This window comes from Podarcis cretensis, assembly GCF_951804945.1.
Source record: "Podarcis cretensis genome assembly, chromosome: 3".
NCBI lineage: Eukaryota > Metazoa > Chordata > Lepidosauria > Squamata > Lacertidae > Podarcis > Podarcis cretensis.
In genome coordinates, this window is record NC_137172.1 from 96,884,145 (window position 1) to 97,028,323 (window position 144,179).

At 42.9% G+C, this 144,179-nt stretch overlaps 1 long non-coding RNA gene across 6 annotated transcripts; it reads left to right on the top strand.

Annotated features, from left to right (window-relative positions):
- Positions 1-7,339: 7,339 nt before the first annotated feature.
- LOC307212697 lies at positions 7,340-58,247 on the top strand. 6 transcript variants are annotated; one of them, XR_013837110.1, is made up of 7 exons: positions 7,340-8,053; positions 16,542-16,671; positions 17,315-17,371; positions 30,074-30,178; positions 42,682-42,859; positions 47,794-47,906; positions 58,054-58,247. It is a non-coding gene; the product is annotated as an uncharacterized lncRNA (long non-coding RNA). The 6 variants fall into 6 exon arrangements; XR_013837111.1 differs by lacking the exon at positions 7,340-8,053 and having other exon boundaries at positions 16,011-16,671; positions 58,054-58,244; XR_013837114.1 differs by lacking the exons at positions 7,340-8,053; positions 58,054-58,247 and adding an exon at positions 51,397-52,286 and having other exon boundaries at positions 16,011-16,671.
- The last annotated feature ends 85,932 nt before the right edge of the window (positions 58,248-144,179 follow it).

The following is a 144,179-nucleotide window of genomic DNA, read 5'->3' on the forward strand; positions in this document are numbered from 1 at the left end:
TTGACTGCATGAGCAGGGGAGGAGTGTAAACACGTATGGCTCTCAGCAGCCCACTTATGAAGTATTGCAAGCATGCAGTTAAATTTGTTATTCTCTATTTTTATTACTTTGCCAGGCTCAACCTTCATTTGAAACGAACAAGGGATCCGATCCTGTATACATGTAGACAAAGAAGCCTTGTAAGAAAAGGAAAAGAACAAGACGACTAATTCAGTCCTGACCCCCATGCATTTGAATCTCCTAGATTTGAAAATGATTGTTCTTAAAATGTTCAGTCAAGTTGTCTAGGGTATGATTCTGATTTAGAATTCCAAGCTTGTCCTCCAAAATGCTTGCAATTCCACACAAGTTTTTCTAGGTTATTAGTAGAATAATATTCTGTAGCCATCCAGCAAAATCATGATTAACTGCGACAGCACTTTGCAGAGTTCCACTTGATATCCCTGTCCAACCTAATAATCACTCTTTTGAGTAGGGTTCATCCACTAATTTGTTGCCTATATTTTAGTGCTTTGATATTGATATCTTGGCATGTTTCAATTTTCATATAAATATCGAGAGAGAGAGAGAAAAAGTCATAGGACTGGTTCACATACACATATACTTTGCTTGATCCCATCAGCTGATTTATCGCTACTTGATGTGTGAAATATTCACACTGGAAAATTTAAACTGTTGTCGTTTGCAATACACAAAAAGAAGGTCCCTCTGAATTCAATGGGAAGCACACACTTGTTATGGTGCTTAGGATCTGCACATGCAAACCATCACTGGATGTGTGTTTCAACTGGCAATGAACATTCTTGTGAGAACCAGCTGGGGAGTGGAATATCTGCTACAACCGCAGGCATTTGAAAGCTTAGTCCTGAACACAAAAAAGCCATTTCAAGTAAGCAAACCAAAGTCCTTCCTGAGCTTAAAGTTTAGGAAGGCCCTGGGATTCCATGGCTAGAACATTGTGGGAAGTTAAAGAACTTGATACTCATCTAAAGTCTGAATTCGCCCAGAGTGGCTGGGGAAACCCAGCCAGATGTGCAGGGTATAAATAAAATCATCATCCTCATCCATCATCATCACCATCATCTTCACTTGACCTGTTCCATCCCCACTCACCCGTTAATCTTTTACCTGGTCTCCTCTGGTGAATAATATTTGGCCACCAGGTGACTAGGCAGGCAAGCTTCACAACTCCCTCTCCCTACTCCCTGTTTTTTTAAGCACACAAATGACTCATCATATTTGTTCTTCCATGCCTTTGCTCTTAATAGACAAAACATAACGTATATTGTCGGGGAGACTTTGGCAAGAAAACATCACTTTCCTTGGCCCTGAATGTCAAGCTCAAACCGAGCATTAAATCTTATAAACAGTGATATGACAAAGACATTCCTCCCTCTTGCTGTTTTTATTACAGTATTGTCAGGCTACAATTTATTGTCTGCATTGTTATACAAAGCAAGTATCTCAAAGAAGTTTAATAACATAAATTAATTTAGGCCTGTAATTCTGTGAGTTAAATTTCAGTGTTAGTTGTTGAGGCATCCACTCCCCCTCCACTTGCCCTGGAATTTGATTACAAGGAATAAGTTGTATTGTATTGTTTTGCATTGTATTGTATTGTGGGGGGTCCCTGAAGTTTATTCCATGCTTAATTATCAGTTGTTTCTTAGAAGCATTTGGAACTGGGGTTCACATTTTGTGAGAGCCAAATTCATGGACAGTATATAGGACCAGCACATGAGAGCCAGTGTGGTGTAGTGGTTAAGAGTGGTAGACTTGTAATCTGGTGAACTGGGTTCGCGTCTCCGCTCCTCCACATGCAGCTGCTGGGTGACCTTGGGCTAGTCACACTTCTCTGAAGTCTCTCAGCCTCACTCACTTCACAAAGAGTTTGTTGTGGGGGAGGAAGGGAAAGGAGAATGTTAGCAGTTTTGAGACTCCTTCGGGTAGTGATAAAGCGGGATATCAAATCCAAACTCTTCTTCTTATAACTTGAAATACATTGGGCCTCAATATATTTGTGGCCTCTGACATGCATCCCTCATTTGTTGCTATGTTGATGGATCTCCTCCCCACCCACCCCCAGTATTTATGTAGAACTTCCCACTACAGAACATCATGTTTCATCTCTCATCAACCAGCAATGAAGGATGGCAATAACGATGACCAAGGAGACAATAGAAAAGCTGCTCCTCTGCAGGCAAGTAGAAGTTGAACAACTGCTGAAGTTTTTCTCCATTGCCGCAGTTCTCTCCATGCCAGGAAAAGTCATGTTGCTTGCTCATGCAAATTAGAAGTGAAAGCGTGAAAGGCATGGAGATCAACATTAGATGGCGCTGGAGCCAATGACAAGGGAAGTTAACTACCGTATTTTTCGCCCTATAGGATGCACTTTTCCCCCTCCAAAAATGAAGGGGAAGTGTGTGTGCGTCCTATGGGGTGAATGCAGGCTTCAAGAAGCTATCCGCAAGCCTTGGGAGCCCGGCGCGACTTCCCACCGGGCTCCCAAGGCTTGTGGACAGCAGCCTGCAGCCCAAAACCTGGGGAGCACAGCGGAGCGTGCCCTGGGCTTCAGGCAGCTCTCCGCAAGCCTTGGGAGCCCGCTGCAACTTCCCACCGGACTCCCAAGGTTTGCGGACAGCAGCCTGCAGCCCGAAATCCGGGGAGTGCAGCGGAGCACGCCCCGGGCTTCGGGCAGATATCTGCAAGCCTTGGGAGCCCGGTGCGACTTCCTGCCAGGCTCCCAAGGCTTGTGGATAGCAGCCTGTTCTGGGGGCTGGGGTCGGGGGAAGCTTGGGGTTCCCCTGCCCCAGCCCCGCGCCTTGGGTTGAAATAATTTTTTTTCTTTCCCCCCCCTCAAAAAAAACTAGGTGTTCCCTATGGGCCGATGCGCCCTATAGGGCGAAAAATACGGTAATTCTAGTTTTGTTTTGCTCTTCCTCTCTGTTGAGTTCTATACAGGCAACAGTGAGAATAAGGAGGATGAAGCTCGTAGGCAGTGACAGGCCCCTAGGTAGTTTGTAAATAAGAAGGAAGGCAGGTTAGGTAGCTAGCTGAGGACAAATCGAGGTGATAGGACACCAACCCATCTGCCTTAATTGACCAACCTCAACTAGTTCCTTGAAATTCTTTCAGGTAATGATTTAAGCATGCAGGAGCCATGTCAGGAAAAGGTAAGAAGCTGAGCATTATGAGCAGTAGCGTTCATCATTGCAACATGTGCCAGATGAAAATTTGCAGTCTCAGCAGTGTGCTCTCCCAATAACAAAGAACAAATTGCGGGGGATCATGGCCACATGGACAGAGTTCCTCCTGGATTTTTGGGGGACTAATTTCTAACTGGACAGAAACTTAAAATAGCAAACTGTCCAGAGTAACAGTGGACACCTGGCCAATGTATTTCTAGATCTACCTGGAGATGCCAAACATTGGGCCTGCAACTTCCTGTATGCAAAGCATGTGCTCTACTGCTGAGCGATAGAACTGCCTCGAAGTTCTTACCAAGTGTGAAGAAATGGAGTTGGTTGGATAGGCCCAGCCCTGCAGAAATCCACGCATCTACAACAGGGGCATTGGGTCAACCTGGTATGGTAACTGGCCCATCTATCTGCTATTACCTTCCTAAACTGTGTTATGGAGTCTCCACTCTTGGAAACTGGCTCCAGGAGTCTAGCAGTGCCCCACTGCTGTGTTTCTGCCCTGCATGCAGAGCAACAGTTTGCCAGCAATTTGCAAAATTAAAGTTAGAACAAACAGTTTGTTCAGGTGGAGCCATTAAATCTGCTGCTGTTGCAGGTCTCGAAACTACTGGAAGTAGTGAAAGCTGGAAGGAGATTTGGAATAGATCTCCCAATAAACTGGTGTATTTATTTACATTGGCATGGTTTTCTGCTGTAGGGAACCTTGTTCCAAGAGGTGTTAGTCTGGGCATGGTCAGCACTGGCATAGAGTTTACATAAAATGAAGATTTGGGAGATTACTGGGCACAAGAACAGGCTTCAGGAACATTATAAATGTTAAAGCACTTAAGAATGTTAAGCCAGCAAGATTGCCGTTTGCTCTGAGCATTCTAAACACCTCTTTGGAAAAGAGAGTTTTGGCATTTGTTCTGGAACCGCCAAGACAGTGTCTCATTGTCCTCAGGGACTGGGCTGTGAGATGGCCGGCAGCCACTGATGATATGTTTGGCAGGGACCTCTATAGTTTTCAGAGACCAATTGTTTGCTAGGACCCAACATTGCCACTGTTCAAGCTGTGAACCAAACTACGTGAAGACAGAAATCCCACGTTAACCCCAGAAGCTCAGCCATCGTTGTTGAGCTAAACTGTTCCACTTGCCCCCTTTGTCTGTCTTCTGCTGGCATTGAATGCGGTGCACACTTAGCAGAGCCTCTTTCCAACATGATTCATTGGAGGGGGGGGGGGTCTCTCGCTCACCTCAGTTCCTTGCACAACTGCTTCACATACTGCTGGAGTTATTATACTGGTTCAATATGTTCGAGAGTACACAATGGCATATCTCCTCTCAGAGACTGTTCTTTAATTATTATTTTTATGTTCCCCATGCCCTGTGCTTGCATGTAAACTGACTACGAAGGTTTGAGAGCTGAAGCTGGTTTGTGCCTAGTGTATTTTGCAAGATCAGGTCCAATACTAATAAGAATCAGTCATTCAGAGACTTACAAAAACAACCTATCTGCTGATAAATGATGATACCCAACCTGCAAATATATTCCAGGAACCTAGCTATTAATGATAAGATGGGTAGTATGGAGGAGAAATGATTTTGAGGAGACATGGAAGGTTTGCAGAATTTATACCGTTAAAATGGAAAGGGGTCAAACCATCGCAAGAGATGTTGACATTTTGGGAAGTTGAATAGTTACAATGGAGTTGTCTTGGGGATGGGGGTGCATGTTTTTATTTATTATTATTATTACTTTGTTTAAAATTTAACAAATAAAATATTTTGGGAAATCTTAGCAAGAGGTCACTGAGTCCACATTGCCACGGTGAAGGAGAACAAACGTAGAAAAAGGTAACTGCTACATAAAGGTTCCCAGTTTTGAACATTTCTCTCCCCTTTGTCAACTGAGCAAAAAAAAAGTTTAAAAAGTGGGGGTACTTAAGGTACAGTACGGTAATTAAAAACCAATACATATAATAAAATTATTCATCATCATGGAACAATTAGTTCAAAAGCCGGAGAACAGAGATAAAAACTAGAACTAGGTTAGGATTAACACGCCAATTTCCCTAAGAGGGAAATTTCCAAAGTGCTGGACTTTTTAGTTTAGGGGGCAAGCGGGGAAAAGGCAACAGAGGGAGATAAGACGGTGATTATGTATGGCATGGAGAAAGGGGAAAGAGACATGTTTTCCTCCCCCTCATAACACCAGAACTCAGGGTCATCCAATGAAATTAGAGGAGATTCAGACAAAAGGAGATTCTGGACAGTTTTCTTGAGACAAACAGCACACAGCTAATTTATGGAATTCTCTTCCCAAGATGAGGTGATGGCCAGCAGTTTAGAAGGCTTTAAAATGAGCTTAGGCATATTTGTGGAGCGGGGGTGGGTGGGGGATCTGCCAAAGGCTACTACTAATGCTTATTTGTCATATCATATGCTTTCTTCAGGGTTAAAGGCAGTGTGAGAGGGCTGCTCCTTCCACGTCCTACTTGTGGACATGTGGGAAGCAGAATGCTGGGTTAGATGAATCTCTGGTCTGATCCAACAAATAAAACCGGAGATTTAAAAGCCTAGCGAGGGGTGCGGAACCTGTGACCCTCCAGACATTGTTGAACTCCAACTCCCATCTGCCCTGACCACTGGCCTTGCTGGCTGGGGTTGATGGGAATGCAAACGAGCATCACCTTGAGGACCAGTTTCTCCAACTCTGGCTAAAAGGTGCCAAGAAGGACATCAGTGACACTGCCAGGTTAGCTTCACTGGATAGTGCATCCCAGAGATGAGATGCCACCACTGAAAAGGCCCCGCCTTGGGTCACTACTTGTGTCATCTTTGATGCCAGAGATATCTGAGGAAGATTTCCTAACATCTGGGCAGGGGGGCAAATTAGAAGTCAGCAGTCCTTAAGGTATGTACCAGAAGAACATGTGTGCGCCTAAACATTGCATTGCAAGATAAGATCCCAATGCACCCTGATAACCTAGGGTTTTTATCTCTGCCTTGTACATGTTGCAATTTTACCTCGGGCTACCTAGCCCAGCTAATAAATACTATGTGTGTTGTAATATAGGTGAGGAGCCTTTGTCATAAACAATCTAGCCCATCTAGTCACAGAGACTGACCAGGTGCCTATGGGAATCCTGCAAGTCAGATATTAGCAGAACAGCACTCTGCGCATCTGCAGTTCCCAGCAGCTGGCATTCAGAGGCACGATGCCTCCAATCCTGCAGGTGGATCATGCCCACCATGGCTAGTAGCCCTTGATAGCCTTGTCCTCAAAGAATTTGTCTACTCCTCTTTTAAAGCCATCCAATTTGCTGGCCAGCACTGCATCCTATGCAAGTTCCATAGCTTAACTATGGGCTCTGATGTTGCCAGCCCATGCCTTGTCCTTGTTAGTAGATCAGTGGTCAGGTAAGTCTTCTAATAAGAAAAATAATTTCTGCTCGGGAAAAAACGCACAGAGAGAAATCAGAATGCTAGTGGATCAACATGTTTACAAACTCAGGCTGGACCGAAAATCTCTTTCCACTCCCAGTTTCTTGAATATAGTTTCCCCTCTGAAAATGGAGGCTGCTTTTATGCTGGGGAAGAAGTATTTCAGGTGTGTGTGTGGGGGGGGGTTTGCTGGTTCTTTTTGGGATATTCTCAGGGTATGTAGCCAGCGGTAGAAAGAGTTGCTGGCTACCAGCAGTAGAAAGAGCGACCCACCATTACAAGCAGTGTGCAGCTTTTTTTAGCATCAGAAAATGTGAGGGGCAAAGGGAATGGAAAACCTATGGCCACTTCATTAGGTTAAGCATGATAAGTAATACAGTGGTGCCTTGGGTTAAGTACTTAATTCGTTCCGGAGGTCCGTTCTTAACCTGAAACTGTTCTTAACCTGAAGCACCACTTTAGCTAATGGGGCCTCCTGCTGCTGCCGCACTCCCAGAGCACGATTTCTGTTCTCATCCTGTATCAAAGTTCTTAACCTGAGGTAATATTTCTGGGTTAGCGGAGTCTGTAACGTGAAGCGTATGTAACCTGAAGCGTATGCAACCCGAGGTACCACTGTAACCCTCTTCCTTGATTTTTTTTGCAGGGTTTCACTTAAACCGTACCCACGCACCCGCCCATTAAATGGTTGGTTGTTTGTTTTTAAAGGGATTTCCCAAAATTGCAGTGACACCAGACTAAACACTTATCATTGTGGCTGAAGGCATTTGCCTGAGACTGGGAAGGAGAAAATGACTGTCAACTGACCAGGAAAAATAAAGATGACCTGGTCTGCTCCTGTGCCTTTACAAGTATCTTGGCATGTTGTAGCGGATGTGTTTTCCATGGCATGGTATAAGTTTTTATCGCCTGCTAATTCCTTTAAATGAAGCTGCTGTTGAAAGAACAGCAGGGTCTGGCAAAAGAGTTGGCAACCCTAAAGAAAACCCTTTGTTTTTGCTCCGCATATGGAGCAGGTCACTAATATCAAAAGAACTTTTAACTTGAAAGGCGCTTAGTTTGGCTGCCCTTGTTTTTGAGAATAGGCAAGCCTGAGAGTGACTTGAAGGTTTCCCACAGTAAATACATTATAGGCGGGTTTCATAGGCTACTGAGACCTTTATACTTCCACCTGCACATTATGGCTCTAATAAACACATTATCAGGTCATGAAAATGATGGCAAACATGTGACTGGAGGATCTGATAAGTTAGAAGCAAAGATTAGCAGGTCCTCATCTCTCTCCCCTGCCCCTCCCTTCTCACGGAAAAAAAAGCTGCAAGAGATTCCCTTATTTAAAACAATTGCAGCATGTGGATTTACTGCACTTAAATCATTACTGGCAATTAGCACGTGTCAGAAGGTTGCAGCTGGCTCCAATTACAGGTAAGATTTTAGAGATTTGAACTTAATTGTATGCATGATAGTGGGAGGCTGGGGGGCACATGCCAGAATAAATGGGATCACACCTCTTTGAAATAGGAATGTTACCACCTTTATCATTTTCACTTGACTTTTGTCCTTCAGGAACTGGAGGAAGTGGAGAACTAAAATCCCAGCACCATTTCTGTGTCCCCCCTCCCTCCCCAGTTAACGGAGTGTACTTATCCAGGCACTATAAAGGATAAGAGTTTCTTATCAATAATAATTTGGAGCCTACCTACTTCCTGTTACCCCTTTTGCCTGAGGGCTTTTGATAAGCGCAAATGACATGATGGCAAAACTTTGGCCAACTTCACAACTGGCACTAAAGCGTTGTTTAGGAATTAGAACTAAGTCCTCTCCCTGCCCCACTCTACTGGTTTCAAGTTTCACCATTTTTGGTTGCCAAGTCGAGTGCAATTTTTTAAAAAAATGGGCATGATCCAAAATGGAAGCCAATTATTGCTTAATGTTCTATGGATTGGGGTGTGTGTGTTCTTGTTTGATAAAAAAGAATCTCACTTTCTCTCTCCCTTGCTTGAGTTTGGTTATCCTGAGAACACGAGGAGCCCTATGAGAGCAGTCCAACAAGTCCATCAAGATCAGCCTCCTCTGTCCCATGGCAGCCAGTCAGCTGCTTCTCCAGGAAACCTACAGGAAGGATATAAAGACAATAGCCCTCTGTGGCAACTGGTATTCAGAGAAGCATGTTGCTCTTATGGTGAGTTCACCCAATTGCCTTTTAAAGCTGCCTAAATTGGGGGCCATCAATGCACCTTGTGGCAGTGGATTCTGAAGTTTAAATATACAGGGAGGAATTCAACATCGCATGCTTGTTCCATAAGGGCAAGCATTTTGGCTTGACAGATAGACCGATCCCCACCCTCTCCTTCCCTATTCACTGTCCTGAGGGTTCTCCTGAACCCCTCCCTGAACCAACTGGGGTGGCATGGAGAGAGAGGAGAAGGGCGAAAGCCCACCGCACAATCAGAATCCCACCTTTTGCCTGCCCTTAATCCGCCAATGTGCACCTCCACGGAATGGTCCCCAATCCAGCAGGATGCTAGGGTTGATAGTATTGAAAATCCATGAGAGGTCCAGAAAATCAACAGCTACACTCTTACTTGAGCAATATCTGTCCAACAGGGCAACCAAAGTTGCTTCAGTCCCTAATCTGCATCCGATTCAAGATTGGTAGTGGCCTGGGTCAGTAATGAGGTACCTGTGGCCTGGGGATCATTGGTCTTGCTGGCAGGGGCAGTTGAATATTGGAGTCTAACAACATCTGGAGGGACACATGTTCCCTGTCACTAGTCTAGGCAATCTGTTTCATCCTGGAATTGAGCAGACAGGAATCTTCTGCTCAAGTACCATGCTCCTCAAAAGGATATTTGTCACCGACTGTTCAGGTCCAGAAAGAATTTCTTCTTCATCATGAACACTTCCCTCAATGTGACTGGGACCATGTTCTTCTTCAAGAAGGCATTAATTACCTTCTACTCTCCCATGAAGACATAATAGGGCGGAATGGGCAGAAGTGGAGCAAATAATGTTAGCCCAAACACCATTGCACACATGAACAAGATGGTTGGCTGGTTGGCTTGGGGATATTTTGATTCTTTTAGTAGTTAGAATTTAGCTACTATTATTTTACAGTTCAGTCAGGTATTCAACAAAGTGGCTGTCAAAGACAGTGTTGATATCCTCCATAGACATCAAAGATTTAGCAAATTCTGCGAGCCAGTGAGGGCTTGCAACCAATTCACACATTTATTTTTGAGGTAGTTATGTTCTCACATGCGGGGACTTTTTACTGCCTCATTTTTTACATGTTGAGCGGCTTGTGTGTGGGAGCCCTATCCTAATTTGGGGGCAAGGAAGAGAGGAAAAGTACAAAGTCAGGGAAAATGCTTGAAAATGAGTCCTTTGTTTTTTCAGCCACCTCATGCTAACGGTTCTTCATGTGAAAATTTGGTGTCTTGCAGCACGATAACTTTTCCCCCTCAGATATTAGCGTGCAATTTGGCAATATAGCAGAGAATTATAATGGGGGTGGAAACTACTGGTGTTAAAAAACTGTTGTAAGTATTATTGTAATAAGTGCAAAATGCTTAGAGCTTCTCAGTCGAAACAGAATTAAGTGCAAAGCTTGATGATTCCTCCTTATTTAAAAGTGTTATGAATGCTTCTTACAGTCTTCCTTTCTCATCCCAAGTAAGGCACAATATAATGAACATATTTGCTCACTGAGTATACAAAATGGCCCTCCTCATTAGAGATGGGGAGGCTTTTTATTTGGTTTGCATTTTAATTTGCTCTTCAACACAACAACACACAAAGCGAATCTTTCAAAATTCACACTTTTCCAAGTTTCGTGATACAGTTTGCCGACCGAAATGTGTGTACAAAAATGCATCTGTTAGGACAAAATGTGCACAAAAATTAGGAAAATAACATTACAAAAATATTGGGGAAAATTTATTGCAAAATGTGTATTTTAAGGGAAATGCGTACTGATATGCTGATGAATTTTTGTGAGGTGTTTTTTTATTTAATCACAAGCTCATATGAAAACTGGATTTAAGATGGAACCCCCCCCCCCGAAGCTAACAGATTCATTCATCCCTATAGTTAACTGATTAAGGATCTGTTAAAAATGTAAAGACAGGCACTCCCCTCTCAAGTGCCTCTGAGATTATAGGGCCACAGTATTTGGTCTGAAACAATTTTGTGCTACCTTTCTGCCTTTGTGAGTGTGGTCTCCATGTACAATATGATTTGTATGATTGCAGGTTTGGGACTGAAGCAACCTGTTGGGCAATTTGCCTACATCACAAACGAACAGGGTACATTGGATGGATGGGAAAAAAGGTGGGGCCACAATGTAAATTCTGCACAGGGCCCATGTGCACATAACACTCTGTGTTTAGGCTCTGAACGGAGGTCTGGCTCAATGCCCAGAGGTTAGGGGGTGTGAGAACTACAGCTGTGATCCTGTTCCTCCCTCCACGAATTCAACACTGCCTGTTAATTGTCTGAACAGGATTTCTGTGGCTCCATGTGGCGGTGTGAGTTCTCAGAAAAGACAGCTCCACAGGATTGTGGAGCCAAAAAGTGGTTGGTCACTGTTACCACCTGAACTGGGCCTAATTAAACATTTCCGACATTTCTAAGTAAAGTCCCTTTCCCCTTTAACTGTGAGTCCTTGTAAACACGAAGGTTCTCAGATTTGTGACAGGCATCATTTTGATTTCATAGGAGTCCTCCTTTATTTACCTAGCCTGCTCTCAGCTTTTCCTCTCCCTCCGCTTGGGAAAGCTTTAACAGAGCTCTTTGCTCCCACACTGCCACAGAGATTTGTTTCAGAAACCTTTGAAAGAGATTTTTAAAGACCCTTGCCATGGGAACAGCTGTCAGCCCACACAGCTCACTTTTAATATTTGAAGCTTTTTTAAATGTTTAATTTGCTTCTACAGGTTTTGAGCCGATTTTATTGTTGTTGAGTTAAAAATTTTTTTTGTTGTTTTAATTAACCCCTGCCACCCAAGCAACTGAAAAGCACACCAGGACCTTGTGATTTTTCTCAAGCCTGAGCTTCAGAAATACGTATATTTGTATGGCCTGAGCCCAGGGTAGTTGTTCAAAACATAAACTGAGTCACGCAAGCATTTATTTATGCATTTGATCCCATTTATGGATCGCGCCTCACAAAATACCTCGCAGCGATTTCACAGTGAAAATATCAACAAAAAGAACAATTAAAAAACAATCCCATATGTAAAAACAATTTCAACAATTCAACGTGGGTGGAAAATTATAAGTCATTTCGTATGCAAAACCTATTCCAAATCCAATAGAGACACAGGTGGGGATAAAGATTTCTACTTAAAAGGCTTGTTGAAAAAGGAGAAATCTTTCCATGGGTGCTGAACAGGTGATAGAGATGGAGCCTTTCTGACATGGGATGGTGACATGGGATGGGCTGGGGAGGAGTTCCGAAGAGCAGATGCTATTTCAAGTGGTGTTTGTTATCTTTTTTATATATATATATAAATTTTTATTAGTTTTCAACATAGCATTTTCAACAATAATTAAACATATTTTCATATCTTATACCATTTTTTTTTACTTCCATCAATCACATCTGAAAATTTTCCAGTCTATTCACTTAATATACATTTCTTACATTCACTATTACATTCAGTTCTCATAACTAATATCCTATTCTTTCTCTATTGTGCAATATTTCATATATTTCTCCTTACAAAACTTCTATTAGTGTAATTTGTTGATTACAATTGCTCTTCAAATAGTTCGTATATTTCCTCCAATCTTCTGTGAATCTCTGGTCCCGCAAGTTTCGAATCCTTCCTGTCATTTTATCTAATTCTGCGTAGTCCATTAATTTTATCTGCCATTCTTCTTTTGTCAGGATTTCTTCTTGCTTCCAATTCTGGGCTAACAATACTCTTGCTGCTGTTGTTGCATATAAAAACAATTTAACATCTTGCCTATTAATATCCTCGCTTATAACAAGTGGTGTTTGTTATCAAGCAGGAGTAATATAAGATGAAGAACTTTATTTAAACAAACTTGCATTCATGCATTTCCCTGCTGTTCTGTTGTTGCACTGTTGTTGCACTGTTGCGGAGTCATTTCTGGGTGGCGCTGTGGGTTAAACCACAGAGCCTAGGACTTGCCAATCAGAAGGTTGGCGGTTCGAATCCCCGCGATGAGGTGAGCTCCCATTGCTCAGTCCCTGCTCCTGCCAACCTAGCAGTTTGAAAGCACGTCAAAGTGCAAGTAGATAAATAGGTACCGCTCCGGCGGGAAGGTAAACGGCATCTCCATGTGCTGCTCTGGTTCGCCAGAAGTGGCTTAGTCATGCTGGCCACATGACCCGGAAGCTGAACGCCGGCTCCCTCGGCCAATAAAGCGAGATGAGTGCCGCAACCCCAGAGTCGGTTACGACTGGACCTAATGGTCAGGGATCCCTTTACCTTTACCTTTTTATTCCCTTGGTGGTGACTAAATTTCTGTCTCTGACTGTTGTCCTCATCCTTCTACATAGTTCCACATAAATACAGGAGCCAGGTTCAGTTCCTAACATCTCCCATTAAGAAGGAATGGGAACCATATCTCTGTGTTATCCCAGCAAGTGGCCACCATCCAAAGAAAACAATGCTCAACTCCATGAAAAGCATTTTAATAGGTCAATAATGTTGGGTGAGTGAATCATTTAATGACTTCCAAAGGTCTGATAGTTAATGGTGTTGGGGTGGAAGTGGGGTGGGGAGGACAATCCGCTAGTTCTGCTCCAATCTTGTTCCCGAGTAGGGAGGCTTCAGGAATTTGATCTTTGTGAATTTCAGCCTGAACTTAAAAATAATAATGGGTGCGGATTAATGCAGAAATGCGATGGGCTTAGGACGGAGCACATGTGAAAATAGTGTGGACTAGAAATAGATTGATTTGCTCCTATCACAGGCACCAAACTGCTGATGAGAACTACTTTCACTTCCGTAGGTCCACATAAGCATAGAGAACAAAAAAGCAACAACAGCTGTCACTTGAAATATGACGTTCCCTGAAATAATGCAAAGTAGAATAAAGCCCCATTCACATGTGGAACATTTTGGGCTGTCATTACTCTGCAACCAGAACTGTTGCAATTTCATTACTTTGGCTTCGCCGGCCTAGGCAGAATGACAAGGAGCTGGATTCATTGAGCATGGGCCGTTGGTCTTTCCCTTAGTGTTTCTCTCCTTACAGTGTGCCAGGACTATCTATCTACTGGATTTTGAAGACCTGGGTGCAGATCAATATCCATTGGCTTTCCCCACTTTTGCCCATCCTTGTGAGCCCGTGGGGCAGATTAGGCTGAGAGATAATGCTTGACCCAGGTCATCCAGTGACTGTCATGGCTGGACAGGATCTTGATTTCAAGCCTTCTACTAGGTTACGCTCTGCCCAGTAACCCCACACTAGGACCCCATCTGCACTATACATTTAAAGCATTATCGCACCACTTTAAACTGCCATTACTTCACCCAAAGAGTCCTGCGAACCACTGCTGTTAAGCTGGGCTTTTTCAGCTGGAACTCATTGGAACTCAGTTCCGGCACCTCTCAAGTGGGCACCATTGCCATTTTATAAGAGAACAAGGTGAATTCTGGCACCTCTTTTTCTAGAAAAATGGCACCACTGTTAAGTCTCCTGGGAGTTGTTAGGAGACCCCCCTATTCTCATCACAGAGCTACAAGTCTAGGATGGTTTAATGATCACCCCTCTTTTCAGGAAGCTCTTGACCATTGTACCTCTCTGAGGACAATAGGAGTTTTTTTTTAACAACTCTCAGCACCGTTAACAAGCCACAGTTCCCAGAATTGTTTTTTTGGGGGAAGTAATGGCTGTATAAAGCAGCATGATACTGCATTATAGTGCTGATGGGGCCTAGGTATTGTTGTCTTGTAACACACACACACAAGATACCGTGCAAAGACATCTTTCTTTACAAAGGAATGAAAGGGAACTCCTTATGCGAGGAACAGCATGTTTCAATAAACTCGAGCATGCCAGTAAAAATGGAATCTTTCTCTTCTTTTTCATAATATCTAGTTATTAATGTCTCCTTCATCGTGATGAGGCCTTTCTCTGATCCTGGCAGCAGCATGCAGGACAGAGGTGGGAGAAGAGAAACATTGCTGTGTTTGGACATGGGTACATTTTACTACACCCTAAGAAGTGGTGAGGGAACCTGTCAAACAGCTGCCAATATTCGCTTGTGGTGCTGTGTATATTGCAAAGTGTGTGTGTATTTCAGCAGAGCAATTTGGAATGCCAGAGCCCCAAACTGAGCGGGGTTCTAAATTTTCCTAGATGGTTCTATATCTGACTGCTGCACATCTGTTAACTCTGCACAGAGCATCTTGTGCCAGATCTTGCAGAAGGCATCCCGGCAATCAGAGGAATTATTTAACTCAATTATTTTTATTAATTTATTGTATGAAATCCTTCAGAGCGAATCCTCTTTGATGTGCGATACCCTAATCACACCCGCAGGGCATTGCGAAGCGCAAAGCGTGCGTGAGTGTCTTTAATTCCTCAGTGGTATGATAATATCTTTTTTACTAGTGTAAATAAATCAATTATTTAAGTCAAATACTTTGATCACTGGGAACTGCCAGTGAATGTCTGTGCTGTGGAGTTTACGGTGGGCAATCCTTGTCTGTAACAACTGCCGTCGCACTGCTTGTAGCACTTCATTTCAATCTACTCCTAAAAATGAGATTAGAAGCCATTCACAAGTATACATACTTATCTTGGGCCTGGTGAGGCACAGAGTACCTTAGCCAAGTGGAATAACAGGGTGCTTTCATCTGTCACAGGGTTAAAGATGTCCCACTCTTCTTTCTCATTAACTAATTGCTATTGTACAGAGAACATATACAATGATTTCTCCCAGGGCACTGTGAACCTGGTTCAAACACTCTGCATCACGATAACAATTATTTGCCCATATGGGTAAAAGGGTATTTTGGGTCTATTGGGATGCAAGGTAAATTAGCATTTTATATCATATTAATGAAGTGTTAATTGTTTCTCACAACGTCCGTGTGTATGCGTGTGAGAAAATTGAATGCGTTCCTATTGACATTGTGGCGGAACAGCCATATTATTACCTTGCAGCACTTTCTGATGAGTTCATCGAGAAAGTGAAATATTACTAATTGTGAAATGTAATTAGCCGTTCATCTAGCAGAGACCTTATTTTAAAGTGAAGCTGCAATTTTTAGTCAGAAAAATATGCTTCAAAAAGCCTTTTTCTGAAAAGTGTAGTCCAGTAATACACAGTCAGAATGTGAATACTAGCACACAAAGGGTTTTGAAGATGATTTGGTAACTTCAATCATTTAGAACTCACATAACCCCCCCCCCCATTTTAAAACAGCTACACTTGTTGCCAGTTTATTCCTGGGGCTGATTCAAGGAGCTCATATTGGTGTTTTAAGCCATAAATATCTTAAGGCCCCAAATATATGAAAGATCTTCATCCCCACCAACCTTCCGGAGGATACATTGCTGGATTAAAACATACAATATTTTATCCTCACACTGTCAAAAGTTCAAAATAAAATATTTGGCAAAAGTCTCCTCTATTAGTCACAGATAGGATTGCATGACCTGTGCATGGTACAGTGAGTTCTGGAGAGGAGTTGAAGAGAAAGAGGAAGCCTTCTGATAAAAACAAAAGGGGAAGATTTCTCCTTTCCTCACAAGCCATGCACTTCCTCTGTTACGGGATCCTCTCTACATTCCAGTCACCGCTTGTGGGCATTTATGTAAGACGTGGTGGTGAATAAATGTAAGAAAGCAAATTTCATTTTCGCAGTTGAAAGTAGACCAGCCGAGACCATAAGCTGTTCTAACATCCAGATGTTCTTCTTTGTAGGTTCTGTTCAATTCCATATATGGGAATGTGGCTGTGCAGACCACAGGTAAAATCTTCTACAAATTTCTGGAAGATTAGGAACAATGACCTCTCCTATCTCTCCTGTACACAACAGCATCCCACACGTAAGGTGAGGAGACATAGCCAGCTGGAAGGGACCTCTCCCAATAAATGTCCTGTGAGAGCCACTTATTCCTTCATAAAATCATTGTCCTTTGGACTCTTCCCCCCGCTCCATTCTGTGTCAACTTTCCAACAAGCGCAACAGCAAGTGCTGTTTGTTTTTAAATCTCCTGTTGTAGGAATGAAGTTCACAAATTTCATCTGTTAGTCCTTTTAGAAATAAATGAGGATGGGGACCTTCAGCCATTGCGCCTCTCATGCTTGGGAAAAGGCCGAGTTGTCAAATGACACAGGCCTACTGGAATTGGAAGCTGTGCTCCTGCTTCCTCTAACAATTAATGCTACACAGATTAAGGGAAATCTAGCCAGTGCTCCACTCCTTTTTACAACAAAGCCTGCAAACATGACATTATGGGCCAGAAGGCTTATTACTGGACAGCAGTTTCTATAAAAGTAGCAAACTACCATAACCCAATGCCTTTTTTTTTTTTTTTAAAAGAATCCTTATACTCTTCTGAAAATATATTGGAAAAAACACTTGGACCAGGTTTCTGTATGAAGCGTGGTGAAACAAAACCTTACGGTACATTCAGCTATGTGCTATTCTTCCTTAAAGCATGATCTCCACTTTTGGTACTTCTGTTTCACAGCATTGTGGTGGACCATAGAGGATATGCCCTTTGACAGAAAGGAACTCTTTAATGAAGGTATGATCATCTTGAGAAGTTGAGGGAGGACAAATCCAAATTTTGCTCCTTCGGTCTCTCTGGTTGTTCTTACTGTTATTGACGGCACTCCTTTGATTTTCCTTCTGAAGTGCTGTTGAGCCAACCATACCCAAGCTGTCTCTTTGTCTCATCAAAAGCATCACCTCTCAGCCTTCAAGATGCTTTTTTTCCAACAAAACAATAACAGAGAAGCATTGTTGCTGCATTCATTTTCCATTCTCAATACAGGTTGCTTCCCTCCTTCTTTCTTGAAATATCCTCCAGCACATTTTTGCCATGTAAAAAGTTACTTGCATTGGAAGCCCCCTAGACCAGAGGTCAGCAACCTTTTTCAGCCGTGGGCTGATCAACCGTCCCTCAGACCATGTGGTGGGTTGGACTATATTTTTTGGGGGAATATGAACGAATTCCTATGCCCAACAAATAACCCAGAGATGCATTTTAAATAAAAGCACACATTCTACTCATGTGAAAACACCAGGCAGGCCCCACAAATAACCCAGAGATGCATTTTAAATAAAAGGACAAATTCTGTTCATGTAAAAACACACTGATTCCCAGACGGTCCGCGGGTCGGATTTAGAAGGCAATTGGGCTGCATCCAACCCACAGGCCTTAGGTTGCCTACCCCTGCCCTAGACAATCAAGAAAAGAGAAGGGGGATTCTTTTTTATTGGAATATTTCTGTCCTACCTTATGTCCACGAGGGGCAATGAAGGTGACTCATGATAAACAGAAAACTAGGAAAATAGAATACAAATATTCTTAAAATGACCACTTGCCAATAACAGCAATAAACAATAAACAAAACAGCAGAGGCAGTAAAACAAATAAAAAAGAGCAAGAATTTTCACCCACTGCTCAGGTCAGGTGGTTGCTTAAATACTAGCATCCTGGACTGGCACCTAAACCAAAGCAAGTATGGAACTAAGTTTTACTCTAAAGATCACAAACTCCACACCCTGGGTGTCCTGTCAAAGAGTTTTATATACACAGCACAATCTGTTTCAGACAATGTTGGATCAAGATATCATATGTGTTAGGTTAATATGAGAGGAGCTGGCCCTTCTGATATTCTCCCGGCCTCACATGTGTTTAGAGCTTCAAAGGTAAGAACGAGAACTTCCATTTGCCCGGGAAAACAGGAGCAAATAAAGTGGTACATATTGGTGTTTTGTGACCTGAAAAAAGGGGCTTCTGTTACAACTCTTGCTTCCACATTCTGAACCAATTGGATTTTCTAAATGCTTTTCAAAGGCTACTCTGTATTGAGTGCATTGTAGTAATCTAATCTGGGTGTAATCAAGTCATGTATGACATTGGCCAGACTGGTTTTCTCCAAGAAAAGGGGAAGGCCGGTGTAGAAGCTGAAGCTGAGCAAAAGTGCTGCTGACCACAACTGCAACCTTGAACTCAAGATTCCTAATTTGCAGACCAGATCCTTCAGGGGGGGGGGGGTTCAGTTTTTAGGGGGATCTCCTAACCAGTGATCTCTCCCCCCTCCAGTTGTTCAGGCTGTGCATGTCATGGATGGGAACAATGTGATTCGGAAGATGGTACTGGGGAGTACAGGATATGCCTACATCTTCTTGATTGGGGGGGGGGGCAACTTAGGTTTTACTTTACTCCTCTCTAATTGGTGTATTTGTGTATTGTGTAGCATATACCTTAGCATATTTCATCTCCAGATAACCGATGTGTCTGATACATAGCCTTTCTGCTGAAGCCAAGATGGTTAGTGCCTAGACGCAAGAAAGCAAAAGAAGCTCAATACTACAGGAGAGGTTAAAACAGAACAGACAAATCAACCAGTTATTTAAGAATCTAAGAGGAAAGGGAGTGGATGATAGACATAACTGGGAACCATTTAAAGGAATATGTAGTCCTTATATGATTGCAGCATGTGCTTTTCGCTACTTTGATGTCATGTCATTGGTTTATACGTCTCAGTAAAAAGTTGATGAAGAAAATGCAAGTGTGTTCCAAGTAAGGTGTTTCCATAGAAAGGTTGACACCCATGTATACTCAAAGGGGTTTATGAAAGGAGAAGAAGTACATGAGAGAAAACTCATAGGCTGCTGGCCTTGTCAATGGCTTTTATTAGCCGGGAGAGAGAATGGTTGTTGTGTTAGAATTCAGGAGAACACCCAAGATAGCGCACCTGAGCAAACACTGTTATCCCTGAGTGAAGTCCATACCAACAGAGAAGGCCAGCGCAAGGTCCAGACACGGCTTACATCCCACTTAATCCTGAATACAAGGGGTGGGGTAAACAGGTGTGCAAATCTCATTTTGGCTCTCTCCACCAACATGAAGGTGACTTTATGACTGTTATGGCACATTTTATGAGTTTATTATAGGGCGTACCTTAACAAGCTTGCTGGATAATTTCTTGTATTCCCCCCTCCCACCCCGGGTTTAGTTATGTGGCAGAGCTGAGGAGCTTGTGGTAGCTAATGCTCATGACGGACCTTGAAGAAACTGGTTACATTAGGAGAAGATGGTGGGGTTTTTTTCCTCCCACATCCTCTTGAAGGCTTGCAAAACTCTGAGCAGTTTCGGACACAGCTTTACAAAACACCATAGTTTCAGCTGGCTTTGGGAGGTTGACACTCTCATCCCGGGAGCTGCCCCCGCCCTCCACCCAAGGCAGCAACAAAAACCACCAGTAAAGAGTCCTGTGGTACCTTAAAGAGAGTTTAATTATAGTATAAACATCCACGGACTGCAGCCCCGCTTTGTCATGTTCATGAAGTTCTCTGTTCAGCTGGGGATCTGCAGCTGGGGATCTAGAGAGCAATGGCTGGGGTTGATGGGAGTTGTAGTCCAAAGCAGGTAAAGGGCACCAGGTCAAAGAAGGCGGACAGGAAAAAAACTGTCAATAGTGGGGCCAAAAGGCCACGGAATGTAATAAGTACAGGAGGTCAGTGCCATTTCTGTGCAAAGTCCAGATGTATGTAGGATAAGACCTGAGCCAGCAGCTCACCAGAGGGGCTTAGCACTGGCACAAAGAGACAGTATGCCCTTTAGTCCAGTTGCAGGTTCTGCCCCCAGTCCTTGCATAGCAGTGGACATTGGGAGAGGCAGTGGGAAAGGACAGGTATGAAGGCAAAGTCATTGTCCGCAATGCTGAGCCACACATGTAGTGTGATTATCTAAATACAGGGTGTGTATGGAATACAGTGTGGGAAGGCACTGGGTGGTTCTGTCTTCTCCTGCCCCTTGACTTGCACGTAAAACGTAACACAATCTTGGTATACGTCCACCCACAATGTCATTGGGCAAGTGTGGATTCACCCTGCACACAATGGCCTGGACCACATACATATGTTTTGAAACGGTCAAGCTGCAGGGTAATAACAGAATCCATCTGCAATGAGCTTTTATTTCTAAACAAAACCAGACTCCCAAGAAGAACTTTTCAGGGGCAAAACAGGAGGTTTAGATTGTGTGTGGACTATGTACTTAGTCCACATTAGCCCATGTCTTCATTGATTTTACTATTGCTGCTGCTACAATTTATTACATGCCCTTCACCCTAAATTCCCAGGGCAGGCTATAACAATTAAAACACAACATTAATATTAAAATACAGTACAATAGTACACAATATTAAAAATAGTTTAAAGCAAGTTAAAGCTACATAAATAGGGTGGGTCCTAAAAGTATACATCTCAAGTGTCAAAAGCCAGAGTGAAGAGGTAGATCTTTAGCATTCACCGAAAGCTATATAATGAAGGTGCTGTGTGTGCACAGCATTATAGAAGTCCAACTGTGTTCAGTGGGGCATATTTCTAGGTAAATGTTTGTAGAATTGCAGCCAAAGTAATAGAGAACTTTCCTCCAATTCACTTATATAACACAGAGACATTTCTTCGCACCTAAATCACATTGTATGAATTGTTGTATGTGAGCTGTAGTTTCTGAGCTCAAATTAGCCATCACTGGTTCCTGGGAGTAACCTATTCTGTCCTTTGCCTTGGAATGAGTGAATAATACAGAAACTGATGTATGCTGGCAACAAAATAATTGAAAATACTTCATGTCTTGTTTGTTTCGACTGATTGCTGCTTATGGTCATATAAAGGTATATATGGGGAGAGCCTTCCGATCAATAAAAGAAATAGGAATAGACAACATGTGACTCTAGAGAGGAGGAAGGTAATGCGTGTTCTTAAGCTACAGAAACAGATTTCAACATATGGCTCAAGTATTTCTGCTGCAAGGAATTGCACATTCCTAAACCTGTTTTTAACTGATGACACCCACCTTTGACTCCGAGTATTGCATTTACAGCCAGTTTGCACACCTCTTGCTAAATACCTTCCTGTTTTGGGGGAACGATGGTGAAAGGGTTTCTCAAGAGCTAATGCTATTTGCTTGACAGGTCTTCTCTTATTAAATTGTCTGGCTTGACTGATAAGACATGCCTCAGTATAACATATAGCTAACTATAATGCCTGGATAACCACCAGAGAGGAAAGACGGGAAATTTGGTAGAATATCAGTATACACATGAAGTCTTTGTGTGTGTGCACATGAGCACAAATGAATTTGCTTTATGCTGTTTGGGGTCACACCATATTTAACCACATCTTATCCTTTGGCTCCACACACTCTTTAAGGTGTATTGGGACATTTAAAGTAACGTTCTCCAACGGCTTTTAAGAACTGACTTTATGTCAGTTGCTGTGTGTGTGTGTGTGTGTGTGTGTGTGTGTGTGTAAATCAATATATATGAAGGGATTCCTGTAAGTAGAAATGATGGCTCCATTTCTCAGTATGACAGCAGAAGGTGGTTGTGTATTTTTGTCTGTGTGAGAGAAGTGTTTCTGAAAGTAGCCACTGGAACACAGATGGAGTACCTGGGGTTCTCAAGAGGTTGTTGGACTATGACTTCCATCGTTTCTTATTACAGTGGTACCTTGAGTTACAGACGCTTCAGGTTACAGACGCTTCAGGTTACAGACTCCACTAACCCGGAAATAGTACCTTGGGTTAAGAACTTTACTTCAGGATGAGAACAGAAATTGTGTGGCAGCGGCACAGCGGCAGCGGGAGGCCCCATTAGCTAAAGTGGTACCTCAGGTTAAGAACAGTTTCAGGTTAAGAACGGACCTCCAGAACGAATTAAGTTCTTAACCCGAGGTACCACTGTACTGAAAATGCTGGTCTGAGGCTGATGATAGAATCCAACAACATATGGAGGGCAACAGATCCCCTCATCCCTGCTCTAGGAGAAGGCTTCTCTGTCAAAGGCAGGGCTCATCTGGTATAAAGACTTGTTGGTCCAATAAAAGGCCAGACCCTCCAAATGTCCCTATTTTCCAGAGACAGTCCTGGATTTACAGAAGCCATCCTGGTTTCTGATTTTATCTTGGAATGTCCCGCTTTACTTCTCCTTCATTGGAGAAATGTTGGAGGGTAAGGAGTTATGCGACTCCCGAGCCAAGGAAATAAGTACAGTCATACCTCATATTACGTTTGCTTCAGGTTGAGCATTTTCAGATTGTGTTCCGCGGCGACCCGGAAGTAACAGAATGGGTTACTTCTGGGTTTTGCTGCTTGCACATGCACAGACGTGCAAAATGACGTCACGTGCATGCGCAGAAGCGATGAACCCACAGACGTGGGTTGCATTCTGTTCAGGTTGGGAATGGGCCTCCGGAACGGATCCCGTTTGCAACCAGAGATACCACTGTAACTATGCAACCTTTAGATGACATCCAAAAGCAGCCAGATAGGGTGTTTTTTTTTTTTAAAAAAAAAAGTTTAATGCTTAATTATGTTTTTATAGATGTTGGAAGTCACCCAGAGTGGCTGGGGCAACCCAGTCAGTTGGGTGGGGTATAAATAATAAAATTATTATTATTATAGTTGTTGTTGTTGTTGACTAAGGTAAAGGTAAAGGTACCCCTGCCCGTACGGGCCAGTCTTGACAGACTCTGGGGTTGTGCGCCCATCTCACTTAAGAGGCCAGGGGCCAGCGCTGTCCGGAGACACTTCCGGGTCACGTGGCCAGCGTGACATCGCTGCTCTGGCCAGAGCCAGAGCCGCACACGGAAACGCCGTTTACCTTCCCGCTGGTAAGCGGTCCCTATTTATCTACTTGCACCCGGAGGTGCTTTCGAACTGCTAGGTTGGCAGGCGCTGGGACCGAGCAGCGGGAGCGCACGCCTCTGCAGGGATTCGAACCGCCGACCTTTCGATCGGCAAGCCCTAGGCGCTGAGGCTTTAACCCACAGCGCCACCTGCGTCCCATTGTTGTTGACTAGGACATCCCTATTTACATCGAAGAAATGTTGGAGGGCATGAAAGGCATCTCATTTTGTGATCATAACCGAGGTTCAGGGTCAGGCCTTCATGAAATATTCTTTTATTGTGGCACAGTTTCTAAAGTGTTTGCCTGGCTCTGAGGAATACAGATTCTAGTCCTCTTTCAGTTGTCAATCTCACACAGAGGTGGCCTTGGCAAAGCACTGCCTTCCAGGGGCTAACTGCATAATACACACAGATGCATGAAACAAAGCCATGCTGCTGTTTATGAAAAAGGAAAGCATCATTGGGAAATGGGGAGGCCAGATATTGAGGGAGAGATCCCTCAGCTTTAACCCTTCCCTGCCCTCTACAGCGACCATTGGTAAATGGTATCATTGACAGTCCTACTTCCTGACATTCTATAGAGCTTCCAGAGTAATTGAGGGTACCAAAGGAGCACTTCTGATTAAATGCTCCCAGAAGCAACTTGGAACACGAGATGTTACCATTGGTCATATTATCACAACAGCATACCCCTGATAATTTACTGAGTTGAAATGGTGTGTGTGCGCACGTGCCCGTAGGAGGCAAGGTTGGCATATGCATGCAAATTCTACATCAACTTTACTTCTACAAATTCATTTTAAAAAACATTTTCCTAATTAAAAAATGTTCAACATTCTGAATGACAAAGGAGGAGGCTGTGTTTGTTTTAATACGTCGATCTATTGAATGCGGAAGCTGATTCTTAACCATATCAACTTTAAAATTCACCACCCAGCTCTACCTCTCTTTTAAATCAGAACCAGTGAAGGCGGTGAAGGTCCTGTGTGAGTGCCTGGAGGCGGTTGGAGGATGGATGGCGGCTAACAGATTGAGGTTGAATCCTGACAAGACAGAAGTACTGTTTTTGGGGGACAGGGGGCGGGCGGGTGTGGGGGACTCCCTGGTCCTGAATGGGGTAACTGTGCCCCTGAAGGACCAGGTGCGCAGCCTGGGAGTCATTTTGGACTCACAGCTGTCCATGGAGGTGCAGGTTAATTCTGTGTCCAGGGTGGCTGTCTACCAACTCCACCTGGTACACAGGCTGAGACCCTACCTGCCTGTGGACTGTCTTGCCAGAGTGGTGCATGCTCTAGTTATCTCCCGCTTGGACTACTGCAGTGCACTCTACGTGGGGCTACCTTTGAAGGTGACTCGGAAACTGCAGTTAATCCAGAATTCGGCAGCTAGACTGGGAGTGGCCGCCGGGACCACATAACACTGGTCCTGAGAGATCTGCACTGGATCCCAGTACATTTCCGAGCACAATTCAAAGTGTTGGTGCTGACCTTTAAAGCCCTAAACGGCCTCGGCCCAGTATACCTGAAGGAGCGTCTCCACCCCCATTGTTCAGCCTGGACACTGAGATCCAGCACCAAGGGCCTTCTGGCGGTTCCCTCATTGCGAGAAGTGAGGTTACAGGGAACCAGACAGAGGGCCTTCTCGGTAGTGGCGCCCGCCCTGTAGAATGCCCTCCCTTCAGATGTGAAGGAAATAAGTAGCTATCTTCTCTTTAAAAGACATCTTAAGGCAGCCCTGTTTAGGGAAGTTTTTAATATTTAATGCTGTATTGTTTTTAACACTCGTCTGGAAGCCGCCCAGAGTGGCTGGGGAAACTCAGCCAGATGGGCGGGGTATAAATAAATTATTATTATTATTATTATTATTATTATTATTATTATTACTACTACTACTACTACTACTACTACTACTACTACTACTAGGCTTCAAGAATTGATATTTTAAGCACCCCTTAACGTTGAATTCTGAAATCCAAAGTAAAAACTTTTGAAATTCAGGATTCACCATTCTGAATTTGGCCAATTTAAGAAAATGGTGTGAAAGTTTGATTGGGTTCTTACTACTTACTATTCAACTTAGCTTTTCTAGTTGCAGCTTTTTAGTTCCATTATAATGATCTCTCCCGCTCCCTTTCCTTCAGGAATGCTTTGTTGACACAGATTTTGCTCAGTAATACCAGGGGGAGTTGTATTATGTTAACTTGTCTTGCTCTTTTTCCCCCTTCCTCAGTGTGTAATCTTATTTCCCCAGCTGTATGACTGCAAATGATGAACTTTTTACATTTATGTTCCATATCTATTTTGAGCTGAAGTATAATAATTAACATTGTTAAATGGCAGCCCTCAAGGAAGGCAACTTGAAAAGGTGTTTTGATAGGTCTTCATAAATCTACTTCAGCAAAATGCAAAGTGTCTGCATATCTAACAATCTGGATAGGAATATATCCCCCGCTCCCCAAAAGTAATTCTTTAACTTCATAGGGTTTGAGTACCAAGTAACATATATCATCAGTGATAGTGTCCACAGCCTTGACCAAAGTAGTATAATTTCTGTTACATTTTATTAACTCATAATATTATTCTCCTTTTGCAAAATTAGATTCTTCTCACAAAGGCACCATCTAATTATTATTAGATCAGTTAATTTCCTCATAATTTAAAACAGTTAAATTTGCCAGATCATTTTTTTTTAGATTAGGTGATTGTGGGGTCAGCTGACTGAGGGTCCCAGATGCTCATTTTCATCCCCACTGGATGACTACTTTAGTGGCAGGCAGGCAGCGACGCTGCCTCATACTTTGGTAAACTGGAGTGCTGCAATTTGGGCAAATTAAGGTGGAAGGCAGCCATCCAGGATGCAAACTAAGTTGGCTCCCATTCAGAAGTGACACTCTTGCCCACCTACTACTCAAATAACCACCTGGGTCCCCAGGGAGGTGCAAAAAAATATTATGAAGCTGCATTGGGGTGGTGGTGGTGTGTGTATGTTGGATTGTGTGGGGGCCTATTGCCCGCACTATGCTGAGGGTCCCTTAAATCTGGTGCTGATCATGGCCTTAAAGCTGAGGTTGCCCAACCCTGCTATCAGGTACTGTTGCAGTTGCTCGAGAGTAACCAGACAGGACTCCGACCTGTCTTTTACAGGCTTTATTTTGGTGCAAACTATTTACAGTGAAGAGCATCATAAGTTCATGTCTGGCTCAATCGCTAGCAGAATCCGGGAGTGGTCTGTTTTTGTACCTCCCCCAACATAAAAGTTTCATCACCCCCAGCCTTTTCCGCCCCTCCCTGTGCCTCAAACTACTGCACATGATTGGGGATGGCAGGGGTGTGCTTCCCTCCTCTCCGGCTTGCTCAGGCGTGGTGTTAAGGCTCTTTCTAGCATCCTCTGGTCCTTGCACCTCTCCCTCACTGGAGGTGGGGCTTTCCTCCTCGCCGGAAGAGGAACTGCTTTGCAAGATTTTCAGAGGCTCCCTGTAACACAACTGCCCCTCTATCTCTCGCCTCTGAGCCAATGGCAGTTCCCTGACTCCTGCTTTAACTGGAAGTGCTACGGATTGACCATAGAGAGCTTTCTCCACACAAAACATGTGTTTCCTTATAGGGCTATGGCTCACACTCAGTTATCGCCCACCCCCTCCTAAAGGCTTTTGTGTATGAAGTAACTTCTAGCAGAAAAGAATGGACATTTAATCAGCTGTTTAAAATTTCTGCTCTACAGTGGTTACATATGCTTCAGGTTACAGACTCTGCTAACCCAGAAATATTACCTCAGATTAAGAACTTTGCTTCAGGATGAGAACAGAAATCGTGCAGCGGCGGCGCAGCGGCAGCAGGAGGCCCCATTAGCTAAAGTGGTGCTTCAGGTTAAGAACAGTTTCAGGTTAAGAACAGACCTCCAGAACTAATTAAGTACTTAACCCGAGGTACCACTGTATTTCCCTATTGAAAATATAGGACACTAAGAGTTACTGTAGGATGGGCACGGGCGTGGTCAGTGGCAATACATAGATGAAGTCTCAACTTGCCAGTGGAAGAGGACTGTAGGTCACGCTCTAGGTTTCAGTGTGCAATGCTGCACTTTTTCTGAAGGCAGATGGGCCTAACCTCGGCAAGCTTGGAAGAAAGGTGGGATATAAACAATAATGAATAGATCAACCCACAGTCTGGCTTGAAGAAGATAACTTTAGCGGTGTGAACGAATCGCAGAAATCAGTCTATGTGTGATGAGAGAAAGAGAGAGAAGGGGTTGAGGAGGAGATCTGTAATATTTAAGTTCAGTGTAAACACCAGAAGCAAGATAACTATTGTGGAATTTGCAATGGAAATGCAGTTATTTCTACTGGACCAAGTGCAAGAATGTTTTATCTCATGGAATTTCCAGTCAAGAATGGAATTATTTTTCACCCTGCTGAGGCTGCCTCAGCACCAAATATGGATTCAGCAAGGAAGGAGGACCAAAAATACCATTCGGCATTCAAAACACAGCTGTTGTGGCCACATTTTTCTTCTTCCTCTCGAAACGGAGGGCAGTATAAAAAAATAATAATGTACTCCTCTACTGTTATGGTACTACTGGTGGCATTGCAGATATATTCTTTGCTGCCTCCTTTTTCTCTCTTCTTTTATAAACCATCAAGCTGATTTTCCAGCAGTTCTCTATCTACATGGTGTGCTCTTCCCGGCTTTTAACTATGACAATAGGGTGGGAAGAGCACCAATTCTTTGATCTTTGGTACTAATGGAGAGCTCTGGTATTATGTGGCTTTCCAACAAAACAGGCTATTTTCATGGCTGAGGCCAAACCAAGAACTGAGCTGGGGAGAAAAGCCAAGAATCAGAGAGCAGACGGTTAGTTTCACATGCTTAAAATTAGCCCTACTCGTCCACCGGAGCGGCTCTCGTACTTTATAATTTATTTACCCGTTTTGTCAGTTGTGTCAGTCAAAACGGCCAGCCATTCCAGCAGCTGGGAATCCAGCCCCTTTGCAAGAACAATTGCCTGCATCTTGCTGTTTCTGGCATGTATTCATTATAGAGCTAGTGGAGATCCATTGCAGGAATGATGCCATTCCAGCATCATCCAGGACGAGTTCCTTAGGGTGGGAAGCAGCTGCACAGTAAGGAACAAGAGCAAGTGGTAAAGCTGGTGGCTGTTACACTTTCTTGCATATATATATATATATATATATAATCTAAAAAGGAGCTTTACATCAATAGTTCAATTCAGACTTTATTCATATGAAATGAAAGAACGTAGAAAGGGGCTGTGAATCCATCCCTCTGCTACTGTTGACATGCAGTTCCTCCTGCCCTGTTCCCATTTCGGGGGAAATTGGAGGCAGTGTCACTTAAAGGTAAAGGTAAAAGGACCCCTGACCATTAGGTCCAGTCGTGACCAACTCTGGGGTTGCGGTGCTCATCTTGCTTTATTGGCCGAGGGAGCCGGCGTACAGCTTCCGGGTCATGTGGCCAGCACGACTAAGCCGCTTCTGGCGAACCAGAGTAGTGCACGGAAACGCCGTTTACCTTCCCGCCAGAGCGGTATCTATTTACTAGCACATTGACATGCTTTCGAACTGCTAGGTTGGCAGGAGCAGAGACTGAGCAACAGGAGCTCACCCCATCGCAGGGATTTGAACCGCCGACCTTCTGATCGGCAAGTCCTAGGCTCTGTGATTTAACCCACAGAGCCACCCGTGTCACTTAGTTCCATATAAATATGGTTAGGATTGAGATACAGAGCTGAAGGCTAATTTAATAAGGCAAATAGAACTATCATATTTTCCCGTGTATAACACAGTGGCGTAGCGTGGGGGGTGCAGGGGGGGCCGGCCGCACCGGGCACAACATCTGGGGGTTAGGGTTAGGGATAGGGTTAGGGGGTGCAAATTACTTGCCTTGCCCCGGGTGCTGACAACCCACGCTACGCCACTGGTATAACACATGTATAAGACACCCCCTATTTGGGGGGACTCACATTTAGGAAAATGGGGGAGATTGTGCAGAATTGTTAAGCTTTTTTTGTCTGCCCCCATGATGCCAGCAACCACATATCGCCCACAAAATTACCGTTGCGACAGCCAATCAACACCAGGCCCCGGAAAGCAGCCACCAATCACCTGCCAAAACAACGCTGAAAAAGTTCAGCATGCGACAGCAACCAATCCACTGTCACCCCTATGCACTATCCCTGTATAAGACAATCTCCCCCTTTTTATGATTATTTTTTCATAAAAAATCATCGTCTTATACACAGAAAACTATGGTAGTTCAAATCCAACAGAGGGGCCCTGTGCAGACATCTGCCTTAACTATATTTACTGCTACTTTACTAAATGGAAACTGGGTGGAAAATTATTGGGACCCTCCTATGGATAAACTGGCATAAGGCTGCTTAAAAATCACATTTTAAGTCAGGGTTACTGATTTAGGGCCCCCCATCCTGTCTCCCCCCTCCCCCCTTACCTATGTACAATGAAGGTTTACTATGCCCCATTGTTTTCGTAATGTCTTTTTGTGTAAGTGTATACAATGTTTTTTAAAAAATAAATAAATAAAACATGGTTTGCTGTTTCAGCCCTGCTTGAGACCCTAAACCATGATTTTTGCTTGAGGACTTAACCCCACCTGCTCCTACTGTGAAGTTTTGTATAAGAAGACACCTGCTTGTCACCTTGTGGAGGTGAGGAACCTGTCTTGCTTATGGTATAAAGGCATAGCTTCCTGTCATAGCTTCCTAGTCTGGCTTATAGCCAATGCTTAACTAGGTATTCCAATGTAATGCTTAATCGTCGTGAAGGGAAACAAACGGTTAAGCCTTTTATTTGCCCAAGTCTGCAGTGTACACCATAAAACTGGCACCAAATCAGTTCAAGGCAGGGATTGTTTGAACCACTGTGCATTGTTCCTTGGGAAAAAGGTGGGAAAGTAAAGATGATTACTGTAAAAATGAGTAATAAATCATAGCTAATCATGCACTTTTGTCATATTTGTTGACGAGCAGCTGCTTTCATATATTATTCAGTCATCCTGCAGTGCCCTTATCTTGGGCTGGCTTTCTGATGATGTTACACAGCTTATGGGAGAATGTGCTAAATGTCGGATATTCCCCACAGTGATAGAAGCCAAGTTCTCGCAAACAGGAGAGCCACCTTCACTCAGTGCTAGCCCTGCCCCCAACCTCACATGGGGAGGAATTCAGTGTTGCATTAAAGTGATCAGTCCATCAGGGCAAACATTGCAGATTGCCATATGGAACCATCACCCTCTCCTCTTCCCACACATTGTTCTGGGGCTTCTCCCCACCCCACCCCACACACCCCTGGCCAATTTCAGGGGCATATGGAAGGAGGAAAGGGAGAATCTCTGTTGCGTAAGCAGAAGTCCTTGCATAGGACTTCTGCTGATGGGACTCTTTAGAGGGATTTCCACCCCATGGTTTCCTTGGCACCAACACCCTAAGTGGGAAGCCTATGATCTGGATTGGGGAAGCCAATGCCCTCCAGTTATTGTTGGATGCGCAAAAGGTCAGGGATGATGGGAGCCAGCAAAATCTGGAGGAACCACGTTGTCCGTGGCCCTTCACTAGATTTCTGTGGGAGGTGAATCAGAGCAGGGCCCTGGGCCAAAAGATGTGAAACAAGCCAGAAGTCTGGGCCAAAAGAGCCAATCAAAGAAAAACTAGGAGACAGGGTCAGAGAGTGAGCCAGGGCCACAGAATAACCAAGGATACAGGAATGCAACAGAGCCCAGGAAGAGACCATGTTGCTCAAGCTAGGAGCAGGAAACCCTTCAACCAATGACTAGCCAGGGTTGGTGGAGTCACTTCAGGTGTATAGATGGCAGCCCCACCATACTACAGCTACTGCTACTATGGCTGGATCTAGACACATCAAAGAACAGTTTCCGTTAACTGTATTGTAAACTTTGTATGAGAAATCGGGTTTGGCAAAAATGGAACTCCACAGCACCATCTGGTGTCACAGTGTTATAATGCATATACAACGCATATCAAGTGCTTTTCCTTTGCCAGTGTAGCTGAGTCCTAAGTTGGTTGTATGGAGGAGCATTCCATTATGTGAGCGCCAGCCTCTGAAATGGTAAAACTGGGACATAGATTTACCACCATATCAGATGAGAATAGTCGGTGGCAGGAAAACAAGTAGAAGGCTCAAGACCGAAACGTCCCGCTTTAATGAGGTCGCCAGTGCATTTGGAGGATGCCCTCTGCTTTCTACAAATATATATGAGGGTTGCTTGTTTCTCATGGCGGGTTTAAAAGTTGCAGGTGGACTCTTGGGAGCTGCACTTGTAGCTAAGGATCCGGGAAGACTATTGTATGATACACCCCTCTCTTTTGGAAAGAAGATGAGCTGTTATCTGCAAAGATGTTTTTGGAATTTTGCTATGCATCTGCTTTCTCTCACTGTATGTTTTGAACTTCCTATAAAATAAATGCTCTAATGCTTATGTGTCCCATCTCCCTACATGGGAGGGACATTACATGGACCGAGATGGAAATGACTCATATCAGCTGGATGTTTATAAGGTCTAGTTAACTTTACCTGCTGGCGTCATATTTCTAAGGCCCCAAATCCCTTTCTCTAGCCCTTGTTTGCTTGCATGTGTGGGTTTCATTTCCTTTGTGGATCAATGCCTGTCAATCAAGTGCAGAAGCCTAGAAATCCCCTCAGCCTTTATCCTGTTGGATCAGTGATGGCTAATTCACTCTTGAATGCTATGTAAGCAAGGAATGTAGGGAAATTTCTACTTCATATTAGGGCTGCCCCCCCCAATACTAGTTTAATAGCACATTAAATTAGGGCAAGAAAATGGGGTGTGTGTGAAGGGTTAAATGCAGGGCTTTCTTTCAGCAGGATCTCACCGGAACTCAGTTCCGGAACTTCTTTTTCTAGTAAAATAGTACTGATGTCCTCTCTAGTAGGGTACTGAGAGAGTTGCCTATAATGTTCTGCTGTGGATGCTGTGCAAACAGACGAATATTGCCTGGTGTATCTTTTATAATATAAAATTTATAGCATTACTATCACTAGCTCCAACTAGTGAGATTTACTGTGAGTACACTTTAGGTCTCACACAACATATGGGGCTGATAGGCACAATATTCTCTTAAACACACATATATAGGGAAGAACCATGTCATTGGTTCTGCCTGTACTGTTCCTGCATCTAGAAATATCCTTGTGCAAAAAGGAGGAAGGCGTGGCAGGTGTGCACAAATTGGCATCTAGTGTTAAGTGCTGTGTTTAAGGTGGTTGCCGGATACAAGCAGACCCAGGAGTTAATCCCTTTGAATTTAAAGGAACCTAATAAGAACAACTTCTGAGTAGATATGCACAGGATTGCACTGTGAATAACTCATACTTTATTGTTGGGAGCCATCATGTTGACTTCAGTGATACTACTGTGCAGTAGATCAGTTTAGGCTGCTGATAATGGCACGTTCATGCTCTATAACATTCTCCTATCACTTCAGAGTCGCACGTGAAATTTCTGCTACAAGTTCCACAGAGGTTGTTTGCTGCAAGAAACAGTTGCTGGTAGTTTCACAGCTCATACGCTAATAACACAATTATTCTCTTTTTTTTTTATTTGGAATGGAGTTTTTCTTCTTCTTTCTAATAAAGAACACCAAATGAAGGAATGCACACAGCCCCATCAAACAATCGTTATTACATTCCAAAACGGAGAAGACACTCTCGTTAACATTCACGTCCATTTGGCAGCCAGCCTCTCCCAAAGGAATTGCTGTGTTGCTTTTCATTATTCGCAAAGTCCTATTGCTGTAAGGTTCTGGAATCTGATATCGTCAGCAGCACCTAGGCGGGTCCCAAACCCCATGCCGTATTTGCTTCCTTTAACTCTGACACATGGCACTCTGCCAGGTACCTTGAGATCCACTTGTCTCTGTTTGGGAAGCCTTGTTCGCACATCTTGATTCCATCTGTAAGTCTCAAAGAGGTGGAAAGTGTATGTCAAACACATGTGCGTTCCCCACAGCTCTCCTTTATGGGTCATGCACTGAAACACCACCAATTCGATTTCAAGGATTGGCAATTACAAAATGTCTTTTGTGTTTCTAGACCTTAAGAGAAGGGCCACTGCTTGGAAAGCGCACCCGGTGGAGTAGCAACGGACCCCCTCATTCAAGCAGATTTGAGGAACCAATCATGTCTTTATCTTGGAGTTTTGAAGCTTGACAGTGGGGAGGGGAGATCCTAAGCTGAGGGGGGAAATGAACAAATTATGCAGAAAGTTAATGACCCTCACCATCAGAGTGACATTCCTGAAGCTGTAGAACATCTTCTGCACAGTCTAAACATTATTCTTATTTGCCTATACTGAATTCTGAAGTTGCAGCTTCTAAGATCTATGACAGCTTGAAATGAGCTTTGAAGTAACTTACAGCATAGCTAGCATGGTCTGTCCTCGCATTATTGTTGGATAGGCCCGTCCTCCCGTTATTTTAAAAATTGTTTAGCAACAACTGGGGACTTGTGATAGTTTGCATAATCATGGCATTGGTAGTTTTGGGAACAGATTGAGCACGTTCCTTCCTTCTCTTTCAGTGATGTGGTGGACATGATGCAAGGTTTGTGGATGTTTCTGAGGTGCCTGCCTTGGGCAATGAGGAGACAGTTTGGCAAGGTTGTGACACTTGGTTTTGTTTTTAATTGCACTAGTACCTGTTCTGCCCATTCCACAGACTGTTGAGTTTTTGAAGTGACCAGAGCTTTTGTTCAGGGAGAAATATGACCCGAGGAATGGGTCACTCTGGAAATCCATAATTCTTTGGATCCAGCAGAGCCAAAGCCATTAACACTCTGTTCCAAAACACCCTGTTCAATGGCTTTTCTTGCTATGCTGGGCACAGAAGGTGTCTTCATGGCAGTGGAGCTCTCCACACCATTTAAGTGGAATCTACACATGTATTAAAAAACGCTGTGAAAATGCTTTTTTAAAAAAAGTTTTGAAAAATACATTGAATTTGCCATAGCTCACTTTCACCATCTAGTGTCACATTTGTATATTGCACTTTACAACACACTTGAAACGTTTTATTTGCACCTGTATAGCTGAGTCTGGTGATGGCTCATGTCTGCCGCATATGAACCTTCTCCAGCAGAACAGATCAGGGGTTAGGATGAGAGTAATGTATGAGAGTAATGTATTGATTTGTTTTTATGGTTTAAACCAGTGAACAGATACCAAGAAATAAAAAGGGCACCCACACATGGGGGCCAAGTGAGACTATGGGTGATATATTCAATGTCAGTCATACTCAAGAGTAGACTCAGTAAAACTAATGGGCAAGTTATTGATTTCAGTGGCGCTACTCTGAATATGGCGTACAGTGACTTTTACATCTAGATTTAGCTTTTTTATTTAAATGGTCCTGCTGTCTACAGGCAGATAGTTATTAAACGTAGTTATAATCACAGAATAAATGCATTCATTGGAGACTTCACACCTACAATATCATCTCACTTTGCCCTCATGCTGTATTCTGTTCATTTCCTCACATCTTGCCTTGTGAGGACAGCTGTCCTGAAAAGCAGTGTTTAAATGTTTTATTTAAAAAAGGAATATCCCCCTGAAGACTCAATGCTCCTATTCCACCATTGCCAGCTCATCACCAAACCGTTACATGATTTACCCGTGTTAAGATTTAGGCAGGAGATTTAGGGTTTGTGCCATTTCCTCAACCATATAATTCCATAGACAGATGATTCTAATTAGCAAGTCAGGGTTAATTGCTTAACTGCAAAGAAATAAAATAAAAATAATGCAAAGAAACCAGTAATTAACACCTTTCCCAGCATGGATCGGAAGCTAATTAATAAGGGGCAATTCGGGCTGCAATTCTAAACATGTTTTCTGGGGAGTCTCATAGACATGAGTAGGGCTTACTTCTAAGTAAACATGTATAGCAAGGGTCATCCACCTTTTTGGACCAGTGGATACATTTTGAATTTCGGAAAAGTGTTGCAGGTGCTGGTCACAAAATGGCTGCCATGGAGTTGTAGAATAACACAACATGGCTGCCATTGGGCGGCATAACACAAAATTAGAGAGAGTATAGTCAGTGCTGCTTCTCTCCATGATTCCCAGGCATGCCAAAGAAGGCTTTCACAGGTGTCATGGCACCTGTGGGCACCAGGTTGGTAATCCCTAATGTATAGGATTGCACCCTTTGGGTAATTTGTCACTTATCACACAACCACACAGAACAGGAAGCAATAAAATGGGCAAAATCAACAAACCGGAAGCTTTTAATTATAATTGGAAAAGGACTTTTAGCATGTGGGAATCACCTGTGGGTAAACATTGTAGAAGGATCTTGGGCATGGGGGAAGGAAATAATAGGGCATTATATTAAATACTACTTGGCACCCCTATTCTTCTTTCACTTCCAGCTTATTGAGAAAAATCTAAGCTTTCCCATGTGGAAACAACTTTAGTCTAATCATAGAATCATAGAATCATAGAATCATAGAGTTGGAAGAGACCACAAGGGCCATCGAGTCCAACTCCCTGCCAAGCAGGAAACACCATCAGAGCACTCCTGACATATGGTTGTCAAGCCTCTGCTTAAAGACCTCCAAAGAAGGAGACTCCACCACAGTCCTTGGCAGCAAATTCCACTGTCGAACAGCTCTTACTGTCAGGAAGTTCTTCCTAATGTTTAGGTGGAATCTTCTTTCTTGTAGTTTGGAACCATTGCTCTGTGTCTGCTTCTCTGGAGCAGCAGAAAACAACCTTTCTCCCTCCTCTATGTGACATCCTTTTATATATTTGAACATGGCTACCATATCACCCCTTAACCTCCTCTTCTCCAGGCTAAACATGCCCAGCTCCCTTAGCCGTTCCTCATAAGGCATTGTTTCCAGGCCTTTGACCATTTTGGTTGCCCTCCTCTGGACACGTTCCAGTTTGTCAGTGTCCTTCTTGAACTGTGGTGCCCAGAACTGGACACAGTACTCCAGGTGAGGTCTGACCAGAGCAGAATACAGTGGCACTATTACTTCCCTTGATCTAGATGCTATACTCCTATTGATGCAGCCCAGAATTGATGCAGCCCAGAATTGATGCAGCCCAGAATAATCAAATGATGACTATCGGCTCAGTTGATTGTTGGGCTTAGATCTATATCCTCATGCATTTGTTCTTTTGGTTTTTTTTTTTACTAAATCAAAAATCATATTTCCACATTTCCCAGTGCCCAAGGCGATCTCCAATGTGCTGCATGCAACGATAATAAAAGCCCGTGTGGTGTTCTGTTTGGAGTGTTACAACTTGGGGTTGCTTCCAGATGAGCTGCTTATTGAACAGTCATCTTGATTTGTTTGCGCAAAGCCAGTTACCTCAGCCTAATCTACCCCATAGGCTGCTGTGAGGAGTAACAGGCTGCACACAGTTCCCAGAGCTCCTCTTGAGGAAAAGGTTATAGATAATGTTATGTACTGAGTTGAATAGGATCCAAAATGCAGCAATCTGATTGGTCCTAGAACAATAGGATTCAGAATGCAGCAGCCTGATTGGTCCTAGAACAATAGGCTCCAGAATGCAGCAGTCTGATTAGTCCACAGGAGCCACCCAATCCAGCTCCAGGTGGAAGTGAATCCGCGACCTGATTGGCTTACAGGAGAATCGCGGAATTAGCCAATCACGTGGGGCCCATTGTGTAAATAATGTATATAAAGCAGACATTCTGGGGGAACTTCCATTCCTCCTCACCACTATGAGCTGAATAAAGAGCATGAAATCCACTCTCGACTCAGAGTATATTTCAGATAAAAATGCGATAATAAACCTATAACATAAATTGAAGCAACCGCAGCCTTAAATTCAGAATAAAAAACCGCAATCGAAGCCGCGGACACACCATGCCTTTAAATCACTTATCATTCCCTGAGAATCCTGATTTACACTTCACAGAGCTACAGCTCCCGGCACCCTTAACAAGCAACAGTTCCCAGGATTCTTTAACTGCATGGTGTAAAAACAGCTTGCAGACTCTTTAATTTCATCCTTGTCCTCTCTCTGTTATATTCCTTCCCAGTCCCCCCTGCAATTCTCCTCACCCTTTTCTAGTTCAGTTTCACAAGGAAAGGTTACTAACCCTTAATGCCTTTGTTCTAGCTGAAATCTGCAGACTTCTGCTATCAAGCAGTAGGTAATGGTCTTTGCTGTCTTGGCATGCTGCTGGAATTCTATTATCAGGCTAAGTAACATTTTTTATTTTTTTTTTTAGAATTCAGGAGTGCTCTCTCTAAGTCAGTGCTGCTCCGTGCCAGAACAAAGGTCATTTCAATTTCATGTTATGTCGCACAGTTTTGAAGTGACATGTGTTTAATGATTTCCCCCCCTCCCTAAATGAACTGTAACAAGTATTGCACTAATGGGCTCTAATGAGATGCCAACAAAGAGCAGGGAGGGGAGAGGAGGGTGAGAAGGAGATGAATCTCTCAAATAATATTAAACTAATATTTTAGCAAAGGAGCTGGCAGAAGAGAGATGAAGGTCTCCATTCTCAAGTTTCAGTCCCTGCAAAAAACAGCAACACACAGCAGTTTTCTTTCCTTCGTACTTCCTAGTGATCCATGATTTCATGGCTGCCTTTCAGCATTTATAAACTCTGAAATTTTTAAGGCATTGGAATCCATTTACAACCTGGCAGTTATTTCTCTACCCCTGTTTGCCCTGCCTTTCCCAAGACTTGAACTTTGGACTCAGTTGCAAATAAAACATTTTAAGTGTGTTTTAAGTGCAACATACAATGTGACACTAGATGGCGATGGTGAGCCTCATGGAAAATTCAATGTATTTTTAAAAACACTTAAAAAAAAACCCATTTTCAGAACGGTTTTTATAGGTCCGTATATTTAAAGCTATGGTTTTCCCAGTAGTGATGTATGGAAGTGAGAGCTGGACCATAAAGAAGGCTGACCGCCAAAGAATTGATGCTTTTGAATTATGGTGCTGGAGGAGACTCTTGAGAGTCCCATGGACTGCAAGAAGAGCAAATCTATCCATTCTGAAGGAAATCAGCCCTGAGTGCTCACTGGAAGGACAGACCCTGAAGCTGAGGCTCCAATACCTTGGCCACCTCATGAGAAGAGAAGACTCCCTGGAAAACACCCTGATGTTGGGAAAGATGGAGGGCACAAGGAGAAGGAGACGACAGAGGACGAGATGGTTGGACAGTGTTCTTGAAGCTACCAGCATGAGTCTGACCAAAAGGTAGTGGGAGACAGGAGTGCCTGGCATGCTCTGGTCCATGGGGTCATGAAGAGTCGGACACGACTAAACGACTAAACAACAACAAAAGATTCCACCTGTGTCACTAAGGGTGTCCCTACGCTACCCAAATTTAAATTGATTCGAACATTTCTCTCTCTCTCTCTCTCTCTCTCTCTCTCTCTCTCTCTCTCGGAACTCTGGGAGCAGTAGTTCTGTGAGGGACATTATGGATCTTTATCAGGTAATTCTCTGCACCCTCACAAAACTACCAGGATTCTTTGTGGATAGCTGTGACAGTTAAGTAGGCAACAACAACAACTCTCATTCTAGAAATGTGTAAAAGTTCTATACATTTGTACAGGCCCGTAAAAGCAATCTAGGGGTGTGACTTCTGCGGGAGGAGAATTAATCACTTTATTCTGCTGCAAAGATCCTGAATTCTCCCCCCCCATCTCACTTTTTTCTTTTTAGAAAAAAACAGTTCTGATTGAAATCTGCTTACTTCTTTGACAGAAAACTAATTATAGCTTAAGGCAATAATAGGCCTGTTCCTTCTATTGTTATTCAAGCGCCACTTCCATTATAATACAGTAGACAGTCAGCAGCTCTCCTTTTGAAGAGATGGGTAAAAACTCCACACATATCTGATCTCTTATCTGTCATACTGGAAATTCATGACTTCAAAAGATAAAAAGATTGGAACTGAACTTGGGGCTAAAAATAAGTAGGGAAACGCAAGTGGGCCATCTTTTGTTCATGCCGTGCAGGTTTGCTGAACAGCGAGTATCGCAAAGCGTTGTGATGGAGGCAGAATATTGCCATTTCTGTGACTCTAGTGGACGTTAAGCACTCATTTTTCTGTTAACTGCTTCCAGGGGAAAAAAATTGCTTGCATCTCCGTTAACCTGGGAAATCGCAGGATGAAGATGGGGGTGATATCCCAGCATGCAGTTCTTTCCTGCCATTTCCACATGTGATGTGTTGGGGCAGAAGCACACGTGTGCATAAAGGGTGGTGATGGTGACATGCCGTGTATCACACCACATCTGCTGGTGTGAGTGAAATTAAGTGTGACATGGGAGCATATTGATCAAAAAGCTACAGTTGCGTAATGCCACAAGTAACGCAGTGTAAAAGGACGTCGGAAACAAAGACAGAAGCAGTAGTACTATAACCAAGAAAACTAACACAATTACGGAAGACAAGCATTCATTCCTACTGCAAATCCCTCTTGAAGCTTGTTGTTTTAAAAGATTTTATTAGCACTGCATTATGGAAGCAGGTCAAATATTTATGTTTTTTTCCATAATATAAGTACGTGGCATAAACATGTGCAAATTCTTATATATTTGTAATATTCAGTTTATAAAAAAGAATCCCAGCAAATCTCTCTCCACCTCATTTATAGCCCTGTCAGAATCGATGCAGAGAAGGAAATGCATTTGTACAAAAATATTTTTTATGGTGCCTGACTTGTAGATGATCACTATCAGTATATATGATTTGTCTTGCAATAGACCAGTGGTTTCCAACCTTTTTTTGGCCATGCCCCACCTAAGGATCTCTAAAATCCTGATGCCCCCCTGTGACATATAATTCTTAGTTTTCAAAAAGTGAGCTCATATTCACGTGGAGGAAGCCTGAGGCCATTAGCTTGGTCTAACTCATTCTCGAATTGCCCCCCTTAAAAATCAAACTGCCCCCCTGTGGGGTGTGTGCCCCATGTTGGGAACCACGGCAATAGACATATTTCATTCACAGATTCAGTTGAGTAGTGCTGTGCTATAAAACAGGGGTAACCAACATGGGGACCTCAAAATGTTGTTGTACCCAACTCACTTCAGCCCCAGCCAAAATGGTCAGTGGTCAACTAGGATGGGAATCGTAGTTCAAGGAGAGCCACGTTGGCAATTATTGCCATAAAGACAATAAAACAGTATGCAAGAATTAACAATGTGTTGATGAGAGGACAATGGAAAAGAAGTTATTCTACATAGTTGGCAGAATAATGCAGTTCTGTATTTCCTTAGGATCTGTTGGTTTATTAGTCATTACATTTATAATGCAGGGATGCAGGTGGCGCTGCAGTCTAAACCACTGAGCCTCTTGGGTTTGCCGATCAGAAGGTTGGCAGTTTGAATCCCCACGACAGGGTGAGCTCCTGTTGCTCTGTCCCAGCTCCTGCCAGCCTAGCAGTTTGAAAGCATACCAGTGCAAGTAGATAAATAGGTACCACTCCGGCAGGAAGGTAAATGGCGTTTCTGCGCACTCTGGTTTCCGTCACGGTGTTCTGTTGCACCAGAAGCGGTTTAGCTATGCTGGCCACATGACCCAGAAAGCTGTCTGTGGAAAATGCTGGCTCCCTTGGCCTGAAAGCGAGATGTGTGCCACACCCCATAGTCACCTTTGACTGGACTTAACCATCCAGGGGTCCTTTACCTTTTACCTTTTTTTTTTTTACAGTTATAATCTAATATAGTGACTGGCCCATGACTCAGTGTGGACTTGAAGCCAGTTTGTGTCTTACCACATTCATTTTTATCACTTCTTACTCAACTCAAAGGATAAGTAGAATCACAGAATCATAGAACTGTAGAGTTGAAAGTGACCTCAGGGATCATCTGGTCCAAACCCTGCCCTCAGTCATCGCTGGATGGCCTCGAACCACCAACCTTCTCGTTAACAGCCAGACACATTGACCTCTTGCTGCCACAGTAGATATGCTTAGCTCTATTTAAAATGTGTAGACTGGTTCCACAGAAAAGATAATAGTAAAGACAAGATCTGCAACTAAATATTCCAGTGTGCAGTGATCTTGTTCAGGGTTGCAGCAAACTAGCCAATGCCCTCTTCCAGGATATTCAATTCTATCTCCCACTTCCATTGTTCCCGTCGCTCCCAAAATCGAGCCCTGTGTACACTATAATTTTTAAGCAGCATAATACCACTTTAAACAGTCATGGTTCCCCCAGTGAATCCTGGGAGCTGTAGTTTTTAAGGGTGCTGAGAGTTGTTAAAGGTAAAGGGACCCCTGACCATTAGGTCCAGTCGTGGCCAACTCTGGGGTTGTAGTGCTCATCTCGCTTTACTGGCTGAGGGAGCCCGGCGTACAGCTTCTGGGTCATGTGGCCAGCATGACTAAGCCGCTTCTGGCAAACCAGAGCAGCGCACAGAAATGCTGTTTACCTTCCCGCTAGAGCGGTACCTATTTATCTACTTGCACTTTGACATGCTTTCGAACTGCTAGGTTGGCAGGAGCAGGGACCGAGCAATGGGAGCTCACCCCTTTGCGGTGATTCGAACCACTAACCTTCTGATCGGCAAGTCCTAGGCTCTGTGGTTTAACCTACAGCGCCAACCGCCCTTATTCCCCCCAAAGAGCTACAAATTCCAGAATTCCTGGAAGAGGGATAGACTTCTACTCTCATGCTGCATATGCATTAACTTGTCGGCAACTCAAAAAATGTAGTCTTTGCACAATCTGGAATTATTCACGTTCATCCTCAACGTGCTGCTTTCAGTCTGGATCCTGCCATCTACTAGGGTAATTGTGGTTGTTTAATACACATTCGAACTTCCATTTGAACTTCATAAACAATTTCCTGTGCCTGTAAAACATGTTTTTGCAGTTCGTAGATGCATTCCTTCCTCCTATCAAGCAGGTTCATTTAATGTAAAATAACATTTTATATGCTTGAACTTTATTTTCTCTCTCTCTCTCTCTCTCTCTCTCTCTCTCACACACACACACACGCCTCCTCCCCCCAGTATTACATCAGCTTGCTGAAGACCTAATTTACTTCATAATTTCTGACTTGATAACCAAAGCATAGATGAGATGGCTTTGCATCCCTAATAAGAGTTATCATAATGTATTGAGGATGAATCATTGCTCTCCTATTGTTGTTCATTTCTAATTAGATGCTGTATATCGCCCTTGGTTTAAATGCGCAGTTCCCTGCGGAATCTCATGCCCCAGATTGAGAGCGTATTTGGTCTAATCCAGCTCCCTTTGAAATCTATGAGTGGAAAACCACACGATCAGCTTGCAGAGCCGGCATGCCATAGAAAGAGAGGCAGATGCTACAGGAATAAAAGGGTGAGTGTGTTATTTGTTCTGTTTGCTTTATGGAGGAAGAGTTTCTGCTTAGTATTCCAAGAGGTTTGAACAGGTTAGAAGTCATGCTCTGGGTGGGTGCCTGTCACCACTGAAAATAGCTGTGGCATCTCTAGGGAGTCTACACTGCTATGCCACTTCTGTGCTAAAAGGAAACAAACACAACTTGTTCTGAAGAAGTTCACAGTGCCACTTCAGTCTGAATTTCTGCTTTATTAATCCTTAAAGGTGCAACAGCTTGTTCAATCCTAAACCAAGCCTTGAAATTAATGGTGGTGATGATAGGACAATATCTACCAAACTCACTCTCCAGGGATATAACACAAGTCCAAATTTGCCAAACGGATCACTTGTTGAAATAAAACACAAGGCCCACAGAGCAGTTGTATAAATATCAAATGTCTTTTAAAAAGTGATTTTGGCTGCATATAAAATCTCCACAGGTAAGTGTTTTGAAATATACTCAGAGTTGCAAAGTGATTTCATGCTCTTTATTCAGCTCATAGTGGTGAGGAGGAATGAATGTCCCCTCAGTATCTGCTTTATATACATTATTTACACAATGGGCTGCACATGATTGGCTAATTCCGGAATTCTACTGTAAGCCAATCAGGTTGTGGATTCACTTCAATCTGGAGCATGATTGGGTGGTTCCTGCCAACCAATCATACTGCTGCATTGTTCTAGGACCAATCAAATTGCTGCATTCTGAATCCTATTGTTCTAGGACCAATCCGACTGCTGCCTTTTGGATCCTATTGTTCTAGGACCAATCAGACTGCTGCAGTTTGGATCCTATTGTTCTAGGACCAATCAGACTGCTGCAGTTTGGATCCTATTCGACTCAGTACATAACATGTTTGCTCGTGACCAGTGCACCACTCACATCAGGCACTTTCTGATTTTGCACTTCTCTGAATTTTGCACTGCAGTTCTCCGGACAAGCAATGTTTGAAAGAATGCACACACTAGGGGAGAGATGCACAGAAAAGCATCTGTTAGTGAAAATGATATGCACAATGCACTATATAAGGGAAAACTGATTTGCAAAAATATGCATGTCATGGTAAATTTGCACTAAAACGCTGATGAATTGTCATGAAATGAAAAAAAAAAGAAAACAGTGACTGATGTGAAAATGTGGACAACTGAATTTAAGACTGGAAAAATGAGAAACCGAGAGAAACAAAAATTTACAGATTCACCCATTCCTAGTGGAGACTGATTCTAGGAAGGATATCATTTCCTGAGGCCTAGCAGAATGGTAGAACACCTGCTTTGAATGCAGAATGTCCCAGTTTCATTCCCCAGCATCTCCAGGTAGGAGGAGAGATCCCTGCCTGAAACTCTGTAGAGCCTCTGTCAGTCAGTATTCAGGATTTCGTTCATGCCAATCAAACCCCAGCCTTTTCGTAGTCTTCCCACTCAAAGTCACTCAGCATCCAGCCATCACTGCACATACTATATGGTCCTTCTCAGGGATATCTCTACATCTACATCTGTACCTTGCTATGCAGATGTGACGGAATCTACATTATGGCAAATTATTCACCCTTTTTGGTTTCACTTTAAGTGATAAAGTGTGCCAGGCATTTTTATAATCCCATGTAACTTGGAATATACAGTGGTGCCTCGCAAGACGAAATTAATCCGTTCCGCGAGTCTGTTCGTCTAGCGGTTTTTTCGTCTTGCGAAGCAAGCCCATTGACGGCTTAGCAGATTAGTGCTATTAGCGCTATTAGCGGCTATTAGCGGCTTTTAGCGGCTTATCGGCTTAGCGGATAAGCGGCTTAGCGGCTTAGAAAAAGGGGGGGGAGGGAAAAAACCCCGCAGGAACTCGCAAGACATTTTCGTCTTGCGAAGCAAGCCCATAGGAAATTCGTTTTGCGAAGCACCTCCAAAACAGAAAACCCTTTCGTCTACCGGGTTTTCCGTCTTGTGAGGCATTCGTCTTGCGGGGCACCACTGTATATTGGGGTGGTAGTGGCAGAGGAGCTGTAAGCAACGCCTACATGGTGCATGTGATCAGTGCCAGATTTACATATAAGCTAAACAGGCTATAGCTTAGGGCCCCACTCTCTTGGGGCCCCCAAAAAAATTAAAGGAAAAAAACCACCTGGGTGTACATTTCCAAAATATAAAATAAAAAACCAATAAAATAAAACCTACGTATAGCAACAGTGTTTTGTGTTGTGTAGGCTGCTCTGATGTTAATAATGGGCCCCGCCTCCTAGCCTGCTCCCTAAAATATCACTGGTTTGCTCATTTCTATATATAGGATGCATACATTCTGCATGTGCAAATGGCTTTAGATACCTATTAGGTCCATAAATTACCATATAGCATATATTCAAGACAAAAAAAAGGGCCAATTTGTTGTTGACAAAGGACAGCTAGACATATAAAGGGCTCTATTACCTTCAGTAGCTTAGGGCCTCATCAATCAGCCCTGCGTGTGATATATACATCAGCGGTGTTACAATGCCCAAACGCAGAATCTGGAATGAGTCATTTCTGACATAGAAGTCTAGATAAGCAAAACAAACAAAACCCCAGTGTATTCCCATCACCATAGCTGAGAGAACAAATTTCCCGAATAAAGATTTTGTAAGTGAAATGGAATGCCGAGTATGGAATCCTGCTTTGCTATTGGATAGCCCTTCTGGAGCATGTATGGTAGGCCCTGAGATCAGGATAAGGGTCAGATCCAGGCCATTGCTCAATTAAAGCCTTTCAGCCTGTTTGTCAGGGCGCCTGAATTTTCTTCTCAAACAATTTCAGACTGTAAGGATTACCATTTTTAGAGATTAGCTGGACTATCTTTTTCATGTGTCAATTAAATGCGGGAAGGAGTAAGGGAAATCCTTCGTTCAGTTCTCTGCCCCTGGCCCCACTCATTCATGTTGAAGAATGCAGAAGAATACCGCTATTTTAATGTGTGAATGGTGGGGGGGGGGAGGGCTAAAGACCTCTATTGAGTAAAGAATTTGCTTCTTGATATATATGGGTACTGTACCCAGCTCCTTAGCTTTTCAGTTCTAGTCTTTTGAAACCGACATGAGAGGAGATTCCATCATGGTACAAGCCATGTACATAGGTTTCCTGAGGTGCTTCTAGTCTGTTGCTATTTGAGAGCTGGGTTGCACAATTAAAGTTGATTTGATGCTCTGGAGCAACAAAGCCACTCCCCCCCAACTCCCTTTTTGTGATTAGGAAGGCAAAGGGCCTTCTCGGTGTTGGCGCCCATCCTGCTGAACACCGTCCCATCAGATGTCAGGGAAATAAACAACTATCTGACTTTTAGAAGACATCTGAAGGCAGCCCTGTTTAGGGAAGTTTTTAATGTTTGATGTTTTCATGTTTTTAATATTCTGTTGGGAGCCACCCAGAGTGGCTGGGGGAACCCAGCCAGATGGGTGGAGTAGTAGTAGTAGTAGTAATAATAATAATAATAATAATTGCACTTGGAAGTGCAGGGTAATGCTTGATGCAACATTGTATAATTCCCCCAGTGCAATCAAATAAAAAGGAATGCTCACTAAATAGCTAACACTGTCTAACCTCTGTGCAAACTTTGTGCAAACAAATCAGGACGAATGCTCAACAAACTTGATTGTATGCTGTTGAAGGCGTACACACAATGCACACACCTAATGCCACTTTGCAAGGCCTAAGCATTCCTACGCTGCTGGAAGAGCAGGGAAATGGGGACTTTTCCACTTGGGGTGCAGACTTCAGTTTGCACAACAACAACAAAATCCCTCTTCTCTCCTCTCCTGCTGTTCCCAACACTTCTTCCAAATGTATTCCAGAGGGTTGGGGGACCCTCCAGAGCAGATTTTGTGGGAGCTCAAGGAGAAGAAGGGGTACCGCCATTGTGTGAGTGGAACTCTGCTCATGGAGCATGGGATATAACTGTTGTGACGTGGGGTTTGTGATTTCAGCTCTCTTGACATAATATGCTGGAGACAGTTCTCTAAAAGCAACAAGACTCGGACCTGGGGAGGGGAGAGCTACATTTATAGGGACAGGGAACTAGCTTGAAAGGATACATTTTGGAGGGAACAATATCAGGCAATCACAGTCCTGCCTTTTGGAGGAAACCAATAAGACAGAGGATCCAAATACAGCAGCTTAAATGAACCAATAGTAGTTGTACCCTCTGGAACCAAAAGGCAGTTACTTTACCCTAATGCAATACAGACAATAATAATACAGATATAAAATCCTTTGACTCAATACACAACAATAACCCTTAGCATTTAGGTCTTAGCCCGTAAGAAGGTGAATATAGGTTAGCCTGGCCAAGTCCATCATGAAGCTTGCCCTAGGCTCCTGTACTGCTCTGGGCTCTTGTGGAATGATGAGTGGCCTGTGAATTTAATACCAGTAGCAATAATAAATACACATTCTTGCCCATTGATTTGTGTGTGAGGAATGCTCCTAAACTATCAGCAGTTGGGTGGGCAAATGCTTGGTTCCAAAGCAGGTAGGAATTTCTCAGGAGCCTAGCAACTATCTATTGCGTTACACAATACAGAAAAGGGTTGGATAGGGTCAGTAGATTGGTATCTCTCCCCCCCCCACTTCTCTTACACACCTTGCAGGTAAAACCTGTTTAATAGGACCAAGGAAATGGAAAGATACAGGGTCAAATACCAGCATATATAGGCGCCAAGGCCAAAGCAGGTATCTCAGCTAGTTGCAGATCACAAACTCTCTGCATGTGATATTTTGAAATATGGCCACTTTTGTTCAAAATAGTTACCTTATCAGTAAAATCATATGTTTGTTTTTCCCTCTCTTTTGTTAGGTAACTCAAAGGCCCAACCTCACATGTCTGAGAGTAGGCAGAGCTACAAAATACAAGTTTACATATTTAATTTAACATTCCTTTTCCTGTTTTTCTTTTTAAGAAAAGAAACCTGACATGGATGCAAAATCGAGGTCTGAATTCCCCAGTGGGAATAATGAGAGGGAATGCTGGGAGAGAAGAATGCAATTGTATTAGGCTCCGTCACAATGGGAGGTAAGCCCCGACCATTTATAAAAGGTAAATGCTGGCAGAACACAGGGGTTCTGGAGCACCACACTGCAGGTGTGATTTATGAGTCTAGGGACCGGCTATAAATCAACCCCTTTTGTTTTAAATGGTACTGTTTTGACGCAGTAGATCAATTTACATGCAGGGGGAAAGATGGAAAGGGGGGGGAAAGAGCACAGTACATCCAACCCAGAGAACATTAGCGAATCATATTTACAATCAGCGGCAAATTTTCACAGCATGTATTCTGTTGAAGCACGGTGTAATGAGTGCTTCGACAATTTCGGGATTGACCTCTACCAGTCCAATCCCATGCATGCTTACTCAAAAGTAAACCCTATTGAGTTCCATGTGGCTTACTCCAAAGGAAATGCATATCGAACTGCAGCTGTAATGAAATTTGGTACATTTCAAAATGGCCTCCCTTCTGGAATCTGCAGGGAAGTTTACGTACTCGGTAGAATCACAAGATAAATATTTTCCCTGCGCCATTTTGGATTGTAGGTCAGGGATTGCATGTTTGAACTAAAACAAAAGACTACAGTAGTACCTCGGGTTAAGTAATTAATTCGTTCTGGAGGTCCGTTCTTAACCTGAAACTGTTCTTAACCTGAAGCACCACTTTAGCTAATGGGGCCTCCCGCCGCTGCCGCACCGCCAGAGCACGATTTCTGTTCTCATCCTGAAGCAAAGTTCTTAACCTGAGGTACTATTTCTGGGTTAGCGGAGTCTGTAACCTGAAGCGTATGTAACCCGAGGTACCACTATATTTGTAGAGCTAAAACTATCATATGTGAGAGAAGGCTTTAGACCAGTCTTATCCCCAAAATGATTGTTTAAATGTACACGTCAGGGTTATTTTCCCCATTAGGGAGCATTCAAAGCCAGATTCAGAGATGCAAAGTCTCACGCTCACCATCGAATTGTACCAAATATAGTAATTTGTGATGAAAAGGTCTAGAGATCCCATGATGTGAAGGCAGAGCTGTGGTTGTTGTGTGGCCTCCTCTGTGCCCACTATGCTAGCCTGCTGTCCTGCTACCAGTGTCGAAGTAAGATTCAACTGCTAGTCTTGTTGCTCCATAGCATGTCGGGAGAATTCATAAATTTCAGTATCTCTCAGTTTCTAGTTTTTCTAATTGTACGCTCAGTTCTCCACATGTCCACATGTGAGTTTTTAAAAATAAAAATGTCCTCATGTACACTCACCAGTATTTTAGAGCAAATTTATTTCAATATATACATTTTCTATGCAATTTGGACTAATATACACTTTTTTGCAAAGCATTTTCCCCTGATACAATGCATTTCTGTATGTCATTTTCACTAATAAGTGCATTTTATGCACAATTTCCCCTCTAGTATATGCATTTTTGTACACATAGCTACGTTGGAGAACCACATTGCAAAACTTGGAAAAGTGCAAATTCTGAAGGATGGCTCTTTCGGTTCTCGTATTGTTTCAGAAAATGTGAATTAGGCAGGTCTGTATTTAAATGCAAATGGAACCCCATTTCTCACTGATCCCTTTTTTCCCACCTCAAATCAATGATGCACTTGGTCTCTTTTTTGCTCAGAGCACAGAACAAAAGGTTTTGTCTCTGTTATCTTGATTTGCCCCCTAGCTGAGCCAGTAGGCTTTGCAATTTATTTGCATCAATTTTTTTTTTTTTGGGGGGGGGCTCACAAAGTTTTGCTGCGATGTGCATCACAGGGCCACTGCATGTTTCACTAGGACAACAGGAGAGCTCTAGATAATCCCCGTGCCATATTGTCATTTTCTATAAAAGATGCGTTGAATTCTCAGCAGTGGTGGCCTTCCTGTGTGGTTGGTTGGCTCAGTTAAAGGGTGTGCTGGTAGGAGCCTGCTTAGCCAAAAGTTGCAAGCTGTGAATTTCCTAAAAAAAAACACAACCACCAACCAAACTCAAACCCCCACATACTGCTGGTTGATGTTGTGATTTCTTTTAGGGTGTCTCTGCACAATTATTAGTATTCTTTCTTATTTGAGTCCTGAAAATGCCATAGATGAGGATGCACAAAACAGACTATCAAAGCTCCATCAGGTTTGGAGGAAAATACAGAGGCAGATAGAACAAGGTCACAGCAGAGTTCCATCGCCACTTAAAGGATCTTAGCTGACAGGCTAAGAAGGTCTTTCCGGCTCAGACCTTGAAGAGCCACTGTTGGCTAGAGCACACCAGCCTTCCCCTGCCTTGTACATTGCTAGTGGTTGGGGACGAAGAGAGTTGGTGATAGGCAGAGATGCCAGCTTTTCCAGACGACCGACTGGGCCCGACATACTGGTGTTATGTGTGCAACGTCATACAATACCCTGAGGTCGCACAATGTCCTGACATTGCACACACGAGGTTGTGAGGACGCCCTCTGAACATTAAGGGGGTTTGCCCCCCTAAAAACACACTGGGGGGCCCAAAGTGCCTTGGCTCCCAGGAGCCAGTGCCTATGGATCAAGGGTCAGCAAGCTTTTTCAGCAGGGGGGCAGTTCACTGTCCCTCACACCTTGTGGGAGGCTGGACTATATTTTGAAAATAATTATAATAATTGAACAAATTCCTATGCCCCACAAATAACCCAGAGATGAATTTTAAATAAAAGCACACATTCTATTCCTGTAAAAAACACCAGGCAGGCCCCCAAATACCCCAGAGATGCATTTTAAATAAAAGGACACATTCTACTCATGTAAAAACACCCTGATTCCCGGACCGTTCGTGGGCCAAATTTAGAAGGCAATTGGGCCGGCTCCAGCTCCCAGGCCTTAGTTTGCTTACCCATGGTCTATGGTGACAGGCCATTTGGAGTGGTGTTGGGGGAAAGCAAGGGTGGCTGCCCCAAACTTCACACACATACAAGGCTATCTTCCAGGGCAGTGGGTGATCAGTGCAGATATAGCTCCAGGAGCTGGATTTAATTTCAGTGCTCTGAGTTAATCCCAGACTCCATTGATTGGACTGCTGTCTTGAGCAGTCAGATCTTATTGACCTGTTGCTTGATCTACAGATTGGTTGAGTAACAAAATGTACAAAGTTAAGACCTACCAACCCTACCCTGTAAATTTTGCTCAACGTATTTCTGTACAGTATATACCGTACCAATCAAAAACAGCTTCTGAACCAAATGAGGAAATACAAATGTTTTAGCATAACAAGAACCTCCTGCCTTCAAGCCATTCATAATTTTATAAGTTTCTATCATGTCACCTCTTATTTGCCTCTTCTCTTAACTCAAAAGTCCAAAGTGCTGCAACAATTCTTCATCGGGGAGTCGTGCCATCCCTTTTGGTTGCCCTTTTCTGAAGCTTTTCCTGCTCTACAATATCTGTTTTGAGGTAAGGTGTCCAAAACAGTACACAGTATTCCGTAGATTTGTATAACGGCATTATGATATTGGCAGTTTTGTTTTTCAATTCCCAACCTAATAATGTCTAGCATGCGATTTGTCTTTTTCACAGCTGCCGCCCACTGGGTCGACGTCTCCATTAAGCTGTTTGCTATGACCCCAAGGTCTTGTTCATGATCAGTCAACGCCAGTTGAGTGTACATGTGAAATTAAGATTTTTGTTGTTGTTGCCCCAACACTTGTTTACATTGAATTGCATTTGCCACTGTTCTGCTTGTTCTCTCAGTTTGGCGGGGTCCTTTAAGAGCTCTTCACAATCCCTTTTTGTTCTAACCACCTTGAACAAGCAAACCTGGCAACCTCGCTGTCTACCCCAACTCCAGATCATTTATGAACAAGCTCAAAAGCACAGACCCCAATACCGATCCTTAGGGGTCTTTTTAATGACAGAAGAGAGTGCCACTTAACATCATAATGCAAGTAACACTTTCAGTTGCCAAATACATTTTGACCATACGGTCTTCCTCAGTGGCACATATTGATAGGTAAATTACATCCGTATGGTCGAAATGTATTTGGCAATCGAAAGTGTTGTTTATATGCATTAGGCTGTTAAGATACACAATTATATGTAGCTGAGAGTAAAACTTGCCGTTTCTGAAGATCCTGGCTTTTTATTTATTTTATTGTATTTTGTTGATTTATGAAATTTGTGTACCGCCCTTCACCCATAAATCTCAGGGTGGTTCACAACATAAAAATACGACCTTAGAAACACAAAATGCATAATAAAAAATAAGAACAAAGCAAACCAATTGAAATATACTCTGAGTCGAGAGTGGATTTCATGCTCTTTATTCAGCTCATAGTGGTGAGGAGGAATGGAAGTTCCCCCAGAATGTCTGCTTTATATACATTATTTACACAATGGGCCCCACGTGATTGGCTAATTCCGGGATTCTCCTGTAGGCCAATCAGGTTGCGGATTCATTTCCATGTGGAGCTGGATTGGGTGGCTCTTGTGGACCAATCAGACTGCTGCATTCTGAATCCTATTGTTCTAGGACCAATCAGACTGTTGCATTCTGAATCCTATTGTTCTAGGACCAATCAGATTCTGCATTTTGGATCCTATTCAACTCAGTACATAACACCAATAATCCCACAACACTTTTAAAAGGGTATTGGATGTTAATCAGCCAAAGTCCTGGTTGAAGAGGAATGATTTCGCCTGCCACCTAAAGGTGTATAATGAAGGCACCAGATGAACTTCCCTGGGGAGAGAATTCCATAAACAGGGAACCACCACAGAAAAGGCCCCTTCTTGTGTTGCCACCTTCTGGACCCCTCGTGGATGAGGCACACGGAGAAGGCCTCAGATGATGATCTCACAGGTCCCCCACCTCTGCTGAGGGGAAAAGGTGCTGAAAGCCTAAAGCTTAGCAGAAAGCAATCTGACCATGACAAGGGGCTGATCCCCCACTTTCAGATCACGCTGTTCCCTCCCAGCTGAGAAAACAAAGTCCAGAGTATGACCTGCCACATATTGTTTTGGAAAATGCAAATTATGCATGTCTGCCTTTAAATGCAAATTGAATAGATGGTAACCCACATTCCTACTTCCCAGTGCATTTTCCTGGCCCAGTGTGGTGTAGTGGTTAAGAGCGGTAGTCTCGTAATCTGTGGGTTTGCGTCTCGTAATCTGTGGGTTTGCGTCTCCGCTCCTCCACATGCAGTTGCTGGGTGACCTTGGGCCAGGCACACTTCTTTGAAGTCTCTCAGCCCCACTCACCTCACAGAGTGTTTGTTGTGGGGGAGGAAGGGAAAGGAGAATGTGAGCCGCTTTGAGACTCCTTAAAGGGAGTGAAAGGCGGGATATCAAATCCAAACTCTTCTTTTTCTTTCCTGATCTTTTGATCCAATAAGCAGGATTTTTCCTTTTGCACAGGACTGTGAAATCCACTATAATTGTACAACCTGAATTTGTCGCCATGTGATTGAATCCCAAGCAAAAATAGTAGTGGCCTAGAAGCATCCTTAGTTTTTGACCATCTTAAAAGGTCCCACTGGGTTCAGTGATGCTTAGTTCTAGCTAAGATGGTATTCCAAAAAAAGTCTCTCTCTCTCTCTCTCTCTGTGTGTGTGTGTTTGTTTGTGTGTTTGTTCATGCTTAAAGAAATCCAGACTTTTCTTAGCAACTTAGTAATGTCATTGCACATACAGTGGTGCCTCGCAAGACGAAATTAATCCATTCCGCGAGTCTCTTCGTCTTGCGGTTTTTTCGTCTTGCGAAGCACGGCTATTAGCGGCTATTAGCGGCTTAGCGGCTATTAGCAGCTTAGCGGCTATTAACGGCTTAGCGGCTATTAACGGCTTAGCGGCTTAGCGGCTATTAACGGCCTAGCGGCTTTAAGAAAAAGGAAACAAACTTGCAAGAACTCGCAAGACGTTTCATCTTGCGAAGCAAGCCCATAGGGAAATTTGTCTTGCGGAACAACTCAAAAAACGGAAAACTCTTTCGTCTTGCGCGTTTTTCGTCTTGCGAGGCATTCGTCTTGCGAGGTACCACTGTATACTTTAGTTCACCAACAAGAAGAGGGAAATGTCCTCTGACATGTTGTAGGCACTTTTAAGATACTGGACTTGGAACATACTAAACACTCCAATTCAAAACGTTGATTGCCAACAATTGAGAAGCATCAAAAACGCTGCAGTCGAAGCATACATTGGAACACAGTCCAATATACTGAAATAGTTGATCTCTCCACGATGCTACTTGCTCACAAATAGTCCAGTTGGTGGTAAGATGTGTACTTGCTTCATACAGCCAAAAGTAAGGGGAAATCCATCTGCTTGTATTTGAAATCAGCTCTCTAACCTGCTGTTGGTCAAACCCCACCCAGATGGTGCTACTCAGACGTATGCGCTCAAAAGATAATCTACGTTAAAGTTGTGGGTGTCTATTTTTATTTTTCATCTTGGTTAAATACCATGCAGCCAACGTACCCAACCTGCTCTACTCAGAAATCGTGACCAAAAAAAGAAAGGAAGAAAGAGAGATTAACTGGGAGTGGTAGAAACTATGCCTTTCTGCAGCTAAACATATACAGCGGTACCTCGGGTTAAGTACTTAATTTGTTCTGGAGGTCCATACTTAACCTGAAACTGTTCTTAGCTGAAGCACCGCTTTAGCTAATGGGGCCTCCTGCTGCTGCCGCACTGCCAGAGCACGATTTCTGTTCTCATCCTGAAGCAAAGTTCTTAACCCGAGGTACTATTTCTGGGTTAGCGGAGTCTGTAACCTGAAGCATCTGTAACCTGAAGCATATGTAACCTGAGGTACCACTGTACTATATGGTGAGAGCAGGGGGGTGGGATCTGTAGCCCTCCAGACTCCCATCGGTTTTGCAGATGGGTTGTAGCTCAGTGGTAGCACATTTGCCTTGTATTCAGAAGGTCGCAGGTTCAATTCCTGGCGTTTCCATGTAGGGCCGGGAGAGATTCCTGCCTGGAACCCAGGAGAGTGTAGACAATACTGGATTAAATGGACCAGCAGCCTCACTTGGTATAAGGCAACTTCCTGGCCCCAGCCAGCCATGCCAATGGTAAGGGACAGAGGAGCCAACTCCTAGGGGCCAAGGTCCCTTTGGTTCCCCGAATAAAATATTTGAGGGGACTGGGCCCCCCAAATTGATGGGCATTGCCATTCAAATGGTGTGCATGCACCGTGTCATGTGATCAGTTATGCAGGGCAGGGCTTACCTAGGCCCTCCCCAATAGTTGATTCAAGTTGGCACCCCTGGGAAGGGTTAATGAAAGTTGTAGTCTAGGTAGGGCTGCCATATTCCCCAAAGTGAAAATCCAGACAAAGTTGTTGAGCTGGCAGCCACAGGTCTCCTCATCCCTGAAGTAGAGGATTCGAGCATCTCCCTGCCCTGAAAACAATGAGGAAAAATGCTCATGACGAAAAATGATAAAACTATTTATCAACATTTGATCAATAAAATGCTAAGTAAAAGCAATAGATTAAAGCAATTATAATTATTTTTTTTTAAAAAAAATTCATTCTGTGCTCACTTATCGGGGAATAACAGTACAACCTTTTAAAGGTAAGTGCTAGTTTATATATGTTTACTCAGAAGTAAGTCCTGTTTTAGTCAATCTAGCTCACTCCCAGGTAAGTGTGCATTGCAACCTGTCACGTTGGCAGGACTTCCCTCCAAGTAAAAGATTCATCGCACTGGCCTGCAGATGGACAAATATCACACCCAGAGCGAAGTAAATAAACTTCATTGCACATAGCCAAAGGCCTTTGCAAAAAAAAGAAGAAGTATGTTCATACATACATAGTGGGGGAGGTGATTTTTTTCATGTAATCCAGGGCAGGCTGATGCAGATAATGTGCCATCTAAATTATGAATTAAGCACGGGCCTTGATACTACACATAAATTATTGGCATGATTACACTGAAAGCCTTTGCAAGAACACACTGATATTTAAAAATCAAAAGTCAAATCTCCCCCCCCCTCCCCTAGTTTATGGTGCCAAAATGCTGCCACTAACTTGTACCGTTTACCTTTAAGAGAAGAGGGTTCTGCAGCGGGCATTTAGCTAGATCTGTACACCTACACGCTGCAGATGGTTTAGTTTTATAAGAGATGAAACTGCATTTGGTGGAACTGATTAAATATAAAAACACCACCATCTGCCATTTATTCTAATATAAAATGGTTTGGGCAGATGCTGACATCTTTCTAGATGATTGATTCATCTCTGACAAGTGAAGATTCTCAGAGGACTCCAGCTGCCCACTGCTCACACAATACCCGTTTTACAAGACGGAACGCCAATCAGAGCTGTTTGATTTGGATGGAGCAGGTGAATGAAGGGCACTTTAATAAACCAGCAGTGTCTGGGCTGCTCTCTCTCTCTCTGTGTTTTTTCCCCTCCTTCACTCCTGGCCCACATTTCACTGGGATGCTGTTTTACACAAATAGTACTAAAGCACAGCTATCCTAGCACAGCGATTAGGGCAAAAAGAGCCAGGTTTTGGCACAGGCTGCTCCACTTTCCTCCTCTGCGTGGAAAATTGTCAGAGTCCTTCTACATAGGCAGCTCGCTTTTAACGTTACATTTTTTTTTTTTTTTGGTGAGTGTTAAGTTTACATCAGGTTTCTGTTTAAAAAGCCTGCCTCGTTATTTATTAAGTATGACACTGGTGGCTTTGTAATAACTTGAGTAACAGATGTAGGCATTCTTTGTTTTAATAAGATCTGGATGTTCTTGACTGCTGCTTGATGCCTGGGCCTCAGTACTGCACACTTGTATTCTCCACCCCTGTCATTCAGCCTGGACACTGAGATCCAGCTCTGAGGGCCTTCTGGCGGTTCCCTCACTGTGAGAAGTGAAGCTACAGGGAACCAGGCAGAGGGCCTTCTTGGTAGTGGCACCCACCCTGTGGAATGCCCTCCCATCAGGTGTCAAGGAGATGAGCAACTCTATAACCTTCAGAAGATGTCTGAAGGCAGTCCTGTATAGGGAAACCTTTTAAGGTTTCATGTTTTACAGTGGTACCTCGGGTTACAGACGCTTCAGTTTACAGATGCTTCAGGTTACAGACTCTGCTAACCCAGAAATATTACCTCAGGTTAAGAACTTTGCTTTAGGATGAAAACAGTAATTGTGTGGCGGCGGCAGCGGGAGGCCCCATTAGCTAAAGTGGTACCTCAGGTTAAGAACAGTTTGAGGTTAAGAACGGACCTCCAGAACGAATTAAATTCTTAACCCGAGGTACCACTGTATTATGTTTTTATATATGCTGGAAACTACCCAGAGTGGCGGGGGCAGCCTAGTCAGATGGACAGGATACAAATTTATCATCATCATCATCATCATCATCATCATCATCATCATCATTGTGTTTCTTGAGTTATTAACAGAGCCGTAGAAAAACTCACCCCAATTCTCGCACTATTTATTAATTTTATTCAGCTATATCCAGCCTTTGCCTTGAGGATCTCAAGGTACATGCCCCCTTTTTATTCTCACCACAACCTTGTCAAGGTGGGTAAAGGAAAGAGATAGTGACTGGGCCCATATCACCAGAGAGCTGGGATGGGGAAGAAATTGGATTCAGTTTGCCTTCCAAGGCAAACTTGCCTTATTTCCTCTTTTTGGAAACAAGACATAAACCAAAATAGACATCCTTCAGAATTTGCACTTCTCCAAATTCTGCAATGCAGATCTGCAGATCTCCAGACAAGTAATATGTAAAAATTAAAAAAAAATGCATATACGCTCGCATGAAATGTGTGTAAAAAATGTAAATATTTGGAGAAAAATGGCAAAAACATGGGTATTAGGCAAAATTGCATTTGTGCATATTAGGAGAAAGTCACGCTAACATGCTGATGGATTCTTATGCAGACTGTCTAAAAAAAAAAAAAAGCTGCAAATTGATGTGGAAGTGTAGAAAACCGAACTTAAGATTTGAAAGAAAAACCAAAGTGACAAGATTTGCACTTCCCTTCCAGAGAGCTTTATGGCTAAGTGGGAACTGGAAGCTAGCTCTTGCCAGTCCTAACCCAACACTCTGACATCTAATGTGGTGTGATGGGTTATTCTCATTTAATCCAGAAGTTTGTGTTGATGGTGACTATACAAACATTTAAAGGATGATATTGCTGTCAGTACCTTGCATTGAAGGTAAGCTGATGCAATCATGGGGTGATCATGAAATTAATTTTTACATACGCTTTATTTTCACAGAATCATAGAGTCGTAGAATTGTAGAGCTGGAAGGATTTGTTCCTGCAGATGTAGTGGAGCAAAAAACAACAACAACCTCTCAAAACACACTTGACACTTTTTAAAGGAGCCCTTTCACACTTCACAACATGGGAATGTGGCTAATGGGAATGTGGTGCAAATTATTTTTTATTTTCTTTATTAAATGTCTATACCGCCCTTCATCCTATAAAATGAATCAGCTGAACCAATCTGGTTCCTGCCTGTGTGTTTGCACTGCCTCATGCCTTGTCCTCGTGGTAAGCAGCAACTATTCACCCGCCGGGAGGTCAGGCAAGTGCCTCCGTCCCACCATCCTGTCTGCTGCTAGCTGTGGTGTTATCCCAGAAATTCTGTTGCTTGTTACTCTGTAGTATTTTTTGACACGGCTGGTGGTACCTAAAATGTTTTGCTGTAGATGAGTTCCCCAAATCAACCATGAATGCAAAAAGGACCGCAGTGCCGTAAACCAAACGACAAGAGCCATACTAAGAAATTGCATTTTCCTGCAGCAGTGCCACTGTAAATTCTTTTATCAGTTCCCCTGTTAATTAGAAATGCTGTGTGTTGTCTAACAATAGAAGATTTCATTATGCCTTCTTCAGTAATTATATATTTTAACTATAAAGTATAGCCTATAAATATCAGACAAAAACAAGCACCACCACCTTCTTTGGGTACAGTTAAGGTTGTAAATAGACATCCCTTTAGAACAACACTACACGGTGTGAAAAACGGAAGCCAGCTACCAGCTTTGGCTATTGAGGTGAAGTTTAAAAGTTATCCTTACTACTTTGTGATGTGCTGGTATAGGAAATGAGCTGTAATGTTGGTTGGCACATGTTTTGTTTGCCCTAGGTGAGTCTTCTGTAATGTATTTTCCTTCCTTGTTGTTAGTGACTTTCTTTAGAAAACCCCTTGGGATAGATATCACATCAACAATAGTTCCATAAAATGGAAGTTAAGACTTCTGTTTTTATAGAGCAGAGGTATGGTCCAGATATTGTTGGACTCCAACTCCCCATCAGCCTCAGTCTGCATGGCCATTGGTCATGGACAGAGACAATGGTAATTGTTGTCCAACGACATCCAGAGGGTTCCATATTGGTTACCCTGGCCGTAGTGTCTGCCCTTTACAAATATGGCCACTCTGTTCTGGCAGAGTCCCTCTGTGCCAGTACCTTGACTGAAACCACAGAGAAGAAGAAATTCTGTTGCTGGGTAGTTCGGCCCATTTGTGATAAAAGAACTTTGGCTTTCTTGAAGGGGTGCTTCCCTCTAAAAGGGCAAGCAGGGGTACCTGGACAAGCTGTGGGCTACCTCAACTCTGCTATTTCACTGGAAACATTTATGCCTGGCCTAGCACGTGATCCTAGGGCTTTGCCCTAGAATACGATGGCCTGGAAGTGTTTCCGGCCTGAATAGTGTCCCCATGTGGTCCATGAAGCATTGGTTTCACCGGTTCCTTACATTGTTTAGTTTTTGCAGACTATGACATGGCTTTTGCAGATGCCTCAAGAGCTTGCCTCTCCTGCAGAGGATGACTTGCGGACGCCCCAGGTGCCTTCTTCCAGAAGGAAGCATTTTTGAAGGCTGCAATCCAGGAGGAGGGCAAAGAGGAGCAGGGATGATGATTCAGACATCACCTTGGACCGCTACAGGGGTCAGGGTGAGGCTGTCCTGGGTCTTTAGGGATCATCCTGGATAGCTCAGCTGGTGAGCGAATAGTGCCGGTAATGCCTAGGTTGCAGGATTGGTCCCTATATGGGACAGCTGCATGCTCCCCCATTGCTCTACCTGGACACTTAGGTCCAGTGTCGAGGGCCTTTTGGTGGTTCCCTCACTGCGAGGGATGTAACAGGCGCCACGTTTGCAATAGGCAAGCGGGAGAAAGCACCTTTGCGTGCCCGCATTGCAGTTTGCTCTGTGCGTTGCAGGGCACAGCGCTGCACGGGCTGCATTTGCATTGCATTGCATTGCGTGAGAGATTTGCATTTGCATTGCATGGAGGTTGTGTGTATTGCACAGAGGGTGTGTGTGCATTGCACGGAGTGTGTTTTTGCATTGCACATAGTGTGTGTCTGAAAAGGAAGCTGGCTCGGCGGCAGCTTTGTCGGGACTTCTTTAGGGGTTCTGGCCAGCGTCGGCCCTGTAAATTTACTTATTATGATGGTAGCACAAGATGCCCCCTGCCCAAGCGGGGGCTGGAAGCCGGCAAGCAATACCTCAATACCTTTTGCCCATATTCCCATTTTATTTAGGGATCCAGATGGATATCGTTGCTAAAACATACCACTTGCCTAGGGAGAAGCTGTCTGCCTTGAAGGAAGTTATTTTGTAATACTTCCTCTGTAGCAAGTGATGCTTCATCAGATCCGATCTTACTGGGTCACTTAATTAATCTTGCATGCAGAGTGGTTGCCCCAGGCCGCCCCTTCCCTTCCCACTAGGCCAGGCTGCCTGCGGCCTGAGGTCCCCTTACATTTCTCATGCAATGGTTGCAATTCCTAAATGTATGCAATAGTAGTTGGGCATGGCAGGATACCTGGAACCTGCACAGGGATTTTCAGGTTCATGCTGATGCTGCTGGATCTTTGCCCTTTGGTTTTTTATTTCAGGGGCTGCTGGTGTGCAAAGCCATGGCCTCAAGCCCGGTATGGTGAGGCAATCATGTGACCTAACTTTTCTTGAGTTTTCCCCATTGTAGTAGCAGTTCACATGTGGCCCGAGGAGTTCAATGAACATCAGATCTGCTTTTGGTCTGATAACCAGGTAGTGGTGAGCGTCTTGGCAAAACGGTCCTCACGCTCCAGCAGAGTCTCCGCCCCTCCGCTCACGCTTTTGAGCTGCGGCGCTTAAGGTTTAATATTGTGCCTTCTGCTCTCCTGATTATGGGATCCTCTAATGATGTCACTGACACTCTATCCCATTTTCAGATGGAGCGCTTCAGATCCTGGGCTCCAGACACTCAGCGACTGCCATACTTTTCCAGACCACCTGTGGCATTTTGACAACAATTAGTAATTACAGAGAGCAGCAGCTTCCATTTCCCCTTCTGCTTTTAGCTCTTATGGGAAGGCCTGGATGGATTTCTTAGCCTTAAGCTGGCAGTCCTTGGCCATTCAGATGAACTGGCCCCCATCCTCTGAGCAGATCCTGCAGTATTTGGTCCACCTGCTGCAGATTGGGCGTGCTGTTATAAGTATAAGAATTCAGTCCGCTGCAATGTCTGATATACTGAAGCTTTATTTTTCAGAGACCCTTGTATAAAGTTTGTGGTGCGCAGGGCCTTGGAAGGTTGGAATAGGCTCCAACCTCATAGGACAGTGGGCAGGAAGTCGGTCAATTTTACCTAAGCAGTATCTGCAACAAGTTAAAACTTATCTGCTGGTAAAAGATCAAGGCGAGACTCCTTTCAGTATTCCATTGCATTTTGGTGCACTGAGGGTTGGGGAAATGGTTGTTGGAGCCAGCACGGGGCTGAGAGTCTGGAGGCTTATTGCTTCAGGACTTTTCCTTATCTGCTTTGGAGCTTGTCATTAGAGTTGGGAACTCTAAAACAGACTTAGTGGGCAGGAGTGCCACAACCAGGCTTCTCGTTATAGGTGAGGAGGGCCCTTGCCCGGTTATGGATACCAGAAATATTTGGCTTTTCATTCCCCTGGGGGCTGGCCCGCTCCTAGTGCATGAAAATGGGTTCCTGTTAGCCAGGCATCAATGTGCTTACGCCGTGCACCAGTTATTACGGCCTGCGGCTTGCCTACCGCTGAACACGCCTCATTCCTTCCGAATAGGGCTGCTGCAAAGGCTGCACACTGGGGGCCTGTCAGTAGACAGGATTGTGAATACGGGTCATTGGAAGTCTGACGCTGACAAGGGTTATATCAGGAAGTGTCACAATGATGTCTGTGCAGATGCTTGTCTGTTATTTCCTTTTTTCATAGGAGCAGCTGTGCACATTTGGGCCACAGCATTGTACACTGGGCTGGCAAGCGCGCTGACGAGTCTGGACTGGGGCGCCATCTCAGTCTTCCTGCCCATGTGAACATATACTGGATGTCCAGATGGGGAATGCTTTGGGAGGAGATCCTTACTTTGGTGTGGTCGAGTGTGACCTGTGCAGGTCCTCCCGCAGTGCTGGTGGTACAGCTAGGCCAGAATGATTTGCCGTCTTCCTCCAGCATAATTTTGCATTCCTGCATGCAAGAGGGCTTGGTTCGAGTTGATGGCAGCTCTCCCTGGACTCAAAATAAGGCATTGGTTCAAGGTGATCTGGAGGGGGGGTTGGAGCACCTGTCCCCTCCAATGTGCAAAGATATTCCATTAAAGGAATCCAAGGATTTGCCATGCTTTTGTCAACCCCTTTTGAGGGGTAGGGCCCCGCAAGAGTCCCTGGGAGCATTTGGGGTGAGCTTGAGTCTGATCCTGGTTCATTGCTCCCCCACACTGTTTACTTGTACTGACGATATGGTGGGGCCCAGTCGTCAGTGCTGCCCTGCTGAGGTGAGGTGCAGCTAGTCAGGAACCAATGCCTAGACAAACTACCACCGAGCAGGCCAGAAAGCATGTTAATATGGCCGTGGAAAATAAAATAAAATAAATAAAGTAAATAAAATAAAATAAAATAACAAATAAAATAAAATAAAATAGGTCCTTGCTTTAGGTGGTTCTGTAATATTGCACCCTGCTATTTTTCTTCAAGGCTGTTGCCCTCTTTAGGGCAGATGGGGCGCATCTTTCCCCTATGGGGAACGACACCTGGTGGGATGCAATTACCTTGGGATTCATTGCTCCCCCACAATGTTTGCTGGTACTGACGATATGGTGGGGCCCAGTCGTCAGTGCTGCCCTGCTGAGGTCAGGTGCAGCTAGTTGGGAACCAATGCCTAGACAAACTACCACCGAAGAGGCCGGAAAGCATGTTAATAAGGCAGTGGAAAATAAAGTAAAATAAAATAAAAAATAATAAAGTAAAATAAAGTAAAATAAAATAGGTCCTTGCTTCAGGTGGTTCCGTGATTTTGCACCCTGTGATTACCTTCAAGGCTGCTGCCCCTTTTAGGGTGCATCTTTCCCCTATAGGGAACGACACCTGGTTGGCTACGGTTGCTTTGGGATTGAAGGAAGGGTTGCATTTGTGAGTGGTTTGGCAGTGAGCTAAGGCTCTGTGGCGGTTAGGCATTGGTTTAAATTGGTTGGTGGAGGGGTATGGATTGGCTGTGCCTGCCCCTCCAATGCTGCTGCTGCACGGGAATTCCGTTAAAGGAATTCAGGGGCTTACCATTCTTTCGTCCAAACCCCTGGAATCAGGTGCGGGCCGCGTAAGCCCCTGGGAGCATGCGGGGAGAAGCTGAGGGTCTGTGCCGCAGCTCCAGTTATTCCTGATCTTGTTCCTCCACACTGGCTTTTGCTGGAATCCGGGAGTCAGTGCTGTCCCCCAAGCCGGGGGGGGGGGGGGACAGATAGTCATAACCAATGCCTAAGCAACCACTCACAATTTGTATGTTTAATAAAGTTGTGGCCAAAATTATGCCAAAAACCTTAAACAAAAATTTATGAGTGATGTGTGAGTTATTGGGGTAGGGGTGTTTTGAGGGGACCTCAGCACGCAACTGGGAATTTCCAACGGAAAGGACTCTGGTTTCAACAGCTTTGCACTTTCTCATTGCTGTGAGCTAATGAAGGTAAACCATCTTTGAACTGATATTTGATGATCCTCCTAACTAACCAGGATAATTCTTGTTCTGTTTCACAGTCATTTTAATCTATTTTGACTAGATGGAGAGCCTTCATGAGATGGTCCATAGTATGTCTGAATATTAGATTTCCACTTTCAGGAACTTCCTCTTCTCCCCCTATAGAATGGTATATTAATGGTACATTTTGTGCATGCATCTCAGAAAGTATCTGTTAAGCTGTTTGAGATACAAAAGAGATTACATGTTTGAAATACAAAATACAAATACACACAGTGTTTGGTTGAGTTATAGACTTATTTCAATACTTTCTTTTAAAAGAAATGATTAGCTATAGCTTACCTTTTGTATCCCAAGGTATTACTACTTGGATTAATTAAAGATATTGCAAAACAGCAGGACTGGTAAGAAATTCATTAATCATACTGAAGGTAATATTGACTAAAACTGGCAAAATAAAAAGGCACCTGATCTTTGTAATGGGTTCAGCAAAGCATATAATGGATACACTGTCAAGTTTCGTTTGATTATATTAAGGGAAACAAAAGGCCAGGACTTTTCGAGATAACAGGAAACCCCTTATTGAATACTGGAATAAGATACATAAGAAACCTAATGTGCAAAAGCATATTCTGTCAGTTATTTAATTAAACATTTGATTTGATCAGATATATACAGGATGAATTCATTATATTAAATATTTGGTTGTTGTTGTTTTTTAAAACCAACCCTTTCTTGAAACCAGTGAGCCTGGTCCCAGATTTTCAAAGAAGACTCTTTTCAGATTATTATTTTTTTAACCTCTTGTACCACATGAGCTTTTATATGCCTGTTGTCTTTGTCCATGGAGTTTTCTTGCCAGGGATACTGGAGTCACTTGCCGGTTCCTGCTCCAGGTGGATCACGTTTGGTCAAAACTCTCCACTATTACCTGTCCATCTTGGGTGGCCCTGCACGGCATAGCTCATAGCTTCTCTGAGTTATTCAAGCCCCTTCACCACGGCAAGGCAGTGATCCATGAAGGGAAAGATTGAGGGCACAAGGAGAAGGGGACGACAGAGGATGAGATGGTTGGACAACGTTCTCGAAGCTACCAACATGAGTTTGAACAAACTGCGGGAGGCAGTGGAAGACAGGAGTGCCTGGTGTGCTCTGGTCCATGGGGTCATGAAAAGTTGGACATGACTAAACGACTAAACAACAACAAACCACATTAGCTAAGAGGAAGTAAGCCCCTCTGAGTTTTATGACACCAAAAAGTGTCTATAGGCTTATAGGACTGCAGGCATTAAAGCTTCAGCCCTCTTCAAATTTATCTGGGAGGAATTTCGATTGAACTCAGTGAATTTTACTTCTGAGTAGACATGCATAGGACTTCACTGCCAATAGTTCTTATGACTTCTTAAATTTTTTGTATTGCAGAGGAGTGGTGGGAGGCACTGGGGAACCCCAAGGGAAGAAGGCTCAGATCCGGGGGATTGGCGGTGGGATGAGAACGAGTGGTCAGAGGGAGAAGAGGGAACAGACTGGGAGGAGTCGGTGTTGGAAGCTGAAGAGGTAACAGGGTTTAGTGAGAAGGAAGAGTCTGTGGCAGAGAGCAGTCCAGAATCAGAGGCAGAAGTGGAGGCTGGAGAGGAGGGGGGCCAAGAGGGAGAGATGAGGCGGGTTGATGGAAATTGGACTCTAACAATATCTGGAGATTCATGGTTTCCCCATCCATGTTCTAAATATTTTTTGTACACCCTGACTTCAAGTAGTCTAGTATTTCAGTAGTGTACTTAAATGTGAATTTGAATCTGAGTGTCCAAGTATTTATGGGCTCCAGCCCATAAAGAGTTATGGCCAGTTCAATGCAAAGCCACACTGCACATACAATTATATTAAGCATATAAGATACATAGTCCAGGGACAGAGCATGACAGGTTTGATCCATGGCAGCATCTCCAGGTATGGTTGGGAGAGACCCTTACCTGAAACCCTGGAGAGCTGCTGCCAGTCAGGGTTGACAATACTGATTGAGATGGACTCTTCGTTTGGCTTGCTATAAGCCAGCTTCCTAGCTATCTGCCTAAAGAATGCACCAGTTTGAGTGTGTGTGTGTGTGTGTGTGTGTGTGTGTGTGTGTAGGGGAGATACGGCCCATGGACAGGAAACAGGTCAGCCTTGTTATATAGCCTTTCTACCACAAAATGACAAAGCTAGGCAGCATCTTAAAAAGTAGAGACATCACCTTGCCAACAAAGAAAAAGCTATGGCAAAAAGCCCAGAATTAAATTTAAGATTTTAACTGATGCAAAGGATAGAGGGGGGTTTGCCCTGCCGGACTTAAGACTTTATTATGAATCAGCAGCTTTCTGCTGGTTGAAACACTGGCTACTTCTTGAGAACACTGACATTTTGGATCTGGAAGGGTACGACAATAGTTTTGGTTGGCATGCATACTTATGGTACGACAAGGTAAAGGTGTATAAAAGCTTTAAAAACCATATTGTAAGGAAAGCATTGTATAACGTTTGGATTAGATACAAAGATTTGTTGGAAAGTAAAACCCCTAGGTGGGTGTCACCAATGGAAGCTAGGGAAGTAAAAAAACTTAATATGGATTCTAAATGGCCAAAATATCATGAGATTTTAGAATACGATGGCGAAAGGGTGAAACTTCAGAGTTATGAGAAACTAAAGCCTAAGGTTCGAGACTGGTTGCATTACCATCAGATAAATGAGACGTTTAAACAGGACAGGAAAATAGGATTTCAGAAAGAGAAGTCAAAACTAGAAACAGAATTGTTGGAACCCAATACTAAGAACTTATCAAAAATGTATAACTTGCTGTTAAAATGGAATACACAGGATGAAATGGTGAAATCAGCTATGATTAAATGGGCACAAGATATCGGTCATGATATTATGTTTGCTGACTGGGAACAGTTATGGACCACCGGTATTAAATTTACTGCATGTAATGCTTTAAAAGAAAATATTATGAAAATGATCTACCGATGGTACATGACCCCAGTCAAGCTTGCAAAAATATATCATTTGCCTAATAATAAGTGTTGGAAATGTAATGAGACTGAAGGCACTTTCTACCACCTTTGGTGGACCTGCCCAAAGGTTAAAGCTTTCTGGGAAATGATCTATAATGAAATTAAGAAGGTCCTTAAGCGGACTTTTCCTAAGAAACCAGAGGCTTTCCTCTTGGGCATGGTGGGCCAAATGGTGCCAAGGAAGGATAGGATTTTCTTTATGTATGCCACTACAGCAGCAAGAATTCTACTGGCAAAGTATTGGAAGACGCAAGAACTACCTACTCTGGAAGAATGGCAAACAAAGGTGATCGACTTTATGGGACTGGCCGAGATGACGGGCAGAATCCGGGACCAGGGGAAAGAGACAATGGAAGAGGACTGGAAGAAATTTAAAATATATCTTAAAAATAATTGTAAAATTGAGGAATGTTAAGATGTCAGGGGGTAAGAAGTAAAGAATTGCAGCAGTAAATAAAAAACTTAAGAAATTTTTGATGAAAGGGAATTAAGACAATGGACCTAAGGGTTGCTAAAGAATTATTAAATAAGGATGCAGGGTTGGGGAGGTATGGGGAAGTCAAAGAAAAAAGGGCATGAACCGATGAGCTTGAAGTTATATTGTTTTATATTGTTCTTTATTATTTGTGTGGAAAATTAATAAAAATTATTATTAAAAAAAAAAAAAAAAAGAAAAAGCTATGGTTTCCCCAGTAGTGATGAATGGAAGTGAGAGCTGGACCATAAAGAAGGCTGATTGATGCTTTTGAATTATGGTGCTGGAGGAGACTCTTGAGAGTCCCATGGACTGCAAGAAGATCAAACCTATCCATTCTGAAGGAAATCAGCCCTGAGTGCTCACTGAAAGGACAGATCGTGAAGCTGAGACTCCAATACTTTGGCCACCTCATGAGAAGAGAAGACTCCCTGGAAAAGACCCTGATGTTGGGAAAGATGTTGGGAAAGACCAGGAGAAGGGGATAGTGGATGAGGATGAGATGGTTGGATAGTGTTCTCGAAGCTACCAGCATGAGTTTGACCAAACTGCGGGAGACAGTGGAAGACAGGAGTGCTTGGCGTGCTCTGGTCCATGGGGTCACGAAGAGTCGGACACGACTAAACGACTAAACAACAACAACAACCACAAAATACTCCTCTCCTCTGGTGCACAATCTGTTTAGAGCTACTGCCTTCGCAGTCTTCCGAGGCCGCTTTTAGATCGAAACAGAGTTGACTTTGCTTTTCGTTTTATATAATATTATCATCTTCATGCGGGGGAGGAGGAGGCATCCTTTTTGCTCAGATGTGCTGCAGCTTTTCCATTTCCCCACCTCTTCTGACGCTTCCATATCATGCAACAGCTGGGCAAGGGCAGTGCTATCTCTCTAGTTCTATGCTGAGCTGCTGGGTTGTTTTTTCCCCCCACCTCCCTTCTTTCTTTCCTTTTTGGCCTTTGTTAATTTTTTCCCCTGATACATAACAGACTCTCCCCAGCTGTTCAAATGAAGTTGGAGGAGTTCTTTTGTGCTTGGTTTCTGCTCAAGCCGACACCTCGGCGTACGTTCTTACATTAAAGTGGGTTTTCGCTTCAGTAGGTAAATAAACTACAGTGGGGCCTGTTGTTCAGTAAAATTGAGCATGTGGGCACCATGGAAAGACAATGTGAAATGTGAATTGCCCACATCCTACGAACAAGAATTGCTGGCCTCTCACTGTGATGAAGGGCACTGCAACATCTTGGCATAAGCCCCTGTGTGTAATTACTTTAAATTGTGACTTTTACCTCTCTTTTGTTTCGTTCCTATTCGTGCTATTTCTTCACATGCCTTCGGTGTCGGCTAATTGGTGCATAGGCATTTCCCCCCTCCTCATCTGAAGTCCATTAACTTCATTAGAACATTAGCGTGTGTTCTGATGTTAATTGGGCTTCACATTTCTATGCAATAGCGTGAGCTCTATTGTCGCCACTGAGCTCACTGTTCTGAATGATGAAAGGCTGACATGAGGCCGATTTGTGCATGCTTTTTGACTATGCTAGCATGAATTGCTATAACAGTGAATTGATTTTAATTTCTGCGGTCTGCTTTGGAGAAATGGTACAAAATAATAATAATAATAATAATAATAATAATAATAATAATAATAGGGATTTTAAAAAAGAAAAGAAAAAAGAAATCATGCTTCATGAATTAAAAAAATGGACTTCTTCTCCCCGCCCCCAAAACTGACCACCCCTTTCTCTATTTCTGCTGTAGTTGTACTCTGCATCTTTTGATCTTGGATCCATAGACGTAAATTGCTCTGACATGTGACAGAGAAGTTAAAGAGCAAGAGAACTTGGCTCTGATGCAAGATAGGGAAAGGAAACCAAATGTTTTGATGAAAATAGGAACAAGCAGTATGACACTACACAAGTAGAATACATGGGGATCCAGACAAGTTTTCCTACAGTGAAGTGAAATTCTAGGCTCTATGAAGAATCGAGAAGTAAGAAGCGGTCCAACAGGCAAGTAGATCTATGGCTAGCAGGATGCTAAATCTCTTTCTCTTACCCAGGTGTCGGGAACCTTTGGCCCTTCAGAGGGAGCTGAAGTACAGTTCCCATTGTCGCTGGCTATTGGCCATGCTCAGATATCACTCAGTCCTATGAATTCTCACTAAAAACACGAGTACTACCATCTTCAGCAGAATTTACTCGCAAGACAACCTTAGGTTGCAATCCCATGTGTGCTTACCTAAAAGTAAGATTTCTGCATATGGAAGGAATTTCCTAGGTAGAAGTGAACTGAATTCTTAGATAGAACTGCCAGACTCAACACTCTCTGCAGGGACTGATCTAGGTCCTAACTGCAGAGAACTGTATGCATAAACTAGTCAAGTTCCAGTTTGTTGATGGAGTCATTGCATCTCCTCAAAACTTACGTGCAAGGGCTTTTGTCTGCAGAGTTGAAGGAGTGTGTGTGTGCCTATTAGTCAGGGCAGAATAATTTTCTTGACATGGATCTCTCGAGGGTACCAGAATGATGATGGACAGATGATTATATTTTTTATTACCTCAGTGTACATTGTGCTTTATGGTGTGTCACAAAAAAGGGGGAATATGATATGAAGGAAAGGAACGAATGCTAGGTTGGCACACTACTTGAACCACCACGAATTCTTAAAGCATCTTCTTTGGACATTTGGTATGGGGAACCTGCGCCCCTCTGGATTTTTGTTTTGGCTCCACTTCCCATCAGCCCCAGCCAACATGGCCTGTGGTAAGGGATGATGGGAGCTGTAGTCCCAACAAGAGCTGGAGGTCCACAGCTAGCCCACACCAAGTCAAATAAATTTTAGTTTTCATTAGGCAAGCAGTCTTAGCTCTGCAATCCACTTCAAATCCAGCAGTCTCTCATAATGTGGTGATAATTGTTGCGGAGGGTGAGTGCGGGAACCCAATTTGAACTCTTATTGTGGAGTGAATTCCAACTAATCTACACTGCCAACACATCTTTTTTTCTTTTCTAAATGGCAAGGGAATGCATTGTTTATGCAAATATCCAAAGGCCCTATTCTGAAGTTTGTTTAACTGTGCTGATGGGGCACGAGAATGGAAGTGTCAATAAAAAGGCAGATGAACACTTCAGCTTGGCACGGCGCACCAGCACATTGGACAGGTACATTTGCACGTATAGGAAAACCCCAACTTGTCCACAAACCAAGATGAGGGACCTTCTCAGCATAATAGCCAGTGCTTAGGACAATGGGATTTGCTGTTGTTGTGTTTTGCTCTTTAGAGTTATGGAGAGTTGAACATAACACTAAGCATACCCAATGTTTACTCCAAGCGGATGTTTCTCAGGCAGCCTTGTTTGTTATGTGGTCAGCTGCAACTTTGCAAACCTGGCCAACACCATACTGGGAAGGCACAAGCAGGCCTTGTTGGGTTAGCACACCTGTGTCTTTGCTCACAGCTGTTTGGATCACAACGGAGCTGCTGTTAGCAGTTTTGAAATACTTGCACACACCACACACCCACTGCCTGCTGCTTTATAACATCCATTGGCACATTTCTGCCAAGACTGAATTGCCCATTGGAATATGGGAACGCCAAAGGTTCTTTCTGTATGGGAACAAGCCAAGTAGCCTCAGCACTGTGCTTGACAATATTCCACTCCTCAATGTGAAAAAAGTGTGTGTGTGTGTGTTGGAGGAATGTTTGACACATAAATATGTCAAGATCTGTGTGCACGGACATGTATATAATTGCACTAATTTCTTTCTCTGTTCATCATAACAGAAGCTCAAAACGGTGCAAACATTTTTTTTCTTAGTTGCTGTCATCCTCCCCTTCCTGCTTTCATCATGTTGAAACAATGAACGTTGAAGACTGAAAATCAAATCTTCCTAGAAATAATTGAATGCTTGCCTAATTCAACTGATCCTATAGAAAGAGCTCACAAAAATAAGTGTGGATTTGTGGGACAAAAGGGAACATTTTGAAAGGTTTCCTATCAAGCCAATAAGCAACTTTGGTGCCTGTTTTTAAGTAAAATAAAATGAAATAAAGCCATATTAAATTAGTGTGAAATTACATTAACTCAAGATAGGAAAAGGAAATGGCTTATATACATCACACCTCTTTGGGGAAATGCTGTATTGGCTCCTAGAATGTGGCAGCAGTTGAATTCTTCTAGTTTCATTACTTGCCATTCAGCCTAATTCTATGTATGTTTACTCAGACGTAAATCTCACCGAGTTCAATAGGGCTTATCTCCAAGTAAGTTGGCATAGGTTTGCACAGCCTTAGACTGAAATCCTATATACACTCACTTTGGAGTGAGGCCCACCAAACCCAACAGGACTTACTTCTGAGTAGATACAGATAGGATTACAATGTTAACATCTCTTCATATGTCCCCCCCCCCCCTAAAAGCAGAACAATGTGTTTTGAAGACCCTTGGCAGGGAGAGGCACAAGGAGGAGAAAACCTTTGAACCATTGCATGCTTTAGTTCAAGTGAAAAAAGGGTGCAGGTTATTTAGGCCCAACAAGTCTGGCTAGTGTACATAGGGAGGGAGAGAGACAGAGCTAACAGTACTGAGACTTAGGAGTCAGCGAGACTGGTAAAGAAAAAGCGATTTATAGGTGTTGTATGTGCGGTATAACATTGTGCCACCAGGTGGCAACATGGAGTCCTGTTTTTCTCTACCTGTTTTCCATGTTTAAATTTGTTGTTGTTTTGTTGTTTAGTCGTTTAGTCATGTCCGACTCTTCATGACCCCATGAACCAGAACACGCCAGGCATTCCATGTTTAAATTTACAGCACTTTAAACTGAAACAGAGCTGGGATTATGTTTCAGCTCTGTTGTGTCATGAACCGGCAGGACAACAGGGAGGAGGGGTGTGATTCCTCAGCTGGAGTAGGCTCAGGACAGGTGAGGGTCACCTGCCTCATCAAGCCCAGATGCTGCAATCAGCATTCAAAGAACAAAAGGGAAGCAGAGCTGAGGGGCTGTGTCTGCTCACCTGCCCATGTTGGTGGGCCTCAGCTTGGATGCTTCAGGATCTCTGTGGGACTGTGCTTCGGTTTGGACTTTGGGCATGTGGATTGAGCCAGGACTGAGGATTTGACATACTGACTTTCCGCCAGGTAGGCTGGGGGTTCAGGGGGTGCAAGTGGCGCTGTGGTCTAAACCATAGAGCCTAGGGGTTGCTGATCAGAAGGTCGGCGGTTCGAATCCCCGCAATGGGGTGAGCTCCCGTTGTTTGGTCCCAGCTCCTGCCCACCTAGCAGTTAGAAAGCACGTCAAAAGTGCAAGTAGATAAATATGCACTGCTCTGGCAGGAAGGTAAATGGTGTTTCCGTGCACTGCTCTGGTTTGCCAGAAGCGGCTTAGTCATGCTGGCCACATGACCCAGAAGCTGTCTGCTGACAAACGCCAGCTCCCTCAGCCTATAGAGCGAGATGAGCGAGCAACCCCCGAGTCGTCTGCGACTGAACCTGGGGGTTCAGTGCATGTTGCCAGAAGATAGGAAGAGGCTGTTATGGCAATTGGAAATCTGGTTCGTAATAAAAAAGCCGAAGACCAAACACACTATAGAATATGGAGGGGTGGCCACTGTCAGGGCCCACCAGAACCATCCTTGGACCTTAAAGTGAAAGTTAGGTGTGATAATAATAACAATGCATATTTCCCAACATCACTTGTTTCAGCTGGTGATGGGTGCTGGCCCCGGCAGCTCTGCAGCTGGGAACCAACATTTTTCCTCTTTCCATTGCCCCAGCAGGTTTACTCAACAGCTGTTATCTTCTGCTGGGCAACTTCCATATTTTCTGACTCATTTGCATTGTGGAGATAAAACATGGCTGTTGCTTGGCACCAATTGGAGGAGCTACCTGCCCAGATTAATAAGCAGCGGCAGGATGAATTGTCCTGCCACCAGGGGGCCCAAGCAGCATCAGGAGATGGTGGCAATACCAAGAGGGATGGTGATGGGTCCCCAGTAGCTCCAGGGAGGCTGATAGGCCCAGGGGGCATTTGCAGCAGTATGCCGAGTGTCTACTCAAGCCTGGGGCCTGCCTTGAAATGGATGAGGGTGGCCACCCCAAACATGGGTGCTTTATAACCAGATGGGATATTATTTTATTACTTTGCCTAGATCAACTATGTATTTAAGGCTGATATCCCTTTCATGTGGCTTAGAAAAGTAGCCTACTTTTGATATTGGAAAGATCCCTTCTTCCAGATGAAGTGACCATGTTTAGTGGAAAGAACCTGTGCAGGTTCTGTATCCAAAAAGGATGAATAGATTCAAAACAGCCCCCTACTTTTTATCTGGGATTGATTTGGGGGCATAATATAGTCTATTCAGATTCAACTGTTTAGCATCTGGTTACCCCAATGGGATATTTGCAAAGTATAATGTTTCCTAGCAGCTGTAAGGAAGAGAGGATGTGGAATTTGCCCCCGTGAAATTGCACTGAATATTGGAATGATGTGTATTGCTATCATTAATGCACTGTGAATTTTGGAAGGTTAATGAAATTGACAAATATGTGTACTGTACACATATCGTCAATACTGCTTAATGGCAAATCTCTTCGTTTTTCATTTGTAAAATGATGTCAAACTGGAAGTGCTAATTATTGTGACTTCATATTTGTTAGAAGTTCTAGAATATATTGGTGTGCAATTATTGAAACATGACCATATGCTTGTGTTTAATTGCTACATAGACGTCTCCTTAAAAATCTTTTGCACATTCTGTGCTTGTGTGTTTAGTTTTTCATATAATACTTGATGATTAGTATGAAATTAATCTTACTGGGTTCTGTTTTTGTTCCAGCTGATAAATCACTTGTCCCTCTTAAGTAGGCAAAGGTTATTGTACTTTATCCATTCTGGAGGGGTTGATTTTAAAAGTGAATACCATTCACCTGGCGGCTGTGTATGTGCTGTTGCTGTAGATCTTTTATTCTCAAGGTGCATTTTCATGGGTAAAGTCCGTAATGGGCACTTGGGAACGACTAATGAACAATCCACAGAGGAGACCTATGAATTTCTTGCATAGGTTCATTGCCCTCTCACTGCTTTAATTGGATGGCTTTTGATTAGGGAGGTCATGGTGTGCAAATGAAGCCTGGCATTCTAGAAGAGACTGATTAAATAATGACAATAATGACAAGTCTTTTGTTCCTCCCCCGCTGCCACCACCCCCACCCCTAGTGTCCTGTCATGTTTCACCCCTCAAAGACTTATCCCTTGTCCACATACCTTTTTTGAATTTGTGTACATTTAAAATTGTCTACAAGCTAAAACAGAGACGGAGAAGGCAAAAAGCACCACACCCAGTTCTCCAAGTGCCCCGAAAGACTTCTGCTGGGTTAGTTTGAACTCTCACTGAGCTCATTTTGCTCTTCTAACGCCAAGGCCATTGTCTCAGCAGCAGGAAAAGAACCAACATATGCCTTATAGTAGCTTAATCGATAAGTCAGATGGTCTCCCCACTATTCCTCTCATTAGGAAAAAAAAAAGCAAGTCAGAGATCTCATGCCTCAAAAGGAGATGTATTACCATGGAAATTTCTAGCTGATGGAATAGGATTCTGTTCATTAAAAGAAAAAAAAAATACATATTTCTATCTAGTTACTTGCTCAATGATGTTAACAAATCAAATCAAATTTAAAGAACATGCACTAAATGGCTCCATTTCAAAGGATTGTTTAAATATCTCTCTCCATAGGGAAGAAAAGATAATGTTCCCCCATACATTCTTTTCTTTAGGTATGAAAGCAACTTGATGATTTATCAACAGGAGAGAGGTTGAGCAACTCTCTTCATTCTTACTCCCAGTCATAGCCTTCTCTCTCTGTGTGTGTGCGTATGTTGTTGGAAAATATTTAAATTTTAATTAAAATTATTTTAAAATGTTTATATCCCACTCCTAACCTAAGTATCTCAGGACGGGGAGCAATATCTTCGATAAAAGTACAACAATAACATCACAGAATAAAAATAAGATGAGGAAATAAAAACTCAATCTATACATGCATACAAACACAAGCAAACCCATTGAAGAAAATGATCCCAGAAGTCCACTCCACCTCCTATTCGGCCCCACTTTTTGACACCTCAGTCTCCAAGAGACTAGGGGAAATACGTTTCAATACAGTGGTACCTTGGATTAAGTACTTAATTCGTTCCGGAGGTCTGTTCTTAACCTGAAACTGTTCTTAACCTGAAGCACCACTTTAGCTAATGGGGCCTCCTGCTGCCACCATGTGATTCTGGCTTAGTGGAGTCTGTAACCTGTATGCATGTAACCTGAAGTGTATGTAACCCGAGGTACCACTGTATAACCATTGTCATAAGTTTACTTTTGGTCACTGGAGTACTTATGTGAGCAACTGTGACTTTCGGAACCAAATTGAATGGAGCACCTCAAACAAACTTCATCTGTTGCTAGCCTCTTATGCTTAGAAGTTGAAACCTTTTCATGGAATCAGGAAAGATCAAATATCTGAAACAATCTGGTAACAACAAAATTCTCTTTTCTAGGGCACTATTGCATAACGTAGCCACTAGAATTACTTCATCTTGAACTTATACTCTTTTTTTGAAAGAACCTCCAAAGACAAAGAAGGAATGGTTTGCTCTAGGGTATGTTTATTGCAAGAATTCCTGGGTTCAAATCCTAGACAAGACCTGCCGAGGTGGATCTGGTAGTTCCATGTCAGAACACCTGTTCTCCATGCTGAAGGTTGTGGGTTAAACCCTTGGTATTTCTGCTTTTTAAAAAAGGTGAGCAGGTAGCAGGTGATGTGAAAGATGTCGGCCAGATATCCTGGTGTATTACTGCCAGACAGGACTAGGTGAACAAATATTCTGACCCAGTATGAAACAGCTTTCTATGCGCATCCCTGCTAAAATCTATTTTGGGTCCCTTTAGATATACTTCCCCATCATCTCACCAGCATTGATTCCTGACATACATATTGCTTTGTCTAGATTGTAGCATGAGGGAGAATAGAACTTTAGGAAACCATATGCTCCAACATTTCTCCGATGAAAACAGGGACGTCCTTGTTCATAATAACAACAATAATTTTACTATTTATATGAATACTGCCCCTCAATGAGGCCAAACTTAGATTCACAAAATGTTTAGGGGTATGCGTCACCCCAGGAAGAAAAAGCACTGTTCAAATGTCTTCTAAAAGTTGTACAGTTACTTATCTCCTCGGCTTGGGGCATCACATCACTCCATACTCTCCCATATTTCTCCGATGATAACAGGCACATCCTAAGGAAAAGTGGGACATTTTGGGATCAAACCAGGAACCGGGATGGCTTCTATAAATCTGGGACTGTCTCTGTAAAATAGGGACACTTGGAGCGTCTGGAAAAGGTGAGGCAGATTAGTGTCTTTATCTTCCTGGATAACATAATGTGATAACTAGAGAAGCTGGAAATATTACAGGATGCTCGTGTGTGTGTGTGTGTGTGTGTGTGTGTGTGTCTGTAGAGGCCATTTTTTTTGTGTGTGTGGGGGGTGCATTGTGTAGAAAGATAGGTTGAACCCAAAGGTTTTGCCTCAGTGCCTAACCTGTGTTTTGAATTGTAAGCTAGGGTCAGCTCATCATCTTCATTCCTGCTCTTTTCATGTAATAATAATAATTTATATGTCGCCCATCTGACTGGGTTGCCCCAGCCACTCTGGGCGGCTTCCAACAAATTAAAGCAAGTTTTAAGAACCAAGACTGTAATGAAGACTTTTCTATCTTCCATCAGGAGACAAACCATGTGTGTGTGCTCCAGGGGAGCCATGTTTTCTCCCAAATGATTGTATTTCCTGTCCTGAGTAACTGCTCCTAGATCCCAAGGCAGATTTCTCCAATCTCTTGGTCCTTTCAATCACATTTCTAATATTAAGGAAATACCAAACTACCAAGAGTTCAGGGGGCTCTGGACAAATTTCACTCTGGTGCCCCCTCTTTTCTGATGAGTTCTGGAAGGCTTACATGGCAACAGGGACCATTGGTAGCAACAATGTGGTTACGGAAGAACCATTTTAATTTCCCACAATGCACCAGGGTGACACAATGTCAGGAGCATAGTGGGAAATTTACATAACACGTAGGCAAGTGCCAGTGCTGCTCACAGCACTGGTATGAAAAGTGAAGGAAGAAGACCAGGAGCATGTGTTAGTTGTGAGCCCCACAGACAGTGAGGGTCTGGCACGTACCCAAGGATGCCAGGCGCTGGTGCCAACCCTGTCTACACTTCCTATGTAATGTATGAGCACATTATTCCACCCAAGTCAAAATGCATGACTTGTAGATGGGGAAACACCTCACTCTGGAGGAAGGAACTTTCTTGGAATACACTTCAGATTCTGCAATTGAAGTAAGGAAAGGCTGCCAGCCCTTTAGCTAAGCTTTATTTCTTGAGTCTGTTTCGAAATCTTGTCAGACATCCAAGTGTTTGTTTTCATGCTACAGATTCTCAGGTAAGGCTGTTTTTGTTTGTTCTGATTCACAGCAGCAGCAAACATTAAGCTTTTGTTTACACTCACATTATCTTGTGCGTCTTTAAATAATCTGGAAATATTTTGATTTCCCTCTCATGGCCTGATTTCACTTCTCCGAAAGAGGGAAAGCTCACTTTAAAAAGTGTATCTTAGATGGTGCCTTCTGCTGGCACAGTCAGTATTATGAATATACCTATTATAAATCAGGATTTTAGATGTCACGGCCCACCATTTTTACCAAAACAGACATCAGCTAAGCAGCCTGTGATTTCTAGATCATCTCTGGATTATTATTTTTTTAATGGTGTTGCATTAAACATTTTTCAGTCCTGGGGTCCACCTTAGGGTGTGTGTGTGTTTAGAAGATCAGCAATTTCACATTTGAGTTCCTTTAGAACTTTTGGGTGGATTCCACATAGACTTGGTGATTTAGTCAGTTTTTGTCAATAAGGACTAGAACTTAATCTCGTCACAACTATTTGCCACAGTTTCTCAGACTCTCTGCTTGAAAAGGTTAGTTCAAGCGCAGGGATCTGCCCTGCATATTTTGCTGTGGGGACAGGCACAAATAATTCAGTTACTCTACAATCACCACTTTCTCCTTTGGACTTGGCTGGATTGGTAAAGAAAAAGCGTTGCATATGTGTTGTATATGCAATATAACACTGTGTCACCAGATGGTGCTGTGGAGTCCTGTCTTTCCCTACCAGATTTCCCTGTATGAGTTTACAACGCGTTTAAATGCCTTGCTTCTTTGACATGTCTAGATCCAGCCTTTGACTCCTTGGTCATCCCTAGCTGGTTTCCTGTTTCTTACATTTTTAATCGGGATGTCCTATTCAATAATAATGATAGTAGTAGTAGTAATAATAAATGTATTATTTATATCTGACCCACCTGACTGAGTTGCCCCAGACACTCTGGGCAGCTTCCAACAGATATAAAAACATAATAAAACATAAAACTTCTTAAAAAAACTTCCCTGTACAGGGCTGCCTTCAAATGTCTTCTAAAGGTTGTGTATTTACTTATCCTTGCCTGGGGGTGCATGGGTCACATAACTCCATACACTCCCAACATTCCTCTCATGAAAATAGGGCCATTCTAAGCAAAAGTGGAACATTCCAGGAGAAGGCTTCTGTAAACCTGGAAAATAGAGACACTTGGAGGGTCTGCATGTCTTTCCTGTTAGTGCTGTTGCATGTAAGGTAAAAGGTAAAGGACCCCTGGATGATTAAGTCCAGTCAAAGGGGACTATGTGGTACGGCGCTTAGCTCACTTTTCAGGCTGAGGGAGCTGGCGTTTTTCCACAGACAGCTTTCCAGGTCATGTGGCCAGTGTGACTAAACCGCTTCTGGGACACCATGACGGAAGCCAGAGCGCACAGAAATGCCATTTACCTTCCTGCCTCAGCGGTACCTATTTATCTACTAGCACTGGTGTGCTTTCGAACTGCTAAGTGGGCAGGAGCTGAGACAGAGCAACGGGAGCTCATCCCATCGCACAGAGTCAAACTGTCGCCCTTCCGATCAACATGCCCAAGTTAAGACAAATCTGCATCAACATGTAGGTTCTAATGTCTGCGAAGCCAGTTTGACAAGAAAGAAAAAAAGCTTCAACCATTTCCCACCCCAAAAGAAACAGGGTGTGCATGCATTATGAGAACACAAAAATACTTCATTCAACATGTGGTGAGTTCACGTGAAGCATAAGTGAACATACCCTAAGTAACCTTTCACAGATGGAGATGGCCAGACCATTCCTTACCCTGTCAGCGTATCTTCTGTCTAGTTTCCACTCTGGGTGTTTTCGAACCTTTGGACACGAGTGCCTGACAGACACAATGCTTACATTAAAGCCCTTGTACTATCTCAAGAGTATCTTAAAATAAATTTGTTCTTTCTATGTGAAAATATTTACCTCAGGGAATATTAACACAAGCCTTGCACAGGACGGTGGCTAGAATAGACTGCCTCTCCACATAGCCCATTCTGAAATCTTCCTATGGCCGGCAGTGAAAAAAAATGAGGAAAGAGACAAGTATTTGGTAAATAGGAGGAGACTTCCAAGAGATTTGTTTAAAACTCGATGAAAACATAATTTCTTGAAAAGCAGCAGGAATGCCTTTTTATTTCTGGCTTCGTCCTGCGTACTTTAACTGCTGCATGATATGAAAAAACAAATAAAAATAATGTAAAGCTTTCTGAAGCACTTTTGTGAACATGGAGATGCAGGGATTTAATATGCCTCACTTGTTAAATTTCTGAACATTTACAAGAGGTTCGCTAGAGGAAGAAGAAAATAATAATAATAATCTGGCAACCCCAAATAGCAGTGCAATATATTTACAGGATTGGAATGAAGAGGTCTGTGTTATACTAGTATCTTGGGCTCAAAGTGCATATTACACTGAAGTCTGTCCATTTCTCCCCCTACGCCACATTTTAAAAAGCTGACATTAGCTTGGGCATACCGCCAGAGATAAATTGTGTAACCAGTTCAAAACTGCCCTTCCCAAGCTGCCTTTTTACAGCCACGGGGTAAGAGATGCATGCAAGATTTGGGAACACAGATTTTTTCAATTTGCAGACTGAAAAATAAACACCTTTTGTCATCCCTAACTGTTGGCTGTGTTGGCTGGGCTAGTTGGCCCTTGATCTGAGAGAAGAGTCACAGACCCTCCAAATGTCCCAATTTTCCAGGGACAGTTGTAAATTTACAGAAGCCATCCTGGTTTCTGATTTGATCCCAGAATGTCCTGCTTTTTCCTTAGGACATCCCTATTTTCATTGGAGAAATGTTGGAGGGTATGGTCGTCACACTAAAAAAGTGTAAAATCCAGCCAATTTATCCCACTGTCGTCCTCCAAACAAGGTCAGATCTATCCCTTTGGGGACAGGAAAGAAATGCAGGAAGGAAGCTGCCAGGCTCATGGATGGGAACAGCTTGGGGCTTGTTATTTCTTCTGAGGAGGGTTGAAGATCTGTAAGGGAGTTTTCCCATTCTTCCTCTGTTTAATCCCCTTTCCATGTTGCTGTAAAGCCAGTTTTGGAACTTCTCCTTCCCTTGTCAATGTAACTGCTCCAGCAAGGTCTCTCTCCAAATCAAAGAATTGATCCATGGACTTTGCCCCTCCTTCTCAGCTGCAAGAGTCCCAAAGGCAGTTTAGGAAGGCCCAACATACGTGTGTGTGGGGGTGTGTTCCATAAATCAAGTAACTCTCACCCTAAATTCGGCAGGTTGAATTTAGAGTTCAAGTCCTGGGTTCAAGTGTAGGCTCACACACACCTCGCACTTAAAGCAGCACCCAAAGAATCCTGGAAACAGAGGGCTACAATTCCCATCAGCATTAGGAACCTGCAGTTTCTAGGATTCTTTGCATTTCCCACCAGGTAAATGGATCGGAAATTTACATTTCTTGCCATTTCAAAATTACAAACCAGAATTTATGAATCAGAATTTCTAACATTTGCTTACAAAGTGTGACACTCAGAGATACGTAACTTAGACATTAAATTTAAATTCCTGTTAAAGACATTTAAAAAAATAATTAATTGCATGCTTTTAAACCTCCACTAAGGGACGCAGGTGGCGCTGTGGGTTAAAGCCTCAGCGCCTAGGACTTGCCGATCGAAAGGTCGGCGGTTCGAATCCCTGCGGCGGGGTGCGCTCCCGCTGCTCGGTCCCAGCGCCTGCCAACCTAGCAGTTCGAAAGCACCTTCGGGTGCAAGTAGATAAATAGGGACCGCTTACCAGCGGGAAGGTAAACGGCGTTTCTGTGTGCGGCTCTGGCTCGCCAGAGCAGCGATGTCACGCTGGCCACGTGACCCGGAAGTGTCTCCGGACAGCGCTGGCCCCTGGCCTCTTAAGTGAGATGGGCGCACAACCCCAGAGTCTGTCAAGACTGGCCCGTACGGGCAGGGGTACCTTTACCTTTACCTTTTTTTAAACCTCCACCACCCTCTTAAATCCCCCGATCCACAGCACTCTGAATGGGAAATGCTAAAAATGAAATGAATGCTGAACTTGAAATTCCAACTAAGGAGATTTTGCTTGGTTTGTTTCCCTTGCCAAAATTTGTTTCTGTTCTACAGTCTGTGCACTTTGTCAAAGCAGATTGCCAGATTGCTATTTTTCAATTTTCTTTCCTCCCCATATCCCCAAATGTAATTTAATTAATGCCCTGGCCGCTTGCTAGTGTTTGTGGTCCATATTTTGGGACTTCTGCATTCCCAGTGAAACAAAAAATCCCGGTGTTCTCCTCCCAGCATGTTCCCACACCCAGAAACTTGTTATCAGTTGCATTGAAGGGACTTAGAACATGTGTATTGAGCAACACCTCCTATCACTAAAGAGATTGATTTTTCCTAACCATTACTAAGCCCCACTATAAATTCCTCTTTTGTTAATCTTCTACTCTCACTAAAACTGTTATGAGCATGAGTACATTCTTAGGAGCAGTAAAATGCTATTAGTTGAGTGAGATGCAAGTCTCACCACAGAATAAACGACAGGCCCCAATGTTTCCTCATGAGTGCAGTTAGTTACAAGGTACACTGAGCCAATGGGACAGTACATTTGTTTAGCCAAAATTTACTTTTGAATAAGTAAGACTGGCCTTTGATAATATTCACATCTGGCAGTCATCTTTCTTCCGTTAGAGTCCTTCTCTTGTCGTTTAGTTGTTTAGTCATGTCCGACTCTTCGTGACCCCATGGACCAGAGCACGCCAGGCACTTCTGTCTTCCACTGCATCCCACAGTTTAGTCAAACTCATGTTGATAGCTTCAAGAACACTATCCAACCATCTCGTCCTCTGTTGTCCCCTTCTTCTTGTGCTCTCCATCTTTCCCAACATCAGGGTCTTTTCCAGGGAGTCTGCTCTTTTCATGAGGTGGCCAAAGTATTGGAGCCTCGGCTTCAGGATCTGTCCTTCCAGTGAGCACTCAGGACTGATTTCCTTAAGAATGGAAAGGTTTGATCTTCTTGCAGTCCATGGAACTCTCAAGAGTCTCCTCCAGTCCTTCTCTTAGATGGTTTCATATGGCACCTTGTATTGTTGATCAAAGCTTTGTTATGCATTTGTCTCACAATGACACCACATGCTCACTCAAGCAATGCAAGGCCTTTTAGTTTTCAGTTACCTATCTTCAGTTATATGTTGCAGATATATGATGCTACATTCCAACAGTATTATTCTGGTAGAGCTCAGTGTTCTTCAAAGAGCATCCACGAACTGTTTGGACCTCTTGAACATCACCTGCAAACTTCAGGATCCCATAACGAAAGCTCCTACCCCTGACAGCTGACAAGGGATGGAAATTTCAGGTGCCCAATGGTATAATTTTGATTCACTTATTTATGAAATGTCTTCATTGTGCAAGAGATCACAGGGCTGTGTACAACATATTATAAAACTATTATACTAGATAAAATAATCATCCACAAAACACAAGACTGCAGTACAACTCAGCATAAATAAAACCTGAAGCCTGAAATAACCAATTAAGTTCACCCAAAGGCCTGAGAAAACAAATGTGTCATCACACCGTTCACCATCACATCTCCAGGTGGACAGAGAGTTTCATAGGTAGGCTGCTACAACAGAGGTCCTACCTTGTGTCACTGTGCAAGAGCTATACCCAACAGCAGAACAATTAGAAGTCTGGTTGATATGGGAGGAGCACTCTGGTAGCAGGGTCGCAGGTAATTAAAGGCTAATATTGGCATTTTCAGTCAGGCACAGTAACGTTGGCCAGCCAGTGCAGATCCCACCCCCAAGTTGGTATTATATGACAACAGGCAGAGATGCGCCTTGAGGTAGCTTACAGTAATCTAGACATGAGGCTTCGAGCATCACAGTGGCAAGGCTGTCTCATTCCAGGAAAAGCTAGAGCTGGCACAGAATAGCCAGAACTAGTAATAAACAGTCTTCACGGCATCCAGCTGGATCAGTGCTGGCACGTAATTCAAGTGGAGCTCTAGACTACAGTCCTTCTCCTTCAGATGGACTGTGACTCCTTCGAGGGCGGGGCATACACCCAAATTCCCAGGCATGCAAATTGCCCACCACCAGTCTATTAAGGCAGGTGTGCTTGTAATGTGAACATGGTGAGTACTCACTTGGCTATTTTCATCCCATTTCTACACTGAAATACCGTGAAGACTTCCTTCGTGTGCAAAAAGTGGACTGCAGTAGTAAACTGACAGCTAAGGCTCTTGTTCCTTCCGAATTAATACAATTCTAATTACTTTGCTCTTATATACCTTATTGGAACAGCTCTGCAGTTTCTTGCAGCCAATGTCCTTCATTGTCAAAATATTAATGATTACAAATTGATTTATAAAGTGGATGGGCATTAATCTTCAATTTTAATTAGTTTAAGTACAGTCAAGATCACATTTTTTCATTATGGGCCAATGCTCCAGCATGCTGCTGGACATTTTGTAATTAGAGGGTTGGTATATAAATCCCTATACATGTTTATTCTGAAGTAAGTCCAGTTGAATTATGATTTAAACAATTTTTTAAAGACGCCCTGTCTGAGTGAAGGCCCGCTCAAAGAGGTTTACAATCAAAAGCAGCAACAGAGAAAAAGAACAATATAATTGTATTCAATGAAACTTACTCCTTCAGTACACTGCATTGCATTGGAGTCTGAGGGTCAAGCCGCACATATGTTAAATAGTGGCTTAATAAGGAGTGCATTTTTCATTGCTGTAAATAGCAGCTGCTGGGCTCCCTGATTAGGATCAGGACCACAACATGAAGGAAGGAGATTAACCCTTTCTGTTGGTGCCAATGGAAACGACATATTATATTTTAAGCACATCCAGTCTAATTTTCAAAAGAAAATCAAGGCAGCTAACCAGTACACTGCAACAATATTAAAATACATCACCTGGCTAGGGTCCCAAGTGCTGTTTAGTCTTACGCATAAGGTTTGCCGAAGACCAGTGAAATGTTTGACTTTTTCCCCCTTTTAACAGCTATTTCTGAGCATTACTCTGGTGTCTATCCCAACTTGTTTCTGAAGCCTCCATTTCAAAAGTTGCTTGGTGCATGCCTGGCAAGCTGCTGTTTAGGAAACAAAAGGTTTTGGGCTCACATGAATAGTTTACCTCGACATGAAGAATAACATATTGCTGGATTTATATCAGGCAATGAATGGATATCTCTTTTCTAGGAGGGTGGTGGTGGTCATTATAGATATCGCTGACAAACGACTCATTTGCACAGAACACCTTGGCTGAAAAATTTGTAGGCATTCAACCTTTCCCTAATTCCGCCCCCCCCCCCCACTGGGACTTATTTCATTATTATTATCTTTTCTTTAAATGGCTAAACTACGGCCTACACCCGCCCCCCACACCTACACCCCCCAGTCGTTTAATATAACTAAAACAGCATACTCGGGGATATAAAGTAGCCATTTTTAGTCATTCATTTCTCTTCCAACTTTCCTCTTTTTCTCACTCTTCAGAAGGGTGTGTGCACGCAGCAGATACTGGAAAGAGAGCAAAACTCTCGACTTGAAAGGGCTCGAAATGTTTAAAGCTAGCATTTGGAGCCTATCAGCAAACAGCAGCACTTCTCTACATAGGAAAATTTTCAGCTATAAATTCTTCTTTGGCAAGATTATAGGCAGTACAAGTTTTGACTTTCAATTTATACCTTTTGATATGAGTCGTTGAATGCTCTGATTCTGAGTTTATTTGTCCTGTCTTCAGCAAAATGGATTGAATATGGGGGGTTAGCCAACCATGGTGCATTGTCTCTGTGCCTCAGATGTTACATTGATGAAATCTTAGTGTCTGGCACTATCTTAGAAGAATATAAAAATTTGATTTGGTCTGCAGCCAGTTTTCCTTCCCACTCTGGCCCATTGAAGGAACATCTGGGAGAACATTGTATTCATTAATCCAAATTCTGAACACTTTGGAGGGCTAGCGGGTGAATACCTGATTCTGTCTGGATCTGTATATTATGTCAATTTGCCTGTTCTCTCCCCCCGGCCCCCAGCCACGATTAGACATCAGTAGCACATGCAGTCAAAGGTCTGTATCACTTTTAATATCTATGCCATTCCCTCCACCAAGAAAATATAAGACAAGAACAGAAATGTTATTATTTTATTTTAGACATTGGGCACATGTGCACGCATGCTGCCATTCTGATGGTAGCCTTTCAGAGGTTTTCCTTTGTCATGCATATTTGCTTTATTGGCTCTGGAAACCTCAGGGCTTCCTCTTCCCCTTCCATATGTCAGGAGTCCACTGAACCTTCCTGTGGCTTGAACTTGGAATATGAGGACGGTTTGATTTGTGCAATATTCATAACATCTCGTTTTCATAAATGCTGCCGCCTTGAAGCAGCTGCTGCGCATACCAGTCTTGTGCCTTGTGGAGAGAGAGGCTCTTTGTGGGCTTCAGTGCCATTTCCTTGGCGCCTCTTGTGTGATGAGCAAAATTAATGCATTATGGACCATCCAGAGAGGCCTGTGATTTCCACCCCTCCCTCCCGGCCCCATTGGTAGTTTTTGATAGTTTGGAAAACAGCGTTTGTCCAAATGTGAACGTTGGCTTTGATCTTTAACCTGCATAGGTCATCTCATGATTCCATGCTAGGATCACAGGCATATTTATTCCCAATGGCTCAGTTCATGCATAGCACTAAACCGAAGTATGGTTTAGTACCAAGGAGTTTGCACGTGTAATCTCAGAGCCTCTGTCTATAATTTTCGAGAATTCTTGGGAGAACAGGTGAGGTCCCTGCAGATTGGAAGAAGGCAAATGTTGTCCCCATCTTTAAAAGCGGGGGGAAGGAAAGAAGACCCAGCTGCGCTTGACGTCAATACCACAAAAGTTCCTAGAACAAATAATTAAATGGTCAGTCTGTGAGCATTTAGCCCTGATTTGACTTGGTATGACCAAAGTTAGAGGGCTAGGATTTAGGGATTTAATTAACCCAATTATCTGTGCAGCAGCCTTAGCTTTTTGTAGCTGGAGTCAGTCAGGGCCCTGCCATGCTAGGCCAGGTGGAGAAAGACCTGCAAGGCCAGGAGCAAATCTTCTAGGATTCATAGCTTTTTATCATTTAGATAGACCCACCACTTTTACATGTAAATGGAGAAGGTGCCACATTGGCCTGCTATCCTCCTGTGTAGTTGGACCTTTATTAAATGCTTTCTTTTCACATTTAAATCCAACAAGATCTGTCAGTGATGAAATGGGGAAGAAGACATCCCCCCCCATACTTAGAATAGCCTACAGAAAGAAAAGGCGATGCTCAGAATCTGTTTTCCAGTGTGAGAGTTTTCATTAAGAGGGGCACAGTGCGATCTGAAAGGGGGAAAAAAATCACAGGCTACCTTGTTTTCCTAATGCACAAGCAGATTTGTTTCCTCCAGGGGACCTGCGTCGGTGTTGCTCACTGATGGGAGGGGGGGAGTCAAGGTCTGATGATAGTTCCCAGATTATTATTTATAGTATAGCCATTATACGCCATGTCCTTGACTGAGGCATTGCATTTTGCACCAGCAATGTCTGCTCCCTAAATTTATTGATCTCATTAGAAGATAAAAGTGACAAAGACAGCTCATAATACTTCTGAGAAATGTAAAACCATTAGCGGGTCACTGTCGAAGTTATAACATGTCCTTTTAAGCTGCTTAGGAAACCGGTGGCAGCCTATGATACAGGGATTAACCTGTGTTAGGACTGAATGAGTCAGATGAAGCAGGATGCTTAATATTCAGCCTGCCTCCCGTACCATATAGATGCCAAGCGGGATGATACAACAAAGCGATAAACTCGAATACATGGGGGCGGGGGGGGGAGAGAGAACACACACACACAAAAACAAACAAAGGCAAAGTATTTCCATTATCTTCCTCTCATTCAAGGTAGGAGGCATAATAAGCATTCTGAGCATCAGTGTGGAATTAGGGGAGTCTCACCAAGTTGCATCCAGATTTTAGTTCTTTCCCCCCTCTGCTCTTGAACAGGTATGACCTTGAACAAGTCACTGGAGACAAAGGCCTGGATTCAGTACTCTCTCTGGCCACCAGCGCAAGGGCTGATGCACTAGCGTGCGGTCAGGAATAATGGACGGACAACATGGAATTCAACACAACACTTGCAATAGCGGAAGCTTGTCATGCAGCTAGTTGTGCAACGGGAAGCATCAAGTAATCTGTTGCAGAACCAGCCACGAGAACCGTGCTGGATTCCTGCCCTTCCCTTTTGCAAACCATTCTGCTAGTGCAAATAGTACACCACTAAGGGACTTTAACTTAGTGCCGTGTTGAATTCCTCCCCATGCGTGGTAGTCAGCTAGGTTTTACTCAGAGTAGACCCATTGAAATGGACAAACAGCAGGTTGATTCTGACTAAAACTCAGTTGAATAGTATCCCAAATTGGGTGAGTCCTGTCTGTTTGTCTCATTTGTACTTTGCAGGTGCATTCTTGGTCGCATTTCATCCTATGGATTTGCTTAGGCTGAGAGAATGTGATTTCCCCCAAGCCACCTAGTGACCTTCATGGCTGAGCAGTGTGATTTGAACAATTAGATTGCATGTTTCTGAACTGCCAGCCCCCTCTTCACACCCACAGAGCTGTGTGTGCATCTTGGATCCACAACATGTGTGCAGAACAGGAGCTGTCAAATTGAGGAAGAGATCTTGTTTCACAGTACTGCTAGTGATAACTGACGCTCACCAAATCCTGACTGGGAATGATAAAACCACTGGTTCAAATTGGTTCTTTGGAAACAGACAGGCCTCTTCATTAAGGAACTGCAACCAGAACACTCTGAAACCTTCTTCTGCAGACGGTTTTTTGCTTTGGTCCAGATTCAAGCTTTTGAAGGTGCTTAAAAACAAACAAACATGGAAGTGTTGGGAGATATGAGACGGAATTGAAGATAAGGCCCAAGGCCAGATGATGGCGGCGCATTTATGATTTCAACATGCTTATTACTTTTTAACAGTGAAAGAGCCCCTCCTGTTTTGAGATCATAAAATTAGATTCATACCTCAGACATGCAGAACAACTCTATGCATGTTTACTTAGAATCAGTGCTATTTTTCTAGAAAGAAGAGGTGCTAGAACTCACCACGAATGCCTCCATCATTTTCTTAGAATGGCAATAGTGCCCACTTGTGAGGTGCCAGAACTGAGTTCCGGTGAGTTCCCACTGCAAAAAAAAGCCCTGCTTTGGAATTAAGGGTCACTGTTGTTCAACAGGGCTTTCTTAGTGCTTGAAGTGGGTAAGAGCGGGGTGGGATACCACCCCTAGTTCTTTTCAGCTGGTCTTGAAACCATACTTCTTTTCAATGGTTGTAAGAACCATTCTGTAATGCTACAAAGAACAGGGTTCTACTAAGTCACTTGTCCTGGGCCACTGCTGCTCGTGGAACTGGGAGCAACAGGCAGCCCAACAGACTCTTGCAAAGACAGCTTCCACTTCCCCTACCTATAGGATTGGGCCTTGAAAAGTCAGCAGTACCTACCTGGTGCCCTTCCTACCTTATGGTCTGTCCTGTGTAAGGTTAGAAGAGGGAAATGTTGAAAGAAAGAGAAAGAATGAACAAACCCTAAATTTGATGCTGGTTAAATCTGTGATAATAACAATGGTAGAAAGTGAGTGGGCACACTGGTGGAGGAAGGGGGGTGCGGGGTGTCATCCCTGGGTGTGTGTGACATCACCGTGGGTGGCGCCCCTATGCTTGCCATGCCCCCGGGTGCACAGTTAGCTCCGCCTCCGAGTGGGCACATTGTCTCTCCAGTAAGAAAGTCTGTATGATTAAAGACAGTATCTACACAGCTGGCCCCCTACATTTGGTGCCTGGGGCAGAACAGGACAGGATCATGGTAACAAAGCCTGGCCAAATTATTTCAGCAAAAACCACCCTGCGTGCCTCTTTCTGTCTAATTGTTGTATTGTTAATAACACAACAATTATTAAGTAACGAACAATGTGCTGCCCTTTCATGATGCCCCAAATCGGCTGCCTGAGGCAGCCACCTCACTGCCTAATGGTAGGGCAGGCTCTGAGGATCTGGGTTGAAGTTCACCAGCTTGGCTGCACCTTCAATACAAGCCTCTATGCTGGGAGATTTATGTAAAGCAACAATAAGTAAAGGGGCATTGTTGTGCCAAGGCCATTTCTTGCCTTGCACCTGCAGTGAGGAAGTGCACACAGCTGCACAATGAGACTATCTGGAGGCTTCTCTGAAGGTATGCCGTGCATAGTATGAGGCCACATTCATGAATGGTCTTGATTTCATTGATAGCAAATCTATTCTTTCCATGGTAATGATTAATAACTGACTAATTATTTCAAAGTGTGAATGTGCTAATTCAAACTTGTTAGCAAAAGTGAGCTCAATGGGACTTGTTTCCAAGTGAACATGCATAGGACCGAGCTCTTTATGTACTATGTGAGCAGAGGGAATTACTATTTCCATTACTATACCTAGAATATCATCCTGCATTGAGATGCTGTTATTAATTTTAATGAGTTAATTAGTCGATCCCTTGAAAGAGATGCTACAAATATTCCGAAAACAATACATTGGTTTACAGTACCATGCACAATAAACAAATACATATGCACCAGAATTCACAAGTTGAGACAAGACATAAAATGTAAATGTGAGAAGAATACTGAAAAAGAAGAGGGCAAGGATAATAATACTGAAGTGCTTTCAAGCAATTGTATAGTTTGTGACTCTCCCACCCGCCACCATCCTGCAAAACTAGCAAAGATACCAGCTTGAGAAGGGCGGATGTAATTAGCATGGAGTTTTAAACAACCGTATTTTCTCCCTGTGAACAGAAATAAAGCATAAGAGTGAGTGAGTCTTTGTATCGTGAGTGGCATTGGCATTCTTTGGCACAAACCCAATATGCCCCTGCTTTCCTAAGTCCTTTCCTATGTCAAAGTAGCATGAACTGAACAGGTGAACTGGCGGCCCCCAGTCTACCTGCTGCAGGTTTAGCCGCATGTTGAGGATAAATTTGTTTGTTCACATTTTAATGTGAGCCTACACAATTCACATATCCCAAACCAACATGAAACACAGCTATCCTTCAAAATTTGCACTTCTCCAAATTACACGACTTAGTTTTCCAACCGAACATGTTCTCTGCTGCTAACCATAGTTTACTGAATTTTTGTTGTCATGAATCATAAAAAGAGGGAGGAACGCAACATGCATCTGAGCAGAAGGGAGGTGTGTGAATGGGTGAGCCCGGGGGGCACCCTTGGTTGCCAAATCATGGCTTGGTATTGTTGCCATTTCAGCTGAATTAAGCCACTGAGTATTTTCTTTTTCAGTGTACCATGTGCACTGGGTGCATATAGGAAGCTACAGTCTCTTATCTGGAAAGTATTTTTTCGACTTTGCTTTGCTCATTCTACAGCAATTTTGAACGCTCCAATGCGATGAAAGGTCTAGAGGGGACATTTATTCTGTGGTTGGCGCTTAGATTAAGTTCATCAAATGATTGGTTTCCCCCACACCCACACACCCCGTCTTCAAGACTGCCATTTCAGTTTAAGGAGCAGGGGAAGAAAGATGGCTTGACAACTGCCGAAGTCAATTAACTAAGCCGTAAGATTGAAATGTGTAACCAAAAACAATAATTCACTTGTACTGTATGACCTTGTTTTGTTTGGGAGCTGGGCAAGATGTTAGAATGATTCTTCATGCAATGTATAGCTGTGCACTTTCCTGTAGCTGAGCAGATTCTGTTCCTGTGAGGAAAACTCTTGCTGAATTTTGAGTGACTTGTGAAGTTCCATTGAGGAGTCGTAGCTCAGTGGTAGAGCATTTTTTCAGACCTAGATAGAGGTTAACTTATTCAGCTCTATGTGGCATTGTAATCTCCTGTGTACAGCAAACATTGGTGATAGGTCGCCATATGCTCTTTCTGTTGGAACACTGTGATGTTTGTTAACCATTTTTAGGCCTTTTTTGTTGTGGTTTGCATATCCTCAGGGGTACTTTTGGGGTTTTTTGGGTGGGTGTGACACACCAATATAGTAAAGGTCCTGAATCAAAATGGGGGCTGAAGACAAAAGTAAAGACTCCTTTACTATCTCTCTTTCCACTATCCCATCTGTCTTATAGCTTCCCTCCTCCCTGCCTCCATTTCCCCTTTCTTTGCAGCTTACATAAAATAAGGTACTAAGCTAGGACTACAGGTTCTCTAACCTTTAAGGCACTTTCAAGGGTGTGTTTGTGTACACATATACATGTGTGTTTATACAGATATTGATATCAATATAGAAATCGATATCAATATAGATCTCGGTAGTACTATTTTTCTAGAAAATGAAGTTCTGGAGCTCACAATGAACTTACTCCTTGTTTTCTTAGAACGGAAATGGCGCCCACCTGAGAGGTGCTGAAGCCGGAAAAAAAGTCCTGGATATAGATATAGTTATTTTCAAGCCGTTGTCAATCCAGAAGACAGGTTTTTGTTTTTTACAATTGTATATAATTATTCAGTTTTACTATTGGGCTTTTTGAAATGCATATGTACTTAATCTCTGGATTTCATCACCAAGATGATTTCCCCGAATAAGGGCTGAAAGGCCTCAAATGTGTTGAGTTACTGAAGATTTTTGTGTTTCAGTAAATCTGTTGTTCTGTACGAAGGAACATGAAGGTGAAATCATAAACATTGTTCTGAACAAGGACCACGCAGCCGCTCAGAGTGCTGGACAGGTGAAGCTGCTTTAAAGTGTTTCGTTAAACTGCTTTTTTCTTGTGTTCTCTTAACATTTGGTATTGGGGGTCATGTGGTATCTCCTGAAGGCTAAAATGATAGATCAACCTTCTTTTGTTATGAAGGCTGATTATTTGCGCTCTGCCACAATGGTGTTAGAAGTGTTCCTTGAGCCAAGATACATACCCAATATTTAGCCAAGAGAGCACTTAACCTACTTATCTGTCCTCATTTGCCAACCCGTGTACTGTAGGTCATTTTGCATTATGAGCTAATGTGTGCTGTGGTTTCTGCTATTACGTTTGGCTATTTCATACTGGCAAGTTTGTGCCTGTGTGTATTTCAGTGGGAAACTGAGGGGGTGCCCACTGCCTAATGAGAGACTGTTTACAAATTTGGTGGACAATTTGGCAGCATGCTGGGAGAAATATGATGTACTGTAGGAGAAAAGCAGTTGAGTCAGCCATCTGTAGTGCAGACCGAAATGGTGTGAACAGGCTGCCAGACCTGCCAAGCTAAATGGGGTAAAGTTTCCCTGTGTTTGGAATTATATCTACCAGGTCCAAAATCATTTAACCTTCACTGAACACCTCTCTCTTAGCTTCCTACTTTGCAGATAGGTTGCACAGCTTTTCACGTTCTGCTTCGAGATTTAAGCACTCTTGTGATATTAGGGATACTACCAAGTCATCATCTCTTCATAGTTTGTGTTTCAACAACTGTGTCCATAACCAATATGGAAGGACTTTGACATCTTACTTTGCCACGAAGGTTTTAGTTTTTCCTCATAAGAAATGATATCCCCATGCATAAATAACACATTGCAGACAGCCTACTCAACACTTTAATATATTCTCTGTCAATATCCTTCACTGCCACCAACCTTGTGCTACTTTGACGTAATGTTGCCAGAAAGTGAAACATATCTCTGCATGTAATTCCTAAAATAATTAGGCCCATGCGAATCAAATACCCAATGTCAAATACCCAATAAGAAACTCAGTGTACAGTTCACAATGAATGGTTGAACCACCCCTCATTTTTCTGGCCCCAAGCTTGCATTACTATGTGTGGGATACAAAAATAGATTTAGAATCATAGAATACGAGTCTGTGGCAGCTTGTCCTTACTGCAGGTAAGATGACAGGGTTACTGCAGTTGTCGCTCAGAGGCGGCAGCCGCATCCTCTGATATGCAGTCCTGGCCCTGCCCATGCTGCTTCTATGTGATGTGTTTTCACCCAGGACATGGGTGGTTTGTGTGGGTGGGGCTAGGCCACCCTCCTGACATCAGCATCACTGCTGCTTACCTGGACAGGGGCAGGGGGTAATGTGTTCTCACTGGTGGGACCATGATCGCCATCCTGACCCGACCATGCAGCCCCAACCTCACCGCCTCCCAATCCCAGCCCTGCCAATGTAAACAGTGGTAATGCTGGTGTTTCGGAGGGCATCCTTGCCCCACCGCCCACACACAACTACTGCTTTATGGCAGTTTGTGGCAGTGTGGTGTGTAAGAAGCCAACGTCAGCGTGTGGCATCAGTTGTTGGCAGCATTGCATGTGCTGATCTGCCAACCTAGCAGTTTGAAAGCACACCAGCGCAAGTAGATAAATAGGTACAACTGAGGCGGGAAGGTAAACTGCGTTTCCATGCGCTCTGGCACTTGTCATGGTGTCCCATTGTGCCAGAAGCGGTTTAGTCATGCTGGCCACATGACCGGGAAAGCTGTCTGTGGACAAACACCTGGCTCCCTCAGCCTGAGAGTGAGATGAGCGCCACAACCCGATAGTCGCCTTTGACTTCACCATCCAGGGGTCCTTTTGCTTTTAACTGCATGTGCTGATCCTCTGCACAGCCAACACTTGATGAATTTTATTCATTTATTCATTAGATTTATTTGTTAGATTTATATACTGCCCTTCATCATATGATCTTAGACAGGCCTTCAGACTGTTTTAAGAGCACTTCCCCCCTTTCTTTCCTTTTACCTTGATTTTGCATCACGTCCCAGCACTATCAAGCTAGCAGTGGGATCATCACTAACACTAATATTCCTGATTCTCATACATAATCAGCTGCCGGGATAGCAAATACAAAATAATCAAGCAAGCCGCCACCAACATCTATTGCAGAGATAACTGGAAGCTGAATGTCAAATTTCAGAGAGAATTTAAAACCTAGAATGCATCATTTCTGAGTGGGCTCTATATTTGGTAAAGCGAGATCTTTTGTTGCGGTTTCATTATATCCATCTGTATGTGTGTGTGAAGATGCTGTTTTATTTATAGCCGATACAGTCTTATCATTCAGCTACAGATAGGCTGCTACCAGCTTAGGACGGCGGAGTTTCAGAATGTACTCAGACAATGTTGACACATTTGATGAAACAACTTTCTGCCCACAGACCAAAGCTGAACAACAAAAAACCAGCTCCTTTCTAAATCTCATCACAAAGTGTGTATGTATATGTGTGGGATCTGTTACAGGCCTATTGTGGGGTGTGTGTGTGTGTGTGTGTGTGTGTGTGTGTGCGCGCAGGAGGGCGGGGGAGAGATTAAAATGAGGAAATTATTGTTAGCTGCCTTCTGTTTATGTTGTTGCAACTCACAAAGGAGGTTGGGAAAGCACATAGAATATTAGGCGCATCTTGGAGGGGTCTGTGGCGCACTGATGATGCTACCTGGTTGTCATGGGGTATTTTTGCTCTCATTTTCAAAGCACTTGACAGCCAAGCTGCCAAGCCGTTTGGATTGGCAGGAGATGTTTGTTTAAAGTAAAAAGAAGAAAAAGAAGAAAACCCCACTTGGCTACCTCACTGAACTATAAGGACCTCCCCCCTCAATTGAACAAAGCTGGGGTTTTCATGGGCCTGCAAAAGGAAGTCCTATGTAGTGCCCCTCCCAATGAATTATTTCTATTAAACAAACCAAACCAAACAAACACTTTCTTTTTATATTTAACCTGAGTTAAATAACTTCACAAACCTATGTATTGTCTACTTAGAAGTAAGTCCCATTGTGTTCAAGGATTGCAGCCTAAATTTTACCTCCTGAGAAATTTCTCTAGTCATCAGTGCATATTTGTTATATGCAATGCATATTTCAATGACGTATATTTTCACTGAACTAACAATCTATTTTGCTCACTACTACCATAGAAAAGGAATCGATTTAGCCAGGTGATGGTGTCTCAAGCTAAATTGTCTCTTGTGAAAAACATATATTCTCTTAAGAATTGTGTGGTGATGTGCAGATTTCTGACTCCTCGCTATTTGGCAATGCCCCTACAGGCTTCTTGAGTTACAAATTCATTAATTTATATACTACTTAATGCTCAAATAGGGTTAGAGGTGGGGGAGGGGAGGCAGAGGGTTCATGGACTGAGTCAGTTACATGTGGGGTTTCTAAGGTCTTTTCATAGGACCTGTTACTTGGCTACATATGCACAGTACTATAAGACTACAGTACAAGGAAGAGCCCAGATGTAAATCTCTTTCTGGATGTGTGTGATCTGAGGATGCAGTAGATTTTACACTTGGTTTGTATTTTTAAGTGTGCTGACCTAATTCACACCTCCTAAACTAATATATAAGTATAATTAATATAACTATCCTTGAATTTTGCACTTCTTTAAATTTTGCACCACAGTTCTTAGGTCAAGAAATGTTCCAAAATGCTTATTTTAGGAAATCATACACTGAGATAAAATGTGTATTTTAATGCTATTTTGTTGTAAAATATGTATATAAATAAGCATTTAACTATGGGCGATATCCCATATTAGTTAGAATTGACCCACTGACTCAGAGGAGAGCCAATAAAATTAACAGACTTAAGCTACTTAAACCCATTGGTTTCAATGGGTCTGCCTTGTGTATGGTCAATAATAGATTACACCCTATAAATTTAAATAACAATTTTCATGCAGTTTTTTGAAATATAAGTAATGGGTCAATGGGGCAGAATGGGTTTATGAATGAGCACACACAAAAGTGTCACAGACCAGAAATAGCTTGATCTGACTTCCGGAGGCGGCGCGAACGGTAATGGCGGCCCCTTTACTTCTGTGAAGGGGAAGCTCCGCGGAAACTGGGTCGTCCGCTACGGCGAAGCGGAGACCCACATCGGAAACCCACAGGCAGCAAGAGCCTGTGGTCCTGAGACTCGGCGGGCGCCTGAAGCGGCCCCCAAAACACAGAAGGAACCCCGTAAGGAGCTCCGGAACATGGAGGGGGTAGCGGCGCTGTGAGTCATTTCGCAATCTGCGGAGTGAAGCCGCGTTGCTGCTGCCGGTGAGCGCTGACCTCTTTTCCTGGAAAATTTTGATTGGAAAGGTTACAAACCGTGAGTAAAGAAGGACTTTAACAAATCTGACTAAATTACTGAATTTGGCTGAAAGTGGAGTGACGAAAAACAGGAAGTCCGTCTTCCGCTGTTACTGAATCTCAAAGCAAAGAGCTGGAGGAGTGGAGGCGTAAAAGAATTTCTTGCCTAACTGATCTCAGCACCCACTGAACTTTTTTCTAAACAAAGTAAGGACTTAAAGTATTGGATTCTCTGCCTTGCATTTGTATGGTGATACTGTTCTTCTATTGGAACTACAATTTGAACGAGAAACCCAGGCGCTGGATCTGCCTGAGTAATTTGAGCTGTCAGTTTGCAGATCTGGATACTGTGTATTGGAACTTGCAATAATCTGAGGGGGTTTGGACTTGTTACTTTGAAACGTCATTTGAAACACCAGTATGCACTGCCTGAAACAATGTGATTGTTAATACCAACTCTGCTTAAAACCTGCTATTGAAGGTTCTTGGGCATTAAATTTGATTTTAGTAAAATTACCAGAACTGAATTCTTCCCTTAAGACATTTCAAGCTCCCCCTAGAGGATTTGGGATTTACAGCAGTGACATTATTTTACTTTCTTTTTCCCGACCTCCTGTTTGACTGTTTTCTCTGGGCTGTTGCTTTCTCATGGGAACAACTCAGCCTGACCTTGACTCTTAGATAACTTTGGAATGAGTGGTGCAAGAAGGAGGGGAAGAACTAGACAAGCAACTTTAACAACTTTAACCTCAGTCTCGCAGACACGTAGATCATCTGTACCTACTTTGCCTTCAGAGGAAGAAGCTGCTTCTCTGTTACGGGCAGGAGAGGGAGAAACTGAGCAATTACAATTGGAAGATATGGCCTCAGGAGCAACTGCTTCTATTTTAGAGAAAATTTATGAAAAATTGGAATCCCTGGATAAGAAAGTGGAATCTTTGGACAAGAAAGCTGATGAACAAACAGCTAAAATCGACCAAAATACAGAATGTTTAAATAGATTAACTGGACAAGTATCCCAGAACGCACAGGCAATTGGGCAGTTGACGGAGGTCACAGTAGAAAATCGGAAACTGGCTGAGGACACTAGCCAAAAACTAGAAAATTTAGAACAAGAGGTAAGACCACTCTGCAAACAAGTAGGGGAACATCAGACTTATTTATCTATGATAGAACTGCGGAACCGGGAGAGTAACTTAAAGATAAGGTCGATACCAGAAGTGGAAGAAGGCAATCTAGCTGAGTTTTTGACTAAAGAATTCTCCAAGTTTTGGAACCTAGGGGAAAAGGACTTTAAGATCGTCTCAGCTTTCAGACTTGGAAGACTAGTAAAGAAAGAGAAGCCCAGAGACTGTTTGATAACACTGAGATCAAAGGAGGAAAGGGATAAGATTTTGGGCCTACACTACGGAAAGTCACTGGACATTTTGGATAAAAGAATTGAAATTTACAAAGATATTCCTAAACAACTGTTGGACCTTAGATCTGACTATTTGGAACTGGTCAGACTGCTTAGGGGCAACTCAATTATCTTTAGGTGGGAATTTCCCCAAGGATTATCCTTTACTTTCAGAGGGAAGAAGGTGAAAATTAGAACATTGGAAGATAGAGACAAATTCTTGACTGCATACGGAGAGGACCTCCAAAAGGAATTGAACTACCCTTTGGGCCTGGAGCACCGGCGGTACCGGCACCATCGGAACCTGAAGATCCAATGAATAAGATACCACTCCGGGAAGAATAACCAGACTATTTCAGGATGTCTCTGCAACTTTTGAGCTGGAATATAAACGGCTGCAACATCCCGGAAAAAAGGAGGAAAATATTTCACATATTAAAAAAAGAACAATTGGACATTATTTGCCTGCAAGAAACACATGTGACTAGGCTCCACAGAAAAGTGTTAATAAATAAAAGACTTGGCCAGGAATTTATATCTTCGGATAGAGTAAAGAAGAGAGGTGTGGTGATATATGCAAAAGAGAGCCTGTCACCCAAATTCTTATTCAAAGATGAACATGGAAGAATTTTGGCAATTGAGATACAATATCAAGGAGAGAAGCTTTTGATATTAGGAATCTATGCACCAAATGAGGGGAAATCGGAATTTTATAAGAAGTTGCACGAGACCATGCTGGATTATCTGGATTACAACAACATCATTATGATGGGAGATATGAACGGGGTCGTATCAACCAACATGGATAAGTCACAAAGCCAAAATGTTACAAAAGACGGCAGACTACCAAAGACTTTTTTTGAAATGACAGACAATATGGATTTGATTGATATCTGGAGGACAAAGAACCCCTTGGGAAGAGAAGGAACATTTTTCTCTGAAGCCCAACTGACTTGGACAAGAATCGACCAAATATGGATATCTAGAGGTCTGGCACCGAAGGCCAGAAAGGTGGAAATCTGCCCAAAGACCTGCTCCGACCACAATGCGATTAAGATGGACATGACACTATTACCAACCGGCTCCTTTAGATGGAAGATGAATGACAATCTGTTTAGAGATCAGGAGATTTCTAAGAAGGCCCAAAAAGTTTTAAAGGATTATTTTGAGATAAATATGACCACTACGGTGGAAAAAAGAATCATCTGGGACGCAAGTAAGGCCGTGATGAGGGGGTTCTTGATACAACAAAATGTTGTAAAGAAAAGGTCACAAAATGAGAGGAAAGACAAAATCTTGGAGAAAATTAAAGAATTAGAGAAGAAGTTAAGATCAAATCCGAAGTCACAGCCGATTCTGAGAGAAATTAAACTTCATCAAGCACAATATTCTAAATTGATAAACCAGGAAATAGAGTGGAAGATTAAATCAATGAAACAAAAAACTTTTGAATCGGCGAATAAATGTGGAAAACTGCTAGCTTGGCAGTTGAAGAAGAGACAAAAGCTAAACACAGTCACAAATTTAGAGATTGAAGGAAGAAATATTCAGAACCCGGTGGATATTAGAAAGTGTTTCCAGAGATACTTTAAAAAGTTGTATACCCAAGGGCCGCAAGATGAGATTGGGATTAAACAATTTTTGGAAAAAAACGGTCTACCAAAATTGTCACAAGGAAATAGATCAATCCTGAACTGCAAAATAACACAACAAGAGATTGAACAAGCCATTCAGAACTTGAAATTGGGCAAATCTCCAGGGCCAGATGGGCTGACCTCCAAGTACTATAAGACATTAAAAGACTATTTGATACAACCACTGATGGAGGTCAGCAATGAAATTATGGAGGGGAAGAGGGCGCCAGAATCGTGGAAGGAAGCCTTCATCACATTGATACCAAAAACGGAAGCTGAAAAGACACAACTTAAGAACTATCATCCCATCTCTCTTTTAAATGTGGATTACAAAATATTTGCAGACATTTTGGCAACTAGATTTAAAAAAGTTCTAAATGAAGTAATTCACAAGGACCAGGCGGGCTTTCTCCCAGGTAGACATTTGTTTGCCAATACAAGGAATATTATTGACATTCTAGAACTTTTGCAAACAGACATAAACACAAAAGCAGTGTTAATTTTTATTGATGCGGAGAAGGCCTTTGACAACATCTCCTGGAAATTTATGAAGGGAAATCTAAAAGAAATGGGAGTGGGACGGGGGTTTGAGAATGGGATTGATGCAATATATTCAGAACAAAAGGCTAAACTGATAGTTAACAATGTGGTTACAGAAGAGTTTAAAATCAAAAAAGGAACACGACAAGGCTGCCCTATTTCCCCATTGTTATTTATTTTGGTTCTGGAGGTGTTGCTGAATATGATCAGAGGGGACCGGTGGGTGGAAGGAATTCAGGTCGGAGCCAAACAATATAAACTCAAAGCTTTTGCAGATGACCTAGTTTTGACCCTGCAGGAGCCAGAATCTAGTACGAAAAGAGTATTACAATTGATTCATGACTTTGGTCGGCTGGCGGGATTTAAATTAAACAAACAGAAAACTAAGGTATTGGGAAAAAACTTGACGGATGCAGAGTTGGTTTCAGAGAGAGACAGAATTAAATGTGGTTAAAAAAGTAAAGTACCTAGGGGTAAACATAACAGCAAAAAATCTGAGTCTATTCAAGGATAATTATGAAAAATGTTGGTCAGAAATTAAGAGAGACTTAGATAGTTGGACAAAATTGAAACTTTCTTTGTTAGGCCGAATTGCTGCCATTAAGATGAATGTATTGCCAAAAATGTTGTTTTTGTTCCAAACACTACAGATTGTAGACAAGACGGAGTGCTTCCGGAAGTGGCAGAGAGATATCTCTAAGTTTGTCTGGCAGGGCAAAAAGCCCAGAATTAAGTTTAAGATATTAACCGATGCGAAAGAGAGAGGGGGCTTTGCCCTGCCGGACTTAAAGTTGTACTATGAGGCCGCAGCTTTCTGCTGGCTTAAAGATTGGCTACTTCTCGAGGACACTGACGTATTGGATCTGGAAGGTTTTAATAATGCTTTTGGTTGGCATGCATACTTATGGTATGATAAGGTTAAAATCAATAAGGCCTTCAAAAACCATATTGTCAGGAAAGCAGTGTTTAATGTCTGGACAAAATATAAAGACTTATTGAAAAATAAAACTCCGAGGTGGCTATCGCCTCTGGAAGCTAAGGCCCGAAAAAGACTCAATATGGAGGCCAAATGGCCGAAATATTGGGAAATTCTAGAAAAAGACGGAGACAATTGGAAATTGCAGAGTTTGGAGAAAATGAAGGATAAAGTGCGAGACTGGTTACACTACGCTCAGATTAAGGAAGTTTTTAAAAATGATAAAAAGTTAGGGTTCCAGGTGGAGAAATCGAAATTGGAAACAGAATTGTTAGAACCTAAGACTAAGGTACTTTCAAGAATGTATAACTTGCTGTTAAAATGGAACACACAAGATGAAATGGTTAAATCGGCTATGATAAAGTGGGCACAGGACATTGGGCACAATATTATGTTTGAGGACTGGGTAAGGTTGTGGACCACTGGGCTGAACTTCACTGCATGTAATGCTTTGAAGGAAAATATAATGAAAATGATATATAGATGGTACATGACCCCAGTTAAACTTGCCAAAATATACCATTTGTCTGATAACAAATGCTGGAAATGTAAAGGAAATGAAGGAACATTTTTTCACCTCTGGTGGACATGCCCTAGAGTGAAAGCCTTCTGGGAAATGATATATAATGAGTTGAAAAAGGTATTTAAGTATACTTTTCCCAAGAAACCGGAAGCCTTTCTCTTGGGTATGGTCGGCCAGATGGTGACAAAAAAGGATAGAACTTTTTTCCTGTATGTAACAACAGCAGCAAGGATACTCATCGCCAAGCATTGGAAAACTCAAGATTTACCCACACTGGAAGAATGGCAGATGCAACTGATAGACTATATGGAACTGGCTGAGATGATTGGCAGAATCCGAGACCTGGGAGAGGAGAGGGTTGAAGAAGATTGGAAGAAATTTAGGACTTATTTACAAAAATATTGTAATTTGGTTGAATGTTAAGAAGGATGCTAGATCATAAATAATTGACCACCACTAAACTAGATGGAATTAGGACGATAAGTAGATTGAGGAAAATATAAACCATTTGGAGAACTATTAGACTATATTTAAAAGAATGGGACCTAAGAATATAAACAAGATGACAATTTGCTGGTTAAAATTTAAGACGATGTAAGTGGGAGCGGGAGATGTGAGGGAGTCCAAAGAGGTTTTGAAAATATGTTATGATATATGCTATATTGTTGATTATTTTTGCATTTGTATTTAAAAAATCTTAATAAACATTTATAAAAAAAAAGAAATAGCTTGATCTGTTCGCCACGAGCCTGAACTTGAGCAATCTTGACACTTGACTAGCTCATGTGTCTAGCTCATGTGTCTCGATTTTTACACAATGCTAAAACATCATAGAATATACATGGAAATTGCTGAGTATTTCAATACAATTTCAGTCTACAGTGAATTCCATTTTGTTGTCGTCTATGGAATAATAATACATTTACACTGGGGGAAATATTCTTGGGGTGGATTTTCACTTGTAAAATGGTTAGATAAGATCTGAATGTCTCATGTCAACCCAAGTGAAAGGTGCAAATTCAATTTAGTTACCACAAATGGAGGGGTGTGTGGTCTTTTTTAAAAAAGGTGTATTGGGGAAAATAATAAAAGCAGGAATGTGTGTGTAGGTAGTTGCTATTTTCAAAAAAGTGTATTAGAGTTTGGAGATCCAGAATAACCTATAGAGGTGAATGAGGTGATTTAGAAATGGTAACCCTCTTTCTCAGATAATCTGCTATATTCATTGCTTTTAACTCCATTGCTTTCGAAGGCACGCTAGCAAAGCAGAGCTTTCCCTACACGTAGCATTGATTGCTGTGCAGATAGATGGCTGTTGGCTAGGCCTCTCTATTCTAGTTTAGCGCCATCACCTGGAAATTAATACAGCCATTAAAGACCCAAGCTATATCACTTACCATTCATTATGGCACAAATTGAAATCCATATCCCTCCCCCCAAACCCCATTTTCCCCTGGGTTAGGATCAGATACAGCTGGCTTTAGCACTGTGCAGAATAATCCCCCATGATATCCTCTTGTTCATGTTGAGACGAAGAGCTAATCGTATTGCACTAATTTTCATATTAAGATGGGTACTGGGGAAAGAGAGATTTGGCTTTCCATTTGCTTTTAGGTTCTACCTGGCCTGTATTGCTCGCTCTCTCTCTCTCTCTCTCTCTCTCTCTCTCTCTCTCCCTTCCCCCAATTTAAAATTATTTTTCATACTAGATTAACAGGACAAATTTTATGTTCTCTTTAATACATAAAGCTTGGTCAAATGAATAGCCCTTCCTTACCTTTAAAAAAAAAATCAAAATAAAATTGGCAATTGTAGCATTAATCTAGATTTAAATACATTGTTGTTTAGTCGTGTCTGACTCTTCGTGACCCCATGGACCAGGGCACGCCAGGCAATCCTGTCTTCCACTGCCTCCCGCAGTTTGGTCAAACTCATGCTGGTAGCTTTGAGAACACTGTCCTACCATCTCGTCCTCTGTCGTCCCCTTCTCCTTCTGCCCTCCATCTTTCCCAGGATCAGGGTCTTTTCCAGGGAGTCTTCTCTTCTCATGAGGTGGCCAAAGTATTGGAGCCTCAGCTTCAGGATCTGTCCTTCCAGTGAGCACTCAGGGCTGATTTCCTTCAGAATGGATAGGTTTGATCTTCTTGCAGTCCATGGGACTCTCAAGAGTCTCCTCCAGCACCATAATTCAAAAGCATTGATTCTTCGGTGATCAGCCTTCTTTATGGTCCAGCTCTCACTTCCATACATCACTACTGGGAAAACCATAGCTTTAACTTTTAAATACATACCCTCCAATATTTCTGTGATGAATAGAGGGATGTCCTATTTCATACCCTCCAGCATTTCTCCAATCAAAATAGGGACATCCCACCATACCCCCCAAGATTTCTCCGATGAATGAGGACGTCCTAAGGAAAAGCAGGATGTTCTGGGATCAAATCAGAAACCAGGACGGCTTCTGTAAATCCAGGGCTGTCGTTGCAAAATAGGGACACTTGGAGGGCCTGGAAATATATTGGCTAAATATACTATATACTTTCCTGAGCCTCCTTTCTCCAAAGTATGGAAAGCTGACATCACTGGAAGGAAAATGTTCCACATGATACTAATAACTTGTTGCTCACATAGGATATGGCACATCTTATAGCTCAACCTTGTTGGGTAGGGGGAGGTTCCTCCAAATGTTTTAGACTGTAACTCCCACCATTGCTGACCTGCTGGCTGGGGCTGATGGGAGATGTATTTCAAAAGTCTGGAGGCACTGTAGAGTGGTCATGCCAGTTTGAGTCAGAATAAGCAGCCCTTTCCATCTGAAAGCATTTTGTGTAATGCACATAGCTAGGTCTTTAGCTATTCTCCAAAGGTGATGTTCTGTTTCTATTGAAGTTTGTGGCAGATGTGCCATTTGCCATGGACTTTCAGGCTGGAGTGGTGTGTGTGTGTGTGTGTGTATATATATATATATATGTATATATATATATATATATATATATATATATATATATATATATATAAATATATATATATATATATATATATAAATATCTCACAGGCATGATTGAGCCAGCATTTCAGTGGATTTTTTTTTTTTAGTTCTTAATTTTTGGCTGCATTGTGTCTACCTTTTGGCAAGCACACTACTAACACTCTCTTTCCGAAAACCAATAATTAAAAATGCAGTCAGATTTCTAAGGGTTTGAGAGTCTTGGCCAAGAGACGGAGAATGGGCTTTCTCCATCAGTCCCATGTCTGCTGGGTGGGGATGACAGTAGCTAGCCATCCCACTTGCTTGTTGCCTTGTTCACTGTGCAGGGGTAGCCAAGGTATCATAGCAACAAGAAGGAGCTAACAATCAGGAGGGGATGTTATATTAACTCTGGGAGACTAGTTCCTCATTGCTCATGTGACTGGGGCTACAGCCAATGTTGTGGCCTCCAGATGTTTTTGAACTCCAGCTCCCATCAGCCCCAGCCAATATGGCAATGATGGGAGTTATAGTCCAAACAATCAATGGAGGTCATTCCTTCAGTCAGGGGCCCTGCCTTTTCCTGCTTACCTTGTAAAAAGCCCTAGTTACACATTAATGTTTGTTGTTGCTGTTTAGTCGCTTAGTCGTGTCCGACTCATCATGGACCAGAGCATGCCAGGCACTCCTGTCTTCCACTGCCTCCCGCAGTTTGGTCAAACTCATGCTGATAGCTTTGAGAACACTATCCAACCATCTCGTCCTGTCGTCCCCTTCTCCTTGTGCCCTCCATCTTTCCCAACATCAGGGTCTTTTCCATGGAGTCTTCTCTTATCATGAGGTGGCCAAAGAAGTGGAGTCTCAGCTTCAGGATCTGTCCTTCCAGTGAGCACTCAGGGCTGATTTCCTTCAGAATGGATAGGTTTGATCTTCCTGTAGTCCATGGGACTCACAAGAGTCTCCTCCAGCACCCTAATTCAAAAGCATCGATTCTTCGGCGATCAGCCTTCTTTATGGTCCAGCTCTCTACATCACTACTGGGAAAACCATAGCTTTAACCATACAGACCTTTGTTGGCAAGGTGATGTCTCTGCTTTTTAAGATGCTGTCTAGGTTTGTCATTGCTTTTCTCAGTTACATATTAATGGCTCTGTATAATAATGACTTGATATTTCTGCTGATTCCATCTATCTGCCTTAGATCGGTACATTCTGCCACCTCCTCATGATTTTGCATAGTTAAAAGTCTGCTGGATAAATAGTTTCTCCTGGCCTGGACAACCCAATGCTTTCTATTTCTTACTGGGATTTTAATTTTAATTTGGATTTCAAAGAAGGCTTGGGGACACATGCACACACGGTCTAACCAATCTTTTGAACACTCTCTTGATCCGGTTTTCTGTGGGGCTACTTAAGTAACGCACAAGGGAAGATGTTGACAATCACAACGTTTATAAAAGGATTTGCCCTATTGTCACTTCCAGCTGGTGTGATACATGCTGTTTGTCCATATTAATATAAACAGGAGCAATGTAGGCTTAATTTGGAAGAGGATGCTGAGTTTGGTTGAGCTTGAGGAATTCTAGCTATTTCCAGTCAATTTTTTTTTTGGGGGGGGGAGGAGGAGACAAATAAATGCACATAAATAATTAAAGTTTACATTTAATTCTATAAAAACACTGATGAGAAAATGCAGGTATCTGGATTTATTAATCTCTGCCACTTTGACATCAAAGGTGAAAGGGTAGCAAATTATCACACTTCGTCACCTGGTCCATGCAGTATGATTACAGGCTAGAATCGTATAGATCACTTCCTATGATAAATCACCCCTAGTTGTCCCAAGGCACTTTCTAAATGCTGGTTTAATAACAAGATTATATTAAAAATGACCACTCATCAAAGCAGAGCATGGATATCATCAGTAAGACTTGTGCTGCCAAAGCTTACTGGACTCTAAACATATGAGTCAAGGAATATGTGTGGCAATAGTTCAGTCAGTAGAGCATGAGAATCTTAATCTTGGGGTCGTGGGTTCGAGCCCCACATTGTGCAAGAGATGCCTCCATTACAGGGGGTTGGACTAGATGACCCCTGTGGTCCCTTCCAGCTCTGCAATTCTACAATTAATAGGAAGAGATCATTGAATTGCAGTATATAGTTTATAGTTCACGTATGCTGAAAAGCACTGCTTTGAATAAGTTTTCTTACTTGAACCTGCTTCACCTACGACAAGAACACACAAAATTATACAATTCGTTACCAAGTCTGTCTGGAAACTGTAACATTTAGAAATTATTTCAGACACGTTATTGGGGGGGGGGCTGCTTTGCAAAATTAAGCGACCCACAAAATTTGGACAATAGCTGCATTTTGGTTTGCATATGGACCGAGGAAGTGGAACTATGCAGGCTCACCTCCCCACACCCAATATCTAGCACACAGTGGGATGGTTAATTTTAAATCTCCACTTTGCACCATACCTAGAGCTAAAGCTGGCTGTGAAGTGACTAATTTGTGCATTTCCCCAGGTAGACAAATGCCCTCCCTTTGCGAAGGGCCGGCGAACAACATTTCAGACAGATTCATTTTATAGAGCAGAGGGCCACCTCTACTTTGGCCATCTTTGTCAAAGTTGGTTTAATTCCCACCACCTCCCACCTGTGAAGTTTTGCTTTTTTGGCAGCTGTGTTTCCCGTCCTAATATAAGTGCGTTTAATTTTTTTTTCATTAATTAAGGCTGCTTTTATGGGCTACATCCATTTAGCAAAATTACAGAAAGGAATGCTGCCGACACATCTGCCATTGACTTCTGTTAGCTTGAGCCTGCTGTACCCTTGTGAATAATGCAGCACAGAAAGGAGTGGATGCAGTCCAGAAATGTAGGGAGAGGCTAGGAGGCAGATTCAGATCACTAGAAGCTTGTGTGTGTTTTCCTCCCGGGGTTTGCAACCTTTCAGAAATCGACCCTGCTTTGTATTGCTCTAAGATGAGTGAAGTATGAATTTGGCTATGGATGGTGTTGTTGTTTTGCAGGGAGGTGGGGGCAAGGAGCAGGTGGGGAGTGGACTATCTCAGCATTAACTTAGGGAGGTTTATGCACCCCCCAGCTGAAAGCATTACTGGCCAGATTATAATTATAATTACCTTGGCTTCACCACACTGTTTATCTGCCATGACACCCACCCAGCCACCTGCCTGCTATTAATTCATTCAACGCTAACGCTTTTTCTTTCCTCTCCTATCTTTTAGGGCATTTCCACCCCGCCCCCGCCCAGTTATCCCAACTTTAAAAAACCAAAAAACAATAAAAAGGCTATGTATCCATTATGGATATTAACTAATACAATGTGTGTTTGTCCATTACATCATGTGTTAATTTGAAAAAGAGAGCGACAAAATTCTTCCCTGGTATAAAAATAGCAGGCCCGTGTTGTTTTCCAGGGAAAGCTGGAAAGACCAAGCGTTTGACTCACACAAATCTCAGAGCTACTTAAAATAAGATCTCTCTCTGTGAACTCAGGGGTGGGTGAATTTCTCAATTTTGGTCTCTTTCTACTTCTCATCTTTTTTTCTTTTATTCGATTCTCCACATTTCCACACTATTTTGTGTTTTTTTTTTAAAAAAATAGCTCTCATGAAAATGCATCAGCATTCTAGTGCAAATTTCTATTATACAGATGTTTGCATGCAATTTTCTTTATATGCACTTTTTTTTTTTGCAGAGGCATTTCCCCTAAAATAATACAATTTTGTATGCTCTTTTCACCAATCTCTGCATTTTTTTATGGACACTGTAACTCACTTATATGCATTTATGTACATATTACTTGGCGGGATAACTGTGCTGCAGAATTCATAGAAGTGTGGATTTTGAGCTAATTTTAAGTTTGCATTCATTTCGTAAAATGCAGATTAGGTAGGTTCACCTTTAAATGTGAACTGAATCAAGTTTCTCTCCCATTCTTCAGCTGAATAAAAAGGTCACTTGGGAATAGTCTTCAGAGTGAGGATGCAATGCTGAAATAGGAAGAAATGTATTTTATTTAATGACAACATAATCCTGTGCATGTCCACTCAGAAATAAACCCCACTGTGTTCAATTGGACTTACTCTCAGGTTAGAGTGTATAGGATTGTGGTGTATACAGTATACCTGAAGGAGTGTCTCCACCTCCATTGTTCTGCCCGGACACTGAGGTCCAGCGCCGAGGGCCTTCTGGTGGTTCCCTCGCTGTGAGAAGCCAAGTTACAGGGAACCAGGCAGAGGGCCTTTTCTGTAGTGGCACCTGCCCTGTGGAACACCCTCCCACCAGATGTCAAAGAGAAAAATAACTACCAAACTTTTAGAAGACATCTGAAGGCAGCCCTGTTCAGGGAAGCTTTTATTGTTTAATAGGTTATTGTATTTTAGTGTTTTGTTGGAAACCGTCCAGAGTAGCTGGGGAAACCCAGTCAGATGGGTGGGGTATAAATAATAAATAATAAATTATTATTATTATTATTATTATTATTATTATTATTAGGTGTAAGGCTGCCATTAAAGCTGAACCAAAATTTGTCTTTAGTCTTTTTTTCTGGGGGGAAAAAACAAACTTCTGAGATTTTTCTATTTCTCACCCCCTGGCCCCCCACAAAAGAAGGCTACTTTACAGAATTTCCTTTGAATATTTTCAGTTGTTTGTGGCAGCTAACAACCCTCTCCACTATTCTCTCACACAATGCCCTGGGATGATGACAGGTTTTGGGCAATGTGGAGGATGCAAAATGGCGGCCAGATTGCCCACATAGCTGCCACCGTTGTCAAAAAACTTAAGGGGAAGAGAAAAAGAAATGAACTGTGCTACTTCTGCCACTGCTAATGGTGAGCCTCACACTCAAGAAACAATATGGGAAATTCCCCTCTGCTTAGAGAAGCTTGATGAAATGTTTCTCCTTTGATTTCTCTATGGATAGGGCGCAATTTGTTTACACCTCTAGATGCAATTTTGTGCCCACTTAGCTTCCTGCCAACCTAGCAGTTCGAAAGCACGTCAAAGTGCAAGTAGATAAATAGGTACCGCTCCGGCGGGAAGGTAAATGGCGTTTCCGTGTGCTGCTCTGGTTCGCCAGAAGCAGCTTAGTCATGCTGGCCACATGACCCGGAAGCTGTACACCGGCTCCCTCAGCCAATAAAGTGAGATGAGCGCCGCAACCCCAGAGTCAGTCACGACTGGACCTAATGGTCAGGGGTCCCTTTACCCTTTACCTTTTTTAGCTTGGAGTCTACTTTGAGGAGACATGTATATGATTGTGCTCTGAATAAACTTGCTCTGAATACGCCAGATCACGAATGACCACAGAAGGTGGGGCATGAAGTGGCCTTGAAATCAGTGACTAGAACATTATTGGGGGGGGGGAACCTGTTGTTTTAATGTGTATCTTTCCCCTTCCATGTTACATATACTGTACAAACATACTCTCCCCAAAATTCTGCCTTTGATAAATTAGGTCCTGCAGAAAACCTGCAAATGATAGCATTTCATCTAAAATGAGTAAAGATACGTCAGTGTTATTTACTTGTGCAGTTTTTCTTGAGTAAGCGTTTCCTCTACACAGATTTCAGATGTTTTTAATCGAATTTTTGGTAATATAATTACATAGAGTCAACGCGTGACAGATCTAAATTTTTCTTGCACATGTTGGTATCATTACTCTTACAACTAATGTGTCCTTCTTCTTAAGGCCTCGATCAGTCACAAACCTTTCATAATAAATTTCATACATCTTCTGTTTGTTTTTACTCAGCACATGAACAACTCTGCACAAATGTTTTTATCAGACTATCAAGTGATATTTGGGGCCCTAAACTGGTTTAAAATACTGCTGGAATTATGGAGTAATGTAAATCAATCTTTAAAATTGTTGAAAGACTGTCAGCTGTTCTACTGCCAGGCCAAGATAATTCATGCCCAACAGAATTCTGTTTATACTGACAAAATTCCACACATCTTAATACCTTCAGTTACTTGCTAATGGATTTTTTTTCATGCTTGTGCCATGAAATTCAGCAGGTCTCTAGACTAGCTATCGGATACATCTTTGCGTTCTGCTAATAAATATCTCACAGACAACATTCATTTTTATAGACATCCATAAAAGTGCTAGCTTGTTTGCTTAACAAAAGTAAGACTTTATTGGTCGAGCATGCTTCATTTAGTTAATTAAGAAATGCCTGCTGTATCCTCGAGCTTTTCATTCTAGATTTTGTTTGGATCAGTATCAAGGTTCTTCATCATTACAGAACAAGGGTGGAGTTGCACCACCAGAAACCAAGCAGTAGATCAAGGGTTGGGAACATGTGGTCCTCCAGATGTTGGACTTGAACTTCCATCATCTCTGGTCATTGACCTTGCTAGCTTGGGCTAATGGGAATTACAGGTTCCCGTCACTATAGTAGATGCTTTCAAGAGTTCTATGTGGTACCTGTGCTCAGTGTGGGGTGGCCTGCATGCTTTGTCTGCATAGCTGAGGTAAAGTTATGATCAATTCTTTAAATTTCTGGACTGCTACATGCTATCAATGACGGCCACCTCACATGGTTCCACGTTCCAGATGGTAAACTCTTGGTCATCTCATTTAGCCTTTTGTTTGTTTGTTTGTTTCCTTGCTTGTTGTTGTTGATAGTTGCTGCTGGTGTTGTATATATTTATAAACCATTTCACAGCCAGAAGCTATTGATACAGAGTACAGTAACGTGAAAAGATGCAAAAACCAAAAGTTAGTATGACTTAGGTCCCCCCCCCATAATTTCCAATCCTGATTTTTTAATTATTTTTAATCTACGCCATGGTTAAAGCATAGATTCCTTTAACAGTCCAGTTCTCTTAATTTGCATGTAATTATTTCATCACAGTATTCTGACTTTTAAAAACAACAACACACACAACAACAACCAATAATCAGAGTTCTTAATACAAAACCAACTACAGGTTCCAAATTAGCCTCCATGGGCCATTCATGCAAGTAGCTACTGATCACCTTTGTTAATCTTCCAAACTAGTAACTCAAAGGTCAGGCTTAGAGTTTTGGCATGAGTTGAAGTCCCACAGAAATCAGAATTGTGGGCAATGCGCCTTGCACTTTTAAGTCAGTTTATTTTGAATAAAGATAAAAGAATTTGGAAAGAAATAATAATGTTCTACTCTTTGGGACAATTATGCCGCTTACACATCAGATTCTTCAAATATTATGGAAATATTGCTGGGGAACTCTTACAAAATTCCCAGTTTGGATAAGTATATTTTTGACACTACAGACAAATTGATGCTACTTGAAAACTATAAATCTGACCTTATGAAATAATCTTCTAAATTGAACTTTTACAAATAATTAGGACTGCCTTGAGAGCTCTGTACTGTCAGTGGTGGCCAGCAGGTATCTTTCAGAATGAATCCACACAGGCTACTCTGGAATCCGAACTAGACTTATATTTTTAATCCCATGTAGGCATAAACATAGCCATAATTCACTGTTATATGATTATATGCAACATGCACTCTCATGCAGCCCATTGTTTATTTTTTTTCTTATTAGCCTATGGCTGTAGTTACTGTGCTCTGCTTTAGATATTGCATTGGAAACCACCCAGGGGTTGCAATGTGATGATGGTTGGTTTATCAATGAGGGAAATGGAATGAAATAAAAATAGTAATAGCAAAGGTCTGGGAATCATGCCGTGTACACAGGAGTGAAGTAAGGAAGTAACAAACTTTCTATCAGTGAAAACTCTGAGATCCAAGACAAAGCCTTAGAGTTATCCAATATTCTAATAATCAATATGGTATGCCTGTCCTTCAAAATATTTGGCTTGGATAGGCTGGCACCCGTGAAGGTTGTGGCAGTAAGAAATAAGCCAACAATTGCCATCACAATCATAATAATAATAATCAGACCATCTGATACTGATTCAGACTTCTACGAACTTATGCATATGTAGCTGAAACTGCCTCTCTTATATCTAGGACCCCAGGGTTGTTGTCATAAGGATAAAATGCAGAGGAAGAGAACTATGTAGGGTACCTTGAGGTCCTTGGCAGAAAGGCCAAATATAATAAAAACAAACAAACAAACAAACAAACATGAGATGATTGGACAGTGTTCTAGAAGCTACCAGTATGAGTTTGCCCAAACTGCGGGAGGCAGTGGAAGACAGGAGTGCCTGGCGTGCTCTGGTCCATGGGGTCATGAAGAGTCGGACATGACTAAACGACTAAACAACAACATCAATGGGCTCTGAGTAAACCCAGAGGTTTGCAGGTGCTCAAAAAAAAATCTTTTTTTGGGGGGGGGGGAAACTTTGCACTTGGTGGCACTAAGGGACTGTAAGTATAAGAAACAGAACACTGGTGGTTTTGCAAGCCCTCTTTGTCCCCTGACCTCACTCTTAAAATCTCCCATTGTGCTTTTGATTTCTGCCTGCTCACCTTTCTTAATGCATTTTCTGTTCTGCTCCAGTCCCCCAAGAGTGACTCTGGCAAGCGAGACAGCTGCCTCCCACATGGCTTACAACCTTCTCCATGGGCTCAGAGGTTATGATGCCACCGATTTTCTGGCAAACCAGGGGCAGGCAGCTGATGATTGGTGGGCACTGAGAAACGTTGGACACTGATTCATAAAGTTGATGACCTTGAATTAGACAGGGCAAGTGTTGTATTTGCACCATGGACATTGCGCCTTGTAGGTAAGGCTTGGTTGAATGGTCTCAGGACCTTTCTGGATGCCCAGAACTCTTGCTGCTTCTGTTTGTGACTAATTGAATTGACGACAGAAGCTTTTCAGATATAGCTGATGTGCCTCCTCATTTTGATCATGAATGACTACCCTCAGCTTAGTCACGCAGGTCTGTCAATTTAACATTCAAAAATTTAGAGAGTAGCAGAGGAAACATTGCAGGAAAGAAGTGTTCCAAATGGGAGTGTTTTAAATGAAGGTTAATTCTCTGATACAGCAGCAAATGGGAGAGAAATTATGTTTCTGCAGTATGAACACAAGCATGGCTTAGAATACTATAGCTCAATTAGATCTGCCGCTTGAACAAACAATAAGGTTTGTGTCTTGTTAAACTCCTGCTTTTCATATTCTAAAGCTTTTTTATACAGGGATTTGCATAGGCATTCAGGACACAGCTGATAATAGATTTGTTTTAACTACAAAGAGAAATTGGAAAATGAAATATATGTAAGCAAATGAAAACCCTTAATGTTTCATGCAGCATTCCAGGTGGTTCCTGCCTGTGTGTGTGTGCGCGCACACACACACACATACACACACACACACACATTGTACCAAAAATTATTTTAGCTTGGATGAAGGTTTCTTTTTAAATTAGGGATGTTAAAGCAGTTTTGAATTTCTTCTCACACGCGCATGCGCGTGCACACACACACACACACACACACACACGGGGGTTATTCCCCAATTTTTCAGTGGTATTTGCAGAATTGCCCTGATGGGTCACCAGCCACTTATTCTTTTACTTTGGATTGTGAAAGTTCCTTATAGATTGCCACAGATGCGCAGGTTGTCACAGCTTGTAGTTCCTTCTGTTCATTGATCTATGTCCCTCCCCGACTCTTCAGCTTATTGATTGCACTTGTGTGTCTTGGGGAAAGCAGTGCAAAAAAGGAATCTTGATGTGATCGTCCCAACACTGCGTGGGTATACGCAAGTATACCAGTGATCATAAGGGTACGAGGAAAGAAAAGCCTGCAAATGAACTCAGAGCTGCAGCAGACAATTTATCTGTCAGTCTAGTACAGGGGTCAGCAACCTTTTTCAGCCGTGGGGCGGTCCACCATCCCTCAGACCATGTGGTGGGCCGGACTATATTTTGGAAAAAAAATTGAACAAATTCCTAAGCCCCACAAATAACCCAAAGATGCATTTTAAATAAAAGCACACATTCTACTCATGTAAAAACACACTGATTCCCGGATCGTCCACGGGCTGGATTGAGAAGGCGATTGGGCCGCATCTGGCCCCCGGGCCTTAGGTTGCCTACCCCTGGTCTAGTATGTTGGTGGCTAGGGGAAAAAAATGGAATAAAAAGGAGAATACCTGGATACCAAATATGTAGAAAAATAAATTGTGGAAATATAGAGGGGTTTGACCTTTAAAACATGCCCTCCTAAGTTCCTTCCAAAGTTCCCCTAGCATAGAAAAAAGACCACGTGTTTGGCAAGTTAAAAATGGTTCACTTACAAACTCTTCAAAGGTCAGAGTCATGTGCTTTTTCCCATACAGCATTCAGAAAAAGTTGCATGGGCAGTAAAACTTACAGTAGTGAAAGATCTTAAATTGTTGGCATAGGAACTCAAGAGCCTCATAAGAGCCATGCAAACTCAAGAACTTATAAGAGCCATGCGATTAAGCTGGAGCAACCAGCCCAGACCTCTTCACACTGTGTTCATCAGGTCGACTTGAAGGGGAACAAAGGCTTGATTACCTAGTCCCAAGGTGAGCTAAGCCTGGCAGGACAGCTTACTCTATGGTTTTAACCCCTTCATGCATTAATTAGACTTAAGCATGTTGGTTATATGAGACTGGTTATCCCAGGGTCTTCATTGTGCTAGATGACAGCACAGGTGTGTGTGTGTGTGTAGAGGTGTGTAGCTGGTTCCTAAGTCAGACCAGCTACTGCATATGTGGGCTCATTCCAGACCTCTCTGCTGTGTTAGCCTGGAGCTGATGCAGCAAAAATGGGCAGTTGTACTCTGTGTCCCCCCTCTTTTGCCCTGACTGGTGCAAACAGTAGGGCAGTGCATTCAATGATCAGTTGTTCCATTCAGCCCTGCAGCTATTGGATAAAAGTTCAGGCTGCAGTCATAGTAATGCTTAGTTCTTCTAGGTGACATGGGATTAAATGTACACAAGGCTAAGCGTAACGAGCTTCGAGGAATATTTTACTTTTTATGTTAAAAAAAGCATTCAGAAGAACACGTCTCTTTAGCCCTGGTGTTCAAGGAATGCCATTAAAAGCAGTGTTCACTAACTGCTAGTGTGGGTAAGCTTTGAACCACAAACTTCTCCTGCAGGTCTGGCATGCCCTATAAATCAGGTCTGCAAAACACATTTTACTGGAAGCAGTCATTATCTCCTTGCTTGCAATCAGTCCATTTATTCCAAGAGGGGAAATGTGCATGGGTGTGTGTGGTACTCTCTCATAGACGCACATCTGGAATTACCATTTTTCATATACTGCATTTCCCATTTAGTGGTAACGTTGAATTCAACCGAACTAAATTCATGATCCATTGACATAAAACTAAACATTCCTAGAAACCCAACATTTCCAGCTTGAAGACCCATAAAAAGCCAAGAGAGCTGTTTGGGTCCAGAAGAAGGAGGAGGAGGAGGAGGAAATCTAAAATACACAGCTGGGTAGTACCTTTGTTAGGACCAACCAAAAATGTCCCAAAACCATTTTGGAATTTCCAGATTTTGTATCTTTGGGGGTGAATTTGTAACTGGAAAGCTAGAAAAACACACTGAAGTGTTTTTATGATAAACATATGGCACCTGGAATGAAAGAAAAGCTGGTTCAGTGAATGATTGCTACAAAAAGGTAGCTTCCAATTGGAGGAGGCATGCCCTGATTATCTGTTATGAAATACCGCATAATATCTTTAAGAGATTGGCAGATCGGTAGCAAGCATTTTGCCTTATGAGGCCAGCCATTTATGTTCTGCCTTTAGGTGCAGGAAGCTGAAAATCTGAGATCATCCTGCCTAACTGAAGACCACCCGGAGGGAACCCAAAGTAGAGTGGCCCATGGCGAATTGCCAAAAAAGAGGAACTATGTCATCAAAAAAGAAGGACAAAAGATGGCAGAAATCTGTAGAAAATGTGCAGATGCACATTTAGAAATAGTTTGTAATAATAGTAATAATTAATATTTATACCCCGCCCATCTGGCTGGGTTTCCCCAGCCATTCTGGGCAGCTACAAGCAAAATATAAAATAGAGTGGTACCTCGGGTTAAGTACTTAATTCGTTCCGGAGGTCCTTTCTTAACCTGAAACTGTTCTTAACCTGAAGACCACTTTAGCTAATGGGGCCTCCTGCTGCCGCCACGCTGCCATAGCACGATTTCTGTTCTCATCCTGAAGCAAAGTTCTTAACATGAGGTACCATTTCTGGGTTAGCGGAGTCTGTAACCTGAAGCATATGTAACCTGAAGCGTATGTAACCCGAGATACCACTGTAAAATAAAATGTCAGCCATTAAAAACTTCCTGCTACAGGGCTGCCTTCAGATGTCTTCTAAAAGTTGTATAGTTCTTTATCTCCTTGACATTGTAACTGCGATATAAATACAGTTCATAGCACAGTAGCGGGGAAGACTGTGCCTGCCTTGTCTAGGGGTTGTATGCTGTGTAGTGCAAAGGTGGCTGTTGCACAACTGCAAGGATTTTTCCTTGGGCAATGGAACATTCTCCCCTCTCCTTCCCTAATTCTGCTCTGGGTGTCCCCCCAAATCACCAGCACAGATTTAGGAAGAGCACGGGGCGAATATGTAAGGAGGAAATTCCATTGTACTAGCACTAATTCTTGTGCTAGTGTTAATACTTAGTTGCATCCTGCCATAGGCTTTTAACTCTTGACAGACAACTTCAAGGCTCCTGAGCTCTCTTCTTATGGTTCTTCGTCTCTAAACCAGACTTGGCCCTTTTAACAGTTTTGAACAGAGGACTGTCCTCTGGAAAGTAGGACGCATTGGGAGGAATTCAGCGTGATCGTTCCTGCAGCACTGCAGCTTGCCAGATGGAATTATCTGCCCCCTCATGGGTTCTCCTGAGCCAATTTTGGGATGGGGTTGGGGGCACAGGGAAAGGGGGGGTAAAGCCCCATTGCACAAGTGGGAGTTCTCGTGCAGGCCATCCACTGGTGGGATTCATTAGTTGAACCCCACCATAGCCACAAGTCCTAAGAGAATTAGAACCCAAGTCTTTGCCTCCCATTTCAGTACTGCGTTGCCATGTTATACAGTACATGCATGTCATGCTTGAGCATGGTAATATAGGCAGTAAAATATGTATTTTAATCTTGTTTTTAAGTTGTATTCATTCAACTCATTTTATAATTGGTTGTTAGCTGCCCTGAGCCCGGCCTTGGCTGGGGAGGGCGGGGTATAAATAATTTATTATTATTATTATTATTATTATTATTATTATTATTATTATTTCCTTCCAATGTCTCCCACCCCCAGAATATCCTTGACTCTCAATCACTCCCTTAAATCTTTGCTAGTATGCCCCCTGGGTTTCTGTGGAGACTTTAAAAAAAATGTTTAAAATGTTAAATCTGTGCTCCCCCCTCCCACCCGCACAATAAAGCTTTAAGCTTAATGGTGGCGGGAGGGGGGGTGCCTTTTTAAAAAAACTCCAAGCAGGCTGTTTATTTGTTAGCCTTCCAATCTGCCAATATGTGCGGCAGAAGAAAATCAAGCTCCTGACAGGTGCAGACAGTCGGCTCTGAAGCAAACCCGCCATTCTCTTGGGTGTTTCGAAGGTTTTCCTTCTGCCAGACTCAAAAATAAATTTCTATCTCAATGTCCAAGAAAATAAACAAGGAGGTGTTTTGCTTGCCAAAGCTCAGGGCTATTTCTTTTAATTATTAAAGAGCTTGACATTCACATTATTTTTTTCCGAGGGGGAGCCCGCCCACCCCCACTGTCACCACCACTCCAAGCCAACAACAAGTTGCTATCAGTGCGTGGTAAAGATTTACTTCGCAGATACAAATTTAGTAATCTGCCATTAGGCTTTTCTTCTTAAAGTTTCTACACTTTTTCTTGACTTGTTCTTCTATGCCTTTCCTCCTGATCTGTCTGCAAGAGCTAGTTTGTGTGTGCGCTTTTCATATAATACCGTATTGGCTTGAATATAAGCCAGACTTTCCCCCCAAATTCTGACCGTGAAAAGTTAAAGTGCAGCTTATATTCGTAACCTTATGGTATGCAGCAAGGAGTTCGACGTAGCGGCCCCCACCCCATGCGAAGTCCTCTGTCTTCTCCCCCAAGGCCGGGAAGGGAGAGAGAGCGAGGAAGGGGAAAGGCTGCCAGCAACGCAGAGTGGCTCCCCCCCCAAAGTATGCAGCCAGGAGCAGGAGCAGCTTATATCTGGGTATTTTTCCTTTTTCACCCTCCAATTTTTAAGGTGCGGCTTATATTCGGATGTGGCTTATATTTGGGGCAATACGGTACATACCGCACCAAAACTGAGAAACAAAAACATTCCTTCCACAGAAAGCTCTTCAAAATTTTCCTCTGCCAATTTGAATAACTGTGTGTGTGTGTGTGTATGAATGTCCCAAGGAGTGTGTATGAATGTCCACCAAGGAGGAGACAGGGGACTCCCCTGAGAAGGAGGCTAGTTCATCAACACAGGAGCCAGATATATGGAGAAACATGACTCAAAGAAGTAGGAGGCCCAGGGTTCGCTCTGATTGTTTAGAAATACACAATCGCTTTGAGGTCCTCTCCCCTAGCATGGAAGACGAAGAGCAGACTCCATTTGAGGATCTCTCCCTCATTACAGTCAATCAGGTATATGAAGACGAGCAGCAAAGTCAGTCCTCAGGGAATGTGCAGGCGACCTTGGAACGGACAGCTCACGGAGGAACCCCGACCAAACCTAAGAGGAGGCGTGTAGTGGTGATAGGGGATTCCCTACTGAGGGGAAAAGAAGCAGTGATCTGTGGGCCTGACAAGATGTCTCGGGAAGTGTGCTGTCTCCCCGGGGCTAAGATCCAAGATGTAACTGAACAACTGCAAGGAATCATAAGACCCACTGACAAATACCCCTTCCTCTTGGTTCATGTGGGAACCAATGACACTGCAAGCAATAGCCTCCAGAAGATCAAAAGAGACTACGAGGCTCTGGGCAGGAAATTGAAGCAATTAAATGCACAAATTATCATCTCATCTGTCCTCCCAATTGAACGACGTGGCCCAGGGAGAGAGGGAAAAATAGTGGAAGTGAACAGCTGGCTTCGCAAATGGTGCAAACAGGAACGGTTTGGATTCTTAGATCACGGACTGCAGTTTCTTGAAGATGGACTTCTGGCAAGCGATGGGCTGCAACTCACAACGGTTGGGAGGAATGTTTTTGCCAAAAAACTCAGAAACCTCATCAGGAGGGCTTTAAACTGACTAATGTGGGGGAGGGAGACAGTGCTCCTGAAGGTAGGAGTCTATCAATTGATGAAGATGATCATCCAAATGTCATAGACCAAATGGAGCAAACAGCACGCAGACCTAGTGGTGGGAGGAAAAAATCCTTAAATAAGAGACACGGGGGAATGATTAATGGACTTCAATATCTGTACACTAATGTGCAAAGCATGGGAAATAAACAAGATGAGCTTAAGCTCTTGGTACAGCAAACTAAATATGACATAATAGGCATCACTGAAACCTGGTGGGATAAGTCCCACGATTGGAATGTAATAATGGAGGGATACAATCTATTTCAGAGAAACAGACCAGACAAGAAAGGAGGAGGAGTGGCGTTATATGTCAGGGATGTGTATGCCTGTGAAGAGATCCAGGATTTAGAACCTCAAAGCCAAAGTGAGAGCATTTGGGTCAAAATTAAGGGAGAGAAGAATAACAGTGACCTCATTGTGGGAGTTTACTATAGATCCCCAAGCCAAACGGAGGACATAGATGATGCCTTCCTGGAACAGATGGCCAAGCATGCAAAAGGAAGGGAGATAGTAGTAATGGGGGACTTCAATTACCCGGATATTTGTTGGATGTCAAACTCAGCCAAGAGCATAAACTCAAACAGATTCTTCACTGGCCTTGCAGACAACTTCATTGTCCAGAAAGTGGGAGAAGCAACAAGAGGAACAGCCATTTTAGATCTGGTCCTAACCAATGTTGATGACCTGGTTAGTGGGGTAGAAGTGGAAGGATCATTAGGCGTGAGTGATCATGCTCTTCTGAAGTTTACTATACAGCGGAAAGGAGCAGCCAAGCATACTAGGACTCAATTTCTTGACTTTAAGAAAGCCGACTTCATAAAACTTAGGGAAGATCCCATGGACAGTAATACTAAAAGGAAAGGGAGTTCATGATGGCTGGGAGTTTGTTAAGAGGGAGATAGTAAAAGCACAACTTCAGGCAATACCAATGAGATGGAAACGTGGAAGGTGCCTAAAGAAGCCAGGGTGGCTATCTAAAGAACTTTTAACTGAGTTAAGATTTAAAAAGGATGTGTACAAAAAATGGAAAAGGGGGGAAACCACCAAAGAGGAATTCAAACAAATAGCCAGCACGTGTAGACACAAAGTCAGAAAAGCTAAAGCACAGAATGAACTCAGGCTTGCTAGAGAGGTTAAAAGCAACAAAAAAGGCTTTTATGGGTATGTTTGTAGCAAAAGGAAGAACAAAGAAACAGTGGGGTCACTCAGAGGAGAAGATGGTGAAATGCAAACAGGGGACACAGAAAGGGCTGAACTCCTCAATGCCTTCTTTGCCTCAGTCTTCTCCGATAAAGAAATCAATGCCTGACCTGAAGAATTTGGAGCAAATGATTCAGCAGAGGAAACACAGCCCAGAATAACTAAGGAGATAGTACAAGAATACTTGGCTAGTTTAGATGTATTCAGGTCTCCAGGGCCAGATGAACTGCATCCAAGAGTATTAAAAGAACTGGCAGATGTGATCTCAGAACCACTGGCAGTCATCTTTGAGAATTCCTGGAGAACAGGCGAAGTCCCGGCAGATGTTGTCCCTATTTTCAAAAAGGGGAAAAGAGAGGACCCAAATAATTACCGCCTAGTCAGTCTGACATCAATACCAGGGAAGATTCTGGAACAGATCATTAAGCAAACAGTCTGTGAGTACCTAGAAAGGAATGCTGTGATCACCAATAGTCAGCATGGATTTCTGAAAAATAAGTCATGTCAGACTAACCTGATCTCGTTTTTTGACAGAATTACAAGCCTGGTAGATGAAGGGAATGCAGTGGATGTAGCCTACCTTGATTTCAGCAAGGCATTTGACAAGGTGCCCCATGATATTCTTGTAAAGAAGCTGGTAAAATGCGGACTTGACTATGCTACCACTCAGTGGATTTGTAACTGGCTGACTGACCGAACCCAAAGGGTGCTCATCAATGGTTCCTCTTCATCCTTGAGAAGAGTGACTAGTGGGGTGCCACAGGGTTCTGTCTTGGGCCCGGTCTTATTCAACATCTTTATCAACGACTTGGATGATGGACTCAAGGGCATTCTAATCAAATTTGCAGATGACACCAAACTGGGAGGGGTGGCTAACACCCAAGAGGACAGGATCACACTTCAAAACGACCTTGACAGATTAGAGAACTGGGCCAAAACAAACAAGATGAATTTTAACAGGGAGAAATGTAAAGTATTGCACTTGGGCAAAAAAAATGAGAGGCACAAATACAAGATGGGTGACACCTGGCTTGAGAGCAGTACATGTGAAAAGGATCTAGGAGTCTTGGTTGACCACAAACTTGACATGAGCCAACAATGTGATGCGCCAGCTAAAAAAGCCAATGCAATTCTGGGCTGCATCAATAGGAGTATAGCATCTAGATCAAGGGAAGTAATAGTGCCACTGTATTCTGCTCTGGTCAGACCTCACCTGGAGTACTGTGTCCAGTTCTGGGCAACACAGTTAAAGAAGGACACTGACAAACTGGAACGTGTCCAGAGGAGGGCAACCAAAATGGTCAAAGGCCTGGAGATGATGCCTTATGAGGAACGGCTAAGGGAGCTGGGCATGTTTAGCCTGGAGAAGAGGAGGTTAAGGGGTGATATGATAGCCATGTTCAAATATATAAAAGGATGTCGCATAGAGGAGGGAGAAAGGTTGTTTTCTGCTGCTCCAGAGAAGCGGACATGGAACAATGGATCCAAACTACAAGAAAGAAGATTCCACCTAAACATTAGGAAGAACTTCCTGACAGTAAGAGCTGTTCGACAGTGGGATTTGCTGCCAAGGAGTGTGGTGGAGTCTCCTTCTTTGGAGGTCTTTAAGCAGAGGCTTGACAACCATATGTCAGGAGTGCTCTGATGGTGTTTCCTGCTTGGCAGGGGGTTGGACTCGATGGCCCTTGTGGTCTCTTCCAACTCTATGATTCTATGAATCTATGAATGAATATATGATGCCTGATATTACTTGATTTCAGTACAGTGGTACCTCTGGTTGCGAACGGGATCTGTTCCGGAGGCCCGTTTGCAACATGAAAAGGGTGCAACCCGCAGCGGCGTGTCTGCGCACGCACAGGATGCAATTCACCGCTTCTGCACATGTGTGAGTGGTGAAACCCAGAAGTAACCCTTTCCGGTACTTCCGGGTCGCTGTGGGACGTAACCTGAAAGAACGTAACATGAAGCAAACGTAACATGAGGTATGACTGTAGTTGATATTATGGGCACAACAAGAGTACCTCGGCAAGCAGTCTGTGCTCTTGCTGAATTTTAACAGGTATGGGTGTGTGGCTCAATTATTTCTATACATAAGGACATAGGGCTGCCATACATCCAGGAATTCCCAGACATGATTTTGGTTTTTTAAAAAAACACACAACAACAACAACAAACAATTGTGTGTGGGTAGTTCTGGTTCAGCCTCTGGCTCTGGTGCGGGTGACCCGGGCTCTGGCTCTGACTCTAGTGTGGGCGGTTCAGGCTTGGCGACAGCGGTGGCCAGGCTATCATGTGATTGCCCTATAGCTCAACAACTTTTTGTGTCCAGATTTTTACCTCTTGAAATATGGCAACTATCTGCAGTTGCACATCTACCCCTTGAAGCATGCTAGTATAGCCTAAAATTCCTGGGGGTGGGGAAGTGGTTTAAAACAGATATGCTTGATTCCATCACAAAGTCTTATAAATTAATCTGAAATCGTTCAAATTTGTGACTCTGGTTGTTAAAAGGCGGTAAGTGTTATGAATTTATGATGCCGTGCTCAGCCATGTTCTCTGCTTTCCCCTTCCTTCCCCCCCTACCCCTTATGTGGAATAAAATTTATATTTGTGGGTGAGATCATTATAAAACCTTTATGTACCACAAGTGCAATTTTAAGTGTTTGAAGGAATGGAGTACTGTGCCCAGGAGATACCAATGCTGTTTCATAGGTTATTGCTTTGCCGGACTGACAAAAATGTAATTTGCCCCCTTGCAAACACGCCTTAGAAAGTTGATAAGTGGTACAATGGCACAGAAGGGATAGGCCTTCTACTGTTTTGTTTATACTGCCACTCAATTATTTCCGTATTTTGCAAAAAGAGGACACTTTTATAAAAGCAAAAGGAGGCAGACAAATAGGGGTTGAGGGGCTTTCTTAGTGTATGAAAGAGATAGCAACCATGTGACTGAAGTAACTTCTACATGGACAGTATTTTGTGGGAGGGATTCATGCATATACCAGGAATTTAAGTTTGTGCAATTGATGTCAATTAAAGTGCTCTGTCACCCTAGTGCAATAAAATCCACTTTAAAAACCCCCACAACCTGGACTTTCTCTGGTGAGGAAAGTGATGATGAAAAGTGTGTGATGAATGATGAAATAAGCATCACACACAAACGCAGAATAGATGCACATTGTTTTATATCTATTCAGTAAACAAATCTGAAAGAACGATCATGTTAGTGTTGTGCAAGCAATCAGGGTGAATGCTCAATAAAAAGGGCGTCTGGAGGAGCTCTGAGAATAATTCCCGCTCTAGTATTCCACTAATTAGTCTGCTGTGGTATATTAACTACTGTGGGAATGCCATATGCCAAACATTCGAGAACTAGCTCTCAAGTCAGTAGCTGGCTGCTGATTTCCAGAGTCTTGATATTTCTATTCTAGATGCAGCAAGCTTGAATAAAATCAGGCCCACAGGTATTTTAAGAGGTCGTAATATTAGAATGCTATAGGACAACGAATGCTTGTAATGTAAACCCAGAAACCAGCCAATGTGCTTGGTTTGGCATGTTGGCATGTATGTTTATAGTTATCTATTTAAACATCTTTGCAATAGACATCTTCTGGCTGGGCAGATTGTTCTCTCCCCCACAGGACAAATTCGGCAAGTGGGCAGAGCCACCCACTGATCCATCAGCAGATGGCACAGTGATGTCACGTGACCTCTTTTTGCCCACATAGTTTGAAATCAAACGGCGCAGGCCAGTGTGCAGCCTGCAAAGTGCTTTGGAAATCACAACTCAAGAGCCCTAATTTCAACACAGTTTATTGATCATTGGCTAGAGTCTGGGCTAGCTGTTTCCATCCCCCCCCCATGTCTATTAAATAATTGTAAGAGATTTTGTGGAGAAGTTACAGTGATACCTCAGGTTACATATGCTTCAGGTTACAGACTCCGCTAACCCAGAAATAGCGCTTCAGATTAAGAAATTTGCTTCAGGATGAGAACAGAAATCGTGCAGCGGTGGCGCAGTGGCAGCAGCAGGAGGCCCCATTAGCTAAAGTGGTGCTTCAGGTTGAGAACAGTTTCAGGTTAAGTACAGACCTCCGGAATGAATTAAGTACTTAACCCGAGGTGCACTGTATAGGCAGAGCTTGGCTGAGCTGCTATTATGTCACATCATGTTTGCAAGTATCCCAGCTATGAACTTGAGTTTCCAACCGTTTTGTCTTTCATCGGATGTACAGTGCACAATTTCTGAAAAACCCAAATCTAAGAGAAATGTATCAGCAGTCGACAGTAGCAAAAGTAAACAGCAAATAAGCAGTTTTGCATGTCAGGCCTCCTGTGCTTTAACATCTGTTCAACGCATAGCATAAAAAACCCCCATACCACAGGTGAAGGCTTCCATTATCACTTCACCTTTGGGCCAGGAAAATATTTGTAACTTGTCCTTTGTGAGACAGGTGAGCACTGGAGACAGCAACAAAGAAGAGGAAGGCAGAGACAGGGAACTCTAGAAGCATTGGGCTCCTGCTGGGGTGTAGGACCTTGCAGGTGCTTTTAACACTGTTAATGCTAAGAGGACTAAGAAGTCATTGCAGTATTTTTGCTCCCCCATTTTTCTTGAATTGTCTTCAGGATCCTTGATGCAATCACCACATGGTTCCCTCCAAGCTTATTCCTAACTGTTTCTTGCGTTGAATTCTTCTGCCTTCGTCCTGTTTCCACTTTTGTTATATATGAGGCAACTGTGGAGTGTGGCACCTTCAACGGCACATTTTGCAGTTGTATAGAAAAGTGAAAGAAATCTCTGCAGAATATTTATCTCCCCGCTGCGCACACTTGGCCGCAATTGTGATCTGCTTCAGAAAATCATGATATTGACCAGGGAAACATTGATCTCTTGTTCTTGAAAGGCCCTGCGAGTATTCCAGATGCCATATAGCAGATGCCATATCAGCTGATACACCTAAGGAAAAACAAGGCAAGAGATGGTGCCTGGGTTGTGATATAGCAAACTCTGAGCACGGAAGCAAAATAATAAAAATTAAAATTATGGGTGAGGGAAAGATGAAGAGATAAAAAAAAAACATGTTCTCTATGTTGTGGACATCTGTGAGAATTTATTCCTAATCTCTGCATTAGAGATGACCTTCAACTGTCACCAGATGTCTCCACTGCAGTTAGCAGCCATGTCAAAAATAGTTACTTAAAATAGCCACTGTCTTCCCTCTAATGCATAATCTACGCGTTTGTACGAGTGGCTTTGTATGCATGTCAATCTACTTGTTCTTTCTTTATCTTGGCAATGCAGCCACGTATTGAGTTTATCCACCAAGTATTTTCTATCTCCATCGGCCATTCTGAACATACTTCATTGTAAAATTAAAATTAAAAGTGAAAGACGAACAAATCACAAGGAACTTATTATATACGACATAAGACCATATCTTGTATATAGGTAGTTATAGCAATTGAACTGTGCTGCGCTTGACTGACAAATAATTTCATGCATATCTCTGATTTTCAGGCACTAGGATTCAGCTTTGCTCTCCGTATTCTGCTAGGCATTTCCTTGGTAACCTTTAAGATGCAATCGCTGATTTTCATCAGCTTCTTACAGTGCAATGCTCGGTGCTTGCTCAGAGGTAAGCCCACAGTGAAATCACTGTGGTTTTTAGTCCCAGGTAGGTAGGTATAGGATTGCAGCCTGAAAAGGGGGTTTCTTCAATGTGGCCTTCATTTTTAAACACCGGTTTATAGCCAGAGCACCACAGAGAGGCAGAGATTGGAGTACAAAGCCAACACTCTTGTCTGAACGTTGTTTTCTTTCCTATCTCATCCCAGCTGCCTTCCACCTGCAAAATGAAAAGGCCTGAAATTATTGAAGATAATTTACCTCCTTGAAGTCTGCTGTTCCTGATGGTTATGGAAATCACTAAGTAAAACGAAAATCTAAATCTAAAGCCAAGTACGAAACAATGCATTCTACGCAAGTATAAATATGTGCCCAAAATTCTAAATATCTGTCCTCTGCTGTGCATATATAAAATGTTTTATTAAAGGCATGTTTAAGCTCTCATGTCATAAAGATAAACCATGAGACCAGCGTACAAGTAAGGGAGTCCCGTAGAATATCTGTGTGTCTCAAATGAAATAAATTATCTATGAGTGCTCTGTTTAATGTTCATGCTGAATTGGGGCCAGAACAGCTGGGCTTTTCAGTGCTGTTTGATCTGCCCTTTCAAGTTCTGATCATCCTTCTAAATTGCATTTAATGGACACAGTACCCAAAATAAGAAGGCCTTGTTGTTTATAGAGCTGTACGCACAATGTAGCTCACATTTACACCTGTTCTTTGTAGTTTGGGGAAACTGCTGTGCTGAAAAATGTGGAAAGGGGAGAGAGCAAGGAAATTGGAAATCTGTTTTCTGCACTGCTTCCAGGAATGTTATTTCGCTTGAGGTTCAGACAGGATTCACTACTGAGGCTACAGTTTATGCACAAGTCGTCTGAAGGTAGTCCAGCTAGCGCTGGCCTGAAATCTGTCCTCCGGTTTCTCAAAATAGTGTTATTCCTCTGGTGAACAAGGTTTTCATTTTCCTGACTTGCTCACAGGGCAGTTTAGGATCTCTTTAGGATTTCAGTGGTTGTGGGGTTTAGGGACTTGCCTTGTTGTCGCGAGATAGCCATGGGTGGAGTGTTTGTGTGTATGTGTGTACATGTTTCTTTTCAGTAAACATTTCTCTAGTGCTCGGCAGGTTCCTGGGCTGCGTATGCTTCCTGATATGAAAAAGCCCCATTGGAGGAGCTGTCTTTCCCCTGGGCTTTCATTGAAGATCAGGCACCTGGGAAGGCTGCAGAGTATGAATGAATGGATGAACTTTATTATGGTCACAGACCTGTTAGAATTCCTGCTCCATGATTGCAGTCATGGGATTGTTGTCTTTCACATGATGGTATATGTTTTGACTCCACAGAGCGGGATGTGACAGAGACAGGATGTTTGTGTTACTGTGTTCCATGAAGGGGGACTATTGTCCTTTGTTCTTTTTCTCTTTGCTGTCTGATGCTAGAGAGAGAGGGAGCCATGTTACAGTGCTCCGTGTGTGTTTATATGTAAATAAAGTAGATTAGCCAAAATGCTGAGTTGATGAGGTCTGTCAGTCTGTCATGCGAACTGCGCAGACTCTGTGGATCCCTAAGTGTGCCAATGTCTGTTGGCATCGGTCGCTGTGGTGTTCAGACAGAAGAAAGCTTTTGAAGCTCCCGAATGATCGACCAGGAGGGAAGGAACATGCCAGTCGGGAATGTGTCTCTGCCAGGGTCCTACCGGAGTGTAGGATGAGCTCCTGACAAGACCAGGATAAAAAAAATATAAATAAAATAGCAGTTAGGATTTTTTAACAGATAATTGTTAGAGCAAAAAAGGACAAAGAACCAAGCATAGGATAAAACGTCTGAATAACATATGAGATTAAACATGGATAATGGATGGATAAAAACTGATAATTAAAACAGATAAGAACTAAAAACAAACAAAAACACGCCATTAAAACAACTGTAAGAGCATAAGAACTAAAAGACTCGCAGTGAAAACAACTATAAGAGGCTGCAGAGTAGAAGCCTCTGAAATAAAGGACACTCACAACATTAGAAACTGATGTGCAAATATGGTTAACTTAAGACTTAAAAAATGAGAAACGGAGAGAAACCAAAATCGACAGATTCACCCATCCCTAATGATGACCCCTTGAAAGTTGTGAGTTCTATGTACTGTGGATATATATAATCATTGAAGTCCTCCTTCAGGCATTCAGGAGAGGAATTAATGGATGAACAAGTCTGCATAAGCTAATACCACCCTCTCCATCCTTGCCCTTGTCCTCTGCAGCCTTGGACCTTCGTGCGCCAAGCAGGAAGATCTGAAGGGAGAAGCTTCATGCATTCAGTGGCATGCGCTGAGAATCAGGCATGTGATCCTGAACCTGCTCCTCTCCCCAAGTGTTCCGAGAATAAGCAGAGGCGGAGACTTGAATGGGCCCTGCATGGCTCTGCTAATGTCTACAGTGGTGTGCAGAATGGGAAAGTAGTGGAGAAAAGAGAGCTGTTCAGAGGAACCTTGCTATATTACAGCCTGGGAGCTGATCCAGCTGCAAAGCCATAACCATATTAGGAGCTGTAGATACAAGAAAGTGGAAATAGCAAGAGATGAGCCATGTTTTACGGCTGCTAGAGACTCAACTTGAATTTTGAGGTTTCCACCTCCCTTCAAATTTCCCCACAATCTTAATCTTATCTAATTGGCTTTGCATGGCACATTTGGGTAGCAGGAGGCAGGGAGATTATAGATTTGGCTACAGTAGTCAGTGAGCGAATGATGCGTTTCTAGTGGGAAGGCAACCCTTTTGGCAATGAGAGCTCTGCCTTGCCTCTCTACTGAGCGACACGGGGAGAAATAGAGAGGGAACAATGCTACCTACTTTTGAATGATAAACCTTTATAGCTCACTTGGGAACTGATCCAAGTTCTGTCTTGTTCTCTTACAAGGTTACAGCACATTGCCCTAAATGGGAGAATGCATCTTCTGGGAAATGGATAGGAAGTATCATTAGAAAGTAAGTGACAAAGGTGAAACAGGAAAGTAGAACTGTAGGATAAGGGAAATTAGCGGAGAGATAATTTAATTAGGTGATTCAGAGAAGAGTAATTTAATTTTAAAAGAGTCTGTGCATTGGAGCTTGACAAGAAAAGAAGGCTATTAAAGCTACAGTGTTAAGGTTACCAGAAAGAAGGCAGGCAGGGCACTCTTGTACAAAAACAGTCTTTGCAGGGCACACTGCAATCAGAGTGCTGAAGGTTTGTGGTGGAATACGTGGGCAGATTTAAAATAGATCTGGGTTTTTTTTTTTGTATATAAAAAGCTCAGGTTTATTCTTTGTTTCATCTGCCCATGTGTAGTTGAACTGATCCGTTTTATGAAGACCCAGACTCAGACTAGAACAGCCCTCCTGCAATAGCCTGAGGGCCTTGGAAAGAACTCTTGGTTCTCAGTGGCTGCAGTAGCAGACGAAGTGGATATCTTGCACGCCTTTATTGCGGTTTTTAATGTTGTGCCTTTGGAAGCAATAGGATGAATAAAAAACCGACTCTTCTTGAAATAAAAACTGTCCGGTCCAAAAACAGGGTTCAAAAGCTTTACTAACAGAACTGGTTCCAAAGCAGACACTCAAACCAATAATGTTACATCCAAATAGTTGCGTAATATCATGTGCTTGTGCAAGCACAGGCAAAACATCTTAGAAACATGAAATTACTTTGTCCAGAGCTGAAAACAAAGCTCTGTCATATGCCCATGTTCAAAGGGTGTGTGCGTCTTGGATATTTTTTGACTAGAAGTTGGGATTATGGGCTATATAGCCAGAGGCAGAGCTAGCTGCTCCAGCACCCGGTGTGGCACACAAGCTGTGCACCCGGGAGTGGGGCCATGGGGGCAGGGCGAGCATCCCGGGGGGGGGGGTGCCGCCCATGGTGAGCATCCCAGGGAGTGAGACGCCTATGAGGGTGGAGCGAGATGCCCATGGTGGGCTGCTTCCTGGGCGGGGTGGGGAAGGGAGCTGTGCAACTTTGCCAGCAGCCTTCCTCCCTTCCCTCTTCCTTTTGACAGCTCGGGGGAGGCTTTCGCTCCCCCCAGGAAGCAGCCTGGGACCAGGCGCAACGGCGCCCTGCCCCGCCCGTGACTCCCAAGCCTTTCCCGAGCTGTCAAAATGAAGGGGGGAGGGGGAAGGCTGCCGGCAAGGCGGCACAACTCCGCCCCTTCCCCTCACGGCTCAGGGCAGGCCACACACCAAATGTCACCCCCCTCAGTGATGACACCCGAGGCAGACTGCCTCCACACACCCTTCCTCTGCCCCTGTATATAGCAGACTTAGAGGAAGCGAAAAAGCCCTGTAGCTATGTGTATTATCTAAAAGTGACATCTACCTTTGTAACTGAACTTCCAGAAAATGTATTTGACATGCTGGACAACATTATTTTGTTTGTTTCCTTCTTACCAGAGTTATTGATTCATTTTGCCACTCTCAGCCTCTAGAGCATTGTTTCCTGAGCTGTTTTTGAACTACAACTCCCATCATCCATAGCGAGCAAGACCAGTGGTCTGGGATGATGGGAAATGTAGTCTGAAAACAGCTGGAGACCCAAGTTTGGGAAATTCTAGCTGGTCAGTTGGTCCACACTTCCTAGGCTCCAGCTTATCATTCCTTTTCTGGAAAGAGAAGCTGGCCACCATACCCATCTCTCTCTCTGTTCACCCAATGAAGATCTATCAGTGATCCTCTATACATGGATGTTCTTCAAGGTTGGAATAACAGACGCTATTGGACTACAAATCCCACAATACCCAGCCAGCTTAGCCAATGACTAGGGATGATGGGAGCTGTGGTCAAACAACAATCTGGGGACCTAAGTTTGAACACCACTGCTGGACATTCCATGTCTATATGAGGCCTAGGGTGGGATCGTTGTGAGCATCATAACTCTACAACAGCAGGAATAGTTGAGAAGAATTGTTTCAATATTCCAAAGGAAGGTTGCTGCTCTCAAACAGAAATAAAACTGCAGAGAAGACAGAAAACACAGAACATGTAATTACTATCACTGCTGCACCCCTCCCCCTGAGAAGTTTATTTTGTTATTTGATATGATAGCTCATCTGCGATAGCTTATTTCATTACTGAAGCACTCTGTTCATTTGCAATAAAATAAAATAATCGTTCAACTAACAGGATCAGTAGGCTTACAACAATGAAGTAAGATTAAGCCATTATAGAATGGAACAATGCATTTAATAGAAATACTGTACCTCTGACCCCCCAAATAAACAAATACACGCTGTCTTTCATAAACAAATACGCCACAGACGCATTTACCCAGGTGGTGTGGGAAGCATGCAAAGTATTTCGGCTAGAGAGGAATGGGAAGGAGAGAGTGCTGCCGACGGTGGCGTGAGGCTTGCTTATCTCATGAGCAATTGTGGTCAAGCAAGTTTTTGCAGTGTTTCAGGAACCCAGAGGCTGCTTTTGGTTATTTATTTACTTGGTTTTTCATCCTGCTTTTCAGACAATTATCTCACAGTGCAGCTTACATCAATTATATACATATATATATACTGTAGCTTCCGGCTTATTAGGCGACTGGGCATATTAGACTGCATATTAGCTGCAATTTGGGGGTTCGTCTTATAAGCCCAGTTGCCTAATATGCTGGGCAGCTCCGTGCCGGGAGAAAGCAGCCCGGCGCGGAGCTGAGCCAGCCATCCGCTGCTTCAGAAGCAGTGGGGGGAGTGGGCTCCACGCCAGGCAGCTCTCTCCCAGCGCGGAGCGGAGCCTGCCGCTGCTGCCGCTGCTTCGGAGCCGTTACAGCAGCAGCGGGGGCAGGGGGGCGGGGCGGATACCTGGCGTATAAGACGACTTTTTAACCTCTTTTCTGGGGTTAAAAAGTCGTCTTATACGCCGGAATTTACGGTATATATATATATATATATATATATATATATATATATTTGTTGTTGTTGTTTAGTCGTTTAGTCGTGTCCGACTCTTCGTGACCCCAAGGACCAGAGAACGCCAGGCACTCCTGTCCTCCACTGCCCCCCACAGCTTGGTCAGACTCATGCTGGTAACCTCGAAAACACTATCCAACCATCTCGTCCTCTGTCGCCCCCTTCTCCTTGTGCCCTCCATCTTTCCCAACATCAGGGTCTTCTCCAGGGAGTCTTCTCTTCTCATGAGGTGGCCAAAGTACTGGAGCCTCAGCTTCACAATCTGTCCTTCCAGTGAGCACTCAGGGCTGATTTCCTTCAGAATGGAGAGGTTTGATCTTCTTGCAGTCCATGGGACTCTCAAGAGTCTCCTCCAGCACCATAATTCAAAAGCATCAATTCTTTGGCGATCAGCCTTCTTTATGGTCCAGCTCTCACTTCCATACATCACTACTGGGAAAACCATAGCTTTAACTATACGGACCTTTGTTGGCAAGGTGATGTCTCTACTTCTCAAGATGCTGTCTAGGCCTGTCATTGCCCTTCTCCCAAGAAGCAGGCGTCTTTTAATTTCGTGGCTGCTGTCACCATCTGCAGTGATCATGGAGCCCAAGAAAGTAAAATCTCTGACTGCCTCCATTTCTTCCCCTTCTATTTGCCAGGAGGTGATGGGACCAGTAGCCATGATCTTCGTTTTTTTGATGTTGAGCTTCAGACCATATTTTGCACTCTCCTCTTTCACCCTCAATAAAAGGTTCTTTAATTCCTCCTCACTTTCTGCCATCAAGGTTGTGTCATCTGAATATCTGAGGTTGTTGATATTTCTTCCGGCAATCTTAATTCCGGCTAGGGATTCATCCAGCCCAGCCTTTCGCATGATGAATTCTGCATATAAGTTAAATAAGCAGGGAGACAAAATGCAGCCTTGTCGTACTCCTTTCCCAATTTTGAACCAGTCAGTTGTTCCATATCCAGTTCTAACTGTAGCTTCTTGTCCCACATAGAGATTTCTCAGGAGACAGATGAGGTGATCAGGCACTCCCATTTCTTTAAGAACTTGCCATAGTTTGCCATGGTCGACACAGTCAAAGGCTTTTGCATAGTCAATGAAGCAGAAGTAAATGTCTTTCTGGAACTCTCTAGCTTTCTCCATAATCCAGCGCATGTTTGCAATTTGGTCTCTGGTTCCTCTGCCTCTTCTAAATCCAGCTTGCACTTCTGGGAGTTCTCGGTCCACATACTGCTTGAGCCTTCCTTGTAGAATTTTAAGCATAACCTTGCTAGCGTGAGAAATTAGTGCAATTGTGCGATACTTGGAGCATTCTTTGGCACTGCCCTTCTTTGGGATTGGGATGTAGACTGATCTTCTCCAATCTTCTGGCCACTGCTGAGTTTTCCAAACTTGCTGGCATATTGAGTGTAGCACCTTAACAGCATCATCTTTTAAAATTTTAAATAGTTCAGCTGGAATACCATCACTTCCACTGGCCTTGTTATTTGCAGTGCTTTCTAAGGCCCATTTGACTTCACTCTCCAGGATGTCTGGCTCAAGGTCAGCAACCACACTACCTGGGGTATATGAGACATCCGTTTCTTTCTGGTATAATTCCTCTGTGTATTCTTGCCACCTCTTCTTGATGTCTTCTGCTTCTGTTAGGTCCTTTCCACTTTTGTCCTTTATTATGGAAATCTTTGTACGAAATGTTCCTTTCATATCTCCAATTTTCTTGAACAGATCTCTGGTTCTTCCCATTCTATTGCTTTCCTCTATTTCTTTGCATTGCTTGTTTAAGAAGGTCTTCTTGTCTCTCCTTGCTATTCTTTGGAAATCTGCATTCAATTTCCTGTATGTTTCACGATCTCCCTTGCATTTTGCTTGCCTTCTCTCCCCCGCTATTTGTAAGGCCTCATTGGACAGCCACTTTGCTTTCTTGCATTTCCTTTTCATTGGGATGGTTTTCGTTGCTGCCTCCTGTATAATGTTACGAGCCTCCATCCATAGTTCTTCAGGCACTCTGTCCACCAAATCTAAATCCTTAAACCTGTGGTGGTAGTGGGTTTCCATCATTTATTTCTTGCGGCACCAACTCCAAGTAGCCTCTCTATGGTATGGGTCTAGGGGTTCCATAGCCCCCCTCTGCCAGGCTGTGCCCACCCCCATAATGCCACGTTTAAGCACCTTGTCTCAGCTACTACCAGTGAGAGTGCTAAGTAGCATTTGATACACCACATTATTATTTTTTGCACATTTGGGGGACTTTTGCGGCGGTAAGGCCCTTGTGGTGGTGGCTGGCTGGCAGAGTCCCTGGATAGGTGCATCTGCTACCTGCTAACCCCATTCCGTAGCCAAGGGTCATGGTGTTAGGGTTGCAGCCAAGGGAGAGCCATCGTATTTACGGGACTGCCTCTCCTGGTATGCCCCACAGAGGACCTTAAGGTCCATGAATAATCATAGTTTAGCGGTCCCGGGCCCTAAGAAAGTCAGATTATCCTCCACCAGGGCCAGGGCCTTCTCAGTGATGGCTCCGACCTGGTGGAATGTTCTGTCCCATGAGACCAGGGCCCTGCAGGATTTAACTTCCTTCTGCTGGGCCTGTAAGACATAGCTATTCCACCTGGCTTTCAATTTGAACTTAGCCTGATCTTTTATGCCCCTTCCTTCCCTCCCCCTCCCCCTTTTTATGAAGATTACCCTCTCTGGGATCCCACAGCTAATTCTCCCCTGGTCTCCTCATTGGCCCAAATAGGACTAATTTAGCCAGCTAGCCCTGGTGATCATCTAATGTTTATTGGATGGATTTCCCCCCTAAATTGATTTTTGAATTCTGAATTTTTGTTATTCACGTTCGTCTGTTTTTGTTGCGTCAATTAAGTGTTTTAAATTTGTTGTTAGCCGCCCTGAGCTTGGTTTTCTGAACTGGGAAGGGTGGGGTATAAATAAAAATTTATTTATTATCCTTCATGATCAAGGTGTTTCCCCTGCCAGGTAAGTATATTTATTTATTATCCTTCAAAGTGCTGAGTTTTAAGCATTTGTATCCAGTTTGTGGCAGGCTGATGCTTCTGTGTCTCTGCAGAGTGCCAAAGTGTCCTTCCTCCACCGCCTCTGTGACAGAAGCCCTTCCACATGATGAGGAAAAGCCCTTACAGGTTGGGAGAACCTGGGTGCTTAGAGCTCCTGTCTTAGTTCCTCTGTATACAGAGGTAAATTGGAGCATATTGCCGTGAAACTAGGATAGTGGCACTGATGGAGCAGGACTTTGGACTTAACACCATGCAGACAAGAGCCCTTAAGAATGGCTAGGCTGCCTGACTACATACCCTGGCCATGTACCCTGTCTGTAACCTATATATATACTTAAAAAACCCTTCATTTCCATGGCTCCTCAACTGGGTGACCAGGAGAAGTTTAGCTAGACTTTCCCCATCCTGTATTAAATGGTTCAGATTCTTTTCATGGTAAAAAATAGTCTGCCGTTTGCAATGGCTCCAATATTAATGCTCCCTTCATTATATTACTTAAAAAACAACAACACAGTGTTGCCTGCAAAACTTTTCCTTACCGTGATTGGATTCTCTGTCGCTCACATCTTTTGCTGGAGTCCCTACAAAGTTTGGGAGTACTTTTGCAGGGTGCCAGCACTCGCTTTCCTTTCAGCTCCATCCCATTTCTAGAGAAAACGTAGAAATCTGGCACACTCCGGGCCTTGATTACAGTATGTTACCTCTTGTCATATTGTTCCAGCAGAGAGGCAAAGATCACCCTCTTTCCCCCGCCTTCATCAGATGGCTGCAAAACTTTTCTGTTTGAAGTTTTAACCAGGCAACTGTCTGTCACCAAACTATTGTATATTCAGCGCAGTGTATTTTTTAAATAATGGTGATGACGACGATGACTTAACAAACATTTAGAACTTGATCTAAAGATGTAGCATGCGACAGAAGAGTGGAACATTCAGTAGCAGCTTCAGTCCTTAATCATGCTTGCTTTTTTGCAAAATACTAGCATATGGATGTGCACATGGCAGTTGAGCTGGAGAGCCATGCACACCCCATAATTAGAAGGACACATAATTTTAAAACCATTTGCTTGATATTTACTAGCCTCTCCAAAATGTCTGCTAGATGGAAATGTGAGATGAGTTGAAGAGATGGGCGGGTGGAACGGGGGGGGGGGAGAGGAAAGGCGAGGAACAGGCGAGGAACAGGGAAAAAAGCTTATAAACACAGCTTCAAATAAGAACTGGTGTCATTTTTTAAAGGAAAGGAGTGAGTTTATTTTGTTAGGAGTTATTCTGAAGTTGTGATTAGGGGTTCGTCGGGGAGCATGTAACCCCAAATGAACCCCAAAGTTTTCTGCTCCACCCTGTGTTTGTTTCCACCGCAATTCAGATTCCACAAAAACCAAAGTTACTCAGCTCCATTTTTCCCTTGACCAAATTTAACAATGCAATTAATTATGCTATTGTTAGATGAGTCTACATCATTCACTTCAGCTGGAGGTGGGGAAGTGAAGACATTGCAATAACATAGTGAAAAAATAATGTTAGAGAATTGTGAAGTTAAATAAAAAGACCATGACAGCAGATGCTGATTATATAGCCATATCTATTCCTCTTTGCACAGTTTTTGGTACCCTTCCACATGGATGGAATTCTCTGATGTCCCTAATTGTTAGGGACAGATTTCTTACAGGAATAAAAATGTTATTGATTCCGATTTCAGTAGGGAATGAATATTTTTTCTTTCTTTCCCTGATATGCCTTGTGCTTGTCTTGTGATATCTTGTGCTGTTGACAGTTTCCTTTCAATGGCTGATGCATTCTTACACTAATATTTAAATAGTTTCTGGGTTGTGTGAGGTGCTGGACTCACGATCAATTGGACAGAAGTTGGAGAACAGAGAATCCATTACAGAGCACTATAATCACCCATGCTAAGACTATTCCATTCCCAAGGTCATGGCCTTGAAAGAATGCAACATTGCATCAGATTCCAGAGCCACTTAACCACTCCTTCACAGGTGATAGCTGGAGGGACATATTGTCCAAAGATACCCTATCAGACAAATCCCAGATGGGAACCTCAGGCCAAATTCGTTCCTTGTTTGTTGCATATGTACTGTACGTCCCCAACCTTGCCCTTAAAAACAGCTTTTGTTTGTGTGGGTATGGCTTAGTGAGTATGGTTGAATTGTTTCCTCCTTACCATCTTCTATAAAGTTCCCTGGTGCTGAGGGGGAAAAAAGAGAGCAATGGTTTATGTACTGTAAAAAAGGTGGTACAGATCTTCATTGGCTTCCAGAATCTAACAAAGCTCTTTAACTATTTGTAGGTGCTTGAGCTGGCAGACAATGTATTATAGGCAAACCCTTGCATTACAACTTTAAATAATACTAGGGAGGGGAAGGACAACAGCTTTAGGAAGGAGAGCGAACCAGAAATGGAGAACTTTTTTTCATTTAGGATTTTAATGCGAACCTACCTAATTCACATTTTCCTAAACAACATGTAAATCGAAACACAGCTATCTTTCAAAATCCACACTTCTCTGAATTTTGCGATGAAGACTTCCAACCGAATAACGTACACAAAAATGCCTGTATTAGGATAAAGTGTGCAGAAAAATGCATATATTAATGAAAAGAGTCTACAGAAATGCGTTGTTCCAAGGACAACTGATTGCAGAAATTCACACACCAGGCAAAATTCTGTTCAAATGTGTAAATTAGGTGAAATTTGCACTAAAATGGTGATGAATTTTCATGAGAACTTTTTAATTCTCTTCACCCACAAATGGACCCAGAAATGTGAAAAAATAAAAATAAAATGAGAAATTGGAAGGTTGGTCCATCCCTAGACTGAACGAAATGGAGAGGGTAAAGTCAGGTGAAGAATCCTGTGAGTGGAAAGAAACTTTGGTGGGAAAGGCAGTTTAAAGGGAAAAAATAGGAGAAAGCTGATGCCCTCCTGCTACTTTTCTCTCCCAAATCTCCCCTGCCCAGGGGCACCTTTCCCCCAGAGAAGCAGCCACTAGGTTTTTAATAAAAGCATTTTCTTGCAGTATGACATTTGGTCTCTATAACTCTCAAGACAACACTGGCATGTGGCCATTGGTATAATTTATTAATTACATCTGTCTTTAATATTTTCCTGCTTTTAGGCAACACAGTAAATTAGACTATGTTTTCCTTGAACTTCAATGTAATGCTGCTTAGATTCATTTGGATTTACAGGATTTGTGGATACATACAAGAATGCTGTCTTCAATACCATGCCGTATATAATTCTGTTGCCAGTGTCTACTGGGGATATTGAAAGCTAAAGAACCCCATAGTCTTTTATCCACAGTTGCAAGCATCCTCCCCAGCATGTACAGAATGACCCAAATATTTGCAGAAGGCAGAGTAAGGAGGAGAATGCTGGAAAGGATATAATAACAGCCCATTCTGTCTTTGTTTCATAATCTGAAGGGGACTACACACTTGATTAGATCAGTGTGTGTGTGTGTATATGTGTACAGATATGTGTGTATATCTGGAAGAGAGACCTAGGCAGCGATCCCATACTTGGTTTTATCACTAGTAAATACCCACGCACTCTGTGGAACTTATTTATAAGTATACATGTATAGGATTTGCATTGTTATTTCTAGAGTAGATTGTGACCCATTCCATAGACAGGAACGCCATTTCAGATTTCAGTAGGGGCAAAAGTACTGTATGTGGAATAAGATTTACAACAAGGTCCAAAGGTTTGCTGTCAGATATATTCAACATTAAACTGGGGGTGGAGGTGGGGACTCAATGCATTTTAGGAAAAAAATGTTGGATTTACTTGATATACTGTAGGGGGGGGCTATAGGAATGTTGACAACACAGATCAGAGAGTCCCTTCCACCTTTCAACACCAAAGTGGTATGATTTAGTCCTCACTGTTTTGTCAAAAAACCCATTGTAAACTGCCCTGTTTTATTCTGTAAACCGTTCTGTGATCATCTGACGAAGGGTGGTATGTAAAACCTCATACATACAAGTACATGGAGGCGTGTTATGTAGAGCTGAGTCCTGAACTCTGCTGAAAGAACTGATCCTCCAGGACTCCTCTGAAATAAGTGGCTGGTTTTGACTGTGATGCTTTATCTATTCATTGTGAATCCCCCCCCCCCAAGTTACTGTACATCTGGCAGCTTCTCTCCCCTGTCTGTAAATAGAGAGGAAGAGGGCCTAGTAGTAGATTATTTTCCAAACATCATATCACAAGATCTGCTAGTTTTTCCTGCCTCCTACTCCAGGTACATGGCAAGGTATTTTCACGAGCAGAAAACTGGTCTTATCTAAATCAGTTTGGCAGGACAGCCAGACAAAGTACTCAGACATAATTGCCTTTATAAAAATGCCATGCGCGTTTGCAGAGTGCCGTGAAGACACTGATTTGGGCTGCCCTGCGTTCGGAACAATTTGTCGCCCAGTGAGGATAAACACTGCAGCTGTTGCTCTTAGACATTAAGGGGACAGTCTTTCCGTTCACGATCATTTCTTTAAATATATATATTGTCATGTGGAGATCCTTCAGGCTTGATCCACACAACCTGCTGAAGCCAGTGATGGCATTTCCATTCGTTTAAATGGGTCTCAGGTCAGTCTTTACAGTCACTGTAATTCCAAGTATGGCTGTTTGCTTTCTTTAAGGCGTCCCAAAGGACCCTCATTAGATAATGTTTGCATATTGCATGGCAAATGCGCTGTCAATGTCATTTCTTTCTTTCTTTCAGATGCTTTGTAAGAACTTTCATGCAGAAGGTTGCAGATTCAATCTCCCAGCATTTCCAAGTAAGGCTGAGAGAAACGTCTGTCTAAATCCCTAGAGAGCCAGTATAGACAATTTAGAGCAAGATGGCCAACGGTTGGACAAGGCTCCTTCCTATTCTCCGTGTAACTATTTAACGCCCACAATTTATAAAAGAAGCAGCCTGCATGTTCATTTAAATGTAAGGGTCTGGAGCATTTTGCTCTACCAAATATTCAAGTCTGCATTTAAGTGCTAAATAGCAATGGGTGATTATGGAGTTGTGCTCTTTTTTATTATTCTTTTTACATTGAGTTTAGAACACACTCCAGTCCCTTCTGAGAGTCAGCGATCCAAATGGCTGTGGGAGTTGTGTCCATTTTATGCAGGGTTATAATTAATAAAGTAAACCATTTAAAATAATTGCCGTGCTCTGAAGGGCTGTCATTATGGTGTTGCCATAATTATGTGTGAGTCAGTTGTCTCTATGGTTTTTGCTCACTATGCCAGAACAGCACTGAATATTCTTTTATCGTTTGGCTACATCTAACAGAACACAAGAAGCAGCAAGGATAGGTATGATGATTCACCTAGTTCAGTATTATGGCCTGTACAGGAGGATACTAATCACAAATAATGCAACAGAAAAGAAAACACCATTATCTATCCTGCCTTCATTCCCAGAACCCATAGATGTAAAGATTAGGGTTTGTCTAGAAGTGCCCACTTACATCTTTGCTGGAGAGCTGAAAGATGCTGAGGAGCATCTCAATTTCTGAGCACTTCTGAATTCTGCAAATGAACCTTACAGAACTTACTAATATTGATAAGTGCTTTGCTCTAAACGAGGAAGACGAGGATGACAAGTATTCCAATAACGGCCGTCAATAGTCAGTACTGTGCTGTATGCAAACCTTTGCTTTGAAACTGAGAAACCAGGTACACGTGATTACTCCTTCCATGACTTGTATTATTATATAGATGTTTATATGGGGTCTTCAGGTACATAGGCAGCATGCCACTGAATAGCAGTTGCCGAGGAGCAATAGGGGCATGTGTGCACCTTGACTTCAAGCCTTACTTATGGGTATGATAGAAGCACAAGGTTATTGTGCTTGGTTTGGTGGATAAATGGGCTGGGTTTTCTTTTTAACATATTTGATCTATTTACTTGTTTATTTTAGCCTAACTCACTTGCTGGCTCTTCCACCCCCCTCCAATTCATTGTTGGTTTGAACTTTGAATTTAATCACATTAAAAACAGCAGAGAATATGGTGGCATCTTGAAGACTTGAAGAATTTATCATGACTTAAGCCTCTGGCCCTTCAGGTGATGTTGGGAATTGGTTCCCCAGCATGGCCATCATGGCCATTGGTCCAGGATGATGGGAGTGTGGCAGCATCTGTAGAACCTGGATTATCTGATGCAAGAGCTATCAGATCCTAGTCCAAGTAAGCTCATGCCATAATAAAATCACTAGTCTTTTTACATAGAAGTGAGAGTTGGACCATAAAGCTGGACCATAAAGAAGGCTGATCGCCGAAGAATTGACGCTTTTGAATTATGGTGCTGGAGGAGACTCTTGAGAGTCCCATGGACTGCAAGAAGGTCAAACCTATCCATTCTGAAGGAAATCAGCCCTGAGTGCTCACTGGAAGGACAGATCCTGAAGCTGAGGCTCCAATACTTTGGCCACCTCATGAGAAGAGAAGACTCCCTGGAAAAGACCCTGATGTTGGGAAAGATGGAGGGCACAAGGAGAAGGGGATGACAGAGGACGAGATGATTGGATAGTGTTCTTGAAGCTACCAGCATGAGTTTGACCAAACTGCGGGAGGCAGTGGAAGACAGGAGTGCCTGGCGTGCTCTGGTCCATGGGTTCACGAAGAGTCGGACACGACTAAACGACTAAACAAACAACAGTGCCACAAACCTGCTTTTGATCTGTGGTGCGATTCTGTATTTTACTTTTGAGTTGTATTTCTCGGTGGCATTCAGCTAAATGATTGTGTGAGCAAAATGACTTCCACATGCACAAGGGGACTTCACCCCCTCTCATCCCACTTTATATGCCCCATGCCATCTCCAAATCTGCTCCAAAGGGCTGTTGGAACCCCTAGAACAAATTTCGGGGGTGCCCAAGGGAAGGAGAGGGAGAGAACATTCTGTTGCGCAATAAAAATGATCGCCAGAGTGCTATGTTGAATCCCATCCTATATCTATCTGTATCTGTATCTGTATCTGTATCTGTATCTGTATCTGTATCTGTATCTGTATCTGTATCTGTATCTGTATCTGTATATCTATCTATATAGCTTTATGGATTTTTATTAGCTACTTTGAGCATCTCCAATTGGATTAGAAAATAGGGCTCTGCTGTCTTTTATACCACCGGTCTCTTCTTAATCAGCCGGCTTTATTCCGTCTGCTGCATTGTTCATGCTAAATTTTGTGTGTGCATGCGCATAAGTTAAGAGATGAAATGTGAAGAAACCACACCCTCATCAGGCAGCAATGGCCGACTGGCAGCCCCTGGGCTGTTATTCCCGACTACCGCAACCCTTCCAATTTTTAATCAAAATGTGATAAAAAGTTTGCTGACAGTTTCACTAGAAATGAAAGGGGTGGGAAAAAACTATTTCCAAATGGAGAGCAATGCTACACCCCTTGTTCCATTTATTTGGGTTTTTCTTGCTGTGCTTTAGGCATGCTAAACCAAATGTGGCCCTTAACTGAGAAGCACTTAATTGTTTGTTGGGATGGACTTCATTATGACACCAGACCACCCATAACAGGGCTGGCTCTTGTGTGTGGTAAAACATGCTTAACAGCCTTGGTACTGCTATCTGGAGATGAGGTTGCCTCCCCAAGAATTACAGAGGTTTGCCATCCCTATCTTGAAGGATGACCCATGCTAGCCTTTCTGTTTAAAAGGATGTGATTGCTCTAAAACCAAAGGATGGCATGTTTGCATCTTTGATTTATTTATTTTTTTAAGCTGAGAGTTGTTAACAGCAGAAATAAAGGCTTGAGAACATGAGGTTTGAGAAACAATTAATGACATGAGCTGTTGTTTGTTGTTGTTCTGGCACAATGGCAAAAGGTTGCTACTGCTACAGCTGTGGTTCCATTTAATCTCCAGCTGCAAATGTATCATCAATCATTTTCTGGGCCACAAAGGCCTGTCCTCTATAACCATAAATGATTTCCATGTGCAAATATTAGCTTTCTTAAACCACACCCACATGGCAATAAGGATCTATGGGACCCTTTTAAAAAAGAATTCATCTGTTCGAAGGCCAAACATGCTGTTCTCTTACAGTAGCGTAAGCTCACTATTTCTAATGGGACTATATTGATGGAGAAATCTTTGAAGGTTCCCACCCTCCTCTGTCTGAATAGCTAAGATGTACCACAAACCACATAATTCTTCTAATATGGTGTGTGAGAGACTTATGCGTCCTTGTTTTCCTCTAACTGATAATTATGTGTCTTC